At 36.1% G+C, this 144,179-nt stretch overlaps 4 protein-coding genes and 1 long non-coding RNA gene across 9 annotated transcripts in view; 3 read left to right on the forward strand and 2 right to left on the reverse strand.

Annotated features, from left to right (window-relative positions):
• Positions 1–3,224: 3,224 nt before the first annotated feature.
• On the reverse strand, positions 3,225–43,236 carry LOC127880940 (acylamino-acid-releasing enzyme-like). Its single transcript, XM_052428458.1, has 22 exons — positions 43,139–43,236; positions 42,126–42,376; positions 41,621–41,711; positions 41,312–41,390; positions 40,752–40,885; positions 26,281–26,418; positions 24,970–25,061; positions 24,387–24,427; positions 22,268–22,389; positions 18,603–18,660; positions 17,858–18,010; positions 17,550–17,635; positions 15,537–15,669; positions 13,830–13,910; positions 11,223–11,303; positions 10,176–10,264; positions 8,666–8,776; positions 7,720–7,768; positions 7,126–7,156; positions 6,668–6,770; positions 5,672–5,778; positions 3,225–4,427 (listed from the first exon to the last, which is right to left on the reverse strand). The coding sequence occupies exons 1-22, from the start codon at positions 43,151–43,153 to the stop codon at positions 4,322–4,324; spliced, it is 2,151 nt and encodes a 716-aa protein (XP_052284418.1). The 5' UTR covers positions 43,154–43,236; the 3' UTR covers positions 3,225–4,321.
• A 4-nt stretch (positions 43,237–43,240) lies between these two features.
• On the forward strand, positions 43,241–54,933 carry LOC127880918 (uncharacterized). The gene is made up of 5 exons (XM_052428423.1): positions 43,241–43,411; positions 45,172–45,222; positions 46,809–46,934; positions 50,300–50,522; positions 54,009–54,933. The coding sequence occupies exons 1-5, from the start codon at positions 43,320–43,322 to the stop codon at positions 54,591–54,593; spliced, it is 1,077 nt and encodes a 358-aa protein (XP_052284383.1). The 5' UTR covers positions 43,241–43,319; the 3' UTR covers positions 54,594–54,933.
• Positions 54,934–63,182: 8,249 nt separating this feature from the next.
• Positions 63,183–65,685, reverse strand: LOC127880935 (uncharacterized). Its single transcript, XM_052428454.1, has 4 exons — positions 65,623–65,685; positions 64,511–64,747; positions 63,875–64,099; positions 63,183–63,446 (listed from the first exon to the last, which is right to left on the reverse strand). Exons 3-4 carry the CDS (start codon positions 64,062–64,064, stop codon positions 63,202–63,204), a joined length of 435 nt encoding a protein of 144 aa, XP_052284414.1. The 5' UTR covers positions 64,065–64,099; positions 64,511–64,747; positions 65,623–65,685; the 3' UTR covers positions 63,183–63,201.
• Positions 65,686–76,448: 10,763 nt separating this feature from the next.
• Positions 76,449–80,596, forward strand: LOC127880942 (uncharacterized). Of its 3 annotated transcripts, none has more exons than XR_008049817.1 (5): positions 76,449–76,641; positions 77,048–77,155; positions 77,427–77,657; positions 78,571–79,783; positions 80,356–80,596. It is a non-coding gene; the product is annotated as an uncharacterized LOC127880942 (long non-coding RNA). The 3 variants fall into 3 exon arrangements; XR_008049818.1 differs by lacking the exon at positions 80,356–80,596 and having other exon boundaries at positions 76,471–76,641; positions 78,571–78,703; positions 79,279–79,883; XR_008049816.1 differs by lacking the exon at positions 80,356–80,596 and having other exon boundaries at positions 76,485–76,641; positions 78,571–79,883.
• A 46,555-nt stretch (positions 80,597–127,151) lies between these two features.
• LOC127880905 (sperm-tail PG-rich repeat-containing protein 2-like) overlaps positions 127,152–144,179 on the forward strand; it is a 39,335-nt gene continuing 22,307 nt past the window's right edge. Inside the window, exons 1-5 of one of the 3 annotated variants that reach the window (XM_052428400.1) lie at positions 127,152–127,267; positions 140,190–140,490; positions 141,821–141,886; positions 142,879–142,980; positions 143,373–143,480. In XM_052428400.1, coding sequence (XP_052284360.1) covers positions 140,238–140,490; positions 141,821–141,886; positions 142,879–142,980; positions 143,373–143,480 — 529 coding nt within the window. In that variant the 5' untranslated portion in view covers positions 127,152–127,267; positions 140,190–140,237. Of the gene's footprint in view, positions 127,268–139,100; positions 139,217–140,189; positions 140,491–141,817; positions 141,887–142,878; positions 142,981–143,372; positions 143,481–144,179 lie in introns of those variants that run through there. The other 2 variants (XM_052428399.1, XM_052428401.1) reach the window with 2 other exon arrangements.

The raw sequence follows: 144,179 nt of genomic DNA on the forward strand, positions 1-144,179 counted from the left end.
ATTGGCAATAATCAGTGGTGGCATGCTGATGGATATGAATATGATATAACATATATGAATTCTCCACAACCTTTTTCGATCAGTCACGGAAAAACACTATTTTTTTTGTATTTTATACGGCACTAGTATGCGCGCGCATACTTTGTTTACATATGCAACAACACATTTATAGAATGTAAAATCAACAATAAGAACAGAATAAAATATCATTATTTATTGGAATCTTTGAATCTTGATATAATTGGTGTTTTTACCATTCCAAAATTCTACCATTCTTAAATCAAGCAAATTAAAAGGAAATATTTGACTGTTTTTTTCAATTGTTTGTCTGCTACTAAGGATAGTACCAGAGGCCTAGCATTGCTCTAAACGTGCTAATAGTGCATTGTACAACAAACACTGATTAACAAAACTTGGTCTTCAATATCAAACAGAAATCAAAATGGTATAACTGGTTACTTTTATTGTTTTTAAACTATTTTTAACCAATGAGTTATCTATTTCTGAACGAATTTCAGAAACATATAACAAATAAGGCTTCATGAAGACCCTATAACCACAAACTGTTGGCCCTATGGCTCAAAGTCCTTAACAAAAAGATGGACTTATTTGCCCATTATGCTCAAGATCCGTCACAGTTAATGAACATTAAACGTTAAAGGGGCCTTTTCACGTTTGGTAAATTGACAATATTAAAAAAAAATTGTTTCAGATTCGTAAATTTTCGATTTAGTTATGATATTTGTGAGGAAACAGTAATACTGAACATTTACCATGCTCTAATATAGCCATTATATGCATCTTTTGACCATTTAAAAACCTGAAAATTATAAAGCGTCGCAACGCGAAACGATTGAAAAATTAGGAGAGTTCTGTTGTTGTCGCTATATTTTTTGAAACTACGATGATTGCTTATATATAGTATAAAATACGTGTAATATTATATGCGGAAGAATGGTCGAGGGGTCTAATTCGGAGACTTTTTACGCTAGGACTCCAGGGGTCAGTGGTTCGACCCCTGTTGAGGGTTATTTTTTTTATTTTTTTTATTTCATTCTTGATTTTTTAATGGAGCCTTTTAGAGCAAATGTTTACATTTATCAATAGAAAGCATATAATGGCAAACTTCAAAACATGCCAAAATCTGTGAATAGGCCCCTTTAACGTCCACCTGATCATATGATAAAACGTTTTAAATTAATGTTAACAACTGTTTGAGTGTCAAGTTTGACATAATTAATACATTGTGAAAAGTTCTGTATGTGGAGCTATCTTAGAAATGACTTCATCGAGAAATTATTTTTATAATGACCTGTCGGTAGCTTATTGAAGTCAACATTATCGTCACGCTTATATACGAAGACTCACTGCATTCTGGGGAAAAGAGAAATAACCGTTTTTGCGTCGAATAAAGTTAGCTGCAACTTAAGTACAATATTTTTATTCGTCAAAATATATTGAACGCACCCAACGCCCCCCCCCCCCTGGCGTTATTTTATTGGTGCCGAGCCGGATACATTACAATAAGATCAGGCAGTAACCTGTTGTTCTGTTAATCATACCTCAACGTCCCCGATTTTAAAGAAAGAATAAACAAGAAATATCTTTAAAAAAGATATACGGCGTTGATTGTGGTTGGAGTTTATGGAAGGTAAAGATTTAAATGAATGAGATCAAGGATAGCTAATAGCTTTTTCTGTGCAGTTTTTAGCTGCATCAAACGCAGTACGGGATGTTACGCGGAGTTTTTGCGGCTTATTTTACATTATTACATATTGCTGGTCATAAATCTATAGATACAAAACAGAAAACCAAAGTCAACCGGCCACAAGCGAAGTCTCCGTACATATTTTAAATATGTATACGCGCGTTCTTCGAACAAACCTGTTTGAGTGGTTTATCGGGCATTGCTACGTGTATTTGATTCGATTATTAACAGTATCGAGAATCATCGCGCTCATACTTAATACATTAGTCAATATGCTGCAATAATACATTAGTAAATATGATGTAATAATTCTTGTTAATTAATTAAAAATAATATTTATCATGGTATTGTTAAAAACACATTAAGAATCTATTATTGACATGCCATAAAATAATATCGCTGGATATCTTCATTTCACATCTTTCTGGTGGTAAAGAAAATTCCAGTTCACCTAGTTCACGCTATAGCGTCTTTATTATATAACTATTATGTTACTGACCGCGAACTCCGAACAGCACATAAGGTCTGACCTGTATATAAACTCTGACATTCAAACACACTTATCGCGAACTGACCCCTTATACCTCGCGGGTTGAAATGCAATACATTAAAGTGAGGCATCGCTTCCACTGCTCTGTATGCTTTTACATATAACATGTTGACAGGAATATGGAAGTCAGTTCTAAATATGAGAACATGGCCTTTAAGTACACAACGTTCTCGCGCTGAAAATCCTCTGAAAATAAAAGGTGCACGCACAAACTGTATTGATGTCGAGATTGAGTGTAAAACTGTTCTATCTATTAAGCCTTTTTATTAGAGATAAAACTGTTTCATGCTGAACACGCAGTAAAACAGTGTTACAAAGACGCGGACATGTTTCCAATGTTCTAGTGGTATTATCAAATCAGCCAATGCAGTCAATGAAGTGTATTCATCTGTACTTGGCCGCGGGAAGTTTTATTTGAATTCTATTTGACGCTAACAAAGGTCAGGCTAAGGTGAAAAGCTTGCGTATACAGCTAACGCCGAAAAAATCGATAAAAAGCTGCAGTTTTAGCGGGAAAGAGTATGACTTGTGTCGTTTGACGTGTTTATAATGACCTCATGAGCACGCGCGCTTAATATTTGTAAAAATGTGCTTTGGCTGTTCGTGTTGCATTTTGTGTTTAAAATATAAAACATCTTGGTATCAAATCGTTTGTTTTGTTGAATCTGATTAGATTTTACTAAAAATGATTACCAGGTACTTTATAGTTGATTCCGAGTAATATGACCATCCTCCACACATGACTGATATCAGAACTTCCTGTTGATCATGATATAAATACTATATCACGCAACGTCATCATGCAGATATTACTGCGGTGGTATGATAAAATACAACGTCATCATGCAGATATTACTGCGGTGGTATGATAAAATACAACGTCATCAGGCAGATATTACTGCGGTGGTATGATAAAATACAATCACACGTTTGATATTTAGATTTGAAAATAATGGAAACATAGAATGAATTGATAAATGAATTATTGTTTATTAACAGCAAAAATAAACATGACACTATCAATATGTACCATATTACATTAGCATGTACAGTTTTACATGAATTACCCCGAATATAAAGTGTATAGTAAGCAGGGACCTATAGATAGATACAAAAATGTTTGTATAGGTCCCTGAAGTTATATGTTATAATAAGAAACTTCAAATTTTAACGTTCATAGGAAGAAACTTAAAAAAAATACATAGAGTAATACAAATCCTCGAGCATAGGTTTTTGTATTTTCATACACAATTACCAGATGCATAACATTTCATACGAGTTATAATGATGGTGAAAGAATTTTCCACAGATGACTGACCAAAAAATATCACCACACTATTGCTAATGTTTCCAAAAGACAAAATTAAAATTGTCTATTGCATAAATTTATTCATTTTTCCGATATGTTAACACAATCCTTAATCGTCTGGCTATGGTTTCACATATCATACACCTGAGTACTACAATATCAACAAAGTTAACATTATTTCATATTTCCACATATCACATTCCATGTAATAACATCTATATACCTAAAATAGTAAATACATGTACGGTATTTACATGTCTAACTGACCAGTGCAAAAATATAAATCATGTTGTATGTTTATTATAACGTTTGGAAGGAATTGAGTATGAAATACAGAATCATGCAACACACAATATGTCATTTGACATAAGCATTTATCGATAATGTAATATTATATTTGCATACAGGGAATCTTGTCATATAAATCGGCACATATAGAATTTTCAATAAAGGTGATGGGTTGACTGAAATAGGCACACAGACAATTTATTCTGGGCCAGTATTAACAAAACCTGATGAAGTTTCTTAACTCATTATTTTTGTAAGTCTCAAGCTATTTTGTGTTCATTAATTTTTTTAATTTGCATTTTTACTCCAGTAAATATTTATTTAAACAATTATTTTATGCTTTTGTTATTCCCACACATTAGGTGTTTTTCATATATATAATTGATCTGAAATTTTCCCTTCAGTACAACTTAATTTACAATTCCCTAAAGGGCATCATGATTAGCACCCCGGATAGGCTGGATCCTCATACAGCAAGGTGCTCTGAGAACCATTTGTAGATATTGATGAAGGCGTCAGCTTCCGAGTCCACCTTAACAATGGGGTGGCCGTTGTCAGGGTAGGCAATGTACCTGAAATAATATCAATGTCACATTGTGATCACAGTTTTGCATAATCAGACCATGACATTTGATTGTGGAGTAAAATTTAATGCATTTGCTGGTATGTTTGATGGCTATGTCCAATGTAGATAAATGTTGCTGACTGAAAGATGTAGAGGTAGTTCAATACTGCCAATCAGTTGAAATGCAATTGAAAGTGTTACTTTAACCATAAACAACCATTCACAAACAGTGACGGCTTAATGCCATAACAATATTGTGGCTATACAAGTACTAAGGATCATATTGACATTTGTTCTTCATTAGTTTTAGTTATTTTTAAGTTGCATTTAAATTTTAACAAGAGATGTGTTCGTCAGAAACACAATGCCCCCTATTGTGCCGCTTTGAAATAAAAATTTGTTTTTGTGTGTTTTTTTTACCTTTGACCTTGAAGGATGACCTTGACCTTGAACTACCACCACTCAAAATGTGCAGCTTCATGAGAACTCAGGTTTGAAATATATTTTTTACCTTTGACCTTGAAGGATGACCTTGACCTTGACCTTCCACCACTCAAAATGTGCAGCTTTATGAAAACGCCGCTTTGAAAATGTTTTTTTTACCTTTGACCTTGAAGGATGACCTTGACCATGAATGTCCACCACTCAAAATGTGCAGCTTCATGAGATACACATGCATTCCAAACATCAAGTTTCTATCTTCAATAATGCAAAAGTTATAGCCAACGCTGATAGAAGTTATGAGCATTTTACCATGCTAAATCCTTGAAATGCACTAGGTGACCCCGTGACCTAGCTTTTGACCCATATTCGAACTCGACCTAGATATTGTCTAGATACAACTTCTGACCAAGTTTGGTAAAGATCGGATCAAAAGTATTTGAAATAGAGAGCGGACACGAAAGTGTGACAGACAGACTGCAGACAGACAGACAGCCAGACAGACAGACAGACAGACTGACAGACGGAAAGTGCGAAAACTATATACCCCCTTTTCTTCGAAAGGGGGCATAAAAATGCAACTCATCAACATTTCGTTATATCATAATTTAAGCATAAGGCTATAATTTTGTAAATGTTCGAGCTATTTCCGAGATGGTCAACATAAGATAACATACTTTCTTGTTTCTAAAGCAATGTTCTGCTCACAACTGGTTTGCCAGCACATAAAAAGGAATAATTACAGGATATACCATAAAATAATGATTCTTAACAGTTATACAAGTTTAACGTGGAGGCTGGCATAAGTACCTGACTTTCTTGTTTCTAGCCTTGAGTGCCTTATACATCTCATAACTCTGTTTTGGTGGAACTCTCAGATCATCTGTTCCAATCATGATCATCAATGGGGTCTTCACCTGGGGACAATCGTACCAGGGTAAATGACGCGACAAGCGAACAATGATTTGTTAATTTTCAAATTTACAGCTGGAAATAGCATTAGTGCCCATATTTAACAATGAAATCCCAGACTTAAGTCTAAGAATTTAGATTTTCTTGACAAAGTATTTTTCCGACCCTGTCAATTTGAACTTTGCCTGGTATTTGCCAACTCTAATTACAGAATCTCAATTTCGATTTGTTTCCTACGATAATTGAAACAAAATTACCAACCATAATTGCAAACAAACAGTTATATTTTCTTCCATCTAGATATTCTTCATTCTTATGTCTAAGAACCGGTAACAGACAGACCAAGGGCCTATATTAACTAATACCTTTTAACTAATATTTCTGACTTTCTTTTCTCACAAATTGAACACTAACAGCAATAAATGTGTCTATCCGGATTTTAATTCAGGTGTTTGACACCGCATAATGTGTCATGACATAATTGTCTTCCTATAAGTCTAACTTAAAAGGTGCACATTTGTGTCAGAATTGCTTATTGCTATGTGCAAAACTGTTTTCCACATTTAGCTAGAACATAAACAATTGCTTTGCTAGTTAATGCCAGTAACTATCTATTCAAAATCAAATAAATTCATTTCCACTGTAAGTTGTAATTTGCACCTAAATAAACACGCAAATTCATCACTTTGAAAATAAATTAAAATTGTCTTTTTTGTTACATGTCAAAATTTGTCCCCACACATTTCAATCATCAAATCAGTGCACTTTAAAGTCTTATCATGTCAAAATTTGCATCCGAAATTAATAGAAATAGAAAGTATGCTGCAAGTAAAGATCTGTGTTCACAGCTTTGTGGCCACGACCCTGAGCAGTGTCAGTCCTAATTCTGTATACCTGGTCGACGTACTGCAGTGGTGAACATTTCCACATGGCTGCCAGGCTCTCAGGACTGGGAATGGTCGTGAAGTCAAACGGCTGTCCACTCTCTACATTAGACCTGTAAATTAAAAATCAGTTAATGGTACCTTCAGATTATTTGTTAATGGCTTTATCTAAATTTTAATTCCTGTCATGCAATGTGAGATAAAGTTTTTCAGAAAACTGTAATTTCCAATGATCAAAATGATTTTTTTTTCAAGAAATAAAGTTAAATAATTTGTAACACATGTGACGATTTTCATAAATGAAAAATGCTGATTTTCAAGTTAAAAAATACTAGTTAAGTATTACTATTCAAAATAACATTTTTCAAATCAATAACAGACGTAACTCTTCGTAAATAATTTCCTTTAACGTTCATGACACAGTTACACCAAGATGAAATGAACCTAATGTTTTAAACAGATACAGACCAATCTGGAATATCCGAAGACCCAATCATGGCTGAAAGACAAAAATATAATGAAAGGAGGTTGTCAATTAATGCCTCATTTTAACAAAAGTAAGTTGTTGATTAAAGCACTGTTCTAACATTAACAATGCAACAAAGAGATAAATTAATTCATTTTTGTTTCATTGTAACACCTTTGCATGAAGAACATAAATTCTGGTTAAATATTAAAATAATTCCTTTAATTAATCTAGTAACAAGTTAATTATTTTTCATATTTTAATTCTCATTACCAGTTAAGAAGCACATCACAATTCTTATCTTTTGTAATCACTTGCATGAAAAGTTCCAGTCAAAATGCTGTCAACTTAATACTGTGTAGCAAAAATATCATCTCTAATTTTTACTTTTATTTTGAATACACATAAATTCCATATTTCACAAGCTGTGCATGTGCGTGTGCAATTCAATTTCATGCTCGTAAAATATTCTGCTTGATTTATTTGTAGAATGTACACATGCAGTGTACAGTTTTTGCATGCATAAAATTTCATAGAGCATGAGGCAAAACAAAATCTTGAAAATAATAACACTTAAATCGAAAATCACAACTCACTTGCAATATCAATTACTGGATTTCTACACACTGCTGCCTTGTAAAATTCCTGCAATATAGTGAATTATTTATAGTAAATCAATGATGCAGTTAAATGTTGTGTAAGTGATGACATTTCTACCAGACCAACTTATAGCTGAAGGTCCATAACCCAATCATCCCTGTGACTTGAAATGCTATGGGAAAAATGTTTATTTAAAAGTGAGTTTTACAAGACTAATTCTATGCTAAAGGTCTTGCATGGCTTTAAATGCTTTGCTATGACATTATCTAGACAAAATATTAAAACAAAAATAAACATCATGTGTTGTTTTGTATCTAATGTTCTGTTTTATATATGTGATTTTTCATTTATAAAAGACTAGCAAATGTTGATGAGAATTACTCTATCAGTGTTTTATATGTCATTCATTATTCTTAAATTGGCCTAAATATTACCCCCACAAACATTTTAAAGTTTGGTAAGATCCGATGAATACTGTTTGATTCTAATATAATGCTGCTTTGCATTAACTTTTAAAAACTGTAAGTACAAACTCCTATAATATCTCTGATTTTGGATAGTTTCCAGTCGTAATACTGTGAGACACATTCCCTTAAATTCGTCTGAATTGAAATAAAATACATATTTCAAGGCTTGCGTATGGCCAGTCCTATACTGCCAATTACGTACATGCAAATTAATTTAGAGATACATGTGTATATTGAGAAATATCACTTAGTTTTTCTTCCAAATGACTCAATATTTTTCGTTTCGGAACCTATATAACCGTTATTTAAGAAGTCCTGGAACTTACATGGCTGCAATTTTAGACATACATAAACTAACAGGATATTGTCCAATCAGAGTAGACATACATATACTTACCGGATATTGTCCAATCAGAGTAGACATACATATACTTACAGGATATTGTCCAATCAGAGAAGACATACATATACTTACAGGATATTGTCCAATCAGATGTGCGGCGAGGAACCCTCCATGCGAGCCTCCCCATACAACCACACGCCCACCATCATACCCCGATTCTCTGATGACCTCTTCTGCTGCACGCTGGAAATTGTTAAATGGAGAAATAAGCCCATAAGTACTTGAATGCAACAGCTCTATCAGAGTAATATTCTCAGAAACTGCTACTCAGAATGTGTCACAGCCTCTCTATATTTTTTTCTACAGACAGTGAACACCAGTTAAATATTGATTGCAATTCCATCTATTCTGGTGATACCGTGTTTCTGTCATATCAACAAACAGCGTAGCTCCTTACCAGTCTGTGTGATTGCGTAGGCTGGTCTAGACTGCATATGACATAAGACCCATATAAACATGGGCCGCTTATATTTTCACTGAGTCTATGCGTGTCATGATTGTTCAGTTTCAAGGATTTATCATTTGACTTAAGTACATGATCTGGATATGCTTAGCATTTACAACAGTTCCATAATCACAGTCTTCCAGAAAAATGAACGTTGTTTTGACGTGTCTGAAGTTCTTCCGTCCACTTTGCTTGTTTGTTTTGCATTAGTCAGTTCTTGCAGCTTATGTTTGCATTTTTTTTAAGAAATTGCTCGCATATATCTTACACCGTACTGTGGGCAAAATTGGCCAATGCTATTTTATAAGTGTTGATAAATATTTTGTCAAAATGAAATGAAAAAGATCACACTGAATGAGTGTGTACTTAGTAAAGCAATTAAAGCCACACAACTTATTTGGCATAGTAAATTTAAGTATAAAAAAGCAATATACCCCCTCTTCTTCGAAGGGGGGCATAATAAGAAACATATTTTATCTATGCCAATTAGAATATATCTGGTGGTGACAAGGTTAAAATCCATCTTTCTTGCGCTTTAAAACTTAAAAATAATCGCTTTTGTCAAAATGGACTTATACATCTAGAAATCCTACTTTCGGTTTTAAAAGCAGAACCGTTTGGAAAAAAAAATACTTGCTAACAAGGCTATAGATTTAATCTTATATATGCCAATTTGAATATATCTGGTGGTTACAAGGTAGAAATCTGTCTTTTTTGCGCTTTAAAACTTAAAAAATAATCGCGTTTGTCGAAATGGACGTATACATATAGAAATCCTACTTTCGGTTTTAAAAGCGGTACCATTGAAAAATTAATACATTACTTGCTAACTAGGCTATAGATTTAATGAAAATTTTGCACACTTTCAAATTGCATCTATATGTATTGATTTACATGTATTTCATTTCAAGGTCAGAGGCAAGGTGTGTGGCTTTAAAGAAAATAAGTAAACTCTATCTTTTCAATTTATTCTACTTTATTTTTCCTTGTAATGTTTTAAAAGGCAACTTTGATTTCGAAAACCAAAAGTTTCTGTTAACTTGCCAGGCCCAACGACTAAAATTTTGATCAACATTCCAGAAGACTTCAAGTAACCCTTGACATGCAGTAATCTAAACAGAATATTTGTAGCAGAACCTGAACATCTTTAACATCCTGGTCTCCACATTTTCCAGGCAAGGAATAAATGCTGTCGTTTCCGTACCCACTGGAGCCTCTGTAGTTGACTGGAATAAAATATTGTTGATATGTGTTTATTCAATCATTTGCATATCTTTTAGGAATATTTGGTAATGTATGTATTACTTAAATATATAACAAAGCTTACTCAGGCCAATCTAATAAATACAATATCAATAGTATTCAAATGTTTTTTCAAAACATACAAGTCAAACATAGCAATTCTTACTTTTAGATTGAATTACAAATAGCAAATACAAGTAAATATACTGTAAATGAAAACTAGTCAATAAATCAATACTTAAATAAAATGATTATTGATGAATCAATTTTTGTAATTTTCTTAAAATTGGTAACACTCAATGAATTACTATTCCTTACTAATAATACAATTTATTGTATTCACTCATCTTGTATATTTTTTAATGTAATTTATTGCTTAAATGTTTCAAAGCTATCAATTTTAGCTCAACTGCATAACAAATCTTAGTTTCATAGAAGTTTTGGCATCCTAGAGTCCTTGGTAAATCAGTTTTCTTTGGGAAAATCTTTATTTGATTTAAACCTGTTATTGATATTTTAACCCTTTCCCACTCAGAATCAAAGTGAAAATGGCTATGTGCAAACAGCAGTAGCTCTTTGACTGGTCAGGTTTTATGCTTTTTGCTTCTCATCAATATCTAAGGGTTGGACATGAAGCCTGCAAAACTTGAATTTAGTAAGAAATGGCTTAAATTAAATTTATCTTTATAAGGGACTATGAATGCGTCAAAATACGTATCTACGTGGTAAAGAGTTCACACAATTGCATCAAAAGTTTCGGGCGTATGGAAACACTGTCAAGTCTTTTTCTTGGGAAGAACAAGTACTTTGTGTCTTCAAAAAGGTATTGAGAATGCTCTCCAGGTCGGAATCCAACACCGAACTTTTTGGCCATAAAGTTGATATCCATTTCATAACAAAGATAGATTTGATACAAATATAGGTAATTAAACTCTGTTTTACCCATGAGGCTGGAAAATCCAAGTTCGCACAGAGCGGAGACATACAGCTGGAAGGCAGTAGTGAATACAGAATGGGGACCACCTGCAGAATGGAAACATGGTTGAATGTTTTACCAGCTGAAGAATGAAAACATGAGTGAATGTTTTACCAGATGAAGGATGGAAAAGTTGGTGAATGTTTTACCAGCTGCAGAATGGAAACATGGTAGAATGTTTTACCAGCTGCAGAATGGAAACATGAGTGAATGATTTACCATCTGCAGAATGGAAACATGGATAAATGTTTTACCAGCTGCAAAATGGAAACATGAGTGAATGTTTTACCAACTGCAGAATGGAAACATGGGTGAATGTTTTACCAGCTGCCAGCTAAAGAATGGAAACACAAGTGAATGTTTTACCAGCTGCAGAATGGAAGCATGGGTGAATATTTTACCAGCTGCAGAATGAAAACATGCGTGAATGTTTTACCAGCTGCAGAATGGATACATGAGTGAATGTTTTTCCAGTTGCAGAATGGGAACATGAGTGAATGTTTTACCAGCTGCAGAATGGAAACATGGGTGAATATTTTACCAGATGAAGGATGGAAACATGGGTGAATGTTTTACCAGCTGCAGAATGGAAACATGAGTGAATGTTTTACCAGCTGTAATATGGAAACATGGGTGAATGTTTTACCAGCTGCACAATCGAAACATGGGTGAATGTTGTACCATCTGCAGAATGGAAACATGGGTGAATGTTTTACCAGCTGCACAATCGAAACATGGATGAATGTTGTACCATCTGCAGAATGGAAACATGAGTGAATGTTTTACCAGCTGCAGAATGGAAACATGGGTGAATGTTGTACCATCTGCAGAATGGAAACATGGGTGAATGTTGTACCATCTGCAGAATGGAAACATGAGTGAATGTTTTACCAGCTGCACAATCGAAACATGGATGAATGTTGTACCATCTGCAGAATGGAAACATGAGTGAATGTTTTACCAGCTGCAGAATGGAAACATGGGTGAATGTTTTACCAGAGGAAGGATGGAAAAATTGGTAAATGTTTTACTAGATGAAGAATGGAAACATTGGTGAATGTTTTACTAGCTGCAGAATGAAAACATTGATAAATATTTTACCAGCTGCAGAATGGCAACCTGAGTTAATGTTTTACACGCTGCAGAATGGAAACATGGGTGAATGTTTTATCAGCTGCACAATGAAAACATGGGTGAATGTTTTACCAGCTGCAGAATGGAAACATGTGTGAATTTTTTACCAGCTGCAGCCTGGAAACATTTGTGAATGTTTAACCAACAGCAGAATGGAAACATGGTTGAATGTTTTACCAACTTCAAAATGGAAACATGGGTGAAAGTTTTCTACCAACTGAAGAATGGAAACATTGGTGAATGTTTTACCAGCTACAAAATGGAAACATTGGAGAATCTTTTACGAGCAGCAAATCGGAAACATTCATGAATGTTTTACCAACTGTTACGAATGAAAACATTAGATAATGTTTTACCAACTGTTATGAATGGAAACATTGGAGAATGTTTTACCAACTGCAGAATGGAAATATTGGTGAAAGTTTTACTACCTGCAGAATGGATACAAAATGTTCATGTTTAACAAAACACTTACACTACATAAGTAATATTTGTGTACATGTGCAAGACATGCATTGACAATATGTATCATTAATACAGAATACTACCCTACAGTTTTAGGAGTATATGGTATTTGTCAACATTAGTTGATTCGCTTGCAATATGCTGTATTAACAAGAAGTGAGGCCTCAACTATAAAACAACATAGTGTTAGTGTCTCGACTAATACGTCTCTCTCATTCTCTTATAAATATTGACTAAAATAACATTCCTTTAAATATATACCACTAAAACTGTAAATATGTGTTCAATCTTTTCTATTCTAAAAGGTATGCCATGTTTTGATTTAATACCATTCGTTAGAGAAATATTTTTGAAATTGTGATTGATAATAGAAAGTAACAGAATATGGCATTTCTATTTCTAAATATTTTATCACAGATGAACCAATGAATGAACCATTACTAATTAATGGATTGTGATGTAGACAAGGATGAAAAACCAGGAAAAAATACTATCATAGAGTAAGGGAATGTTTTGTGAAAACATTTAAGGTAGATGTTGGTTGGAATCCAAAAAAAAGATCTTTATAACAATTCGGTCATTGAGCAATTCAGGTTTAAAGGCAAACACAATATTAAATTATCACATCATATAACACAAGAGCACTGCATAGCATGTGCCAACGCTCGGCTGAGGGTGCTGTTTTGAATAAATGAAAGCTTGTCAGTTTTTTTTACAGAGGTCACAGTGACCTTGAACTTTGACCTAGTGACCCAAAAATGTGTGTGGCGTGTAGAACTCATCAAGGTGCAGCTACATATGAAGTTTCAAAATTGTAGGTGGAAGCACTTTGATTTTAGAGCCAATGTAAAGGTTTTAGCACAACGCCGGACGGCAGACGACGAGCTGGCTATGACAATACCTCGGGTTTTTTCTGAAAACAGTCGAGCTAATAACTAAACAAATACAAACAAATCAAACAATATCAAACAAACCATGAGGAAAAATGACTAGGTTCTTGCTATCTGCTGAATCCGTGTCCTTTGGGAAGACTAGTATACTCTCATATGTCAGACCTGGAAAACATACATGGGGATAACTACATGTATGTGTTACAAGAAACCGCAGTCAAGCATGTTTGGCCCCCACTTGTGGTCAAGTCATCAACATGCATAATTGTTAAGATTTTTTTTAAATTCATGTTCACAAACTGATCTTTAATCGACAAAGGTGTTCCTTTTCTTAAAACTATTACATGTACTTTAAATGATCCCAGCTTAAATTATTCTCTAGATAATGAGTGGAAACAAGTTTCAAGTTACAAACTGTTTGCAGTATTCAGTTTCATCCAGGTTGGTCAAGGCAATCTTGAAATATTAATTAGCAAACAAAAACCTTAACCTAAATTTCATAAGAACGAAGGTCACACTGTTCTGCTAAATTGAAGGTCAGACCTGTGGCTCTTGGTCAGTGACAATATATAATGACCACTAAGAAATACATCAATATTTAATTTAATACCAGTAGTAGATAAAGAAATACAGAGTTGTTTTAACACAAACGTACAAAAGAAGTATAATCCTGCTAAAGTGAAGGTCAGAGTTTTGGGCCTTGAAAAAAGATTTGTTCATGATGATCCTGAAGACATGTTTGAAGTTTCCACTAAATATCTGTAGAAGTTAAGAGAAATGTGCACTTGTTGCACACAAACCTTATCCAGAATTTCCTCTTACGTGCAATTCTTAACCTGATTGTAGAAGTACCAAACAATTCTTAACCTGATATCTGAAGTACCAAACAATTCTTAACATTATTATAGAAGTACCAAACAATTCTTAACCTGATTGCTGAAGTACCAAACAATTCTTAACCTTATTATAGAAGTACCAAACAATTCTTAACCTGATCTTAGATTTCATGTTCATTAAAATTTTGAGGAAGTTTGGTGACAATCAGACGAAAACTTTTTGTGTAAAAGAAAGAAAATCATCTCAAAATCCTGTTTATAGATATTCAAGGGATATTACTCCAAAGTGCCTGGTGGGATTTGGCCATTGTACTTGGCCTCCCTTTTATGCTTATGAACTTGTTCAGAAAGTATGGTGCTGAACAGACAAAAACTGGTTGAGTCAGAGAATGAAAACCAACAAGCAAATTAGTTGAATTGATATCCCCCATTGATATGCTTCTGGACACAAAAGTGTTATATTTGACACTCAAAAAAGCATTTTGTTAAGATACAAAGGGCCATAACTCCGTTATTTATAGATGGTGTACAATGCAATTTGGCGTGCATCATCCTCTTATCCATATATATATATATACTCATACAAAGTTTCAATGAAATCTGCCAAAGCACTTCCAACATATGGCTCCGGACACACAAAAAAGCATTTTTTCAAGATACAAAGGGCCATAACTCCGTTATTAACAGATGGTGTACAATGCCATTTGGCGTGCATCATCCTCTTATCCATATATATACTCATACCAAGTTTCAATGAAATCCACCAAAGCACTACCAAGATATGGCTCCAGACAGATGCAAAGACGGACAACAGCAAAACAATATCCCTCCACCTGTGGCGGGGGATAAAAAGGTACAGACTTACTGACGAACAGTATGGAACCTACATGCCTGCCTTTGGCTTGGGAGTATATACAATTAATAAATCAGCTAGGGTCCCTGCCATGGATCTTACCATCAGAGCTCTCTGAAGAGGGCGGATGTGTGAACACTTTCCATGCAATGTTGTCAAGTTTCAATGGGCTTTTGGTCAGTTCTGTCCACTTTATGTCCCTCTCTTGACCACAGGCTGGAAGCTGACCAATCACCTTAGCAACAAAAGAATTAATATTTTTTACCAATATTACAATTCCAACATCTTTCAATTATTGAACTTTAAAAGAAAGACTATTTTAATTTTTCATATTATTTATAGTCCTTCCAAAGACAAAATTACCTGATTTCTTACACAACCAGCCAAAAATGATGAATGTGAATTTTTTCAAAATTTAAAGTGATTTCAGATAAAAAAAATAATAATAAAGCCGCATTAGCTTAATTGACTTGTTGTAAGCAAATCTCTTTACCAAAGTCATATGAATTAGAATCTTTTGGCTTTGGTAGAGGAGAACGCCAAAATATTATACTCATTTATATTCCAAAAATAAGAGTGACCTAGTCAAAAAGATACGCCAACAAATTAAATCTTTTGCATGGTGAAGATTACAGAAAGTTTCATGATCTTTTATATTTTATTTTGAGTAGTTTGCACGTTTAAATTTTGACCTTAACTTTTGTTTACAGGACCTGGTTTGTAACTATATCTCAATATGCTTTAAATTTCTGCAAAGTAACTTACACATCTTAGTAATAAACACGACAATGTTATTTTTAACCTTAAATTGTGTTCAGAACCTTAGGGCCCAGGGTTGCACTTGACGCATGATAATTTTTTTTGGAAAATCCATCCATGAATGAAAAATATATGCTCTAAAAAGTCTTATCCTCATCCTACTTGGGAGTTCACAGAATTTGTAGTATTCTTCCCAAGTTCATATATAACAGCTTATAAAAAGAGGCCCATGAGGGCCTGAATCGCTCTACTGGTATAAACACTGTGCAAGTTTGGAAAGAATAAGATGGAAACTGTGTACTTAATCGCGCTACTATTTCGAGTCACTGTGACCTTGACCTTTGACCTAGTGACCTGAAATAAAACGAAAACTGTACTTAAACGCTCTACTATTTCGAGTCACTGTGACCTTGACCTTTGACCTAGTGACCTGAAAATCAATAGGGGTCATCTGCCAGTCATGATCAATGTACCTATGAAGTTTCATGATCCTAGGCCTAAGCATTCTTGAGTTATCATCCGGAAACCATTTTACTATTTTGAGTCACTGTGACCTTGACCTTTGACCCAGTGACCTGAAAATCAATAGGGTTTGAGTCCTCATTAATATAGAGACACTGAGCAAGTTTGAAAAGAATCGGATGAAAACTGTGGACTTTATCGGATAAACAATTTTTTACTATTTCGAGTCACTGTGACCTTGACCTTTGACCCAGTGACCTGAAAATCAATAGGGTTCGAGTCCTCATTAATATAAAGACACTGAGCATGTTTGAGAAGAATCGGATGAAAACTTTGTACTTTATCGGATAAACAAGTTTTTACTATTTCGAGTCACTGTGACCTTGACCTTTGACCCAGTGACCTGAAAATCTATAGGGTTCGAGTCCTCATTTATATAAAGACACTGAGCAAGTTTGAAAAGAATCGGATGAAAACTGTAGACTTTATTGGATAAACAAGTTTTTACTATTTCGAGTCACTGTGACCTTGACCTTTGACCTGAAAATCAATAGGGTTCGAGTCCTCATTAATATAAAGACACTGAGCAAGTTTGAAAAGAATCGGATGAAAACTGTGGACTTTATCGGATAAACAAGTTTTTACTATTTCGAGTCACTGTGACCTTGACCTTTGACCCAGTGACCTGAAAATCAATAGGGTTTGAGTCCTTATTAATATAAAGACACTGAGCAAGTTTGAAAAGAATCGGATGAAAACTGTGGACTTTATCGGTTAAACAAGAGAAAGTCTAACGCACGCACACACAGAAACCAAGCCATCCCATAAGCTCTTCTGGCCTATGGCCAGTAGAGCTAATAAAAATGGTAGAAAAAGATGCTCATAAAAGTTTACTAGAAAGTTAGGTCTGCAGGGAGATGAGCATTCAGCCACTACGACATCATCAACTATGGTCTGCACCGTCATACAGCAGTCGTTAACTGCAACAATTAAAGACACATTTGTAAACTGTAAATCCATTATGTACATGTATGAACAAGGTAGACAATTGACAGAAGCAATGACAATTCTTATAAATACTGATTTCAAAAAAATTGAATTTAAGGTTCATGTTACTATTCCCTATGTTGGGTAGGGTTGTCAGAAGCACAGAACTGTTCTTCAATCCAGCTCACTGATTTACAATCACAGTTGTCTTTTACCTGTTGGGAGCCTGGTTATACTTCCAGTTGCCATGGTAACCACGCATGCTGCATCCTGAGACCTCCACTGGGTGTTCACCACAACCCTTGACCCATCCAGACTCCAGCCGTTGTCTGGCAGCCCCACTGAGTAAATCCCTGGGAACTCGTTGTCTGAGTGAGAACAACAACAAACGAACTACTGGATGAACAATGTCCCATTGAAGACATTCGTAATTTTACTAGGGCTCTGATAGTCGATATTCAGCTTTTCAATATATGGCCAATATTATTCAAACTTTTGTTTGACTCTCATACTTTGCTTCAAAATAAAAAGAAAAGAAAATGTATCTAGAAAAGGACCATAATTCTTGTAATGTTGAAAATCTCAGAACCACAATATGTAGGTGCATGCTAATTAATATATTTATAAAGTGTTATCCTCTACACTCTACACTTTGTGAGTAACTCACAATACAAAAATGTGAGGCAAATGGTAAAAAGGACGGAAGTTTAATGGCGAATCTGTTTGTCCCTCCTCATAAAGTAGGGGCACAGAGGGGAATAAATCTGCAAAATTACTGGTGACCTAGTCAGAGTAACTGACTACACAAAATGACAATGATCTTAATTGTGACGTTCCATATGAATATATGTAGTCAAACAGAGATACGAGGGCGTCGCCAAAAATGTTAAAAGTTGCATGACATAGACAAATGGTGATTATTATAACTCTGTTCGATAACTGGCTGATGATCTAGCTTACTTGATGACCTCTTCACTATGTCCACAACTGTGCTGTTCTGTTTTGATTCCCAGTCAAACTGAAAGCAAAACAATAATGCATGTACACAAAGTGTAAACATTGATCAGACTTTGTTATATGAAAATAGGTGTCTTTCACATCGACACTTTATGGTGATAACATATGTCAAGTTTTAATTGCAAACTCTGGAAGAAATTTACTCCATAAAATTAGAACATTTTATGCCTCTGCCATAAGAATTGCTAAGTAGAAGGGCTTCAAGATAAAAAATGCCTGACATATTTCAAGTTTCTATTTAATCTCTTGAAAAGTGTTTAAGTCATTTGCTCTGCAAACTTAACGCAAACAGACAGACAAACCAACCAACCGATCGACCACATAACTCAAAGATACGCTTGTTAAACAATAGAGTTGTACATTCAAAAGCTCTGCTGCCAAACAGTAGAGGTCTCTTCCTGACATAAATTATAGATTTTGGTAAAGATTGAATGGATATTGTTAGTCAGAAAAAGGCAACAGCTAAAAATAGGAATTTCATAAAATTGTGATAAAGTAATTTTTAGAGCCACATTGACTGATTGTAAATTATTGGCCTATATGTTTTGCATGCAAATCTAGTTGGGAGATGATAATATAACAAGAGCTGTCAGAGGACAGCGCACTCGACTATTCAAGTGCTTGACAGTATAGCGTAAGCCATCATGGAGAAATTGTTCATATTTAATAAGGTCAAGGTAATATAGTCATATTCTAAGTGGAAGAGGACCATAATTGAAACATATTGATCGCTTATGTTTTTAAGAAGTTGTACTTGATAGAGATTCTGAGTTCAGGTATATTTTCCACAATCTCTTGAACATTTGTAAAGACAAGGGACAAAATTGTCACAAAACCAGGTTTTCATTGTGAAAAAAAAAATGTGATAAAGGGAGAAAACTCAAACTGAACTTTTGAAATGAACAAACAAAATTAACCCCCTTTGTAAGTTTGTTTAAAAAAAAACAACTATTTTTAGTCGTGGCGACCTTGACATTGGAGATATTGATGTGATTCTTTCGTGCGACACACCGTCCCATGATGGTGAACAAATGTGCCAAATGATTTTAAAATCTCACAATGAATGACATAGTTATGGCCAGGACAAGCTCATTTATGGCCATTTTTGACCTTTGAACTCAAAGTGTGACCTTGACCTTGGAGATATCGACGTAATTATTTCGCGCGATACACCGTCCAATGATGGTGAACAAATGTGCCAAATGATTTTAAAATCTGACAATGAACGACATAGTTATGGCTCGGACAAGCTTGTTCCGCCCGCCCGCCAGCCCAACAGCCAGCCAGCCAGCCAGCCCGCTCGCATTCGCCAATCTAATAACCAGTTTTTTCCTTCGGAAAACCTGGTTAACAAAAGAAAGTAAAGAAGTAATGAGCATTTTTTGAAACCTAAATGCAGATTTCGAACCTAATCGCGGACCCTAAGTTCAACGTCTAGGTCACAGGGGTCAAAATTTTTGTGCGTATGGAAAGGCCTTGTCCATATACACATGCATACCAAATATAATGGTTACATCTCAAGGGACATAGAAGTTATGAGCATTTTTCTAAACCTAAACGCAAAGTGTGACGGAAAGACGGACAGACGGACGGACGGACAGTCCGATCACTATATGCCCTCCTACCGGGGGCATAAAAATAAACTGTAATAAGATTTTATTTCAAGTTTGATAGCAATAGCTTTGGTGGGATGGTTGGACAATCCTTCACTTCAAAAATAAAGTAAAACAATATTTGTGGATTTTTTACCATGTTTCAAAGATAAACAAGGGACAAAATTGTCACAAAACCAGGTTTTCATTGTTAAAAAAAAATCTGATAAAGGGAGAAAACTCAAACTGAACTTTTGAAATGACCAAAAAAAATTAACCCCCTTTGTAAGTTTTTTTTTTTTTTTTAATCTATTTTTAGTCGTGGCGACCTTGACATTGGAGATATTGACGTGATTCTTTCGTGGGACACACCGTCCCATGATGGTGAACAAATGTGCCAAATGATTTTAAAATCTCACAATGAATGACATAGTTATGGCCAGGACAAGCTCATTTATGGCCATTTTTGACCTTTGAACTCAAAGTGTGACCTTGACCTTGGAGATATCGACGTAATTATTTCGCGCGAAACACCATCCAATGATGGTGAACAAATGTGCCAAATGATTTTAAAATCTGACGATGAACGACATAGTTATGGCTCGGACAAGCTCATTTATGGCCATTTTTGACCTTTGAACTCAAAGTGTGACCTTGACCTTGGAGATATCGACGTAATTATTTTGCGCGACACACCGTCCAATGATGGTGAACAAATGTGCCAAGTGATTTTAACATCTGACAATGAACGACATAGTTATGGCCCGGACAAGCTTATTCCGCCAGCCCGCCAGCCCGCCAGCCAGCCAGCCAGCCCGCCCGCCCGCATTCGCCAATCTAATAACCAGTTTTTTCCTTCGGAAAACCTGGTTAAAAAACATCTTCTGGGTGAGGGGGGTGGAAAGGGGGTATAATGTGGGGGGGGTGGTCATTTATTAGATGATCTTTCAAAAGTAAAAAAATAGAAAAACAATTATTATTATTTTATTTTTTTGGGGGGAGGGGGCTTCTGGGGGGGGCGTGGGGGATGGTTTGGGTGGAGTCCATTGTGGTATGTCAGATAAAAGTTGTTATGTCAAAGTATGAATCAAATCTGATCATAAATAAAGAAGTTATGGCAATTTAACTAAAATTTATTCTCTTGACCTTGAGAGTCAAGGTCATGCAAAGGGCAAGGTCAAATTCAACTTGCCAGGTACAGTACCCTCATGATAGTAAGAAAGTTTTTGAAGTTTGAAAGCAATAGCCTTGATACTTAAGAAGTAAAGTGGATCGAAACACAAAATTTAACAAAATATTCAAAGTTACTACGACAAAAAAGGGCCATAATTCCGTAACAATGCCAACCAGAGTTATGCAACTTGCCCTGTACAGTTCCCTTACAATATTTAGTAAGTGTTGCAAGTATGAAAGCAATAGCTTTGATACTTTAGGAACAAAGTGAACCTCAACACAAAACTTAACCAAATTATCAATTTTCGAAGTATAAAAAGGAAACATAATTATTAACAAATGCTTGATACAGTTGCTTGCTCTTGTTTATAGATTGTGGTCATGTTGGTAAAGAAGTATGCAAAATATAAAAGCAATATGACAAGGTACATAGAAAATATTTGAGGTGGTACGCAAACTTTCACAGATTTATCAATAATATGCATATTCTAAGTGAAAAAAGGGCCATAATTCCTACAAAATGCTTGATACAGTTGTCTGCTCTTGTTTAAAGGTTGGGGTCATGTTGGTAAGGAAGCATGCAAAATAAAAAATCAATATGTCAAGGGACATAGGAAATATTTGGGATGGAATGCAAACTTTAACATTCCAACGCTCACGGGAACGCCGACGCCGGGGTGAGTAGGATAGCTCCGCTATATATATTTCATATATAATAGTCGAGCTAGAAACTGTTGGAATGAAGAAAATTGAAACAAAAGTTACCAATATTTGCAAACCAACTAAGAACCCAATCTGGATGGGTGCACAATAAACAGCTATGAACTGAACAAAAATGTCTACCTTCATTAAGGCTGCACATTGCATATGGGGACCAAAGACTTCGTTCTGCAGGTACACAAAGCAGTCTCCAGTGGGGGACAAGACGGCATCCCGGGAAGATTTTCCAGGGTCAGTGAGAACAGCTGCAATAAAAAAAATTACACACGTCAATTTTCTGGGTTGAACAAATGGTTGGTGTATTTCTAAGGTCTTAAGAACACTCTCAAATTTGGGCTCAAACCTGGGACCTCACGGTCGCATATGTGGACACCACATCCACTGATACATTAATGTATTGCTGATCCTCACATTTGTATTGAATCTGAGCAAACATTCGGATGAAAAAAATGAGGTGCTGCAACAGATTGAGAGGAAAAAATGGTGATGCTGAAAATGATACAGAGAAAGAAAGTCTGATGATGCAAATGATTTAGAGGAAAAATATGGAACGATGCAAATGATTTTGAGAAAGAAAATCAGGCAAGCAAATGATTCAGGAGGAAAATATGGGGCCATACAAATGATTCAGAGAAAGAAAATATAGAGTGATGTGAATGTTTAATGGGAAACAATGTGTGGTTCTCCAACAGACTCAGAGGACAAATGTGTGGAGCCGCATGCAAGAAACTAGTGACCTGAAAATCAATAGGGGTCATCTGCAAGTCATGATCAATGTACCTATGAAGTTTCATGATCCTAGGCGTAAGCTTTCTTGAGTTATCATCCGGAAACCATTTTACACAACTGTGTCAAGTCACATACTGTGTCAAGTCACCGTGACCTTGACCTTAGACCTAGTGACCTGAAAGTCAATAGGGGTCATCAGCGAGTCTGGATCAATGTACATATGAAGTTTCATGATCCTAGGCGTAAGCGTTCTTGAGTGATCATCCGGAAACCATTTTTCTAAGTTGAGTCACCGTGACCTTGACCTTTGACCTAGTGACCTGAAAATCAATAGGGGTTATCTGCGAGTCATGATCAATGTACCTATGAAGTTTCATGATCCTAGGCATAAGCGTTCTTAAGTTATCATCCAGAAACCATTTTACAATTTTGGGTCACCGTGACCTTGACCTTTGACCTAGTGACCTGAAAATCAATAAGGGTCATCTGCGAGTCATGATCAATGTACCTATGAAGTTTCATGATCCTAGGCATAAGCGTTCTTGAGTTATCATCCGGAAACCATTTTACTATTTCGGATCACCGTGACCTTGACCTTTGACCTAGTGACCTGAAAATCAATAGGGGTCATCTGTAAGTCATGATCAATGTACCTATGAAGTTTCAGGATCCTAGGCATAAGCGTTCTTGAGATATCATCCAAAAACCATTTTACTATTTAGGGTCACCATGACCTTGACCTTTGGCCTAGTGACCTGAAAATCAATAGGGGTCATCTGCGAGTCATGATCAATGTACTTATGAAGTTTCATGATCCTAGACCTAAGCGTGCTTGAGTTATCATCCGGAAACCATCTTGTGGGCGGACGGACATACAGACATAAGGACGGACCGACATGTGCAAAACAATATACCCCCCCTTCTTTTAAGGGGGGCATAAAAATATGTGGTGATGCAAATAATTAAAAGGGACAAATATGGGTTAATGCAAATGATTCAGAGGATATATATTGGGAGATGCAAATGATTAAGATGAAACTTTCATGGTGCAGCAAATGATTAAGAAGGAAAATGAAGGGAGATGCAAATGATTAAGATGAAACTTTCATGGTGCTGCAAATGATTAAGAAGGAAAATGAAGGGAGATGCAAATGATTAAGATGAAACTTTCATGGTGCTGCAAATGATTAAGAAGGAAAATGAAGGGAGATGCAAATGATTAAGATGAAACTTTCATGGTGCTGCAAATGATTAAGAAGGAAAATGAAGGGAGATGCAAAGGATTAAGATGAAACTTTCATGGTGCTGCAAATGATTACGAAGAAAGATGAAGGGAGATGAAAATGATTCTAAGGAATAATATGGGTAGCTGAAAATGATTCGGAGTGATTGTGTGGGGTTATAAAATGATTCAGATGAAAAATATCATATGGGGTGATGCAAATCATTCAGAGAAAAAATATAGGGGGATGCTTATGATTCTTAGGAAACAACAAGCACAAACAAAACTCACCACATTCGCCAGTCTTGAAATTCAAGTAATAAATAGCCGACCTGAAAAACAGAAATGCAAGCAATTATAGCCGCACTGCGCAAAAATGGATCTTATTCCATATACAGCCTGCATACCGGTACAAGCACAGCACAGAAAGTGGTCTCTTATCCAGCGTACATTTAAAACTTCCCTTCCATAAGTGGAGCAATTTGTTAATACCTCTTAGTGACTGACTGTGAAGTGCAAATCATTAGCACTATGCTATCGCAGTTGAAACTAACTAACTAAGTTTTACCTGGTCCCTGTGTTTCTAGATTTTAACCTTAAGTTAAATTTATTAAAACTGGTAAAAGATTGGAGACAAATTTTTCTTTCGTGGCATTTAAAGGCTTAATTCCAAAGAAATAGCAAATACTTTCTGCTGATTTTGGACATTGAAATATTCACCGAGGATGGTCAAAGTTATGTGTGTTAGAAAACACACAATGGTTTTCATTTAAACTTTCTAAACTAATGGATCCAGGTATATAAGACTTGAAAAAGACTTAGAGAGCTGTCTAAACAACACATTCATTCACAAAACAATGCATAATTTACTTACTTCCTGTTTCCACAGTAAATGAGCCCCAGTCTATAAGGCTCATGATCGTACCCTGTGAAAATCACGCCGTCATTGTCTGGCGCCCAGCTTGCCTTGAAATGCAGAGATTCATTGAGCCTTATGGTGCTAGAATGGGTCTATGCCATATGCGGCAAGACCGTGTTTGCCTATGAGACCACAAAATATTCATTACTTTACAGATGAGAGGGTATCTACTGACCAAACAGTGCGAATGCGCAGGCTGATCTGAAGCTACTCTTGTCTCATATGGCACAGGACCCATTTTCCCATGAAAAAGTTATTACTTGCCATTGAAAAAGAATTTTTAAGAGGCTGTAATTGTGGGCAAAAAAAACACTGTGACTTATTTCCCAACAATAGAATCTGCTGATTATTTGTCTACTATCAACAAATATAAAAACTATTTAAAAAATTTAAAAAATAGGGTCACCAGACTTGTTTTGATTTGATTTTACATTTGCATTTAGACTGCTAAATTTCTACAAATTTCAAAACTAACTAAAATCACTGATAAAAGTTCTAAATGGCAAAATTGAGGTAATTTGTGAGCTTTTAGTTTATAAGAACTACAGTTCATATTGAATGAAATCCAACACAACAAATACAATGTAAATGGTTTGAGAAGTGTTAAAAAATCTTGTTTTCATACATACTAATAGACATATAAAACAGATAAAAATCATACTATTTCCGCCAAATATTTGAGTTTTCAAAATGTTCTCAATATTATATGGTCTTGTTCATGTAATGGGAATAAACAAAAAGTGCACTACCTAATATTTTACAAAATACAACCAACTCAAATCCACACAGAAGAATTATTTGGAACATTTCAACAATAGTTGATATCCAAGATCCAAAACAAACACAAGTTCTATTAACCTTACTCTTTGTTAGTTTAAAGCATTTTATTTAATCTATATTGCATAAAAAAAACTTGGGCTTATAAAGAAGCTATTGAGTCTGTTTCCTTTAAAGAACCAGTACATGTACTTTCAATCTTTTGAGAGACTTCACTATAACCGCTACATCATTGTGACCTTTGTTTTAAGGTTTTTTTTCTTTCACAAAGCTACTCTTGCAATTCTTAAACACAATTATTTCATTGGGGATTCTGCAAACTGCTTAAAGCCATTCACAGCGTCTACAAATTTGGTAAAAATATACCCAGCAACTACCTGTATAAATCATGTGAAAACAAAATACAATTTAATTAATATCTTATCAATTGCAAATGTGTGCAAAGGCAAAAGTCTAAACAGTATATAACTAGATCAGTTAAACACTTACCAGTCCTGGAGAGACATGTTCAGGTACACCATCCAGTATGCTGACCTCTTCCTTCTGAAGGTCAAGCACACACAGCAGCGGGATGTGCTTCCCTACCAGGCCTTCCCCCCACTGCTCCCGGTACAGGTAACTCTCACCCTGGGAACGCATGGAAACAGTTTATCATCCAATACAGGTAACTAACACACTGGGAATGCACGCAAACAGGTTATCATCGATACACGTAACTCTTACCCTAAGAATACATGGAAACAGGTTATCATCCAATACAGGTAACTCTCACCCTGGGAATGCACGCAAACAGGTTATCATCAGATACAGGTAACTCTCACCCTGGGAACGCATGCAAACAGGTTATCATCAGATACAGGTAACTTACACCCTGGGAATGCACGCAAACAGTTTATCATCCAATACAGGTAACTCTCACCCTGGGAATGCACACAAACAGGTTATCATCAGATACAGGTAACTAGCACCCTGGGAATGCACACAAACAAGTTATCATCCAATACAGGTAACTCTCACCCTGGGAATGCATGCAAACAGGTTATCATCCAATACAGGTAATTCTCACCCTGGCAATGCAAAGAAACAGTTTATCATCCAATACAGGTAACTCTCACCCTGGGAATGCACGCAAACAAGTTATCATCAGATACAGGTAACTTACACCCTGGGAATGCACACAAACAAGTTATCATCCAATACAGGTAACTCTCACCCTGGGAGTGCACGCAAACAGGTTCTCATCAAATACAGGTTAGTAACCTGTATCTGATGATATGTTACCTGTATCTGATGATAACCTGTTTGCATGCATGGAAAAAGGTTATCATTCGATACAGGTAATTCTCACCCTGGGAATGCATGGAAACAGGTTATCATCAGATACAGGTAACTTACACCCTGGGAATGCACGCAAATAGGTTATCATCAGTTACAGGTAACTAGCACCCTGGGAATGCATGGAAACAGGTTATCATCAGATACATGTAACTCTCACCCTGGGAATGCATGGAAATAAGTTATCATCAGATACAGGTAACTTACACCCTGGGAATGCAAGCAAACAATTTATCATCAGATACAGGTAGCTCTCACCCTGGGAATGCATGGAAACAGGTTATCATCAGATACAGGTAACTCTCACCCTGGGAGTGCACGCAAAAAGGTTATCATCAGATACAGGTAACTCTCACACTGGGAGTGCACACAAACAGGTTATCATCAGATAGAGGTAACTCTCACACTGGGAATGCACGCAAACAGGTTATCATCCAATACAGGTAACTTACACCCTGGGAATGCATGCAAACAGGTTATCATCAGATAGAGGTAACTTACACCCTGGGAATGCATGCAAACAGGTTATCATCAGATACAGGTAACTTACACCATGGGAATGCATGCAAACAGGTTACCATCAGATACAGGTAACTTACACCCTTGGAATGCAAGCAAACAAGTTACATCAGATACAGGTAACTTTCACCCTGGAAATGCACACAAACAGGTTATCATCCAACACAGGTCACTCTCACCCTGGAAATGCAGAGAAACAGGTTATCATCAGATACAGGTAACTTACATCCTAGGAATGCACGCAAATAGGTTCTCATCAGATACAGTTAACTCTCACACTGGGAGTGCACGCAAACAGGTTATCATCGATACACGTAACTCTTACCCTAGGAATGCATGGAAACAGGTTATCATCCAATACAGGTAACTCTCACCCTGGGAATGCACGCAAACAGGTTATCATCAGATACAGGTAACTCTCACCCTGGGAATGCATGCAAACAGGTTATCATCAGATACAGGTAAATTACACCCTGGGAATGCACCCAAACAGTTTATCATCTAATACAGGTAACTCTCACCCTGGGAATGCACACAAACAGGTTATCATCAGATACAGGTAACTAACACCCTGGGAATGCACACAAACAAGTTATCATCCAATTCAGGTAACTCTCACCCTGGGAATGCATGCAAACAGGTTATCATCCAATACAAATTCTCACCCTGGCAATGCAAAGAAACAGTTTATCATCCAATACAGGTAACTCTCACCCTGGGAATGCACGCAAACAAGTTATCATCAGATACAGGTAACTTACACCCTGGGAATGCACACAAACAAGTTATCATCCAACACAGGTAACTCTCACCCTGGGAGTGCACGCAAACAGGTTCTCATCAAATACAGGTAAGTTACCTGTATCTGATGATAAGTTACCTGTATCTGATGATAACCTGTATGCATGCATGGAAAAAGGTTATCATTCGATACAGGTAACTCTCACCCTGGGAATGCATGGAAACAGGTTATCATCAGATACAGGTAACTCTCACCGTGGGAATGCATGGAAACAAGTTATCATCAGATACAGGTAACTTACACCCTGGGAATGCAAGCAAACAGGTTATCATCCAATACAGGTAACTCTCACCCTGGGAATGCACGCAAACAGGTTATCATCAGATACAGGTAACTCTCACCCTGGGAATGCATGCAAACAGGTTATCATCAGATACAGGTAAATTACACCCTGGGAATGCACGCAAACAGTTTATCATCCAATACAGGTAACTCTCACCCTGGGAATGCACACAAACAGGTTATCATCAGATACAGGTAACTAACACCCTGGGAATGCACACAAACAAGTTATCATCCAATACAGGTAACTCTCACCCTGGGAATGCATGCAAACAGGTTATCATCCAATACAGGTAATTCTCACCCTGGCAATGCAAAGAAACAGTTTATCATCCAATACAAGTAACTCTCACCCTGGGAATGCACGCAAACAAGTTATCATCAGATACAGGTAACTTACACCCTGGGAATGCACACAAACAAGTTATCATCCAATACAGGTAACTCTCACCCTGGGAGTGCACGCAAACAGGTTCTCATCAAATACAGGGAAGTTACCTGTATCTGATGATAAGTTACCTGTATCTGATGATAACCTGTTTGCATGCATGGAAAAAGGTTATCATTCGATACAGGTAACTCTCACCCCGGGAATGCATGGAAACAGGTTATCATCAGATACAGGTAACTTACACCCTGGGAATGCACGCAAATAGGTTATCATCAGTTACAGGTAACTAACACCCTGGGAATGCATGGAAACAGGTTATCATCAGATACAGGTAACTCTCACCCTGGGAATGCATGGAAACAAGTTATCATCAGATACAGGTAACTTACACCCTGGGAATGCAAGCAAACAAGTTATCATCAGATACAGATAGCTCTCACCCTGGGAATGCATGGAAACAGGTTATCATCAGATACTGGTAACTCTCACCCTGGGAGTGCATGCAAACAGGTTATCATCAGATACAGGTAACTCTCACACTGAGAGTGCACGCAAACAGGTTATCATCAGATAGAGGTAACTCTAACACTGGGAATGCACGCAAACAGGTTATCATCCAATACAGGTAACTTACACCCTGGGAATGCATGCAAACAGATTATCATCAGATACAGGTAACTAACACCCTGGGAATGCATGCAAACAGGTTATCATCAGATACAGGTAACTTACACCATGGGAATGCATGCAAACAGGTTACCATCAGATACAGGTAACTTACACCCTGGGAATGCAAGCAAACAAGTTATCATCAGATACAGGTAACTAACACCCTGGGAATGCATGCAAACAAGTTATCATCAGATACAGGTAACTTTCACCCTGGAAATGCACACAAACATGTTATCATCCAACACAGGTCACTCTCACCCTGGAAATGCATGGAAACAGGTTATCATCAGATACAGATAACTTACATCCTAGGAATGCACGCAAATAGGTTCTCATCAGATACAGTTAACTCTCACACTGGGAGTGCACGCAAACAGGTTATCATCGATACACGTAACTCTTACCCTAGGAATGCATGGAAACAGGTTATCATCCAATACAGGTAACTCTCACCCTGGGAATGCACGCAAACAGGTTATCATCAGATACAGGTAACTCTCACCCTGGGAATGCATGCAAACAGGTTATCATCAGATACAGGTAACTTACACCCTGGGAATGCACGCAAACAGTTTATCATCCAATACAGGTAACTCTCACCCTGGGAATGCACACAAACAGGTTATCATCAGACACAGGTAACTAACACCCTGGGAATGCACACAAACAAGTTATCATCCAATACAGGTAACTCTCACCCTGGGAATGCATGCAAACAGGTTATCATCCAATACAGGTAATTCTCACCCTGGCAATGCAAATAAACAGTAGATCATCCAGTACAGGTAACTCTCACCCTGGGAATGCACGCAAACAAGTTATCGTCAGATACAGGTAACTTACACCCTGGGAATGCACACAAACAAGTTATCATCCAACACAGGTAACTCTCACCCTGGGAGTGCACGCAAACAGGTTCTCATCAAATACAGGTAAGTTACCTGTATCTGATGATAAGTTACCTGTATCTGATGATAACCTGTTTGCATGCATGGAAAAAGGTTATCATTCGATACAGGTAACTCTCACCCTGGGAATGCATGGAAACAGGTTATCATCAGATACAGGTAACTCTCACCCTGGGAATGCATGGAAACAAGTTATCATCAGATACAGGTAACTTACACCCTGGGAATGCAAGCAAACAGGTTATCATCCAATACAGGTAACTCTCACCCTGGGAATGCACACAAACAGGTTATCATCAGATACAGGTAACTAACACCCTGGGAATGCACGCAAACAGGTTATCATCAGATACAGGTAACTCTCACCCTGGGAATGCATGCAAACAGATTATCATCAGATACAGGTAACTTACACCCTGGGAATGCACGCAAACAGTTTATCATCCAATACAGGTAACTCTCACCCTGGGAATGCACACAAACAGGTTATCATCAGATACAGGTAACTAACACCCTGGGAATGCACACAAACAAGTTATCATCCAATACAGGTAACTCTCACCCTGGGAATGCATGCAAACAGGTTATCATCCAATACAGGTAATTCTCACCCTGGCAATGCAAAGAAACAGTTTATCATCCAATACAGGTAACTCTCACCCTGGGAATGCACGCAAACAAGTTATCATCAGATACAGGTAACTTACACCCTGGGAATGCACACAAACAAGTTATCATCCAATACAGGTAACTCTCACCCTGGGAGTGCACGCAAACAGGTTCTCATCAAATACAGGTAAGTTACCTGTATCTGATGATAAGTTACCTGTATCTGATGATAACCTGTTTGCATGCATGGAAAAAGGTTATCATTCGATACAGGTAACTCTCACCCTGGGAATGCATGGAAACAGGTTATCATCAGATACAGGTAACTTACACCCTGGGAATGCACGCAAATAGGTTATCATCAGTTACAGGTAACTAACACCCTGGGAATGCATGGAAACAGGTTATCATCAGATAGAGGTAACTCTCACCCTGGGAATGCATGGAAACAAGTTATCATCAGATACAGGTAACTTACACCCTGGGAATGCAAGCAAACAAGTTATCATCAGATACAGATAGCTCTCACCCTGGGAATGCATGGAAACAGGTTATCATCAGGTAAAGGTAACTCTCACCCTGGGAGTGCACGCAAACAGGTTATCATCAGATACAGGTAACTCTCACACTGGGAGTGCACGCAAACAGGTTATCATCAGATAGAGGTAACTCTCAAACTGGGAATGCACGCAAACAGGTTATCATCCAATACAGGTAACTTACACCCTGGGAATGCATGCATACAGATTATCATCAGATACAGGTAACTAACACCCTGGGAATGCATGCAAACAGGTTATCATCAGATACAGGTAACTTACACCATGGGAATGCATGTAAACAGGTTACCATCAGATACAGGTAACTTACACCCTGGGAATGCAAGCAAACAAGTTATCATCAGATACAGGTAACTTTCACCCTGGAAATGCACACAAACAGGTTATCATCCAACACAGGTCACTCTCACCCTGGAAATGCATGGAAACAGGTTATCATCAGATACAGATAACTTACATCCTAGGAATGCACGCAAATAGGTTCTCATCAGATACAGGTAACTCTCACACTGGGAGTGCACGCAAACAGGTTATCCTCAGATACAGGTAACTCTCACCCTGGGAGTGCACGCAAACAGGTTATCATCAGATACAGGTAACTCTCACCCTGGGAATGCATGCAAACAGGTTTTCATCAGATACAGGTAACTTACACCCTAGAAATGCACGCAAACAGGTTATCATCAGATACAGGAATCTTACACCCTGGGAATGCACGCAAACAGGTTATCATCAGATACAGGTAACTTACACCCTGGGAGTGCACACAAACAGGTTATCATCAGATACAGGTAACTCTCACCCTGGGAGTGCACACAAACAGGTGATCATCAGATACAGGTAACTAACACCCTGGGAGTGTACGCAAACAAGTTATCATCAGATACAGGTAACTTACACCCTGGGAGTGCGCACAAACAGGTTATCATCAGATACAGGTAACTCTCACCCTGGGAGTGCACACAAACAGGTTATCATCAGATACAGGTAACTCTCACCCTGGGAGTGTACGCAAACAGGTTATCATCAGATACAGGTTACTCTCACCCTGGGAGTGCGCACAAACAGGTTATCATCAGATACAGGTAACTTACACCCTGGGAGTGCACACAAACAGGTTCTCATCAGATACAGGTAACTTACACCCTGGGAATGCACACAAACAGGTTATCATCAGATACAGATAACTAACACACTTGGAATGCATGCAAACAGGTTATCATCCAATACAGGTAATTCTCACCCTGGCAATGCATAGAAACAGTTTATCATCCAATACAGGTAACTCTCACCCTGGGAATGCATGCAAACAAGTTATCATCAGATACAGGTAACTTACATCCTGGGAATGCACACAAACAAGTTATCATCCAATACAGGTAACTCTCACCCTGGGAATGCACGCAAACAGGTTATCATCAGATACAGGTAACTCTAACCCTGGGAGTGCACGCAAACAGGTTATCATCAGATACAGGTAACTTACACCCTATGAATGCATGGAAAAAGGTTATAATTCGATACAGGCAACTCTCACCCTGGAAATGCATGGAAACAGGTTATCATCAGATACAGGTAACTCTCACCCTGGGAATGCATGGAAACAGGTTATCATCAGATACAGGTAACTCTCACCCTGGGAGTGCATGGAAACAAGTTATCATCAGATACAGGTAACTCTCACCCTGGGAATGCATGGAAACAGGTTATCATCAGATACAGGTAACTCTCACCCTGGGAGTGCACGCAAACAGGGTATCATCAGATACAGGTAACTCTCACCCTGGGAATGCATGCGAACAGGTTACCATCAGATACAGGTAACTTACAACCTGGGAATGCAAGCAAACAAGTTATCATCAGATACAGGTAACTAACACCCTGGAAATGCACACAAACAGGTTATCATCCAATACAGGTAACTCTCACCCTGGAAATGCACGCAAACAGGTTATCATCAGATACAGGTAACTCTCACCCTGGGAGTGCACGCAAACAGGTTATCATCAGATACAGGTAACTCTTACACTGGGAATGCACGCAAACAGGTTATCATTAGATACGGGTAACTCTCTCCCTGGAAATGCATGGAAACAAGTTATCATCAGATACAGGTAACTCTCACCCTGGGAGTGCACCCAAACAGGTTATCATCAGATACAGGTAACTCACCCTGGGAATGCATGGAAACAGGTTATCATCAAATACAGGTAACTCACCCTAAGAATGCATGGAAACAGGTTATCATCAAATACAGGTAACTCTCACCGTGGGAATGCACGCAAATAGGTTCTCATCAGATACACGTAACTAACACCCTGGGAATGCATGGAAACAGATTATCATCAGATACAGGTAACTCTCACCCTGGGAATGCATGGAAACAGGTTATCATCAGATACAAGTAACTTACACCCTAGGAATAGATTGAAAAAGGTTATCATCAGATACAGGTAACTCTCACCCTGGGAATGCACACAAACAGGTTATCATCCAATACAGGTAACTTACACCCTGGGAATGCACGCAAACAAGTTATCATCCAATACAGGTAACTCTCACCATGGGAATACTTGCAAACAGGTTATAATCAGATACAGGTAACTCTCTCCCTAGGAATGCACGCAAACAGGTTATCATCAGATACAGGTAACTCTCACCGTGGGAGTGCATGCAAACAGGTTATCATCAGATACAGGTAACTTAAGCCCTGGGAATGCATGCAAACAGGTAACCATCAGATACAGGTAACTTACACCCTGGGAATGCATGCAAACAGGTTACCATCAGATACAGGTAACTCTCACCCTGGGAATGCACGCAAACAGGTTATCATCAGATACAGGTAACTCTCACCGTGGGAGTGCATGCAAACAGGTTATCATCAGATACAGGTAACTTAAGCCCTGGGAATGCATGCAAACAGGTTACCATCAGATACAGGTAACTTACACCCTGGGAATGCATGCAAACAGGTTATCATCAGATACAGGTAACTTACACCCTGGGAATGCATGCAAACAGGTTACCATCAGATACAGGTAACTTACACCCTGGGAATGCAAGCAAACAAGTTATCATCAGATACAGGTAACTCTCACCCTGGGAGTGCACACAAACAGGTTATCATCAGATACAGGTAACTTACACCCTGGGAATGCATGGAAACAGGTTATCATCAGATACAGGTAACTCTCACCCTGGGAATGTATGGAAACAAGTTATCATCAGATACAGGTAACTTACACCCTGGGAATGCATGCAAACAGGTTATCATCCAATACAGGTAACTTACACCCTGGGAATGCATGCAAACAGGTTACCATCAGATACAGGTAACTTACACCCTGGGAATGCAAGCAAACAAGTTATCATCAGATACAGGTAACTCTCCCCCTGGGAGTGCACGCAAACAGGTTATCATCAGATACAGGTAACTTACACCCTGGGAATGCATGGTAACAGGTTATCATCAGATACAGGTAACTCTCACCCTGGGAATGCATGGAAACAAGTTATCATCAGATACAGGTAACTTACACCCTGGGAATGCATGCAAACAGTTTATCATCCAATACAGGTAACTAACACCCTGGGAGTGCACGCAAACAGGTTATCATCAGATACAGGTAACTTACACCCTGGGAATGCATGCAAACAGGTTACCATCAGATACAGGTAACTTACACCCTGGGAATGCAAGCAAACAGGTTATCATCAGATACAGGTAACTCTCCCCCTGGGAGTGCACGCAAACAGGTTATCATCAGATACAGGTAACTTACACCCTGGGAATGCATGGAAACAGGTTATCATCAGATACAGGTAACTCTCACCCTGGGAGTGCACGCAAACAGGTTATCATCAGATACAGGTAACTTACACCCTGTGAATGCATGGAAACAGGTTATCATCCAATACAAGTAACTCTCACCCTGGGAATGCACACAAACAAGTTATCATCAGATACAGGTAACTTACACCCTGGGAATGTATGCAAACAAGTTATCATCCAATACAGGTAACTTACACCCTGGGAATGCACGCAAACAAGTTATCATCAGATACAGGTAACTCTCACCCTGGGAGTGCACGCAAACAGGTTATCATCAGATACAGGTAACTTACACCCTGGGAATGCATGGAAACAGGTTATCATCCAATACAAGTAACTCTCACCCTGGGAATGCACACAAACAAGTTATCATCAGATACAGGTAACTTACACCCTGGGAATGTATGCAAACAAGTTATCATCCAATACAGGTAACTTACACCCTGGGAATGCACGCAAACAAGTTATCATCAGATACAGGTAACTCTCACCCTGGGAATGCATGCAAACAGGTTCTCATCAGATACAGGTAACTTACACCCTAGGAATGGATTGAAACAGGTTATCATCAGATACAGGTAATTTACACCCTGGGAATGCACACAAACAAGTTATCATCCAATACAGGTAACTCTCACCCTGGGAATGCACGCAAACAAGTTATCATCCAATACAGGTAACTCTCACACTGGGAGTGCACGCAAACAGGTTATCATCAGATAGAGGTAACTCTCAAACTGGGAATGCACGCAAACAGGTTATCATCCAATACAGGTAACTTACACCCTGGGAATGCATGCATACAGATTATCATCAGATACAGGTAACTAACACCCTGGGAATGCATGCAAACAGGTTATCATCAGATACAGGTAACTTACACCATGGGAATGCATGTAAACAGGTTACCATCAGATACAGGTAACTTACACCCTGGGAATGCAAGCAAACAAGTTATCATCAGATACAGGTAACTTTCACCCTGGAAATGCACACAAACAGGTTATCATCCAACACAGGTCACTCTCACCCTGGAAATGCATGGAAACAGGTTATCATCAGATACAGATAACTTACATCCTAGGAATGCACGCAAATAGGTTCTCATCAGATACAGGTAACTCTCACACTGGGAGTGCACGCAAACAGGTTATCCTCAGATACAGGTAACTCTCACCCTGGGAGTGCACGCAAACAGGTTATCATCAGATACAGGTAACTCTCACCCTGGGAATGCATGCAAACAGGTTCTCATCAGATACAGGTAACTTACACCCTAGAAATGCACGCAAACAGGTTATCATCAGATACAGGAAACTTACACCCTGGGAATGCACGCAAACAGGTTATCATCAGATACAGGTAACTTACACCCTGGGAGTGCACACAAACAGGTTATCATCAGATACAGGTAACTCTCACCCTGGGAGTGCACACAAACAGGTGATCATCAGATACAGGTAACTAACACCCTGGGAGTGTACGCAAACAAGTTATCATCAGATACAGGTAACTTACACCCTGGGAGTGCGCACAAACAGGTTTTCATCAGATACAGGTAACTCTCACCCTGGGAGTGCACACAAACAGGTTATCATCAGATACAGGTAACTCTCACCCTGGGAGTGTACGCAAACAGGTTATCATCAGATACAGGTTACTCTCACCCTGGGAGTGCGCACAAACAGGTTATCATCAGATACAGGTAACTTACACCCTGGGAGTGCACACAAACAGGTTCTCATCAGATACAGGTAACTTACACCCTGGGAATGCACACAAACAGGTTATCATCAGATACAGATAACTAACACACTTGGAATGCATGCAAACAGGTTATCATCCAATACAGGTAATTCTCACCCTGGCAATGCATAGAAACAGTTTATCATCCAATACAGGTAACTCTCACCCTGGGAATGCATGCAAACAAGTTATCATCAGATACAGGTAACTTACATCCTGGGAATGCACACAAACAAGTTATCATCCAATACAGGTAACTCTCACCCTGGGAATGCACGCAAACAGGTTATCATCAGATACAGGTAACTCTAACCCTGGGAGTGCACGCAAACAGGTTATCATCAGATACAGGTAACTTACACCCTATGAATGCATGGAAAAAGGTTATAATTCGATACAGGCAACTCTCACCCTGGAAATGCATGGAAACAGGTTATCATCAGATACAGGTAACTCTCACCCTGGGAATGCATGGAAACAGGTTATCATCAGATACAGGTAACTCTCACCCTGGGAGTGCATGGAAACAAGTTATCATCAGATACAGGTAACTTACACCCTGGGAATGCATGCAAACAGGTTACCATCAGATACAGGTAACTCTCACCCTGGGAATGCACGCAAACAGGTTATCATCAGATACAGGTAACTTACACCCTGGGAATGCATGCAAACAGGTTACCATCAGATACAGGTAACTTACACCCTGGGAATGCAAGCAAACAAGTTATCATCAGATACAGGTAACTCTCACCCTGGGAGTGCACACAAACAGGTTATCATCAGATACAGGTAACTTACACCCTGGGAATGCATGGAAACAGGTTATCATCAGATACAGGTAACTCTCACCCTGGGAATGTATGGAAACAAGTTATCATCAGATACAGATAACTTACACCCTGGGAATGCATGCAAACAGGTTATCATCCAATACAGGTAACTTACACCCTGGGAATGCATGCAAACAGGTTACCATCAGATACAGGTAACTTACACCCTGGGAATGCAAGCAAACAAGTTATCATCAGATACAGGTAACTCTCCCCCTGGGAGTGCACGCAAACAGGTTATCATCAGATACAGGTAACTTACACCCTGGGAATGCATGGTAACAGGTTATCATCAGATACAGGTAACTCTCACCCTGGGAATGCATGGAAACAAGTTATCATCAGATACAGGTAACTTACACCCTGGGAATGCATGCAAACAGTTTATCATCCAATACAGGTAACTAACACCCTGGGAGTGCACGCAAACAGGTTATCATCAGATACAGGTAACTTACACCCTGGGAATGCATGCAAACAGGTTACCATCAGATACAGGTAACTTACACCCTGGGAATGCAAGCAAACAGGTTATCATCAGATACAGGTAACTCTCCCCCTGGGAGTGCACAGGTAACTCTCACCCTGGGAGTGCACGCAAACAGGTTATCATCAGATACAGGTAACTTACACCCTGGGAATGCATGGAAACAGGTTATCATCCAATACAAGTAACTCTCACCCTGGGAATGCACACAAACAAGTTATCATCAGATACAGGTAACTTACACCCTGGGAATGTATGCAAACAAGTTATCATCCAATACAGGTAACTTACACCCTGGGAATGCACGCAAACAAGTTATCATCAGATACAGGTAACTCTCACCCTGGGAATGCATGCAAACAGGTTCTCATCAGATACAGGTAACTTACACCCTAGGAATGGATTGAAACAGGTTATCATCAGATACAGGTAATTTACACCCTGGGAATGCACACAAACAAGTTATCATCCAATACAGGTAACTCTCACCCTGGGAATGCACGCAAACAAGTTATCATCCAATACAGGTAACTCTCACCCTGGGAATGCATGCAAACAGGTTCTCATCAGATACAGGTAACTTTCACCCTAGGAATGGATTGAAACAGGTTATCATCAGATACAGGTAACTCTCAACCTGGGAATGCACGCAAACAGGTTATCATGAGTGTTAACAAGGTTTTACTATAGCCATATAAAGAAAATAGCCCCGCCCCCGTGGTGGCCATGTTTTTCAACCAACCGGTATCATTTTTGAACTCGTCCAAGATATTATTGGGCTGAATCTTCTGTCCGAGTTTCATGAAGATCGGACTATAAATGTGGCCTCTAGAGTCTTAACAAGACTTTCCTTATATAGCCATATAAGGAAAAATGCCCCGCCCCTTGGCGGCCATGTTTTTCAAGCAAACGTAACCATTTTCGAACTCATCCAAGATATCATTAAGACAAATTTTCTGACCATATTTCATCAAGATTGGACAATAAATGTGGCCTCTAGAGTGTTAACAAGGTTTTACTATAGCCATATAAGGAAAAATGCCCCGCCCCCTGGCGGCCATGTTTTTTAACCAACCGACATCATTTTCGAACTCGTACAAGATATTATTGGGGTGAATTTTCTGACCAAGTTTTATGAGGATCGGACAATAAATGTGGCCAACAAGATTTTGCTATAGCCATATATAGCCATATTAGGACAAATGCCCCGCCCCTTGGCAGCCATGTTTTTCAAGCAAACGTTACCATTTTCGAACTCATCCAAGATATCATTGAAATGTATCTTCTGACCAAATTTCATGAAGATTGGACAATAAATGTGGCCTCTAGAGAGTGAGCAAGGCAAATGTTGATGTCGCACAACGGACGACGGACAACGGACGACGGACAAAAGGCGATCACAAAAGCTCACCATGAGCACGTTGTGCTCAGGTAAGCTAAAAAAAAATGACGATCAGGGGTTTGTTTACATACAAAAGTTAGACATTTTTACTTGATGCAAGAGACCACATGAGAACTTATGATGTTAAACATTTTAACAGGGTTTTGTATTAATAGATTAACAAGAAAATAACTCATGTATCAAATAATAATGTAAACATTTTTAAAATGCTTGAAATATTGGCATGATATTAAAAATTACTGTAAGATCACATGCAACATGTGGCAAAACAATTTTAGCACTTTCAGAAATTCTTTTATATGCTAAAGAGATATATGACCTGTGTCAAGCCCAATTGGGTATAAGGCCATATACACATATCCACATAGTTTGGTAAGGAGCTACCCTGTCTGCTAACAAGACCACGAAACCGTGCATGACTTTATTACAGACAGAGTACCTCAAGAAAAGACTACCCTAATGCGCAGGCTGGTCTGGAGCTATGCTGGCCACATAAGGCATAATAACCATTTTTGCCATAAGACCCATTTTAGCATTATGCAAGTCATACAGGCATTTACACATTGAGTCTATACTTGCCCTGACAGCTTCTTCAGGCTTTTCTGTATCTTTTTGCTTCTTTTCGAAAAAAGAAAGAGACTTCTTATACTTTTTCTCAGCCACATACAGGATCTTGTCCTCACCAGCCGACCACTCCAGGCAACCAAAAGAGCCTGAATTGGCGAACAAAAGATCGATTTTGAGTCTAGACAAGTTAAAACTCCTCCTGGTTTTCCATTTTCCGGCAAATATCAATAACAATACAATCCGCTAATTCTTTGCAACAAACATTACTTACAAAATCCCTCATTAGTATGCAATACTTGAGAGCCACTTCTTCAATATTCTTCCTTGATTTATAAGATTTCATATATAATGTTATTTCTACTATAAACTTAAGGTCCAAGTTCTACAACACATTTAAGTTAGTTTTGCAAGGGCTTTTCCTAATGCACTTATGGAAGATATTAATGACTTTGAAAGGTGTCGAATACATTTGTTTTAAATCTATTTTTTATTTTAATTGTAGGTTTGGCAAATTGTGGACAATTCCCTTTAATGTCAATGATCAAAACCAGATTTATAGTGAATATGCATACCATCCTTGTCATACACCCTGCCATGCTTCTCGTAACTAAGCAAGTCCACATTCTGCAGTTTTACACTGTCATTCCATATCTACAATACAAAACCTATCTTAATGAAAAATAACCTTTAAAATTCAAATTAAGTCTCTATTTTACCACATAAATGTTAATAAAATTGTACATTTGTAGAAGAAAATGAAGCATAAAGTTTTCATATAAGTCTGCTATTTTACAAAAGATATATATAACTTTACATCCCATTTATCTCTAGATAGAACTTATCATCCCATTTACCTCAAGATAGAAGTTAATTTCCTTTACCTCTAGGTAGAACTTATCATCCTTTTTGTTATCTACAACTTTCCTCATCACAGCTCGCAGTTTTCCAGAAGGGGATGGCTTATTCCAAATCCTATAAAAACCAGTAAGCATCATGCATAGTGTATGTACTTTCCAAAATATCAAAGATATTGTGAATAGTTTTTTATTAAGTTTTTGCAAGCATTAGTTTGTGCCACAAATATATATTTTACTGATTAAAAAAACAAACTGTATATGTTTATCAAAAATTTTCATATAGTGAAAAACATAGTCAAAAACCAGATTTATAAACATTATTTCAGCAAAAAAGCTGTTTAAAAAAGTTAACAAAAAGCAAATTTATGAGAGATGAAATAATGGCAATTCACAGTTTTTGCTTTCTGAATTTTGCACAAGAGCTCTGAGAAAACTTTAAAGTCTCACTACCAGTAATAATATAATTTTGAAAACAAAAACTAACCTTAATATATATAAAGATATAAACAGGTAAATATATACTATATACTCATTATTGGTTTCCTCTGGTGGTGTTTCTAGATCAACTGAACACTGTCCACCCCGCAGGCTGCACAGGCTGACAAAGAACGACTTGGCAAACTTCACCTTCTCAGCCCTCTCAAGGTCCCTCTGTGTCAATGAGGCTCTCACAACCAACCTCGACTTGCTCTGGACTGACACTGTCACACTACTCACCTGGCTGAACTTGATCAAAGCCTTGTACACACTAACAGCTGCTTCCATTCTGAGTTCAGGATTCTGTAATAAAAACTTTATGCACAAAATATGAGTCAATTAGGCGATATTTGCATTTATTTACCCTCATTAGTGTCTTAACTCCGGTGTCTATATGATCATATGGCATAACAAGAACAATTTTTGGTACTAAAAGATGCCCTGTGGGAAATTTATCAATGCCAGGGTTTGTATGGAAATATGCTGGCCCCATAAAGCTGCCCTGGCATATTGGATATAGTGTCCTTCTTGCAATTGGGAGGTTACAGGTTCGATCCCCACTGTGGAAGCATTCTTAAGATCTCCCAAAAAGACATCTCGAACAGGCTTTACTCAAGAAACAGGACTCCTTGAATGGTCAAAATGCATCGATGCTCAATAGGAGCCCTGCAATTAATGAGATGAAGACCCATTTTAACATACACGCTGGGCTAGTGTTCTGATGATTGGTTTGAATGGGTTGGACGCTTTAAAGTTTATGTAGCCAATCATACTTTAAGGGTAATGAACTGAACGTATATAAAAAAAGTCACAGATAGCCTTAAATGTCTAATTTATCAACTAAACAAACTCAGACAATTTAAAGAATTGGACTAGGGGGAGTTTAGTTGCAAAAATTCAACTCTAGCCTAGTAGTCTAGCTTTATAATCCAAAGACCTATCTATAGGTATTTGTATAATCCAAAGGGTTGCTGAGAAGGGGAGGGTTCAGAAAACAGCACGGCGTCTATTCCTACAATCACTTTTTGTTGCAATACGCTTCAATAATCTTGACATTTAGCTTACAAAATCCAAGAGCATAACTTAAGTTATGGCCTACCCGAAATTAATGAGTATAACTATCCTAAAAGTGCTAGGGTTTTCCGTCGGGTTATAATTGAAATCGACACAGTCCGATAATCCGAAAACACGTTTCTTACATGAAACAACAACAACAACAACAACGATCATAAACAAAATTTGTTGTATGTCATTAAGCAAAATGGACGGAAAGGAATTCAAGCCTGTGGTCACATCTTGGAAGAATACAAAGCTGTCAAATCCATACTTATTAAAATGGTATGCAAGGCTGCCTTTGTTTGTGTATATACGTGTGTGGTCTATTTGTATAGTAATTCGGATGGATATATTTTGAACGACAACTTATTGGGTAATAACAAAATCTAATCAGGGTCACTAATGAGGAACATGCGTTTTGCATACAGTATCAGTTTTAATGCACACATTTATTTGACAGTAGCAAGAAAATTAACTGTTTGCTACATAATATTAACAATGGAGCTCTTTTAGCTACATTTAATTGAAGAGTGTCAAATTTTATGACAATACTTTCTGGCTTGGATGGTGAGCATAGCATACATGCCATACGTCCCGGATTGTCCGGGACAGTCCCGGAAACGAAGAACTTGTCCCGCTGTCCCGTAAATCTGTCTAATGTCCCGGAATTGACAAAATCCATAAATACATGTACCTTATCTTAGGCTTAACTGCACCTCGAATCTGTGTATATCTGCAGCGTCTCCATGACAATGATTACCCGTATAGGCACACTAGGTTACGTGTCAAAATCGATCAATTAACAGGGGTCCTGTTATCATATCGATTGTCTCACGTTCGCAGTCAAACCGAAAAGGCGGCATTGTTTAATGTGGTTGTTAATTAACTTTAATCTACTACGTCATTATTTCCCGCTGCGTAAGGGCAAAGGATAGTTGTTCACACATCTGACTGTCCGGATTTTAAGTTGACGATCTTTTAATGTTTTGTTGTATTAGTTTTATTGTGATTGGTTGTATGTATTGTGAATTGATTTGAGTTGACGATCAAACGGTAATGTATTGTTGTATTTTTTATTATATAAATGTTATAAATGAATAAAGGCGTATCAACAACTATGCGTTACACACCGGTCTTAATAACAATAACGCAGTGACGTCACCATCTATGTTTAGAACGCTTGAATTAAATTTGACGTTTCGTCAGGCTTTCGAACTTTTGCAATTAACGATGCGAAACCAAAAAAAAACGTACCAAAAATGCATATGTTTATAAATATCGTTACATTTTATACATGTCCCGGAAAATCGGCAAAAGTCCCGGACAATTTAACTCAATGTCCCGGAATTGGTCTGAAAAATTATGGCATGTATGGAGCATAGACATCTCTGTTCTGTAGATGGGTGCTCCTTGGATTGATTTGTTGGGTTGCTATGTTACAAACCATTGCAGTGTTTTATTCTGCCAAAAGGCTTGAAGTTTTTCATCCCAATTCAATGGCGCGTAGTTGTTTCAATACTAGTCTGAATTTATAGGACAAAGCTGCATCCCATAAAACTCTCATTAACTTAAACTAGACAAACAAATTCCCCATTTCCTGTATGTAAGTTGACATCCAATTATACATATTCTGCACATGTATGTAATTGTATCATTATATGGGGTCATATTCCTACTGAATGTGATTTATAGCATTATTGGCTGTCTGTATACTGTTCCTCATTTTGATTACCGGTAGAATCCAGGTACAGTTCTTGTAAGGGTTAATCCTTAGCATGCATTGACACTGACCTTATAAACACCACCCATATAAAGAAAATAATTTACAAACAAATAACAGATCAAGCACTGGAAATTTGTAACTGGTCATGACACAAAAGAATAAGTTAAAAGAACAACATTAGACTTCAGTGCCATTTCATTATTAAACAAATACCTTGAAAATGGTTGATTTGATGCATGTTTTGTTCTTATTGATATTAAACAGTTACTCTTGTGGTATTGGTCAACACCTTTATGAAATATTTATTATTTCTTTACAGGCCAGCTGTTGACAACTTAAATGAGACAAAAATTACAGATGAGTTGAAAAGGTAAAACTTTGATGTTTTACTACCTTTCTATCTATTTTCTATAACTTAATTAATAATGATTAGCAGATCTAGTAGGTGGTACATAGGCAGCCTTTTTGGTGCTATTTTGGCTCACCTGTACATTACATTGGGTGAGTTTTTGTGACCGCCTGTTGTCAGTCGTGCCTATTACATCTTAACCTAAAGCATTGGTCAGATTTACATGAAACTTCACAGGAATAATCTTTGGTTAACCGTTTTTTCAAAGTTGTTCAAATCGGTTTGGTTCAAAGCACAGTGCTATTTATATATTTTAAAAATTTCTCTGCAAATGCTTCTTAAATACATGTAGGTCACGACTCACATAATGCCTGAGTTCGAAACTGGCCACACCCAGGATCACAATGACATGATATGTGTCTTGTTCTGAGAAAACTGGGTTTAATGCTTGTGCCTAAAGTGCCGTCCCAGATTAGCCTGTGCCCACACAGGCTAATCAGGGACGACACTTTCCGCTTTTATGGTATTTTTAGTTTGAAGGAAGTCCCTTCTTACCGAAAATCAAGTTTAAGCGGAAAGTGTCGTCCCTGATTAGCCTGTGCGGACTTCACAGGCTAATCTGGGACGGCACTTTACGCACATGTGTTATGCCCAGTTTTGTCAGAACAAGACGCATATATAAAGATTTACAAAGTTAGTAATATTAAGAATCTTCTAAAACAGCAAAAGTGTGAAAAGTTGCCACAGCCATTTGCTCACATGATTTATATATTTACTTTTGGTACGATTGAACTTTACCGGTACGTAAAAAAAATTATATTGGGGGCTACCGCCCCCAAACCCCCCCTTTGTCAATCGACTCGATAAAACAAAGGCCAGTGTGTATGGAGGTGTTCCAACAGGGCCTGTAACAAAAAGACATCAATCAGAGAGGGTAGTTGGTTCAGTGGCACACACCTAACCCACTAGTGGTAAACAACTGCGTACCGGTAAAGTCCAATCTAGCATTACTTTTTATTGTTAATAATTTGATAAAATATTCTTTGAAAAGACAACAGTTAGCAATGTAATATTTGATGTGTAACACCGTTTATGAGTTCTTTAGAACTTAGTTTGTTAAAATAATGCCCCTGGGTACAAATGGTTTCTCTATGGGTCACATGATAAAATAGAGCCATATAGTGAACTACTTTTAAAATCTGTGAAAACGCAAAGTTCATTGTATGAACTATTATTTATATTTGGTGTAACACAGTGTATCACTTCACTAATAAATTTGTTTGAATACTGTCCAAGTGGTAAAAACTGACCATGGCCCACTACACAGGTGAGCAACCTACCGTCACTTTGGCCTGTTTGTTTTAAAATGAACAATTTAGGGAACAATTTTCACTCACTTTTTTGCAACTGTATCTTGTGTAAGTTTATAAAAACAGTTTTGAAATCAATGTCTTAATATTTTCTTATAATAATTAAACAGACACTTATTTTGGCTTTATGACAATTTCAAAAAAGTTTTGCTTTCCAGACTTGTTTAGGAGTATGTTCAGTAGCTGTCATTCCCTTTTTTATGAAACTCAATACAATTATTCTTCTTGTGTTAACAGCGTGTTCAGCAAACATGCCGCTTGTTTGCGTACAATTAAGAAAAAACTTCCTTGGAAAAAAAATAAAGATGGGGAATTGGATGACAAGCTCTCTGAAGAGGAAGAGAATGAAAAGAAAATGTTCAGGTAATTAATATGATGTGCATGTTGTTGTGAAAAAAATAGCTTTTTATGCCCCCGGTAGGTTGGCATATAGCAGTTGAACTGTCCGTCAGTCAGTATGTCAGTATGTGTGTATGTCAGTCTGTCCGTCCGTCCGAAAAATCTTTAACATTGGCCATTACTTTTTCACTATTGAAGATAGCAACTTGATATTTGGCATGCATGTGTATCTCATGGAGCTGAACATTTTGAGTGGTTGAAGTTCAAGTTCAAGGTCATCCTTCAAGGTCAAATGTCAAATATATGGCGTCTGTCCGTTCGAAAACTTTAACATTGGCCATAACTTTTCAATATTGAAGATAGCAACTTGATATCTGGCATTCATGTGTATCTCATGAAGCTGCACATTTTGCGTGGTGGAAGGTCAAGGTCATCCTTCAAGGTCAAAGTTCAACAAAAATATTATCAAAGCGGCGTTCTCATGAAGCTGCACATTTTAAGTGGTGGAAGTTCAAGGTCAAGGTCATCCTTCAAGGTCAAAGGTAAAAAAAAAATCCAGAGCGACGTTATCATGAAGCTGCACATTTTGAGTGGTGGAAGTTGAATGTCAAGGTCATCCTTCAAGGTCAAGGTCATCCTTCAAGGTCATCCTTCAAGGTCAAAGGTAAAAAAAAGAATTTTTTCAAAGCGGTGTTCTCATGAAGCTGCATATTTTGAGTGGTGGAAGTTCAAGGTCAAGGTCATCCTTCAAGGTCAAAGGTCAAACAATTATTTTTTTTAAAGCGGCGCAAAAGGGGGCATTGTGTTTCTGACGAACACATCTCTTGTTTCCCTATGGATTGGTATAAGTTTATTAAAGGGGTCATATACAGTGTCTGGCAACTATGCTTTAGCATGCGCTTTGAATGAAGAAAAATCCACAGACCAATTTTTAGATCGGCATTTTTCGGAGAGCTATTGTCATAGCCAGCTGGTCGTGTCCGTCGTCGTGTCGTCTGCTCTGATACTTCATATGTTGCTGCACCTTGATGAGTTCTACGTGCCACACCTTTTTTAAGTCACTAGGTCAAAGGTCACTGTGACCTCTAAAAAAAAATCTGTCGAGCTTTAATTTATTCAAAACTGCACCCGCAGCCGAGTGTGGCACCCGTTATGGGGTGCTCTTATTACTTTGACTTTTGCTTTATAAAAGTGAATCAAAATTTAAAAATTACTTAAAATGTATGCTTGTTCAAAAATATATATTTTAATGTAAATATGCCCTGAAATACTATTTTTTATTACCCCCATTACCATTGTATAAATCGTGGCTATATAGGAGTCACTTAGGTTAGGTCTGTCTTTCCAGAAAATTTCACCTGATCTTCACCAAACTTGGTCAGAAGTTGTTTCTAGATGATGTCTAGGTCAAGTTTGAATATGGGTCATGCCCCGTCAAAAACTATGTCACGGGGTCATTTAGTGTGTTTTAAATTGAAAGTTTGTCCGGACCATAATTATGTCATTTATCGTTAGATTTTAAAATGACTTGGTGCATTTGTTCACCATCATGGGACGGTGTGTCATGCAATAGAGGTACGCGATATCTCCAAGGTCAAGGTCACACTTGGAGTTGCCCATAAATTAGCTTGTCCAGGCCATAACTTTGTTATTTATTGTGAGATTTTAAAATCATTTGGCACATTTGTTCACCATCATTGGACGCTGTGTGATGAGAAAGTATTACGTCGATATCTGCAACGTCAAGGTCACACTTTGAGCTCAAAGGTAAAACATGCCCATCAATGATCTTGTCCGGGCTATTACTATGTCATTCATTGTGAGATTTTAAAATTGCTCTGTACATTTGTTCACACTCATTGGACGGTGTGTCATGCAAAAGAATTACGTCCATATCTCTAAGGTCAAGGTCACATTTTTAGTTCAAAGGTCAAAAATGGCCATAAATGATCTTGTCCGGGCTATGACTATGTCATTCATTGTGAGGTTTTATAATTACTTGGTACATTTGTTCACAATCATTAGACGGTGTGTCATGCGATAGAATTACGTCAATATCTCCGAGGTCAAGCTCACACTTGGAGTTAAAAAATAAAAAACAGCCATAAATTAGCTTGTCCCGGCCATAACTATGTCATTCATTGTGAGATTTTAAAATGACTCTGAACATTAATTTTGTTCACAGTCATTGGACAGCGTGTCATGCGAAAGAATTCAAGAAATTCAAAGGTCAAAAGGCCATAAATGATAATGGCATAATAATTCTTAAAAATCGCCATAAATTAGCTTCTCTAGTTTTGTGAAGACATCATGCACTATACATGTATTCTGTGTCAATGCAGCATGTGAGGGTATACGTCATGTCTGTGTCAAATGTCTAGTTTATTTTAATGCTCCCCGAACATTTTTGGGGAGCATATAGTTGTCAGTTTGTCCTCCCTTCCTTCCTTCCGTCACACTTTTGTTAACGTTTCTCATAGCACCTTCAATACTTCACCGATCTCTTTCATATTTGGCATGTAGGTACCTTGCATGAACCTTTACCTTTTGATAAGGTTTGAGGTCACTGTGGTCAAGTTCAAGGTCAACGAGGCCAATAATATATTGTTCTGTCACACTTTTGTTACAGTTTCTCATACCACCTTCAATACTTTACCGATCTCTTTCATATTTGGCATGTAGGTACCTTGTATGGACCTCTACCTTATGATGAGGTTTGAGGTCACTGGGGTCAAGGTTACCGAGGCTTATAATAGATTTTTCGGTCACACTTTTGTTACAGTTTCTCATAGCACCTTCAATACTTTACCGATCTCTTTCATATTTTGCATGTAGGTATCTTGCATGGACCTCTACCTTTTGATTAGGTTTGAGGTCACTGGGGTCAAGGTTAAGGTCACCGAGGCTAATTATAGATTTTCCGTCATGCTTTTGTTACTTTACGGATCTCTTTCATATTTGGCATGTAGGTACCTTCCATAGACCTCTACCTTTTGATGAGGTTTGAGGCTACTGGGATCAAGGTCACCAAGGCTTTTTATAGATTTTTCGTCACGCTTTTGTAACAGTTTCTCATGGCACCTTCAATTCTTGACCGATCTCTTTCATATTTGGCATGGGCCTCTACCTTTTGATGAGGTTTGAGGTAACTGGGGTCAAGGTCACGGAGGTTAATAAAATATTTTTTTAGGTGGTTATTAACACATAGATTGACAAAGCGCATCATCGGGGAGCATCCGTCACTTTCACTGATATTCTTGTTTAATAATAATGCATATTTGCCCCAAATTTATGCCTCTTCAAAATTGAATACATGCCCTAAGTTGTATGTCAAAACAGGTCACCATGATTTAAAAAAATCCTAACCATGCTTCACCTACCAACCTTAGGTCCAAGTTTGTGATAGGTCTGCAACAAGTGATAAGGGGCCTGGAAAAAAGCCAGCTGGGGTTAGTCCTCATCAGCAAAGATGTTCAGCCTGCTGTACTCAAGGCAAGCCTGTTGCAGATGGTTGCGGGCAAGGACTGTGTCGCAGCCTGCGTTGGAGGGATGTATGCAGCTGTTAAGGACGCTTGGAAGAGCCTGTCTTCAATGGCAGCTTTTGGAGTATTGGTGATTGTGACATTGTCATTGACTTAGTATACAGTACAGTCATTATGGGAAACATCTAGGATCACCAAAGGCTTAGGGTCAGAAATTTATTTCTCCCAATTTCTACCACTTGGGAAAATTTAAGGCAAATAACTCTGAAATTGGGAAAATTCATGTTATGAAAACTGCATATTGGGAATTATGGGTCTTTTACATTGCTTGGTATTAATTGCCCCAACCAATAGAAATACTAGTACATGTATTCATTTGCATGCATTTTGGCTTTAACTTTTTATGCCCCCGGTAGGGTGCATATAGCATATGAACTGTGCTGTCCGTCCGAAAACTTTAACATTGGCCATTACTTTTGCAATATTAAAGATAACAACTTGATATTCTATATTTGGCATGCATGACTTGTGTATCTCATGAAGCTGCACATTTTGAGTGGGGAAAGGTCAAGGTCATCCTTCAAGGTCAAAGGTCAAAAAACAAAGTCCAAGGGAAGTAACAACCTATAAAGGGAGATAATTTCTATTTGATATAATTTGGCAGGTACAGACCAATTTCACAAGGGAAGTAATATCTTTTTAAAGGATATAATAAAAAACAAGGTCAAGGTCATCCTTCCAGGTCAAAAGTAAAAAAAATACAATTCAAGGGAAGTCATAAGCTAGAAAAGGGAGATAATTTATAAACCTGCCAAATGATATATTTAAATTTTATTTCAAAGCAGCGCAATAGGGGGCATTGTGTTTCTGAGGAACACATCTCTTGTTCAGTTTCATAGCGCATTTTATTTGTTCACTTGCAGATAATAATGCACTTTTGGAAAACAATGGACAATATTTTACTTTCTTTTGTGAATTTTTCTGATGGCAATTTGGAATTTTGAAGTTTTTCTCAATTGGGAAAGTACCTTTTACGGGTACTTTTATAATGAGGAAAAAATCCCTGAGGGTACTAATATAATGGGGCAGGGTGGAAAGCTGCGCCTTTCTGCTGATACTTCTAATTTGCTAAATCCAAGATGTGTCTCAGTCTTTAATTTGTATGTAAGGCATGTTCATAAGCCATTGAATATTTGGGGAAAAAATAACAAAATTCACATTTTCTGTTGACTGGTCCTGAAGGGAAGCAAACAGGAGCAGCTATTTGCTTTTGATCTTTCCATTGTAATACAGTCATGTACTATAAGATGTTGAAGCTTAAATAGCAACAAAACAATAGGATTCTTTGCATATCTGAGACAATATTCAATGCTTGTATCAAACATCCACTAATGATTTTTGGGAGTAGAAAAAATGTGGTTTTTCTGTGGCATATACATGTATCTTTTAGGTTCATTATAATATTGGTTAATGAGCTCGGCTGTTTTCGGAGAAACCCGAGGTATTGTCATAGCCAGCTCGCCGTCCGCCCTGCTAAAACCTTTACATTGGCTCTAAAATCAAAGTGCTTCCACCTACAACTTTTGAAACTTCATATGTAGATGCACCTTAATGAGTTCTACACGCCACACACATTTTTGGGTCACTAAGTAAAAGGTCAAGGTCACTGTTACCCCTAAAAAAAAATATTAAAAAAAAAAATTAGCGTTCATTTATTCAAAACCACATCCGCAGCCTAGAATTGGCACTCGTTATGCGGTGCTCTTGTTTCAGTTTATTAATACAGCTTGCTTGAAAACAACATGCTCACTGTGAGCTTTTGTGATCGCCTTTTGTAATTCGTTTGTCATCTATAGTGATCATTTACCTTGTGTACTCTCTATTGGCCTCATTGATTGTCTAATCTTCATAAAACTTGGTCAGAATATTTGCGCTTGCTTAGAAATTGTTTTTAATGATATTTCAGCTGAGCTTAAAAATGTACTGGTCTGTTGAAAATCATGGCTGCTAGAATGTATGGCAATTTCGCTTATATGGCTTCAGTAGAAACATGTGAACACTCTATAGGAGTCACATTGTCTGCCAAATCTTCATAAAACAAGCCCAGAGCATTTGTTTAAATGATATCTCAACTTGGTTTTAAAAATATTCCTGTTCAACATTTTAACTTGCTGGCATTGCATCTCATAATATGAGAAATTGTGGATGTGTGAATTTTATAATATGTTAAAGATAACAAAAGTTATATGCCCCTTTTTCAACTGAGGCATTCTAAAGCATCAGGCTCATCTGCACTATCAGCATAACATTTGTGTAACCACAAGGTCCTCATGTTAGGTTTTGAAAAGTTATATTTTGAATACAACATCATACATTAGCCCTAGTTAAATCAAATTTTGCCCTAGGATAAAAACTGGACTCTTCTATGAGAGCCACAAGATTAATACATGTTTGTAGAGCACAATAACTCAAAAACCATTTTTTGGAAAAATTTTATGCTCCCCCAAAATTTATGGGGTGAGCATATAGTCGCCGCTTCGATGTCCGTGTGTCCGTCCGTCCATGCACAATTTTGTCTGGGCTATTTCTCAGCAATTAATGACCGGAATTACATGAAACTTTATGGGAAGCTTCACTACCAACAGGAGATGTGCATATTATCAGCCGGTTATGGTCGGATGATTTATCACAGAGTTATGGCCCTTTGAAATTTTATATAAACTGTACATATAGTGCAATTCTTGTCCCCCCAACTACTGACTGGATTTCAATGAAGCTTTTTGGGAAGCTTAACTACCTTGAGGAGATGCGCATGTTATTTGTGGGTTCTGGTTAGATGATTTATTTAGAGAGTTATGGCCCTTTGAAATTTTTAAGTTGCTAAGCCATCCATGGTATTATTTTGTCCAAAGTTATGCCCCTCAAGACGTTTTCTTTTATCTGAATATATAGTGCAGTATTGTGACAAAAAAAAACTTTGGGGAGCATCACCCGTCTCCGACGGTTTCTTGTTCCTCAGAGGTTGAATATTTAAAATGTAACATGGCATTGTAGTTCTGCACATTTTTATGATCGAAAGATCGGGGGCATATTGTTTTTTGCCTGTCTGTCTGTCACTCATTCGTTCATTCATTCATTGTGTGTGTCCCAAACTTTAACCTTGGTTAAATTTTTGCAAGAACTTTTGCATTATTGAAGATAGCAACTTGATATTTGGCATGTATGTGTATCTAATGGAGCTGCACATTTTGAGTGGTGAAAGGTCAAGGTCATTCTTCAAGGTCAAAGGTCAAATATATGGCTTCAAAGCGTCGCAATAGGGGGCATTGTGTTTCTGACAAACACATCTCTTGTTATTCAAATATTGCCGTTGAGAAAAAGATTGCTTCGCACAGAAGTCCAATAATTTACATACACTTATATATCCAAATAATTTTTAAAATATTGGTCTCTGACTGTTCATAACTGGCAGCCACAGAGGGAGAGCAAATCTTTAAAGTAAGAATGTGAATCATACTCTGACAAAAGACGTCATGGGCTATTCTTTCTCTATTGTGACAAGCTCTTGTTTCAAACAGTGTTAATGAAGAATAGAATACTTTTTTGTTGTTTTCAGAAGACAAACAATGCTGACGAGACATTTCAGGCCCTTACAAAATGTGTCTTAGAAAATGCCCCAACAATAAATTCACTGTCTGAATACGGATTGGAAGAAGATACAGACATGCCCGAAATCACAGCTCATATGAATGCTGATTGTGTTAAAGAAAATGTTAACTCACTTAAAACATGTGAAAATATGACTGAAGAAAATGTTGGTCCTGGGGAGGCTTTTAATCCTTCAAAACACTACATCATGAAGGTGGATTCCAAGAAGGATTTTTCTGGCCAAAGTTTCATAGGGTTTTCAAAAGAGGATGAACATGTGGTAACCACAGTAACGGAATTCGAAAACGGAAAAAGGAAGCTTTGTAATCAAAGTTGGACTGGAAAACGTCAGATGGGGATAGGGTTTCCTGCAAACATAATTGCAAGGTTTGACACTGGGGATGGAATGAAAGGTCCTGGGTTGCAGAATTATGTGGAAGGGTCCAACAAGAAGTTCAAAAGTGGTTACAGAAATGTTGATCTGATGCAGAGGGTCTCAAAACAGGACAAAAAGGTCAAGAAAAAGTTAAAAGGAAAGAAAAGCAAAAAGTAGTTCATAAGTGTTTGTATTTTATTTACTATCAGCTCATATGAAAACAAATTGCTTAATCGTTAGCTAGTGTTGTCAGTCACCGTCAGGTGTTAATTGTTTGAAGTCATGTGTCAACATTTTTCTTCAAAAGCGTGTAAGGATTGACTGCTATTGGAAATATGTTTAAAACATCAAGATTTGTTATGATATTACTCCAAGTTTTTCATAAACCCTTCTTGTTTTTTCCTTGTTTCCTCCTAGGCTCCTAGTTTTTTGTTCAGAGCACACCTAGTTTTCTCCTAGTTTTTTGTTAAGGCCTGCAAATGATTCTATATGTGAATATGACCAGACTTGGCTGATATGTACCTTGGTTGTTATGTTTTGTTCAATTTAATTCCAGCATTTCAAGGGAATATCTTTAACCTGATTTAGAGGCTAGCATATCTTGTTAGAAACTTTTTTATAATGCATGGTTGCCAGAGGACGTGATTATTTTCTAGTACTACTGTATAAAATTCTTTAAAAAAATCTTTTCAAAAAGTGATGATCTTACATGTCAAACATGTGACATAATATTCGTATGACAAAGCTGTATTTGAATTTGCATCAACAGCGCAAAACCAGTTGCATTTTTTATTGATTTACTTAGGTCATGAAAACCACTGTTATTTTATAAGAATTTTGTTTAATTTTTGTCCCCTACCGGTTTCACCGAAGGGGACATATCGTTTTTGTCCCCTGCGGTTTCACTTAAAACGCAAAACTTATGGTTTGCGCTCTGTCTGTCAGTCTGTCCATCACACTTTTCTGGATCCTGCCATAACTTTAAAAGTTCTTCATATTTTTTCATGAAACTTAAAATATGGATAGATGGCAATATGGACATTATGCACGTCATTTCATTGTGTTCCTACGTCAAGAATTATGGTTGCTATGGCAACAAATAGACTAGAAATACTGCTGAAAATGGCGGTTTTCTGGATCCTGCGATAACTTAAAAAGTTCTTCATATTTTTTCATGAAACTTGAAACATGGATAGATGGCAATATGGGCATTATGCACGTCATTTCATTTTGTTCCTACGTCAAAAATTCCATAGCAACAAATATATATTTAAAAAAAATTGACAATGGTGAAATTTCTGACAATGGTGTAGGCGGTAGGGGACATATATTGCTTGGCAATAGTCTTGTTTTAATATAATCCTTATAAATTTAATAGTCCTCTAACACCATAAAGCAATATGTTAAATGTTTAAAGCACAGTTATTTTGTTTTAAAACCGGTAGTTTTTATGACCCCGGTAGGGTGGCATATAGCAGTTGAACCGTCTGTCTGTCTGTCTGTCCGGTCTGTCTGTCTGTCCGTCCGTCCGAAAACTTTAACATTGGCCATAACTTTTGCAATATTGAAGATTATAGCAACTTGATATTTGGCATGCATGTGTATCTCATAAAGCTGCACATTTTGAGTGGTGAAAGGTCAAGGTCATCCTTCAAGTCAAAAGTAAAAAAATACAATCCAAGTGAAGTAATAAGCTTTAAAAGGGAGATAATTTCTAAACCTGCCAAATGATATATTCAAATTTTATTTCAAAGCGGCGCAATAGGGAGCATTGTGTTTCTGACAAACACATCTCTTGTTATAATATGCAATTATGGCTGTGCCATATACTTTGACTGGGTGAAAGAAGTTAATATAATGTCTTCTGGTGAGATTGTTTGTAGAAAAAGTGACAATTAAACTTACGGTAAATGGGTTCAAAGAAACAGACGCCTGAATGATTATTTCTATGTTAGTCGCTGCTTAGGGGTGGCTTGTAATGAGTGGACGTAGTAGAATATTAGAAATATTGGCAATATCAATATTATAGATTAATGAAGTCAATAATATCATTACCGCCTACCGGTATTCCATGTTTAGGCAAATGGTTTACTTGTGATTGATTTCATTAACGCCTCTATCAGTATTTGCTTCAAAGTATTTATTGTAATGAACTAAATCATTAATTGAAAACAACATTGAAGCACTTTCTAATCAGTTAGTGATTTGAAATTCAGATTCTACACTTGATCGGGGTTTTGCTTGTCATTTCCGCAAAATCGTCTTTCCCTTGCAAGATATTACCATTTGACATCAAAATAATGAGTCGACAACGAAGATTGCCACCGCGTCCATGATCAGTCAAACAGCCATCTGTATGCCCTCACAAAGTGGGGGCATTTATTATTGAATTTGTCCAATTGACTGTCCGTAAACGAACGTTAACATTGGTGTATAATACCATAGTTAACATCTGCTATCTGCTTCCATAATGTTGATTGCAAAATTGCTCCGCAATGCACTAATTCATAAGTAATGAAATTGAAATCACGTCATTACTTTTACCAGAGACGTAGATAACTACTGTTATCTACGTCTCTGCTTTTACTTCACCGTTTTTTTAATGAGCAAAATCGAACGTGTCATGTGCCTCAAATGGCCATCGTGTGGTGGCGACGTGTCATGCGCATCATCCTTGTCAGAAGCTAAAAGTACAAGGTCAAACTTAAAAGGCAGATGTCAAATATGGATAAAGTATTAACACCTTTTTTCGGACGCTAACTTGTCGCGAATTGTCCCCATAATGATACGGGATGCCATTTTCCCTAGCTCAGTTGTTGAGTTCACACTCACGGTCAAGTGTACATTTGGGCACAATTCAGCTTCCTATGGCCATGCATTGATCGCGGATGCACACGTGTCTAAAATATCTTTAAATGCATATAAGAACATGCTTTTTTCACCAATATTGCAACGTTACAGAGTACAAATTCCACATTGATAATGTATCGCGTTAGATTTAGAGTTCGTTTCGTTTGCTGCTGATGCTAACAATGCATATTCAGTTTTGAATGTCACATCTTTTAAATGATTCCGAACTTTCATAAATAAAGGTCCTCTTGGAATTAGAAGATTTCTATTGTACCGATGCACCTTCGTCCTTGTGCATCTTAAGTTTCACGTTGAATACACAATGCATACAATAAAATGGGTTAATGATTTACTAATATATGGACCTTATTTAACCGAAATATCTTAAGGTTTTATGTACTTGCTTGTAGGCAACAATCACGAAACATGCAGCAGCACTGTTTTCTTCTGCTCGAAGAGTTCTCCTTTTCATAGTTCAACTAAACAACTAATAAATATGGTGACTCACTTATGCCATATCGCTCTGCTTTGAAGGGCGACAGCATGCCAAAGCCACAAACATTCCCGCCGAAACAACATATAAGGGGCCATATCGGCGTGTGTTCGCCGTTTCAACCGGCAACAAAGACACATCAAAAGCGATGTCACGACAAGTTTGTACCCTTCAGACAGATTTTTTGTTATGGTGGGTATTTGTGGGTTTTAAAGGCGACAAACCCCTACACTAAAGAACAACAGATGTCATAATAGTAGTTAAGGCGCGTAAATGTGTCGCTTTTTCTTGCCAGCGTGCATGCGGGTCTGAAAGGCGAAACAACTATAATAACACTGCAGTTCTTTCATATTGGTGTATGTTCTCGATTTAAACCCGATCACACGAAATAAATACACATATATCTGGCGAAATGACAATTGTGGCATGCTTTCTTTCGTCGTGTCGTGTTTCTTTTCAAGCGCAGACAGACGCCAACGCCAAAAAAGACAAATGTTATAAAATTGTCGGTTTATAAAAGTGTAAGTTGTCGTCCCCAATTTGCCCATGCTGAAGTGCTTTCATGAATGAAAGGCAAAATATCTCCGCGGACTATTGTTTTAGGCGCTTGCCTTTGAGACGGGAAGTCGAAGTTTTTTAAAACCATGTCTGACATGACTACCCAGCTCCTCGTAAGATTGTCTTCAGAAAAGGAGAGAAAAGACGCTCGAAGCGAAGTGTTACTCGCGACAACGAGACTGTGACAATGAGGTAGATCTTTAGGCTCGTATATATTACGCCCATATCTGGAGTTGTTGCCACAATTTGAGCCGCGTTCTGAGAAAACTGGGCTTAATGCATGTGCGTAAAGTGTAGTTTCAGATAAGCCTGTGCATTCCTCAAAGGCTAATCAGGGACGACACTTTCCGCTTTTATGGTATTTTTAGTTTTAAGGATGTCCATCCTTACCGAAAATCAAGTTAAGGCGGAAAGTGTCGTTCCTGATTAGCCTGTGCGGACTGCACAGGCTGATCTGGGACGACCCTTAACGCACATGCATTTTGCCCAGTTTTCTCAGAACATGACCCATTTGCTTACGTCTTACGTTTATTCTTCGTGACTGGTTATCAACGTAAGATTTTGCCATTACGAGGTATATTAAAGTAACTAAGCCTGTCCTGTTCTTCATTGTGTGATTACTTCATATTTCACCACCCTAGCGGTTTTTTTTAACACGCATTGCTCACTATATGTTTCTTGACATTTAGTATGCATTCACCGTGTTCTTTATTGTCGATTTATATGTAATTTATGTACTTTTATCTGCTTTTGAGCACTTAAGTGAATCGTTTAGACGCATACGTTTCCGTAATGTGTACAAGCCGGTTATATTGAAACTTGAAAGGTTGCGACAGGTCAACCATCACTAGCATTCTGTAGACATGTTCACTTAATTGGCATTGTCTTACAGGACTATTTAAAACAGTAAATACATTTCAGAACACATATTATTGAGAAATTTTCGATCGTGTTTCAATACTATGGGAAATTTGACAAAAGCGTTGATAGTTTGGATGTCCAAAGTAAATACACAATTTTGATTCGATACATAATTGATAATAACAAAACGATGTACGTCGATTTCATGGCTTTTTTTCACAAGAGTTACATTACACTTTTGTTAACTTAATATACTTAACTGCATTTTGATGAACATGCTCATTATACAGGATGATAAAATAAAATGTAAGACACACAATACAAAATGCGTTGAACTGGATATTGATGTGATAGTTTTTCACTGTGATAAGGATGGACAAATAATTATTTATGTAACTCTCAGATTCCCAGTGTTACGACGTCACTAGAAAAGGACCCTAAATTCGTGGAATATAGTAAGAAAACTTATATGGCCCAATCTAAATTTGACATTGATATCTGCGCCGGGAAAACAATCGTACAGAAGCTTCTAACCCGTGTTCTCACCACCGGGAACCCTAATGTAATTACTTATCAAACGCAAAGGATTAAATAAAAAAAATCAGGCAAAGAAAGCAAGCGTGTACATATTTACTTTGAATAATACACAGTAGTATTGCATGTAGTACACAAGCTAAACGCAGTTGAAAATGCAGTAATATGTATAAGATTTTGTTGTATAAATTTTTTTTTTTAAATACTTATTTTTATTAAGTTTATTTTATTTTCAGGAAAGATGTGGCACGTACATTGATTAGATAGCATCTACTGTGAGGTTCGAACATTATAATAAATAATTCGCAATAAAGCGCAACCGCAAGTCAAATGTTTATTGACATGCTCAGTAAATTTATAATATTAAATGTGAGCTCACCGTTTACCGAAACTCGAGTCTATCGAAAGGAAGCCGAGACGCGAACATGCATTTGTGACTGGATTTACGATAGTCCAGTGAATTCGAGCTAATACATTCTTATTTATGGATTGCTTATCTAGGCAAACACTCATTGTTTAATTATGGTGTGCGTGTTTGTGTTGGGGTGGTGTGCGTGCGTGTGTGTGTGTGTGGGGGGGGGGGGGGGGGTGGTGGAGTACGTGCGCGTGGGGTGGGGGTGGATGAGTGGGAGTGCGTGCGCGTGTGGGGGGGTGGTTCGTGCGCGCGTGTGTGTGGGGGGGGGGTGCGTGCGCGTGTGTGTGGGGGTGTGCGTGAGTGTGTGGGGGTGGGGGTGTGTGCGTGCGCGTGTGTGGGGGGTGGGGGTGTGCGTGTGTGGGGGAGGGGGTGTGCGTGCGCGTGTGTTACACCGTACAGTGGTCTTCTGCAAAGAAGGTTAAAAGTAACTTCTACGTCTCAGCAACCCAAAGTTCCAGAGCGTTCACTGTTGGTTCATGCTCCCTCGAAAAAACGTGGCTACGTCGCTTCAGCATTGTCATGGTTGTGAAATTCTTCTAAAGCAAAATAGTTTTAAAAAGATCGATACGATCCGAATTTTCATTTCTATGTAATTTATTGGACGTTTTGATTTTGTTTATTATATATCCATACCCGAATCGCGTTTAATAAAATATCTTAATACATGTACATATGACAACATACTAAAATTAGAATAATTATACAAGTCTGGTCGGTTAACTTGGGAATCATTGTATTAATCATTATGGAGAGGGGTTATTTCATGTATTGGAATTATAGCAAAGTACGAAGCGTGTGTGACTTCGATCACGAAGAACTTTTTGTTCTCCTGGCAACATACGCTTATACTTTTAATTTAATCGTCAGATACATTTTTTAAATTGTATTTCTCGGTTTGTTTCACTGAATGTGTAATTAATATCCCAGTATATTGTGAATGTATACTCGCTTATTTGCATTTAAAATATGATATTTGTTCAGTCCAGTTACAATTGTTAATCAACCTCACTCAATATCTACCAATTTACTTAATATCTACATCGTTCCCATCGTGGACATCGCACCGTTGTGGCTGGATTACTCCGTAGACGTTTCGTTTACTAGTGATTTATTCATTTACCCATTTATATCTATGGACTCTCCCATCCTTCTAAATTGGGTCAATTTATTTCCAAAATTGGGGATGTCTAGTATATTTATTTATATATTTAGAATATTTCTTACAGAAATTCCTATAAGCAAACAGCGCAGACCCTGATGAGACGCCGCATCATGCGGCGCCTCATCTGGGTCTGCGCTGTTTGCCAAGGCTTTTTTCTCTAGACGCTAGGTATATATGGGTTAATGTGCTTCAGTGTATCATTTCGATTAAAATAATTGGTCGTAAGCATCTACTAGACTACCGCTTAAACAGATGTGCTGGTCTGTGTTGCTAATGTGTATATTTCGGCAATGTTCGCATGTCGTTTTAATCCTTACAACAGATTCGAACAAACGTCAGATATGTTAACCCTTTGCATGCTGGGTAATTTGTCGTCTGCTGAATGTCTAAAATTAGCATTTTCTTCAAACAAAATTCCAAAGAATACTATCAGAATAGCAAACAGTTTGGATCCTGATGAGACGCCACGTTCTGTGCCGTCTCATCTGGATCCAAACTGTTTGTAAAGGCCTTCAAAATTCGGTTCCAGCACTGAATGAGTTAATTATTTTGACTAACCACCTTAAAATACTTAAAATCTTCAATTAAAAATTCTGTAATGTGCAGGTAAGCAGAATTAACCTGTCGGAACCTTTCATTTTAACAAAGGCCTTTGGTGTCATGCATTAATAATTCTTACTGCTCATAGCCATCCCCATTTGCATGGTTGCCACCGGCTGTCAGGAGATGCAGACCACTCGCGCATGACAGGACGAAATGCCAAGTACGTACTGTCAGGCAGAACGCCGTCGAATCTAACAATACCACTTTAATGTCGTCATAACTTGCACTCAATGCGTTTATGATAACTCGTGTATTGTTTTAAACTTGCGTATGTTGTGTTATTAAATATCTTTTAAAAACTCACTGTGAGTATTACTGTGATATAAATAAGTTTAATGAAAAACGTTAACGCATACGACCGCAGAGGCGCAATTTGAGCACACAATATTCCAGAAAGCTTATCATTATATTCAAATTATACGTAGGCATGTAGAAATGCACATACTTTCATTATTCATCATGCAATTTTTTTATGAACTTTGACAGTGTTCATCATGTGTCCAAAGCAGGTCGTGTGTACGACTCGTGTCCCGAGCTATAAGGAAAATGTCACACTTAGAGATTAAAGAGCAAACATGACGTCACACTTAAAGATCAAAGGGCAAACATGACGTCACACTTAGAGATCAAAGGGCAACCATGACATCACACTTAGAGATCAAAGGGCAAACATGACAATTATACAGATTGGCCGGATTTCAAGGTCATAAAAATTCTTTTACATAACTGACCTCAAATGTTCGCCATGAGGAGGCGTTGTGGCATATTAGTCCCGTGTCCCTAGTTATATTGAAGGTCACTGTAGCAGCTCAAAAAATCAGCATTAAAAATTTGACTTTCAAGTAATGCGAACTTCAACTTCATAATTTATCAATACGTTCATAAACATTTACCGTGCGGAAAAGGCGTGTCTCGTGTTAGCCCCGTGTCCCTATCTAAAGGTGAGGGTGAGAATGGGGGTTAAATGTAAAACAATCAAAAAAGATTGAAAAAAAAAAATATACTAACCTCTTGCATATTAATGTATGTAGGTCATTCTCAGTAATCTTATACAAAAGACTAGCAAGTTATGTCTCAAGGACTCACAAAATACCGATACATCCGATATTGGACAAATGAATAAAGAACGCTCGTTATAAGCATGCCCAGAAATAGTTATGCACACAGGCCTTTATTGTATTTTGTCCGTAATTCTCGAGACAATTAAGTCTATAAAACATACTTTAATTAATGTATTTTAGTTAAGAAAAATAAGCGGTTTGCAATGGATTTGGTCGTCAATAAGACAATCCAAAGCGCTGTTTGTTGTTTAAGCAACTGCGCCTGTGTAGTAGGAAATGACGATTATGACGTCATCAGCTCCGCCTCCGATCTGGAAGTTCAGCGTATCAAACAGACTGCAGGTCAAGGTCGCTTTGTTGTAATGGGCACTGACGCAGTTCTGTGTTTTAGAACACTGTGATGCGCAGATGATATCCGTCCAGATGTTCCTGGTCATTGCGAGTGCTGTGCCCGTGTGGAAGTGGTTCACAAATACCGCGTACTTGTGAGATCCTGAAATTTAAAAACCCAAAGATTGTGTAATCTTCAAAATGCTGATCTTGTATTCACCTTAAGTTATTCTGATATGAGCGTCAATGAAAAAAAGAGCTTTTAAGTAATAATAATAAAACCTGTTGTACACATACTAAGGTCAGATGTGTTTTTTTATATAGAATGCACGTATTTGGTATTGTTATTTAATAACACGAATTTAAACAAAGCATGATACCATATTTAAACCAGAAACATATATGTTTATCGTTTCTTACTTATTTGACTATCGCGGAGCAGTAATGACTGTTGTTCTGCACACCTATTTTATCAAAAGGAAGTATGCAACAGCACCTTGACCAATGACGAAAATTACTGTTCTTTAACATCATTTTCTTTTGATATCGCCATAATTATATAAATGACGATACATATGCAGCAAACATTACCCATGGCTTTAATCGGACTCCAAACGCTCCCCTCCACTTGAACCTCACACAGATGAAGAACGTTACCCGGCGAATGATTGGCTACCTTCACCCACCGACCGTACATGGGCGTTCCAAGTACAAAGGTGTAGGTGGCGCCAACCGCCCCTGGGTGGAACCCTGCCTGTGCATGAAACCCGTCCCTCGACATTCCGATGAGTAACTCTACATTTTGTAGAAAATGCGCTGAAAAAACGCACATAACATAAATACAAATGTGTAAAAATACCAAACAAAAAATCTCAAAACATCCGAGAGAGTAATAACATACATATACACATTTTTGTATATCTGGTCAGTTACGTGAATGTGTTAATAATTTGCGATACTTATTTGTTTATATTGCGCGGAACACAAGAACAACTTGAAAAATAGGAGGTTGTACATCGGCCAAACATGCACTTAATTTGATAAAATTAACATATGGTCTACATCGGGTATCATAGATATTTATTTTACTATAATTGTACAACTCCTCTTAGAACAAAGTGCTATTTAAACAATCAATGCCACCACCACCACCAACAACACCACCACCACCAACAACAACAAAAGCGCATTAATACAACGTAAACCCGTATACAACAAAACACTTACTGCCATAATCCAATCTATTGTAGATCTTGACGCTCTCGATGACGAAAATACCCTGCAGATCCACTTCCCAGGATACGTTGCCCGTGGAAATGGTATGTGCACACGAACGACCTTGGTGGTAGTGTTGGTTCACATTTCCGTCGACGGCAAGGTCAGCCGTAGCCAGGTAGTCATAGAACAAGGTGTCAGGTTGGTATGCTTGTTTACCTTGAGCAATATTCAACGCAGCAACGATTCCTACACAAAGAAGTACAATCAGCAACAATGTAAATCACAATAATGTTAATAATGGCATTCATCTCTTTTTATTAGAAGTATTGCTACATCAAGAAATAGACCATACAAAAGAAAATCAATAACACAAAACAGTCAAATGCAATGATCTATACCTTATTGACTTAATAGGTTTTTTACACATAATTAACACGAATTCATTTGTTAAATATGTACAATTAGAAAGTTATACTTATTTGATTTTTTTCTCCATTAAATATGACTTACAACTCATATGTTTTATGCTTAATGTGCGAATTCATTGTTATTCATCAGTGCAAACAGCTTTTGTGAATAAACTGTACTTACCTACCGTTTAATTTACTTGTTATGCAAAATTACCATTAGTTTAGTTGCATTGATGCCAGTTTGGAATGAATATCACATTCAACCAAAATAAAAAAATAAATTGTATTTGCTTATTATAATCAAAGCGCTGTAGGCGCTGAAGGCCTGTGGCTAGATTTAGTGTGCTTGAGAAAAGTATTGTCTGAATTTCTCCCATTGTCCGAATTTATACGGTTGAGTGCAGAAGCTCAGAGGCTGTAAGAAAAGACAATATATGTGTATATACTACAGTGTACAAAGAAGGTGGAGGACTAAACGATACTGGCGATGAGAACGATCACCTTTTGTTCAACTCTAAAGATCAAGTAGAGGTGTTTCTACATAGGCGGTGAAGATATACAACAACATTAACATGGCCGCAAAAAAACTGTTATTGTTGGTGTCAAATAAATAACTTTCGCTAGCCTTAAATAGCGTTTTATTACATAATTAACAGATCAGGAAAACACTCATACTTCCTTTGTAATGTGTAAAAAAGAAAATCCACTTACTCTGATAAAGAACGGTGTACAGATTGTGTAATTTGTCTCACGTAGAACTTTTCGCGCTCGATTTGCGCACTCGATCTGCGCAGTGAAATACCATATCCGGTTACTTCGTCTATTTCCGAGAAGGATCGTGAATATTTTTTTCACTCTGGATCAGCAGACGATTTATTTCATAAATCAATCTACCTATCTTACGGAGGAATCCGAGATAGCCGATGTATCACGATTGTTTTTTTTTTTTCATTTTCTTTTTTTCTGGAATGTCTTGTTTACGCAAAATAAAATTACAATGTTTTAAAATATGTTTATAAATACCAAATATAATGTCTTCAAAAATGTATCAGAAAAAAATTATTCTTACTGTCTCCGTAAACACTCGTATCTTTTCGGCCTTGACCGTCGAATGAGAAACTTATTCTCGCATGAATATGCAAACAATAAAAACTATGTAGAAGCCAATAATTAGCAACACTGTTATGTTATATAGCGATGTTCTGTATTTGCCAGGCGGGTTATTGAGATCTGCGAAGAACTAATTTTATTGCGCATGAATTAAGTGGTAAATCTGACTTTCGGGAATTAGGATTTTGGCAGCTAGCCAATTCGGATAGGCTCAGAAAATTGTATCATTACTTTGGCATTGGGGCTACGCCCCAGGCCAAAAAGCCTAAGGAAACGTTTTAAACTTATTTCAATGACTCGCCGCATAGCGCTACACAACAAATATGAGGAATGCGGGTTGATGTCCGGTCAGGCCACTAAACTTGTTGAAGGATTCTACGGCATTCCCTCCCCGTTCATATGTTTATTTTAAAACGTATTTATTTTAGCTCGATTGCATAGAAAGCCAAGGGCTTATTTGAAACGCTCTAGAGTCCGTTTTCTGGGCCTAGAACCAGTACTGGGTGTCTATGGGGGAAATCTAAAGAACGCTCCCACATTGGGGGGAGAAGATTCCCACATTCATCTGTTTCAAGTACGCAGTTGTAATTTACTAGCATACGTATATGCAGTTCGTACTGTTAAAGCAGCTCACCCAGGAATAGAAGAAACTAAACATAAGGCCCAGTCTCACTATGACGCCGGTGAAGCCCGGTGCGTGATCCGGGATCTACCGGGGGCTCTACCAGAATGAACCGGGGCTCCACCGGGGACGACCGGGATGAACCCGAGAAAGTATTAAAATGTTTAATACCTCCGGGATGACCCGGGAGTCACCGGGAAGGACCGACAACGACCGGCGCGGCACCGGGAACAACCGGAACGGCACCGGGAACAACCGGGACGGCACCGTAGCTCCACCGGGGCCCATTCAGACCCCGGCAGAGCCACGGCAACGCCCCTGTGGAGCTCCGGTGAATGCCAGATGAGTCCCGATATACCGGGGCTCTGCTGGGACGCTGTCGGCTTTCACCGGGGCTCAACCGGGGCATTATCGGCGACAACCGGGGCTCCGCCGGGGCATTACCGGCGACGACCGGGGTTAAACCGGGGCGTTGCCGTAGCTCTGCCGGGGTCTGATGCCGGTATAGTCCCGATGAGTGCCGGCGGAGTTACGGTATACCGGGGCTCTGCCGGGACGCTGTCGGCTTTCACCGAGACTCAACCGGGGCATTACCGGCAACAACCGGGGCTCTGCCGGGGCTTCACCGGGATAAACCGTAGCCAGTCCAGGGTTGACCGGGACTCTGCCGGGCTGTTGACCGGCTTCAACCGGGGCGGCACCGGGAAATAATGTGACCGCGTTTAAAAATTTATACGAATCATCCCGGTTCTCGCCGGTCGATCGGCGTTAGCAATCCGGGATGGACCGGGGCTCTACCGGCAATAGTGAGACTTGGGCTTAAATACGGCCGCATTATGAGAACTAAATATAATGTTATTATTTCTGATTAATCTTTAAGAATAAACTATAATTCGTTTTCTTCGGAATACTATTTGCATGTCTGATTTATTTCCTTCACCGTTGACATCAAATTTCATATATTGACTGTGTTGTAAACGGTTAAATGTGTAAAGGTGCATTTTGGTTTATTGTTTTTACCTCGATATTTTACCTTGTTTTGTTTTCTTATCTTATTAAGTGTGTTATAATATGCGATCATTTACATGTACTTATCATTTATTTATTATGAATAGTAGTTAAAGCATTTGCTGAACAAACATTAAACATATAGACCGTTAAGACTATTCAAATTACCATAGCATACAAGTAGTACCAAAATATTCGAGAATTATGTGTGTGTGTGTAAAATTGTAAAAATGTAATAAGCATTGAAATGTTCTTTTGTTTGACTAGCTTTACACTGTAATAAGACTTTTTTGTTCAATGTGTATGCTTTATAGTGCATTGTATTGTTTTGTGTTATATTTGATTATAAAAACACGAACAACAAAAATGTTAAACATAGCTTTGAATGAATGCTTACGGACGGCCTTAACCCATTTATGCCTAGTGGACTCTTCCATCCTTCTAAATTGGATCAATTTATTTGCAAAATTAAGGATGTCTAGTAGACTTATTTCTAAATTTAGAATATTTCTTACTGAAATTCCTTTCAGCAAACAGCGCAGACCCTGATGAGACGCCGCATCATGCGGCGTCTCATCTGGGTCTGCGCTGTTTGCGAAGGCCTTTTTTTCTAGACGCTAGGCATAAATGGGTTAATCTTCTTCAGATTATTGATAATTAGCAGTAAGGTACATTTTCATGTGGATCTGAACAACGGCATATATTTCATGTTTTTGTATGGACATTTGAATACTGAAGGCCTTTGCATCCCAACCTCGGTGTTTAAGACGTGTTAATAAACATAAACTGTTTATATTTTAAGGCCAATATTTATTCACATATTTTCACATTTCTTGCCTGGAAGAACACAGTAAATTTGTAATAATAAAAGGATAAAAAAAGGCAAAAGCGGTGAGAGGTTTAAGTAAAACAAAAAAAGTAGGTTAAAACTTTCTTAAGCATGTGATGAGATACTGTTGATACAACAATTTATTTTACTTACCAACAACCGAGCAAAGACGCACCGATAGACTAAGAAGAAGTGTGTACCACATCTGAAATGTATTCAATTGGTATATATTAACTGATTAAAGATCATTTTTATTTTGATAAAAATCATTTGACTTGCTTTGGTAGAATCGCATTATTCATGATCCTAGAAATCCTTTAAATTTAATTGTAGACCAATTGATATATTTTAAATTAGTTTGCTAGGGTTTTGTCAAACAATGCTTAGGCCTTGCAGTTTATTATGTGTATATTCATGACATGCTATTATCGAAATAAAATTTGGATTTCCTGAGGCACACGTTAATATCGTTAGACATGACTTATGGATTTATTTGTCCGCAATATAAATGTGTGTTCATTCATTGCAATGAGCTAATTAAAGGTGCTACCATGCTTTGGTCGAAACGGTATTAATTTGCAATGGTCATTTGAATTGAAAAATAAAATGTTATTATTTAAGGAACCTTTATGTTCTCTTCCCTATTCAACAGTTGAATGAACAATACCGACAAGTTTTTCTCTGACAGATCCGTTATCAATAGCACTTTTACCATTTGCATCATTTCAATTAAAAAGGTCATTGCTATTATGCCGAACTTATCTACAGTTATCAATAAGTAGATAAATAAAAGGCAAACTTTAAAGACGTTTTCCTTTGTAATAATTTACTTTTTTAATCGAGTTAGGATTATTGTACATATATGTTTAAATTTCGTGATATTGACTAAGCAGTGGTATTAACACAAGTAAAGTCAGTATAGTAATTATTACATTTTAGTCACCTATGAGGAAATAGTAGTAATTGTTTTAATTCAAAGACATCTCGCTCAACGCATTTTCTAGGGATTTAATACCCGATAAACGCTCATTAAGGAGTGATGTTGAATTTTCTAGCGGTAAATAAAAAAGCATGAATGAAAAACACGCTTTCGTGACAAAAATAATTTAACGAACGTACAAAACCTGTGTGGTATTAATAAAGGATGCATATTGCAACATATCTTGTGTCCATTAACGCATAAACCTGCACACAATTTATCAAAAATAAAATATCTTCTAGAATCCTCAGACAAGCTTTTAAATAATTTGATTTACTTGTGTCACAAGATTCAAGTTAAAAAGCTATCGTGAAATTTTAAAATGACAAGTGAAGATATTTAACTCGAATTTTGATGATAAATCTGAATATAATTAATGAAAATGAGCGACCAAAGCTATTTAGATTAACATTCATCATCAAGTACAGTCCTAACGTTTTTATTGAATATAGTTTAATAATATCTAAAATAACATAATTACCGTTTGTTAGTCCTGTACAACAGCCTAGCAATGCTCAAATAAGACTTAAAGACTGCGTACGCATTATATTTAAATATGTCTAGTTTATTGCCATTAAAAATAATTCATACAAAATTAATAGTATCTATAAATCTGACGAAATCAATCGTTTCCAGTCAGTATTTCATCATAATAGAATCGATGAAGGCCGGTCCCCAATGGGGTTTAACGCAGCGTTCTAACACTTAATTTATTATCATGATTATTCAGTGCGTGACATTTTGTAGCATGTCGACCATCGCAAATATTGCGACAAAGAACACAGCATAAGACGTACATGTAGCACGAAAACAAAATTATCATATGAACATCATATTGTAATGGTGGAAATGAAAAGTAATAAATAAATGAAATTAATTATTGTTAAAAGAAAATAAGATGAATTGTATACAATACATGAGTTGTATATCCATTTAACCACATATAATGCCATGCGGATTGCATTAGAATTACATTTACATTATATCACATCTTATGTAAGTTTATTTGAAAAAAGGATATTTTGAAAACTAATACAAATAATTGTTTATGCACCCGCAGTAGTTAATTGCCATTGACATTTGAGTTCAAAATACAACATATATTGCGGGGGGGGGGGGGGGGAATAAATCGTTCTTTATCTCTAAGCTCGGCGTTATGCGGCTAGTTTGTTCGATGCATATCTTTAAAATGAGAGATGTCTACTGCAAACTTCATAAGTATATATCTCTCATTTAGATATTTAAACCAACGAAGAAAAAAACAACATATGGTGAGTATTGCAAAAAGTAACACATGATGAGTATTGCAAAAAGTAACGTATGGTGAGTATTGCAAAAAGTAACATATGGTAAGTATTGCAAAAAGTAACATATGGTGAGTATTGCAAAAAGTAACGTATGGTGAGTATTGCAAAAAGTAACATATGGTGAGTATTGCAAAAAGTAACATATTGTGAGTATTGCAAAAAGTAATATATGGTGAGCATTGCATAGGTAACATATGGTGAGTATTGCAAGTAGTAACACATTGTGAGTAATAGAAAAAGTAACATATGGTGAGTATTGCAAAAAGTAACATATGGTGAGTATCGCAAAAAGTAACATATGGTGAGTATTAGAAAAAGTAACATATGGTGAGTATTACAAAAAGTAACATATGGTAAGTATTGCAAAAAGTAACATATGGTGAGTATTGCAAAAAGTAACATATTGTGAGTATTGCAAAAAGTAATATATGGTGAGCATTGCAAAAGTAACATATGGTGAGTATTGCAAGAAGTAACACATTGTGAGTATTGCAAAAAGTAACATATGGTGAGTATCGCAAAAAGTAACATATGGTGAGTATTAGAAAAAGTAACATATGGTGAGTATTGCAAAAAGTAACATATGGCGAGTATTGCAAAAAGTAACATATGGTGAGTATTGCAAAAAGTAACATATGGTGAGTTTTGCAAAAAGTAACATATGGTGAGAATTGCAAAAAGTAACACATGGTGAGTATTGCAAAAAGTAACATATGGTGAGTATTGCAAAAAGTAACATATGGTGAGTATTGCAAAAAGTAACATATGGTGAGTATTGCAAAAAGTAACATATGGTGAGTATTGCAAAGAGTAACATATGGTGAGTATTGCAAAAAGTAACATATGGTGAGTATTGCAAAAAGTAACATATGGTGAGTATTGCAAAAAGTAACAAATGGTGAGTATTGCAAAAAGTAACAAATGGTGAGTATTGCAAAAAGTAACATATGGTGAGTATTGCAAAAAGTAACATATGGTGAGTATTGCAAAAAGTAACATATGGTGAGTATTGCAAAAAGTAACATACGGTGAGTATTGCAAAAAGTAACATATGGTGATTATTGCAAAAAGTAACATATGGTGAGTATTGCAGGCTCTGAAGTGAGAAGTAAGAATATAATTATCAACAGTAATTCTTTTGTAATTTTCTTCATGAGTTGAAATGTTGTATATTGATAAAGTATGTTATCCCATTTGTTTGTGAGCCTTTATTTTATTGTACAATAACGTGTGTTTGTTTACCATTGTTTGTAGAAATCTTCTGGTTTATTACATTTTATGATTACAAATGATTTTATAATGAATACTAATTGTCCTATTTGTTATAACGAAACTATAAATACATAAGAATCACAATCGAAATTTAAAAAAAAATCAAAATGTATAATATACACTAACAACACATCGTATTGCAAATACATGAGCAATGAAGCTGCCTTCACAAAGATCAGTTCTAAAGATAAACGTGTTGCTAATTTCTATGCAGAGAAGCGTAAAGCAGCGCGGTTTTATCGGCAATTTAATCTTTCGCTATCGCTGCATTGTAAAAGGGTTTTAATATTAAATCATTGATTTGAAAAGTGTTTTCAATTTCAGCGGAATCCCCTGGGTTTTGAGATATATTTTGCTAAAATGAACAATGTTTTATTCAAAGAATAATAAATTGGTAGGTGCACAGCCACTTATTGGCTGCCGATATAAAAAAAACAGTAGCAATATTCAACGTCGTTTCAATTTACAGAAATAAACATAAAACCTTTATTTTTAAGTTGGTACTATTTAAATGGATACATTTAACGCAATATTCTGAAAGTTAACAGTTAAAATAAGGAAGATAATCGCAGTCTGATATCACTGTGTTACCCAACAAGAGCGGATGTGGACATCAAACTGTTCATCAATGATTGTAAGTGTTATTTCCGGACCATACCTTTTAATATTTGGTCAATGCTATTAAGCATTTATTTCTTCAGCTGCAACATTATTCCAATAAATCAAGATCAAAAGGGATCTTAGTCAGAAACGCAGAAAAAAAAGTCAGAACTATTGAAACCCCAGGCAGGGATCGAACCCACGACATATGAGTTGCACATAGAAATTTAGTCGTGGAAACTAGTACATGTAATTTAATGGAACGAGTAACTCAGTCATGGAAACGAGTTACAAACTCGTGGGAGCGAGTTATTAAGTCGTGGTCAAGACGTCAATAAAAAAACACGTCATATTTCTATTCTCCCAACAGTTTCGAAGATATTTGAGAGACACATTACAAATCAACTTACTAGTAAATCATATCTTGAAAAGCATGAACTACTCCACAGTTACCAATCTGGTTTCCGCCAAAATCATACCTGTCAAACATCCTTGATTCGCCTTGTAGATTCTTGGTTACAGTATATTGATTCTGGTCGCATGGTTGGATCAATTTGCCTGGATCTCCGGAAAGCATTCGATTTAGTAGATCATGACATTTTACTTGAAAAACTCAGCATGTACCATTTTTCTGACAATGCTCTTGCTTTGATGAAATCTTGTCTTTCTAATGGAAGACATTGTATAATCAAAGCGCTGTAGGCGCTGAAGGCCTGAGGCTAGGTTTAGTGTGACGTAAAATGCATTTAGGATGTTTTGTCCGAATTTCTCCCTTTGTCTGAATTTATACGGATGGACCCTAGCGGTTGAGTGCAGAAGCTCAGAGACTGCAAGAAAAGACAATAGTTGTGTATATACTACAGTGTTCATAGACGGTGGAGGACAACACGACATGGTCATGAGAACAATAACCTTTTGTTCAACTCTACAGATCTGGTAGAGGTTCGTCTAGGCGGTGAAGATATACAACAACAACATGGCCGCAAAAAAACTGTTATTGTTGGCGTCAAACAAATACCTTTCAATAGTCTAAAATAGCTTTCTATAACATAATTAATAGATCAGGAAAACACTCATTCTTCCTTTGTAATGTGTATACAAAAGAAAATCCACTTAAGCCCAATTCTCACTTTTGCCGGTAGAGCCCCGGTTCATCCCGGTTTGCTAACGCCGGTCGACCGGCGAGGACCTGGAGGATTCGTAGACATTTTTGAACGCAGTCACACTATTTCCCGATGCCGACTCGGTTGAAGCCGGTCAAAAGCCCGGCAGAGTCCCGGTCAACCCGGACTGGCTACGGCTTATCACGGTCAAGCCCCGGTTTTTGCCGCCAGCGTCCCAGCAGAGCCCCGGTTTACCGTCACACCGCCGGCACTCACCGTGTCTATACCGGTATCAGACCCCGGCAGAGCTACGGCAACGCCCCGGTTTCACCCCGGTCGTCGCCGGTAATGCCCCGGCGGAGCCCCGGTGAATGCCGGTGGCATTCCGGCAGAGCGACGGTTTTCTTATGTACCGTAGCTATACCGGGACTCTAACGGCATTCATTAAAATGAAAGAAAAGACAAGTGTATGAAAAAAATTAACGCTTTCTGCGCAGATTGAGGGTGTTGACATGTTGATTTTCTCTTCTTCCTTCGCATATTTCTAAGTATTGTGGTATTCTGATCATTAAAGTTTAAATACAATTCACTGTACAATATTTTTTTTTTACATTTTCAGTTTTGAACTCCCAAATTGTTTTCTCCATTTTTTGTTAACCATTTATTTTCAAAATTCACTCTCATTCATCCAAATGTTGAACAAACAACACCTTTTTCAGTATGTATTAATAGATAAATGCATAATATATACACATATGATAGTTTATAACATGTGACAAAAGGAATAAAGAAAAAAAACAAGTGATGTCATCATCCTTCGAAAACGAGAAAAATTGCAATCTCTAGTCACGAGTCTTTTTTTAAATAAATTGTCAAAAACATGGCAAAAGGAAATAACAATCTTCGAACATAGAAACCATCTACAATGTATGTTTGAATGAAAAATAAAGAAAACAAGAGCTGTCAGAGAACAGCGCGCTCGACTATTCGAGTGCTTGACAGTATAACATAGGCCATCATGGGGAAATTATTCAAATTGTTCAATAAGGTCAAGGTATATTTTTAACAATCTATTGAACATTTGTTAAGACATAAAACAAACTAATAAGATTTTTTTTCAAGTTTGATAGCAATAGCTTGAGTGGGATGTTTGGACTGTCCTTCGAAAATAAAGTAAATATATATATTTGTTGTTTTTTAACCATGTTTCATAGAAAAAAATTGGGTTGGGTAGGGCGGGGGAGGGGTTGAGCGGGGGTATAATGTGGGGTGTGGTCATATATCAGACAATCTTTCAAAAATAAAAAAAGGCAAAAAAATATTATTTTTTTTGGGGGGGCGGGGGGGGGGGGCAAGGTCAAATTTAACTTGCCAGGTACAGTACCCTCATGGTAGTAAGAAAATATTTGAAGTTTGAAAGCAATGGCTTTGATACTTTAGAAGTCAAGTGGATCTAAACTCACAATTTAAGAAAATATTCAGTTTCTTAGACAAAAAGGGCCATAATTCTTACAAAATGCTTGATACAGTTGTCTGCTCTTGTTAATAGAATGGGGTCATGTTAGTAAAGAAGTTTGCAAAATATGAAAGCAATACGTCAAGGGACATTGAAAATATTTGAGGTGGTACGCAAACTTTAACATAGATTTATCAATAATATGAATATTCTAAGTGAAAACATAATTCTTACAAAATGCTTGATACAGTTGTCTGCTCTTGTTTAAAGGTTGGGATCATGTTGGTAAAGAAGTATGCAAAATATTAAAGCAATATGTCAAGGGACATAGGAAATATTTTGGGTGGTACGCAAACTTAAACATTAATAATATGCATATTCTGTGAAAAAAAGGCCATCATTCATACAAAATGCTTAGTACAGTTGTCTGCTCTTGTTTAAAGGTTGGGGTCATGTTGGTTAAGAAAAATGCAAGTTCCTAGCTTTTTTCTGGGTTAAATTTGAGTCCATAATGTATCTGGTTTCATTTTTCCTCCTGCACAGGTAATCAGCATACAATGTATCACTGAAAAGATAACAACATTGTTCCTTTGAAGTTGATATTTGACAAGTACATGTAGTTATATTAAGGCAGGTTCATAAGAACTTCAATTAGTTTCAGTCGAAGAAAATTATGCATAATTGCAAATTGTGTATGAATAATTTTAACCATTTTTTATTTATTAAAATAAAAAATAGTTGGTCTTTTCTTATTTATTTGGCTTCAATAAGCCTTTCTTAAAGTTTTTTCTATAAATTGACAACATTTTCTTCATGTTATTTAACAAAACAGTCATATACAGATGTCAAATACATAAGCACTTGTATAGGAGTAAGAACTGACATTAGTGTTTCATGAGAAGCGTGATATCATCCACTATGATATGCGTCATCGTTTTTATTTATTCAGACATTCACGACATAGCATGTCATTACTAGTATGTTATATGATACACCCTTTTAAACTGGATTAATAAGTAAGTGTAAACACGTAATTTTCTATAACGTTTCATTCTAACAACGGCTAATAAATTCGCCACAAAATGCAGTTTATCAGGAAGTGTCGTCCCGGATCATCCTCTGCGAGAGTATGTACTTCAGTGAACATGAATACAATCATTATGTCAAAGAACGAACATTTAAAATGAAAACATCTTTTCTTATCTTTCCTTTGAAAATTTCGAGACAGATACGTTGATAAGTTCATATGGATACTTTTTTCGTGTTCTTGACCTTGATTCCATGACATTTATGCCCGCGTGGCGAGGCTTTGATATCGAGAATTGGGAGATCATGGGTTCTCACATCTGCCCTGACAAAACTCACGTCGTGTACACCGGTTCTCATGTAACTAGCGAAATCGTCTACGCGGATTTTAATGGCAACCGTCTTCGTTCTATTCAACGTATGTAAATAAAGACATATATGGTTTGAAATACGTATATCGATTGATTAATTAATACTGATTTATAAGAGCACATCCTACATATGAATACAAGTATTTACTAAGATAAAGAATGTATTAGAGACTCGCTATGGGAAAACGGGTCTTCTTGCTAGTACGTAAAGTGTGGTCCCAGATAAGACTGTGCAGTCCGCACAAACTGATTAAGGACGACGCATTCCGCTTTTACGGTTTTTTTCGTTTAAAGGAAGTTTCTTTCTATCGAAAATTCAGTGTAGGCGGTTAGTTGCGCCCCTGATTAGCAGGTGCAAACTGCACAGGCTAATATTGAACGACACTTCACGCACAGACCGTATGTCCTGTTTTCCGAGAGCGAGGCTCATTTGTGTAACTTTCATTCTTTTAGCCGACGAGCATCTCAACATCCACAGTATAAACTTCAGTGCCAACGGCAGATATATCTACTATATGAGCGACGAATCCATCGCCTTTGTCAGCTCTTTCCACACTTCAGGTAATTATTCCTTTGAAACATGTTCGGGGTTTTACACAAATCTTTATCCATGTAAAATCTTTACATGCAGTAACAATTCAGAAGGCTTACCAAATACAAGTTACGTAAAATATTTCAGTTCTTCGTTGAAAAATAAACAAATAACATTTATTAAATAAATAAATACAAAATTACATACATACATGAATAAATATATAAATTAATAATAGGACTTTGGTTAGGAACAAAAATGTTATTTATTCAACTACTCATGGTTTGGTCTGTATCAAAGATTAAGATTACAAGATGTGACATATTTTCACGGCATCGTGCACCGCTCTTCGCGGCAGGAGAAAGATCGTCTGGAACACACACATTATCTGACCCGCGCGCGCACCGTTGACATGGTAACGGTGGTAACGATTGCAGATGACAACAACCTCAGGGTGTGGGCTCGATCCCGGGACAAAAAGAGGACCACAGATCGGCGGGCCAGGACGCTCGCGCCAATAGAAAGGATAGAGTAAGTAGCGATAATTATAAAATATATTAGCCTCGTTCTGGTAAAACGGGGATTAATGCATTTGCGTTACGTGTCACCCCAGATTAGGTCGTGCAGTCAGCGTTACGTGTCACCCCAGATTAGGTCATGCAGTCAGCACAGGCACGGGGATTAATGCATTTAGACTGGATTTTACTTTAGAAGAGACTTACTTTAAACGAACATTTCTATTAAAGCGAAAAGTGTCGTCCGTAATTAGCCTGTGCAGATTCACAAGCTAATCTGGGACAACACTTTTCGCACATGCATTAAACTCCATTTTCGCAGAGTGCGGCTCATATATAATTATATTTTACCTATTGTTAGGGCTGTTTCGTTTCCGGTTTCGTTTTCGGTTTCGTTTTAATTTTAACGTCATTTATTATATTTTATTAAGTTCAAGTTGTTATTTTTAGCGCATGTTTTTAAACTTTTTAGTCCTCTTGATTCGCGACTTTAATAACATACAGCTTATTTATATTTATTTTTATTGTAAAGAAATATTTCAGAGAAACGTATTTGCTTATAATATAACTTAAAAATTATATTAGTTAAAGGTTACACATATTATTCAATAAAACAACAACGGGGACTGTGTGCGCAGAGAAAAAAAAAACATTTCAATGGCCTCGCTATAAAGTAAAAATACACCGCAATAGCATTAAGAAAACTAATAATTATTCTTTAATTAGTCTCAATAAAGTCTGTTTACACAGAAAGTGTTTTCCGGCGGACCACCATAACAATTATATTAGTTAAATGTTTAATGTTACACATTATTGTTTTTAGGAAATATTAATTGTTTCGCTATCAAGTAAAATACACCGCAATATCATTCGGTACACTAACAATTATTCTTTAATACCGGTAGCCTCAATAAAGTCTGTCTCCACAGGACGTGTTCCACTGGGCCACCAGGATGCGTTGTTCGTGACCGGCAGTGCGGGAGAGGACTCGCCGAACATAGTCGGCGTGTATGATGTCGGCAGACTGGAATACCGCGCCATCCGAGAACTTGTTATACGACGGTTTTTATTTCGCTCTTTGCTAATTGTATGTGTATTGCTCCCATTTGCTTCAATGCATTTCGACAACATATAATGATGACGTCTATATGAGCCCCGTTCTGTGAAAAGCAGGGTTCATTCACGTGCGTAAATTGTCGTCCCAGATTAGCCTGTGCAGTCCACACAAGCTAATCAGGAACGACACTTTCCACGTTTGTTGAATTTTTTCGTTAGAATAAAGTCTCTTTTAAACGAAATTTCAGTGTGGAAACGGTCGTCCCTGATTAGCCTCTGCGGACTGCACACTCTACGCAATGCGTTAAGCCCAGTCTTTCCCAGAACGCGGCTCATATAAATAATCCATTAATTACAGTTTTGTTTTCAAATAGTTTGTATTGAGTTTCTTTTATGTTATAATTCTTTCTACACTTAAAACGTCCATATTTTTGTAAAATGTTGCATTCCCCCTGAAAATTATTCGATACTTAAGATACGTTCATGATTAATTTGATTACAAAACAGTCCAATTAAGTAAACTTTTCAAAAAATAACAAAATATCGTGCGTCATACTTGCAAGCGTTATATTCATCAGTAGGTGGCCTGCAATGCAAACATGAGGTTTTACGAAGCAGACAACAGATCAGTGGTCATGGAAATTTACGATAAGTTTTACTTGTTTGACCTTGAAAAGATGGACGTCAGCATCGTGTTTCCGGGTCGAGTAGTCGATACACGAGTGTGTATCTTGACCAAACGGAAGCGTACGTACAATTCTAATTTACATTTTACAATTCATGTGTGGAGGTGGCAGTATTCACAACATAGTTATTAAATATTCCGGTCATGGTGTGTCATTACTATTCCGCGTCACTAAGAAATCAAATTCATGATTTAAAGATTTTGCTAACTGAACGATTTGGGTCAGAACGTGTTAGAAACCGTTCCGCCCACTGTATCTCTGTCAATGACGTCATTCTTCCATTGTAAAACTCCTCGTGGCGTCACGTTTTGGCAAGAACGTGAAACGGTACAACATCACAAACGGCTGCATTGACGCCATAATAAAAACTGGACACAAGAAGGAGATCTACCAAGTTGTGGTAAGTTTTTATACCTTTCTAAACATTATGTCATTTGCCACCTGTACTGTACAAGTGTAGTAGCAAGCAGTGAACATCTCAAAACTGTATTGCAGTTTGTTTGTTAATGTTGTGATGAACATTTACATTCGCAAGTGATGTGTTCATATGTATACGACCATTCTCCCCACACCTCTGATTCAAGTAGGCCAGTTAACAGATCTGATAAAAGCATGTGTACTAAGTAATTGGACATCAGCTAGCCAATTAAAAGTGTATGTTAACTGGCCGCCACGATATGACTTGTATTCTGTTGAAAACGGTGATCAATGGAAATAAACCCCGTTCTGCGAAAACTGGGCTTAATGCATGTGCGTAAAGAGTTATTTCAGATTAGCCTGTGCAGTCCGCACAGACTTATCAGGGACGACACTTTTCGCTTTTACGTTAAAAAAGGTCTATTCTTAGAGAAAATCAAGTCAAGGCGGAAAGTGTCGTCTCTGCGAACTGCACAGGCTAATCTGGGACGACACTTTACGTACATGCCTTAAGCCCTGCTTTCCCAGAGCGAGGCTCATATTGTTGTTTTACAGGTTAACGATCCGGGAACGCTCGCTGCAGTGACGGTAGTTTTTGGACCTGTATTGTTGATGGACCTTGTCACTCACTCTCGCGTGTATGAGATCTCAAACAGTACGTTCAGGAGATGCGAACGTATCTTTACCTCTCAAAATTAAACATACGTTGGAATTTCGCGGCATATATCGTACAATATATTTCAATGTTAACGGCGTTTCTTTTTCTGTGTACGCATTGCATACTAGCATAACATATACTATCAATAAAGCGCACTTTGCGAATGTTGTTTTCAAGATCAGTTTATGGTGTTCGCTCCACATGTTATAAGACTACGAAAGTGTTATCGACCAATCGACTATTAAGTTTGAACGGATGTTGTATACCAATGGGTCTCTTTCGTCATGTTAATCTGTTGAAGAAATTCAGTTCAATTCAAACAAATATTTATTTTATGTGAACACATGTAAGCACCGTTGTCGCTTAGTTGATTGCCTTTATAACGTAATATATAAGCCGCGTTTTGTGAATACGGGGCATAATGCATGTGCTTAAAATGTCGTCCCGGATTAGCCTGTGCAGCCCACACACATTTTTCAGGGACGACACTTTCCTCATAAAATAGATTTTCGTTGATAGGAGACTTCCTTTAAACGAAACATTCCATAAAAGCGGTAACTGCACATGGTTATCTGGGAGTATACTTTAAAAGCATGTATTAAGGATTGTTTTCCTATTGTTAGCTGTGTTAGTTTCCCGATTGAAAGAACTTAAATTACCGGTCGATGTTTTTAATTTCGATTTCTTTGGTATTGACAGATCAATGTTTTACAAGGTCTTATTAACACAAATGTGAGTACATGTATAAATATATGGTATAAATATATGTATATATTGTTTATACCCATATCCTTTTCTAACTCCCGATGCACATGGTTGAATGTCGTTCAGAATATTGCATCATGAACATGTCATTTAAATTCATTACTGGTTATTTAAATTTATATTAATTACATAAAAAGATGTTCTCGACATTTCTGTATTTCAAACGGTATAAATGTAAATATTTCAAAGCGGTTGTCAGCAACATTCACTTTTTGAGCACAAATACGAATTGCATATAGATCAAAAAGCGAATGTCAAGAAGTAATCAAGCAGTCGCTACTCTCAAGATTGTTATCTGCAACAACGAAATTGGCACGCATTTTTTTTTTCAAATGTTTATTGAGCAAAAGCAATTAACAAGAAGCAGTTAAGCATTCTTTTTTCACCTTGAGATGGTCTCATTTGAATAAATACTAAATACAGGTGTAAAACAGTTACGATTAAATGTAACATAAAGGTTTGAAAACAACAACAACAACATGGCTTTCATTCAACATTGAATTCGAAATAGGATTCGGTTGAAATCAAAGCAAAATCTGAACCATATGACTTAACTAGGTCTGAAAGCGGACAGTGTCGCCCCTGATTAGTCGGTGTGGACTGCACAGGCTAATCTGAGACGACACTTAACGCATATGCATTAAGCCCGATTTTTCCAGAGCGAGGCTAAAATGATTTTACAGATTTAGGTTACCAAAGAATTGTGAATGGAACATCACGAAATATACCGGTAAGCAACAAAAAAATCGTGATGCAAATCACATGTACATCCAGGCTCCTTCGAGTAGCGCTATTGGTTTGAATGATGCAATATTGTCATAATAGCGCTGGTCTATGAGCCGCGTCATGCGACAATGGGTCGTATGTCATAACCACTCACCTAATTCAACCACGTGACAAGAGTTTGTTCGGTTCATTTAAAACTAGTAGATTATTGAAACAGATACGTTCATAAAAGTTTCGTTTATCTCGTAGAAGAATACATGCTGAGTCCGGTGTATCTGAAAAACACATGATAAGACCAAAAGTAAGGACATGATATTCCGCATCGGTCTTCATTTGGGTTTTAACAGACTGATTTGGGTTTATTAAACCAACTTCTAAAACCATACATGACCTATAAAGTTAGATAAGTCCTATTCACATTACATTGAATGTCCTTACCAACTTTATCATTTCAATGTCTTTAAAAGTTCGAAATTAAGAAACATGCTATACCGGTAGTAGAAGCAAAGCAGATATATAACATAAAACGATATTTGACAGAAACGACTGCAAAAGTCAATGTCTTTTTGTGTTTCGACACGATCATCATTAGTTTACGAGGAAATACTTTATCATAAGTTTAACAACAATCAAAGTACAAGGCATCCCTAAGCTGTCGCATGACTTTAACCCATTTATGCCTCACGTCTAGAAAAAAGGCTTTTGCAAACAGCGTAGAACCATATGAGACGCCGCATCATGTGGCGTCTCATCTGGGTCTGCGCTGTTTGCTTAATGGAATTTCCGTAAGAAGTATTCTAAATATAGAAATAAATATACTAGACATGCCTAATTTTGGAAATAAATTGATTCAATTTAGATGGATGCGAGAGTCCACTAGGCATAAATGGGTTATGATACATGTATACTGATTCTCAAAAGCGATGCGTCCGTATGTTGTTTTGATTTGAAAAACAATGTCCAGTAGGAGCGATTTCTACAATATTTTTTTTAATACTAACGTAATTAAGGAATGCATTTTAAAGGGACCTTTTCACGTTTTGGTTAAGTGACAAAATTCAAAAGAAATGTTTCAGATTCGTAAATTTTCGTTTTAGTTATGATCTTTGTGATGAAACAGTAATACTGAACATTTACCATGCTCTGAAATATACATTTTCTGCATCTTTTGACGATTTAAAAACCTGAAAATTTTAAATTGTTGCAACGCGAAACGACTGAATAGTCTGGGGAGTTCTGTTGTTGTCGTTATATTTATTGTGTGACACTACGAGGATTGCTTATATAAAGTATAAAATACATCATTCATCGTATGAGAACGGATGGCCGAGTGGTCTAAGCATTAGACTTTAACGTCAGGGGTCAGTGGTTCGAGCCCAGTTGAGGGTTACTTTTTTGTTTCTTTCTTGATTTTAAACTGAAGCTTTTTAGATCAAATGTTTACATTTATTTATATAAAGCATTTAATGATACAATACAATACATGCCAAAATCTGTAAAAACGGTCCTTTTGAGTCCACACACAAGTCATTTAACTTTAGGCTTGCTATGCTGTTTAAGCATGTACTTAGACAAGATTTCAGTATGGTGTCACATACATAGGTTTTACGTATGCGATTCATACGAAACCTGATACCGTAGAGATGGTAATTAAGCAAATATTTACAAAACAAATATGCTCGATTTGAATCATTATTCCAAACAATCGCGGTTCAATATGGGAACATGAATGCTTTCGTCATAAAATGAGTCGCGTTCTGAGAAAAAAAGGGCTTAATACATGTGCGTGAAGTGTCGTCCTAGATTAGCCTGTGCGGACTGCACAGGCTAATCATGGACGATACTTTCCGCCTAAATAGGATTTTTGCTAAGAAGAAACTTCATTTAAACGAAGAATGTCGTAAAAGAGAAAGTGTCGTCCCTGATTAGCCTGTGCGGAGTGCACAAGCTAATCTGGGACGACACTTTACGCACATGCATTATGCCCAGTTTTCTCAAAACGCGACTCAAATAAATGACAAAATGCTTCCATGAACGAACTGTCACATTGATAGAGCTACGACGCTTGACAGAGCCACGACGCTTGACAGAGCTACGACGCTTGACAGAGCCACGACGCTTGACAGAGCCACGACGCTTGACAAAGCCAGGACGCTTGACAGAGCCAAGGCTTGACATAAAAACGATGTTTGACATAGCCATGACGCTTGACAGAGCCACGACGCTTGCCAGAGCCACGACACTTGACAGAACTATGACGCTTGACAGAGCCACGGCGCTTGACAGAGCCAAGACGTTTAACATAGCCACGACGCTTGACAGAGCCACGACGTTTGACAGAGCCACGACGCTTGACAGAGCCACGACGATTGACAGAGACATAACGCTTAACAGAGCAATGACGCTTGACAGAGCCACGACGCGTCTTAGGATTGGAAACACACTGTAACTCGGTGGCGCAGGAGAGTATGTCATCGTTCTGGAACCGTTGTCGGGAGCCCTTCACGGCTGCCAACATTCTGCTACACTGCAACCTCTTTTCATTGCAGAGGCGCCGGCTTCGAGCCGCATTTCACTCCCATGGACTAGTGTTAAACCTTTTTATCGAGGAGCGATGCAAAGGCCCGGTCTTCTCTGTGCTGTCCAAATATCAACTGGACATTCTGATAACTGACAAGATCTTGGTCTTTGGGAAAGAGGAAGTAAATCCCACCAACGTATCATACACCTTGCGCGGAAACATACCAGGGTTGATTCTAGTAATATGGTACCGCATTCTTATAATTATTGCAGTGATAGGTGCAATGCTAATTATAATTAAATATTAATACAAACTTTGTATACTAGTATAGTCAAATTTCATATTATAAATACGTATTAAATGATATTAACAGTCAATACAATACTATATTAACACTTACGTACGCTCTGCGTGTCATACCCTGGGAATGTATAGTCCAGTATATTCCTTATGCCCTTAGGAATACACTATTTTAGACCACTATTGTGGACTCAAGAATGGTTATACGATTTTGCTATGATTTGACATAGTGACCTAGTTTCAAACACGTGACTAAATTTCTATCTTTATATAATGGTCAAACAGTCCGATATTTTCTGATTAAGTTCCATAAAGATTAGATGGGAAACGTGGCCTCTAGATTTGTAACGATCTGAAATATTACGATACACACATACCGCACACCAAATGATGCTGGATGCTTGACATAGGATGATTACAGAAGCTCACTTTGAGAACGGAGAGACGTTCTTTAAACGAAAAATATCATAAAAGCGGAAAGTGTCGTCCCTGATTAGCCTATGCGGACGGCACAGGCTAATCTGGGACGACACCTTACGCACATGCATTAAACCCCTTTTTCACAGAGCACGGTCCAAATATATTAAAAGATCACTAGTAAGAACAATAAAATAAGAAAGCATAGATAAACAAATAAGTTTAACAATTTAAACCAAACAACCCAACAAGAAAGTGTTAATTGTCATTCTATACAGTCATGCGCCTTGTATGCTCACTAGAAACTATTTTTATAAATATGTAATGTTGATCTTATCAATATCAATCTTATGTTATATTATGTGAAGTTTTATTTACCTTAAACTTATATGTCTATTTTATTATTTTATCCACATTTCATGAAGTCAATGTCGAAACAATGACACCTGGTTTACTGCACTGATTACCATGGTACCATGTGGAATACTTAATTGTAACATGTACTGTTACAATTTTGTTACACGTATACACTATATGGGCCTTTTTCTGAGAAAACTGGGCTTAATGCATGTGCGTAAAGTGTCGTCCGAGATAAGCTTGTGCAGTCTGGACATGCTAATCAGGGACGACACTTTACGATGTTTTGGTATTTTTAGTTTCAAGGAAGTTCCTTCGTATCGAAAATCAAGTTTTGGCTCAAAGTGTCGTCCCTGATTAGCCTGTGCGGACTGCACAGGCTAATCTGGGATAACACTTTACGCTCATGCATTAAGTCCAGTTATCCCAAAACAAGGCTCAAATAGTTTCATCATGTGATCTTTATAAAAGTGGTATACTCTTCTTTTCTCTCTCTTCTCGCTATAGTTCCAAGCTGCAGAGAAAGAAAAAATACTGAAATAATATCACGTTATCATATTTATTATAATAAAACGACGCCAAAGTGTGTCTGGTGCCATGTGGAGTACGTATTTGTCACGTGCACTCTTACAATTTTTGTTACACGTATACACTGCATGTTCATAAAGTGGTTCTATGATCAAACAATTTAACGATTTCATAAATAATAAAGCACGGTTTGGCGGAAAAAATCTCGATGGCATATCTCACTGAACCTGATTTCCTCGTTGTGATCATCCCCCAACTTGGGAATATAAAACTCGTCTATTGCTTGTTTTATGTTGTAATGCCCACTTCATACAGAGAATATGTTACTATTCTATCATTGCATAATTTATCGAATCGGCGAGGCTTAAAATACCGTGGCCTGAAATGCGTATATGAGTGTTTTGACCTTTTACCACTTAGATACGTATTTTCAAGCATGTGTAGTCCCTTAGAAAGTCATTTTAGATTAAAGGCCTTTCTTCAAGTTTGTAAGGCTTCCTTTCCAACACTTAGATACTGGTGAGTAGCAAACAGCATAAAACCTGAACAAATTGCGAGTTACTCCAAGGCTGTTCTGGTTTTATGCTGTTTGCACATAGTCATTTTCACTTTGCTTCTGAATGGGAGAGGGTTTAATATTATACTGCGTGGTTGATATATACGGAATTCTTCAGCAAATGCAAAAGGTTTTTACAAGTAAAAAAACTAACGTAATAAAATGTATTTAAAAACATCTTATCCTTATGCTCACGCACGCGCATTGGCAATAATCAAATTGTAGTTCGGCCGAGTTAGATACATTGCTTTTTTCAAATCAGATAGTGTTGCAATCTACTATTGTTCTTATCACTTTCTCGCTTATATGTCTGGAATGGGAGCGGCATTAAATCAAAGCGCCGAAGGCGCTGAAGGCCTGGGGCTAAATTTAGGGTGCTTGGAAAGAAGTGTAGTGACTAAACTGAAGTAAATGCAAACGGATCCACGCTATTTTGCTGCCAGATACAGTGTACATGTATACTGATGTTATGAAGTTGAAGATTTAATATGTTACTCGTGCTTAATATGTCTATCTGGTTTTAAACACTTCGACCTTTAAGCTAAGGTCATTCAATGGTCAAGGTCATCATAAAGTAGGTCAGTGGGAAGGTCTTGTCCAAAAGGGAGTTATGGACAAAAATAAAGTAAATCCAATCATGAACCACAAAGTTATGGTGAATGTTAAGTTATTGGGTGCTTTGATTTTTGAGTTCAAGGGCCAAGGTCATCAAGAAATATGTCCGTGGGAAGGTGTTGATCAAAGAAGAGTTGTGTACAAATATCAAGTGAAAACAATTATTCTGTAGTATGGAAGTTATGGCAAAAGTATAATTTTTCGGACAGACAGTTCAGAAACCATATGCCTGCCTTCGGGGCTTTAAAACAATGTATGTATGAAAAAGTTTAAATTAAATATTAGATTTATGGTTGTATTTTACAGACAAACATTTTCAAGAGATGAAGAGGAAGATTCATAAGTAAGGCTAGGTTTCTTTAAGTGTTGAACGGATGTCAAGCTTCTCATTTGAAAGCTTCGATAGTGTTTGAGAAATTGTAAGTCGGTAAACTAATAACTAGTAAAATATGAAGGATAAAGGTATGTGCTTTTAACAGAAGTTGCATGTCATCATATTATATAAGTATGTAGACTGTCAAGTTGAAAGGTTGGACAATGTTTGAGAAAATTAAGTTTTTTGTTGAGAATTTGACAATATTTCTATGTACTAAGTCAAAACAAGGGCAGATAATTCCATAAATATAGGTCACATGGTAACCAGCCTTGTCAGTATGGACTTAACAGGCGAAATTGAGCAAGTATTGTAAGTTTGAAGAGGATATCTTTGATAGTCTTTGCGGAAATTGACATTTACAGACAACTAAACAAACGCGAACATCGACTACCTGGCTATGACAATAGCTCTTGTTTTGTTCTAAAAGTCGAGCTAAAAAGGGAGATATTAATTAAGTTATGTGTGACTGGTAGACTATTTTCAGTCAATATAATGACAATGATGGCATTTTGAAAGGAAAGTGCTAATGATAATGAAATGTTTGAAAATGGTTTTGAGATCAATCTGAAGGCAGGGCAAAGTTACTAATACCATCACAATAAATGAACAAGTACTTCGTGCTGAGATCAATTTAATGAACACAATGTATCAACATTAAAGGTAATTGTTATTATCATCAAAGCTTAATATAACTTGACATAATGAACTATTAACTAATAATCTAGCTCTACACAATGATTTTAAAATGTTTGGAACAAGAATGGTATCATGCAATTCCGTCCTTTTGTGTGAGTATAAACATATGTACTGTAAATGTACAAGGGCTAAATAACAAAGACAAATGCACTAAAAGTTTCAAATGGTTACACAAAAAAAGTAATATATGTCTTTTTTATACAGGAAAGTCACCTCAAACATACCTTAGCAAAAACATTGACAAACAAAGTGGTTGGGACGGAGATATTTATCTTAACATACAAATAAACAAGGCATCGCTTGTCTGAGTAAAAGTCATACAGGAATAACAGTGGATTACTTGAACGAAATAATTATTGGCAGACACGCAAGTATAGATATAAAAATACACGAAAAACAATTAACATTAATAAACGTTTAAGGTCCGAACATAGATGAATCCAAATGTTATAATGAATAACCAAGATAAGAACATTATAGTCGGAGAGGATTTTAATAATGTTCTTAACCCATTATTAGAGATAAAAGAAATGGAAATCTTTATACTCACTCCAAAAAAAGGAACATTTTGAATAACATTATTGAAAACTACAATTTGATAGACATAAGGCATACAGTTTATCATAATGAAAGAAAATTCACCTGGCACTCAAACACAAAAACAGCAATATTTTGGAGATAAGATTTTTTTAAATATGCGAGTCTATTTGCAACCTTATCAACACATGCAACTTAAAAACCAGGATTTATGACTGATCACTCGATAGTTTAACTTTAACTGCATGAAATACAACCTGAAAGAGGCCCAAGGTACTTTAAAAGTTAATAATAGCTTCTGAAAAGATACACAATATCAAACACAAATATAACAGGTAATAATCAATACAGTTTAAGATAACAAAGATGCAAATCCAAACACCTTATGGGAAATAATTAAAGGCAAGATACTTAACACAACAATAAGATGCACGTCATTTAAAACAACAGGGCCGTTAGGACCTAAGGCGCTCACCTGAGAGCAAAAGGAACTAGACTATTCTGGACAAATGCAAACTGATTCATGAAGATTAGACCAAAAAAGTGACTTTCAACATGTTTATTCTTATATTTGACCTAGCGACCTAGTTTTTAAGCTCATATGACCCAGTTTCAATCTTCCCTAAGATTTCATTGGGACAAAATAATGTTTTGACCAAGTTTCATGTAGATTGGCCAATAAATAAGGCTAATATAGCGTCAACAAGTTTTCACTAAAGCCATATAAGGACAACTGCCCCCCTCCCCAATCATTAGAACAAATGTTCTGACTAAGTTTCATGAAGATTGAACAATGAATTTGACTTCTACAGAGTGAACAAGTTTTACTATAGCCATAATAGGAAAACTGCCCCGCCCCCTGGCGGCCATGTTTTTCTTCCAAACGGAACCATTTTTGAACTTGTCAAAGATTTTATTGGGACACATGTTCCGACCAAGTTTCATGATGATTAAACAAAAAATGTAACTTCTAGAGTCTTAACAAGGTTTTACAATAGCCATATTAGGAAAACTGCCACGCCCCCTGACACCCAGGTTTTTCAACAACAAGAAGCATTTTCGAACTCGTCCAAGATATTAATGGGACACATGTTCTGACCAAGTTTCATGAAGATTGGACAATAAATGTGACCTCTAAAGTGTTAACAAGGTAAATGTTGACGCTGCACGACAGACAAGGCACAAAAGGCGATCTAAAAAGCTCACCATGAGCACGTTGTGCTCAGGTAAGCTAAAAAAAAAGAAACACACAAACTTGAAAATGAAGCCATAAAAGTCATTGAAGCACTTGAAAAACAGATGCATAAAAGAAACACAAATTATGCCACCTCCATTGAAGAAGGAAATTCTTACAAAACAAGGGCTGTTTGTAAAACATGCATGCCCCCCTATATGGGCTATAAGTTGTAGTAGCAGCCATTGTGTGAATACGTTTTTTGTCACTGTGAACGATGGTGGTGGTGTAGTGGTGGTGGTGGTGTAGTGGTGGTGTAGTAGAAGTAGTAGTAGTAGTAGTAGTAGTAGTAGTAGTAGTAGTAGTAGTAGTAGTAGTAGTAGTAGTAGTAGTAGTAGAATAAGTAGAAGTAGTAGTAGTAGTAGTATAAGTGGTAGTAGTAGTAGTAGTAGTAGTAGTAGTAGTAGTAGTAGTAGTAGTAGTAGTAGTAGAAGTAGTAGTAGCAGCAGTAGCAGTAGCAGCAGCATTACAATACCAATACTTAAGAATGATCAAATGGGAAAAGGTAACCTAGCACTGGCAGTAAATATGGGGCTCATTTACAGGTCAGATTTGGAATCTCTGCTGTAAAATGAGATTTTAAATGAATTAAAGGGAGGCAAATGCTGTAATAAAAAGAACATGCATAAACGGTAGTTGTTTCCCTTGTTTGAACCATGCTAAATCCTTAAAATGCCTATTTCCAGTAACTGTGACCTTCACCTGTGACCTTTGACCTAGTGACCTCAAAATCAATAGGGGTCATCTGCGAGTCATGATCAATGTACCTATGAAGTTTCATGATCCTAGCCCCAAGCATTCTTGAGTTATCATCCGGAAACCACCTGGTGGATGGACCGACCGACCGACCGACATGAGCAAAGCAATATACCCCCTCTTCTTCGAAGGGGGGCATAAAAAAAATATAATAGAAGGAATTTATCACACACACCTCAATGGCATAATACTTCGAGCCAGGCACATCATGTTGAACACAATGAAAACAATACAAAATACTGTGCAAACATTTTCAAACGTAGAAGCAAACACAAAACTATACACAGACTAGTAGTTAATGGCAAAGACATATCAAATAAAAGTCAAATAATAGAAGAAGCCTATTTTTTGAAACACTATAAACGAAAGAATGTCGAAAATAACAACCTCTGTAAAATAATAACACATCATGCTTTAAAGGAAGAGGAATAACAAGTATGTGAAGGATTACAAACTGAATATGAATATTGTGCAAATAATAGTACAAGCCTATTTTTTGAAACCCTATAAACGAAAGAATGTTGAAAATAACACCCTCTGTAAAAAAAACACATCATGCTTTAAATGAAGAGGAAAAAGAAGTATGTGACGGATTACTAACTGAATATGAATGTGGACTAGCTCTTAAAGAAATGCAAAATAACAAAAGTTCGGGATCTGATAGCATCACTAACAAGTGTTATAAAATATTTTGGAACGATATTCAAACACATTTAACTAATTCACTAAATTATTCATTCATTTAAAAATGGTGGTCTTACCACGCGGAAAGCAAAGTGTTAACAAGGGACAAAATTGTCACAAAACCATGTTTTCATTGTGAAAAAAAATTCTGATAAAGGGAGAAAACTCAAACTGAACTTTTGAAATGAACAAACAAAATTAACCCCCTTTGTAAGTTTGTTTAAAAAAAAAAATCTATTTTTAGTCGTGGCGACCTTGACATTGGAGATATTGACGTGATTCTTTCGTTCGACACACCGTCCCATAATGGTGAACAAATGTGCCAAATGATTTTAAAATCTCACAATGAATGACATAGTTATGGCCAGGACAAGCTCATTTATGGCCATTTTTGACCTTTGAACTCAAAAAGTGACCTTGACCTCGGAGATATCGACGTAATTATTTCGTGCGACACACCGTCCAATGATGGTGAACAAATGTGCCAAATGATTTTAAAAACTGACAATGACCAACATAGTTATGGCCCGGACAAGCATGTTCCGCCCGCCCGCCAGCCAGCCAGCCAGCCCGCCCGCATTCGCCAATCTAATAACCAGTTTTTTCCTTTGGAAAACCTGGTTAATGATAATGAAATGTTCAAAAAATGGTATCGAGATCAATTTAAATGAAGGCAGGGCATAGTTACCAATACCATTGTAATAAATGAACAAGTACGTAGATCAATTTAATGAACAGAATGTATCAACGACATGGAAGGTTATTGTTTTTAACGTCAAAGCGTAATATAATTTTGCATAATTTATTATCAATAAATAATCTAGCTCTACAAAATGATTTTAAAATGTTAGAAACAAGAAAAGTGGCATGTATTTCTCCTCCTTTTGTATGAATATTAACATATGTACTCTAAATGTAAAAGGGCTAAATAACAAAGACAAACACACTTTAATTTTCAAATGGTTAGACGAAAAAAAGTCTTTTACAGGAAAATCACATCACACGTACCTGCGCACAAACATTGAAAAGTGCATGGGACGGAGATATTTATCTTAGCGGACAACATACAAATAAACAAGGCATCACTTTACTGATCAAAAGTAATACAGGAATAACAGTGGATAACTTGAAAGAAATAATAATTGGCAGACAAGCAAGTATAGATATAACAAGCAAATTTGTTGAATTGATATCCCCCGCCAATATGCTGCTGGACACAAGTGTTATATTTGACACTCAAAAAAGCATTTTTTCAAGATAAAAAGGGCCATAACTCCATTATTAACAGATAATGTACAATGCCATTTGGCGTGAATTATTATCTTATCAATATATATACTCATTCAAAGTTTAAATGAAATCCGCCAAAGCACTCCCAAGATATAGCTGCTGACACGCAAACAAATGCATTTTTTCAAGATACAAAGGGCCATAACTCCATTATTAACAGATGGTGTACAATGCCATTTGGTGTGCATCATCCTCTGATCCATATATATACTCATACCAAGTTTCAATGAAATCCGCCGAAGCACTTCCAAGATATGGCTCCGGACACAAAAGTGCCAAAAGTAAAAAGCATTTTTTCAAGATACAAAGGGCCATAACTCTGTTTTTAACAGATGGTGTACGATTCCATTTGGCGTGCATCATCCTGTTATGCATATGTATATACACACAGTCGTCGAAATTCGCACTAGTCCGACAGCAAAAAACTAGTTGCTTGTACAATTCATTTAACAAAACAAGTTCGAATTTCATTTTCAATATTTGTAAACGAAGTTTTGAGCCGCTTAAATCAACAGCTGCTTATGTTTTAACACACTGCGCGCACGTGCTGGGCAATCAGCCGATAATTGGATTACTGCGCATAAAGCGCATGGTTTTGTGGTTCCCGGATTATTATTATGTAAAATAAATCTTTTGCGTTTCGTTCGGGACACAGAGAGTAATGGCCGAACAGTTGTCATTGAAGTACGTCGTTGAGGAATGCAAATCTGAGGTAAGTGTGATTGACGCATTTGTCAACTGGCTTTTTGTAGAATAACCTAGCACTAAATTGCTTATATATTTTCTGGTGGTTCAGGTTTGCTCTCTCTATCACATGGATATATGGGATACATTTCTGCTAATTTTTTACCTAAACTTAACGTATATATTTATAATTGTGATTAAATTGAAATCCGTGTGTGAAATTAATTTCTTCTTATTTCAGGATCCAAAAGAGGCTGGCTCAGATGAAGAGGAAGCTGACTTGGATGAGGATGAAATTAATAAGAGTGTTGTATTGTGTTCTAAAGATTGAATAAATAAATGCTTCTTTGGATGTTTTATATTATGTTTATCTGCATTTTTAACAAAAATGTTTGGGCTAGTAAAATCTGACTCAGGCTACTTCGAATTCGCATATTACTAGACCAACTTGCTTGTAGATTTACATCTAAATTTCAATGACTGTACACATACCAAGTTTCAATGAAATCCGCCAAAGCACTTCAAGATATGGCTCCGGACACAAAAGTGCCTATAGTAAAAAGCATTTTTTCAAGATACAAAGGGCCATAACTCTATTTTTATCAGATGGTGTACAATGCCATTTGGTGTGCATCATCCTCTTATGCATATATATACTCATACCAAGTTTCAATGAAATCCGCCAAAGCACTTCCAAGATATGGCTCCGGACACAAAAGTGCCGGACAGACAGCTGGACGGACGGACAATGCCAAAACAATATCCCTCCGCCTCTGGCGGGGGATAATTATACACAAAACACAATTAACATTAATAAACGTTTACGGCCTGAATATAGATGAATCCAAATTTTATGAAACATTACATTCCGATAAAATAAATAACAAAGATAAAAACATTTTAGTTGGAGGTGATTTCAATTTTGTGTTTAACGCATAATTAGAGATAAAAATAATGGAAATCTTATACTCACTCCAAAAATAGGAACATTTTGAATAACATAGTTGAAAACTACAATTTGATGGCATAATACTTCGTGCACGGGCACAGCATGTTGAACACAATGAAAACAATACAAAATACTTTGCAAACAATGAAAAACTTACAAACGAAAACAAAACTATACAGAAACTTGTAGTTGATGGCAAAGACATTGTTTTATAATAATAAGCTAAAAATGGGGGTCACCAGTGAAAACGAAAAGTTCCGGCTTTACAATCAAGGCTACCCCCCTTTTCCAGAAACGCCATACTGAATTTGAGATTTTTATATGTGAGCATTAAGATGAGCTAAATGTTCAAAAATTATTATAAAAAGATAAAACAAGGGCTGTTTGTAAAACATGCATGCCCCCCATATGGGCTGTCCGTTGTAGTGGCAGCCATTGTGTGAATACGATTTTTGTCACTGTGACCTTGACCTTTGACCTAGTGATCTGAAAATCAATAGGGGTCATCTGCGGGTCACGATCAATGTACCTATGAAGTGTCATGATCCTAGGCAAAAGCGTTCTTGAGTAATCATCCGAAAATCATTTTACTATTTCGGGTCACCATGACCTTGACCTTTGACCTTGTGACCTCAAAAGGGGTTATCTGCAAGTCATGATCAATCTACCTATGAAGTTTCATGATCCTAGGCGTATGCGTTCTTGAGTCATCATCCGAAAACCATTTTACTATTTCGGGTCACCGTGACCTTGACCTTTGACCTAGTGACCTCAAAATCAATAGGGGTCATCTGCGAGTCATGATCAATCTACCCATGAAGTTTCATGATCCTAGGCGTATGCGTTCTTGAGTTATCATCCGGAAACCATTTTACTATTTCGGGTCACCGTGACCTTGACCTAGTGACCTCAAAATCAATAGGGGTCATCTGCAAGTCATGATCAATCTACCCATGAAGTTTCATGATCCTAGGTGTATGCGTTCTTGAGTTATCATTCAAAAACCATTTAACTATTTCTGGTCACCGTGACCTTTGACCTAGTGACCTCAAAATCAATAGGGGTCATCTGCGAGTCATGATCAATGTACCTATGAAGTTTCATGATCCTAGACCCAAGCGTTCTTGAGTTATCGTCTGACAACCACCTGGTGGACGGACCGACCGACAGACTGACCGACAGACCGACATGAGCAAAGCAATATACCCCCTCTTCTTCGAAGGGGGGCATAAAAAAGAGGAAAAGCCTATAATAAACCCATAAACATATAAACATACATACATCTCATATATCATGTGTGAGACGAAACCTACTCAGTGCAGTAAGATTTGCTAACCTTGTTTGAAATTGCATGTGAAATGCGTTCTTCTATGAATAAGACTTGAAAATGTTACAGGGAAATAAGAACATTAATAATTAAGTAACAAGGCACATATAATCATTCAATCAAACACGTTTAAAGGAAAATAGATTTATCAATGTATCAATGACTAGTGATACTAGTGATATTAAACATTAAACTTATTATGACAAACAAAACAAATACACGATTGTCATGGTAGTTCTTTGAAGAACTTTGACAGGTTGGAATAAGTGTCTCCAAAAGACGCTTGGCATTGGTGACCCTGGGCTGACCGTCAAAGTTATTTATTATAAAAATGTTCTTGAGACAATCGCGTTCAAAGATCATTTTAAGATGCATATGGTCGAGTCCAGAGCCAGCTATAATATTTATGTTGTGGCAGCATTAAACACATGACTGTAAACAAGAACACTCAGTGACTGCAAGTTCCTAGCTTTTTTACGGGTTGAATTTGAGTCCATAATCTGTCTGGTTTCATTTTCCTCCTGCACAGGTAATCAGCATACAATGTATCACTGAAATGTTGAAGTTGATATTTGACTAGTACATGTAGTTATATTCAGACAGGTTCATAAGATCATCAATTACCGTAATTACTCTATGTTTTCGGACACTTAAAAATAATTATTTGTATTCGTGTCCGAAAACTTAGATACGAAAATTATTCTCAAAATACAGGTATCCGAAAACTTAGAGTCAAAAATTGAAGTGTCCGAAAATAGCGTCCATTGTATCAACGACTACTGGTGATAGCACGCGCTTGTAAAATATCATTTAGAATAAATTACAGTTATGTTTGCATTATCTTTTAAATAATTTTAAATGCTTAAATTATTTGACAGAAAGTTACTACTAGGTTGTACTTTGGCCAACGAGTTCACAGAAGAGCATGTGATGTACCGATACTCGCTATTATGAACCTGTAATTAACGCAATAAAAAAGCAAACTATGAATTCTTTGTTTGTTCGTTTCCGAAAGTTGTTGTCTTACACCTTCCATTAATCGTAAAACTTGCAATAGGGTGCATCACACTTTGAAGCTTTTATTATTTGTTACAGCTATTTTACTGAGAATCGGTAATACCATTGCGCTAGATAATTGAACTTGTTAATTGGCACTACCCCTGATAATTGTCATAACGCTTATGCTATCGGGCGAAACCAATGTTTAATACCGGTTTACAGGGTTATTTACCCAATAATGCAAATGTAATGGTCCGTTGCCCTCAGGCATGTACCTGCCACGTTTTATGATGTTAATCCGGTTGTAAAACCCCATAATCGAAGTGTCATTATATATCAAAAACAGGACCAACATTTGGTAAAACAGCGCTGTAATATATACTGTCCGAAAACTTAGAGATATTAATTATTGACAAAAACTCGAGTGTCCGAAAATTAAGAGTCACGAAAAATAATTATTTTTGCTAAAAAAAGGGGTGTCCGAAAACTTAGAGCAGAGCTCCAGATAAGGGTCGTATTTTCGTAATTACGAATTATTTTCAAGTCCGTTACGTATTTATTTTAAAATCTTGTCATACCATTAAGAATTTCAAAATCCAGTTACGAATATTATTTTTACATCGGATCGTATCGATTTTTATTGAGTTCTTTTTGCGTATTAAAGATCTTTGCGGTGCTTATATAGAATGGATATCAGGTTTGTATAACAAAGCGCATTTTTTCCAATAAAAGCGGCGTATACAGTCTATCTGGCAAAAACAATGGCGGCGCCCAGAGAACGTCCTAAAAAAATGCAAAGCGTCCAAAAACACGCTTTTAACATATTGTACGCAAAGTAAGCCGAAGTTAAATGTTAAGAAAGACATTATAGAAAAGATCTTATACGATGTTGTTTGTTCAGTTGCCGACACAGTCAGAAAAGCTAAACAAAAACGCAACACGACGGGTCCAAACTTAAACACAAAAAAAACATTGAACGAGTGGAAGGGACAAGTCCCGTGGCTAATCGTTGAAAAGATTGAAGGGGAGATCCGTTCTAATTGTGAAATATGTAAAAATTCATCTAAGGCATACAATCTAAGCACAGTTTGGGCATATGAAGGTATTTGAAAAATAACATTGTATAATACTGAAAAGACACTGTTGAACTCGCATAAATAAAGTTGCTAGTATGTTTATTTTGATCTTTTTTTCATGAAAATAACCATTATTATTTATTTTTAGGTCTTTTAGAAAAAATAAGAATTATTTTCCAAAACTTAGTAGTAACGTTAAGAATAAAATTTCAGAGTTAAGAATTCTTTTTGAAAATCTGGTAGTAATTTAAAAATTTCACAAAACCTTATCTGGAGCTCTGCTTACAGTGTCCGAAAACATAAAGCAATTACGGTAGTTTCAGTCAACAAAATTATGCACAATTGCAAATTGTGTATGAATAATTTTAACTATTTGTATTTATTAAAATAGAAATATTTGGTCTTTTCTTATTAATTTGGCTTCAATAAGCCTTCTCAAAGTTGTTTCTATAAATTGACAACATTTTCTTCAAGTTCTTTAACAAAATAATTATATACAGATGTCAAATACACAAGCACTTGTATAGGAGTAAGAACTGATATTAGTGTTTCATGAGAAGTGTGAAATGATCCATTATGATATGTGTCATCGTTTTTATTTATTCAGACATTCACGACATAGCATGTCATTACTCAGTATTTTATATGATAAACCCCTTTTAACTGGATTAATAAGTAAGTGTAAACACCACATATCCAGTAGGGATAATACATGTATTTGGTATTAACAATTGGATGAAGAATGTATATATATAGATGATCACACAAAAAGTATATCATTTTCAGAATAGTAATTTTTGTATTTTGGACATAATATACTTTTTTGTTGTTTGTTTGAGGAAAACATCAATACTCGGTCATAAAATTCAAATATGCTGTGACTTTGCTGTCCTTGATTTCCATGCATTTACAACACAACTTTTTCGGCTAGATTGAACTTTACCGGTACGCAGTTGTTTACCACTATCAACAAAGCGGGGGTTTGGGGGCGGTAGCCCCCGATACTTAGGAAATATATAGGATAAATAGGATTATAAGGTGTTGCGTTAGTTGTTATATGTTAGGTGTTAAGGGTTAGGGTACGCTGTTTGATGTTAAGTGTTGCGTACCGGTAAAGTTCAATCATCCCACTTTTTCCTTACATGGCACGTTTTCTTTTTCAAAATGAAAGCAAATATGAGCCCGATTATGTGGTAAAAATCACTGACAGGGTGCACTTTTCCTACAAAATTTACTTTACTCCAATTATGAATAATGAAACTGTTATAGCTCTCTACTTGAAAAAAAATCTATGTACCTTCCAGAGCTCCAGATAATTTTTTCAGCCGAGGGGTATTTCACTCATGAAATTTTTAATTGATGAGTGAAAATCAAAATCCGATAATTTTAAGGAGTATTTATGTTCAAAGGATCAGAATTAATAATAAATTACACATGTAATGTTAACTCGCTATAACAAGCAGTCTTGTACACAATAAAGCAATCACTTTTTTTGTATTTAATAGTGTTTTTTAGTATTTTGCCCTCGGCTTATAAGCAGCCATTAATCTCTTTTTCCGTCTTGATTTGGCAAGCCATTGTTTAGCACACACTGTACAGCCACGATCAAAATCGTCTTAGCTTGGCCCACAAGACTTGTTTATTATATGTGTATTTTGGCGCCATTTAAAGTGCTTGAATGTAAAGGTTTTTCCATAGTGCCACACAAGAGATGAACTGAAAGCATAAATTATATGCTTGAAGTTGGGCCATTCGGGTTTTATCGAATGTGATGTCAAATGTTTTCACCATAATCGTTTATCGATTCTCAACAATGCAGCGGGGAGCCCGTTGTGTCAACATCGGCCTTATCGTGGGCAAACATTAAATGATACCGTTCTGACTGAGGAGTAAATTATGTCGGGAACCACATTTTATACATAGATGGTGATGTCACTACGTTTTTACCGGTGTGTCATCTTTACATGAATTTATAGCATGTATAAACGGCTAATACGCATTGAAATTGCACACGATGCGTAATCCGAATTTAGTCAGGAGTTTTTTTACTCAACAGAATTTTAAGTCATGCGTATTTTCTTTTTTGTCATGCGTATTTTACGCAAATACGCATCCTATCTGGACCTCTGGTACCTTCCTGTTCCGAGCTTTGTGTTGATAGCAAAACAAGGCTTTCTTGAAAAGTTGAAGACTCTTCTTTACGTGATGGGTTTTGCCGTACGATAACCCGTTCACATGGCTACAGTCATCACACAAGCATAAATCCACTTTATCCCCTTTTACTTCTCACCAACAATATAAAATGTTGTAAGTGACACGGGTTCTAAACGTTATTCTTCACAGTGGTCAAAATTTTCAACCGTTTCACATCGTATTTCCAGGAATCGTTTTTTTTTCCATAAATATCAACACTGCCATGCATTAGTTGACGTTTATCATTAACTCCAGTCACATTAATATGAACAATAATAACACTTTTTTTAATCGTTCTCTTTCAATATAGCAAATTGCTTTTTCTTTAAACGACCAATCTGGTTCAATGTCGGCCATATATGTTGTCTTTGGTCGTGTCTATATTGGATCCTAAATAAATTGCTACAATGGATACCAAATCTATATATTTGCAGCATCGTTTACGACAATGTTTTTTTTTTGTTAAATAAATTATTTAAAAAGAAAATCGCTGTTGATAAAGACCAGATTTGGATTAAAGGGTGTCAAAGTATCAATAAAACTGTTGATATGCACAATGGCTACAAGTAAAATCTGTCTTTTCAACCGAAGTACCGCTCATCAAAACAAAATTGTATCCATTATAGACGATTTCAAGAATATAGCCAGCTGTATTGATACCAAATTTGGATCCATTCTAGACAAAAAATTCAAGAGTCTAGCCAGCTCTTTTGATAGAGTCTAGCCATCTCTATTGATACCGAAATTGGATCCGTTCTAGACGATTTCAAGAGTCTAGTCAGCTCTCTTGATGCTTACCAAAATTGGATCAATTCTAGATGATTTCAATAGTAAACCAGCTATATTGATACTTACCGAAAGTGTATCCATTCTAGACGATTTCAAGAGTTAGCCAGCTCTATTGATACTTGCCAAAAAGGAATCCATTCGGCAATTTCAAGAGTCTAGTTCTATTGATTCATACCGAAATTGGATCCATTCTAGACGATTTTAAGAGTCTAGCCAGCTCTATTGATACTTACTAAAATTGGGATCCATTCTAGACGTTTTCAAGAGTTAGCCAGCTCCATTGATACTTACAAAAATGGGATCCATTCTAGACGATTTCAAGAGTATGGCCAGCTCTATTGATACTTACCGAATTTGGGATCCATTCTAGATGATTTCAAGAGTCGAGCCAGCTCTATTTATACTTACCGAAATTGGATCCATTCTAGACGATTTCAAGAGTCTAGCCAGCTCTATTGATACTTACTAAAATTGGGATCCATTCTAGACGCTTTCAAGAGTTAGCCAGCTCCATTGATACTTAACAAAGTGGGATCCATTCTAGACGATTTCAAGAGTATAGCCAGCTCTATTGATACTTACCGAATTTGGGATCCATTCTAGATGATTTCAAGAGTCGAGCCAGCTCTATTTATACTTACCAAAATTGGATCCATTCTAGACGATTTCAAGAGTATAGCCAGCTTTATTGATACTTACCCAAATGGGATCCATTCTAGACAATTTCAAAAGTCTAGCCAGCTCTATTGATACTTACCAAAATTGGATCCATTCTAGACAATTTCAAGAGTATAGCCAGCTCTATTGATACTTACCAAAATGGGATCCATTCTAGACAATTTCAAGAGTATAGCCAGCTCTATTGATACTTACCGAATTTGGGATCCATTCTAGATGATTTCAAGAGTCGAGCCAGCTCTATTTATACTTACCAAAATTGGATCCATTCTAGACGATTTCAAGAGTATAGCCAGCTTTATTGATACTTACCCAAATGGGATCCATTCTAGACAATTTCAAAAGTCTAGCCAGCTCTATTGATACTTACCAAAATTGAATCCATTGTAGACAATTTCAAGAGTATAGCCAGCTCTATTGATACTTACCAAAATTTGATCCATTCTAGACGATTTCAAGAGTCTAGCCAGCTCTATTGATACTTACTAAAATTGAATCCATTCTAGACGTTTTCAGAGTTAGCCAGCTCCATTGATACTTACCAAAATGGGATCCATTATAGACGATTTCAAGAGAATAGCCAGCTCTATTACCGAATTTGGATCCATTCTAGACGATTGCAAGAGTCTAGCTAGCTCACTTGATGCTTACCAAAATTTGATCCCGTCTAAACGATTTCAATATGTAACCATCTCTATTGATACTTACCGAATTTGGATCCATTCTATACGATTTCAAGAGTCTAGCCAGCTCTGTCGATGCTTACCAAAATTTGATTCAGTCTAGACGTTTTCAATAGTTAACCTGCTCTATTGATAATAACCGAAATTGTACATTCAAGACGATTTCAAGAGTTAGCCAGCTCTATTTATACTTACCAAAATTAGATCCATTCTAGACGATTTCAAAAGTCTAGCCAGCTCTATTTATACTTACCAAAATTGGATCCATTCTAGACGATTTCAAGAGTATAGCCAGCTATATTGATACCAAAATGGGATCCATTCTAGACAATTTCAAGAGTCTAGCCAGCTCTATTGATACTTACAAAAATTGGATCCATTCTAGACAATTTCAAGAGTCTAGCCAGCTGTTTTGATACTTACCGAATTTGATTCCATTCTATACGATTTCAAGAGTCTAGCCAGCTCCATTGATACTTACCAAAATGGGATCCATTCTAGACGATTTCATTAGTATAGCCAGCTCTATTGATACTTACCGAATTTGGGATCCATTCTAGACGATGTCAAGAGTTGAGCCAGCTCTATTTATACTTACCGAAAATGGATCCATTCTAGACGATTACAAGAGTCTAGCAAGCTCTATTTATACTTACCAAAATTGGATCCATTCTAGACGTTTTCAAGAGTATAGCCAGCTGTATTGATACTTACCAAAATGGAATCCATTCAAGACAATTTCAAGAGTCTAGCCAGCTCTATTGATACTTACCAAAATTGGATCCATTCTAGACAATTTCAAGAGTCTAGCCAGCTCTATTGCTTCTTACGAAAATTTGATCCATTCTAGACGATTACAAGAGTCTAGCTAGCTCTATTGATACTTACTAAAATTGAATCCATTCTAGACGTTTTCAAGAGTTAGCCAGCTCCATTGATACTTACCAAAATGGGATCCATTCTAGACGATTTCAAACGTATAGCCAGCTCTATTGATACTTACCGAATTTGGATCCATTCTAGACGATTTCAGCAATACACTGCGCTGATAAGCCCATCACAGGGCTTATCATATATATATGTGTGTATTTACTCTGCAGCTTTATAGTATTTATAGGATGTAACATCTTTCAACAAAAACATGTGTTTTTGAATAGCTATTTTCCTTTTTTGTTTAATTTGGCTGAAATGTGATGATAATGTTTAAAGTAAATAAACTACTTAATTGCTTAACATAATCATAATTAATTTGAATACAATTAAGCATGAACTGGGTTTAGCTTTTGAGCCGTTTTGGCGGAAACGCCCTACTGATTGCTAGGATGACATTCAAATCCTGATTTTACGAAATGATGTTCGATCCATTATTTCCATTTTTGATTAATACGGTCAACAGTAATAGCGTTTCAACCACTATTTGTTCCATGGTCGTGACTGCGATTAATTAAACTAATACTGTTGATAATGGGCGATTTCCGAGCCACTTTATCCAAACTGAAACTTCTTACCAGCCGGTATGAAATTTCAAAATAAATATTATCCAATATCAATGGGCAAGCAATCATACTGGAGCAACATGAGTCTCTATGTATTGTCGACTGTGTTATCTGTAGCATGTGTCTATTGTTAGATTTTGTTGGGTATCCGTTTTATATTATTTAAATGTATTCAAATGCCATTTCTTTTACTGGTTGTGGGCATTTATTCAAGTTGCGTTTGATGAATCCCAGAGTTTGTGAAGCTTTCTTGGTTGCGTTATCGATACGAGTGTTTAATTTTAGATTATCACAAAGATCGACTCCTAAGTAAGGGTGATGTTAAAGATTTTCGAGGGTTTCGTTATTCATAGTATAGTTGTAGTCTTTTCTTAGTGGAGTTGGAGATATTCATGATGGCGCATTTTTTAACATTAAACTCCATCTGCCAAGATTTGCTCCAATATAGCTTTATATTTTCCATATTGACAATGAGTTTCATGTAAACCTGATGAATATTATTTTGTGTATGTTCCTCTTGTGTATAATTTTTTACCCTGTTAATCACTAGTATTAAATATTAATACTATCTGATACAGAGAGGTTTGTAAATAACTTTCAAATAATCAGAACCGTATATAGTGATATTTATCTTAATTATTAAATAAAGGCTGTTTTTTTTCGTTATTTTATTATTTAAATATATAAATTTGTATTGCAATTATGGTGTGTAGTTAATTTTAAACTTCTAAGTTGAATAACTGTGCTAAATTTTCCTGTACATGATTCTAAGATCTGTTTACATCTTAGTAATAGGTCAACCCTCAGCAGATTGAACAGCTGTTTTCAGGCATATATACAGCTGTAGGTCATGATCTTACTAATTTTTCCACTCACTTTAACACTCCAGTCCTTGTAAACATTATCTACTATGGTGGAAAGTGTACGCAGTAATTTTAAATTGCTGGTATAGGTAAAAGTGAAGTATTCTAGTAAGAATATATTAATTTATTTAAATTGTTGTGTTTAGGGTATACAAAAGAAATTAAATCTCAGGAGCAGTTTTTCTCTACAGAGGGAGTATGTAACAGGGTATTCACAAAGACTCATCCTTAATCAAATCACATCAAAACGAATTTATTGTCAGTATGAAATAACATGTATATAACAAACACTATGTATAGCTGTTTACCAAACTAACAAGCAGTAGCAAATTGCAACACATCAATAATACATGGCATACATAAGAAATATTTATTCTAATAAAGCACAATAAAAACACAATTAAAGCAGTATTCCTATATGACATTATTCAAATGTAAGCAGAAATATAATATCAGTACTATACATTCAAAATTAAGAGCTGTTTAAAAGATTGTTGATGTTGACACAAGGAAGGGGCCTAAGGTACCATAAAAAGAAATGGTGTAAAAATGCTTACAGAGAAAATAGAACACAATAGTGCCACAAAATAAAAAGGGCTTAAAGGAAATTATCACCTCAAACCAGATTTGAAGGAAAATGATCAGCAAATTTCATACAATATAAGCAACACAATACAACACTGATGAATAAAAAATAATTATAAAAGCAAAATAATACAATACTAATGCTGAAATGATTATCCTGCATGTGTAACTAGCACTATTTCAGAGCTTCAAAGGCAAATGATGAGCAAAGAAGCATTGATTAATGCTACATACATACAGTACTACAAGTTCTTCAACAAGATATCAAATGAAATGAACGAAATAAGACAACAACAGCAAACTGTTGTAGTGTCACTAGTATTATATATACATACTGTTAAGCTCAAAGAAAGCAAAAGCAAAAAAAGCATCAGAATGCAAACCCAATTAAGCAAATGAAACAAGAGCACCGCCTTTCGGGTGCAGACCGCTCATCTATTTTCTTTTTAAAGTTGAAGGGACTCTCATTTTCAATCACAAAGGAGGGAGGGGTGGAGTGAAGAGGGGTGCATTTTGTGGGGGTGTGGACATTTATTACATTATCTTCCAAAAATGCGAAAAAAAGGAAAAACAAAAATTTGGGGGGTGGGGGTGGGGGGGGGTGGGGTGGGGATTCTTGGGCAGGCCTCGACACTAACGGTGGTCCGGGGACCCGAGGCCCCCAGATTTTGGCGAGGACCACCAGTTCCTTCAAGCTGGGTGGTCCTCCGGAAACCCTAAATTTATAAAACCACTTTGTTTTGATTGACCATTTGAATTTTTAAAAGTGCCTCCAATTTTTTAAGAGCGGCGTATAAAAAAAACATCGGTAAAATCTTATCCGAAAATGTACTGCGAATCGAAAGCACGCGACTGAGCATTAGCGTCTTAAATATTGATTTTCGACGATGTAAGCGACCTACAGTGCAGAGAGTATATTGAAATCACTGAAGCGTGTAAGTGTTACAAACGGTGTTTTTACTGCTATTGTCAAGTTTTATGGGGGTTATTATCGGATTATTAATGGCTCCTTTATGATATTGAGCCCCCCAAAAAGTAACATTTGGACAAACTGTCACGACGATCAGTAATTATAATAATTATTAGGGCCTCTATTTCTTTAATCAAAACCATAGGCGATCGGGCTGGCAAAAGCATTTAATTTCTCCACAAAAACACATGCCGGTATACACTTTTTTCTACAGGTATTTGTGAGCATTTCTGTTTAATAGTTCCATTATTATAATGACCTTGGAAGGATATAATTTGATTAAGATACCAACAATTTCTGAAATAAAAAGTATATCGTTCACTTGGTGTACTATATTTCGGATATGTTAAAATTCGGACATTTAAAGATAGTGACATGTATGTGTTTGTTTGTTGTTGATAGTTTGTTAAAAAAAATATGCTTTATGTTATTTCAGGCAACAAGAATAGATGGTGGTAATTATCTGGGCCTTACTGTCAGGAAATAGGCATGAACAACTATAATTTAATTGATCCTGGAAATCATCCACCACTAACAGAAAACGTTTTAATAACAGAAGCTGATGTATGACATGTCCAAATGACCATATATAACTGTTTAACAAATTAAGTGAGATGATTTATTTTCTGATGTTTTATATTTCTTTTTCCCTTTCAAATGATGTAAATTGGTGTGATTCTATGTTTAAATAATTAATTTTGAAACATTTAGGCAGCATACTGTTTAATACATTGAAGTTAACATTGTTATATTATTTTGGTTATCTGTGTTGTTAATCAAGTTGAAAAAATGGTATTTATATACAAATAAAGCTTATTAAGACTTATGAAGGTATGACTTATGGAGGTACTTATTGTTTTTTATGTAATAATATACTTTTTAAAGTGATAATATAGGCAATCACATTAATGTAGTAAGGTTCCTTTAAATGATTGTTCTTATTAATAAGGTTGGAATAATCGACAGTTTTCACGGCGCGAAAAAGTTGCAACAAGTTTTGTTGAGCCAGTGAAACCCCTGAATGCGCGTAATTACCTTTTATTTCTTAAAAGTTTATAATAAGAACTTCCGAAACGCTAAGTTCTGGCGGCGAAGGGCAATGCTGAAGATGATAATGCTGAAGATGATTATGACACGGATGACGATGCTGATGATATTGATGAAATACATGAAATCAAAAGTTTACAAGACAAAGTTATGAGCTTTTAATGGGTCTGCTTTAAATGGCATCAGAATTGAATATAGGAAATAAAAATGTGTACTAGTATGCTTCTTGTACTTATTTGCCCTTACGCCGAGAGAAGCTGTGTGTTGAAACAAGAGGACTCCCTAGGTTTTGGTGAGGGCCACCAAAAGTTGAAAGTAGGGTTCCCTCCGGGTACCCTGTCAAAAAAGTTAGTGTCAAGGCCTGTTGGGTGCGATGGTTGGACGGTATTTCAAACATAAAATAATAAAAATAAATATTTGTGTTTTTTAACCGTTTAAAAAAAAATGGGGGGGGGGTGGGGGGGGGGGGGTGAGGTGGGGGGGGGGGGTAAAGTGTGAGGGTGTGGTGGTAATTTGTGAGATGATCTTAAAAAAAAAAATTAGGGGGGGTGGGGGATTCGGGTGGGGCGAGGGGGGCTGTGGGGGATTCTTGGGTGCGATGGTTGGACGGTATTTCAAACATAAAATAATAAAAATAAATATTTGTGTTTTTTAATCGTTTAAAAAAAATGGGGGGGGGGTGAGGTGGGGGGGGTATAGTGTGAGGGTGTGGTGGTAATTTGTGAGATGATCTTAAAAAAAAAAAAAAAAAAAAAAAAAAAAAATTAGGGGGGGGGGGATTCTGAGGGGGGGTGGGGGAGGGGGGCTGGGGGGGATTCTTGGGTGCGATGGTTGGACGGTATTTCAAACATAAAATAATCAAAATAAATAGTTTTGTTTTTTAACCGTTTCAAAAAAAAATTGGGGAGGGGGGGGGGGCACGGGCGATGGTTTGGGTGGAGTCTATTGTGGTATGTCAGGTAAGAGTAGTTCTGTCAAAGTATCAATCAAATCTAATCATAAATAAAGAAGTTATGGCAATTTTAGCAAAATTTAATAATTTGACATTGAGAGTCAAGGTTATTCAAAGGTCAAGGTAAAATTCAACTTGCCAGGTACAGTAACCTCATGATAGCATGAAAGTATTTGAAGTTTGAAAGCAATAGCCTTGATACTTAAGAAGTAAAGTGGATTGAAACACAAAATTTAACCATATATTCAAAGTTACTAAGTCAAAAAAGGGCCATAATTCCGTAAAAATGACATCCAGAGTTATGCAACTTGTCCTTTTACTGTACCCTTATGATAGTTTGCGAGTGTTCCAAGTATGAAAGCAATAGCTTTGATACTGTAGGAATAAAGTGGACCTAAACACAAAACATAACCAAATTTTCAATTTTCTAAGTATAAAAAGGGCACATAATTATGTCAAAATGCCAGTCAGAGTTTCATTACTTTGCCTGCACAGTCCCCTTATGATAGTTAGTAAGTGTTTCAAGTATGAAAGTAATAGCTTTGATACTTAAGGAATAAAATGGACCTAAACACAAAACTTAACCAAAATTTTCAATTTTCTAAGTATAAAAAGGGCACATAATTCAGTCAAAATGCACGCCAGAGTTATCTAACTTTGCCTGCCCAGTCCCCTCATGATAGTAAGTAAGTGTACCAAGTTTGAATGCAATAGCATTGATACTTTCTGAGAAAAGTGGACCTAAACGCAAAACTTAACCTGACGCCGACGCCAAGGTGATGACAATAGCTCATAATTTTTCTTTCAAAAAATAGATGAGCTAAAAAATCAAGATGCAAATTTCTCAGAGAAAGCAAAAAGCAAAAAGGAAACACAATGAAAACAAAACAAAACACCAGTTATATAAATAATTATAACTACTTATCCAATCAAGAGAGATTCAGTGTGATGAATGAGTGAGCTTCCGTATATTATTAATGGAGAATGCTTTTTTAGGTGAGCTGATTTCAGATACAATTTATGGTTTTATATATCTGAAACATTTGATTCATTTCGTTACTAAACATTGCAAGAGGTAAAAGCATTTTTCATTTGCTTAAACCTACTATCTTTAGTTTCTTTCTTCATATGGTTACTGGTGAGTCATTTTATTATTTTAAGTGTATTTACTTGTATACTTGTTAAAATTGTAATCATTATATTATTTGAATGATATTGTATTTATCAATTATCTGATTTATAATTTATGATAATACTTATAATACTTTATGTTATTATATTTCATACCATTATCAATTATATAATTAAAACTAGGCGAAAGCATTCTTGAGTTATCATCCGGAAACCATTTTACTGTTTCGAGTCACTGTGACCTTGACCTTTGACAGAGTGACCTGAAAATCGAAAGGGTCATTTGCCAGTCATGATCAATGTACATATGAAGTTTCATGATCCTAGGCGTAAGCATTCTTGAGTTATCATTCGAAAACCATTTTACTATTTCGAGTCACTGTGCCAATGACCTTTGACTTAGTGACCTGAAAATCAATATGGGTCATCTGCCAGTCATGATCAATGTTCCTATGAAGTTTCATGATCCTAGGCCTAAGTGTTCTCATCCGGAAACCATCTGGTGGACGAACCGACGGACCGACATGTGCAAAACAATATACCCCCTCTTCTTCAAAGGGGGGCTTAATAAAAGTTGGCAACTATAACCCCTTGTGTCAATACACAAACCCCGCTACATAACCAAACTGAAATACCTGTGTATTTAACTTAACAGTTATAAAACACCATTTTTCAAAAGTGTATATTTTACATGAAAAATAAATAAAAATGCTAAGAATATAAAAACACATACTTTCTAAAATTTAAAACAGTAACATTACATCATTGTTTCATCATTTAGTAGTAAGTCTGCACATTGGCCTTTAACCAAAAAACACCAACACATTTCCATGGTAATTATGGCAATACTTATTATTTTCACTAGTCTGTATGTTTCAAGTCAAACCGGAGTATGTACTGAGAAAAATTATAAAAGTTGTTAAAGATGAAAAATGGATCAAGAATGTTTTTTTAAATAGGTCCCAGAGGGCCTGTGTCGTTCCAACAAATACCATACAATATTCAGATGCAACCTCAATTGCAGGCTCCTTATCTTTGTTGTTTAGGTCTAGGATAATAATAATTTTTATAACATGCATATAAGGAAAACGCCATGGTCCCCAGTGTATAACTAGACACAAATTGAAAATCAAATCTTGGTTGAACCCTCAACAGGGATAGAACCTCTGACAACTGGAGTACTGGAGTAAAAGTCTACTGCTTTGACCACTCGGTCATTTGTGGTCATACAATGTGGACGGTATTTTATACTTTATATAAGCAATTCTCGTAGTTTCACAAAATATAACAACGACAACAGAACTTTCCATATTATTCAATCGTTTTGCATTGCAACGATTTATAATTTTATAAATTTATAAACCACTATAGTGGTGGGGGACATAAAAATCTGAAACAATTTTGACAATTTACCAAAACTTGAAAAGGCCCCTTTAATAAAAAGCAAAAAGGTGTGGCTTATTTTCATCCCAGGGACATTATATGATCAATCAAAAATATTTTGACAATTTACAGAATGAATCCGAATTCGGTCAGTATCAACAAGGCTGACTAAACGCTTGAAAATGTCCAGATTGGATCCAATTTTGTTAAGTATCAATAGTGCACGCTAGACTCTTGAAATTGTATATAATGGATCCAATTTTGGCAAGTAACAATAGTGCTGGGTACACTCTTGAAAATGTCCAGAATGGATCCAAATTCGGTCAATTTCAACAGGACTGGATACACTCTTGCAAATTTCCAGAATTGATCCAGTTTCGGTCAGTATCAATAGAGCTGGCTAGACTCTTGAAATTGTACAGAATGGATCCAATTTTGGAAAGTATCAATAGAGCTGGCTAGACTCTTGAAATTGTCCAGAATGGGTCCAATTTTTGTAAGTATCAATAGATCTGGCTATACTCTTGAAATTGTCCAGAATGGATCCAATTTTGGTCAGTATCAATAGAGCTGGCTATACTCTTGAAATTGTCCAAAATGGATCCAATTTTGGTAAGTATCAATAGAGCTGGCTAGACTCTTGAAATTGTTAAGAATGGATCCAATTTTGGAAATTATCAATAGAGCTGGCTAGACTCTTGAAATTGTCCAGAATGGATCCAATTTGGTAAGTATCAAGAGAGCTGGCTTGACTCTTGAAATTGTCTAGATTGGATCCATTTTCGGTAAGTATCAATAGAGCTTGCTAGACTCTTGAAATTGTCCAGAATGGATCCAATTTTGGTAAGTATCAATAGAGCTGGCTAGACTCTTAAATTTGCATAGAATAGATCAAATTTTGGTAAGTATCAAGAGAGCTAGTTAGAGTCTTGAGTTGTCAAGAATGGATCCAATTTTGGTGAGTACCAATACAGCTGGCTTGACTCTTAAAATTGTCCCGAATGGATCAAATTTTGGTAAGTATCAATAGAGCTAGCTAGAGTCTTGAAAGTGTCCACAATTGATCCAATTTTAGTAAGTAACAATAGAGCTGGCTTCACTCTTGAAAATGTCCAGAATGGATCAAAACTCGGTCAATTTCAACAGGACTGGATACACTCTTGCAAATGTCCAGAATGGATCGAGTTTTGGTCAATATCAATAGAGCTGGCTACACACTTGAAATTCTCCAGAATGGATCCAATTTTGGTTAGTATCAATAGAGCTGGCTAGACTCTTACAATTTCCAGAATGGATCCAATTTTTAAGTATCAATAGAGCTGGCTAGACTCTTGAAGTTGTTCAGAATGGATCCAATTTTGATAAGTATTTATATAGAATTTTATGGTCATTAGTAATTGTTTCTTTCCTTCACTTGCTAATGCTCATGTGCTATTAGCTACAAGCATGTGAATTAATATTGCATGTTTGACTTCTTGTTCCTGATGTTGTTGAGGCATGTTCAAGGTCCTACTTCTTGTATGTTTAAATTTCTATTTGAAGTTTATTTGCTGTTTATTTTCAACTTTCAATCACAATAGTAGATTTTTCTCTTTATCCGTCCATGGTCTGTTGGCGATATTTTATACGCATGTCCACTCTTTGATTTCTACATTCAAGCCTCTGTGTCCACACAAACTTAAAGAAATTGTTCTAATTACTGTCCCCCTGGGCAATATTGGATGTCAACCTTCTGGCATGAACGCCTTGCTCAACAATCTGCAAATTAAAACCAGAAAATCCATTACTAAGTTGCATCACTTTAAAAAACAAACAAACAAAGGGGCTCTTCAACATACATGGTGTCACATGAATAAAATACAATGGAAAGGTCAAATCTGTTCAAACCTGTTCAACATACATGAAAGTGTGGAGCAATTTTTAAGGATATTTTAATTAAACATGATACTGCTTATTAATCTACATCTCTTGGCCTTGTGGTTTCATTGAAAATGTTTTCAATTGTCACTGTTTGTTTATTTTTGTTAAAATCAAAACAATTGGCTGCTAATTAAGATTTCTGAGCACCAACGTTGTTTCAGGTCAGATAATACATGTATATGATTAAAATAACATTTACAGACACCACAGTGGATAACAAGATGATGTTTTAAGCTAAATATATAAGCTATAAGTCACATTGTTTCAGAAACGATTTTTTGCTGTTATCACTCACTCTGGTTGACTTGCTAACATAACTAATGAATGATATGCAATGCTTTCGCTTTGAAAAAAGAACAGTTCAACACCTGAGCACGGAACATTCCATGAAAGTTTTATCATGGATCTCTTAGTGTTTCAGAAGAAAATGATATCAGTTATTTCAGTTAAAGATGTTAACACACCACCACAGAAAATTACCATTCACAATATCTCATAATGGATCATTAACAGTATTTCTTAAACTACTCCAGATGATGATTAATCTATTTATCAAGAATAATGTACAAGTCATTAATTGCAATTAACTTATCTTTGCAGTCTCTTGTCTTTTTTTACTTATTTTCAAATTCATAAATTAATGTTAGATTACCAAAAGTTATAATAAATGATATGCACATGCTGCCTATCACAACAATTCATATATTTGATTATTTTATTAAATTTCAGTACATCTGAGTTCCACTCTGAGTTCCACAGGTTGTTTTAATTTAGTATTTGTTTTTATCAGAGTTCATGAATCTGCAGTAACAGTATTATTAACTGAATAGATCAATTCAATACAGGGAAAATACTTGTAGATTTAAGGCTAGTAGACCTACTGCCAATGTATACATTTTGGGCCGAATTAACTATGATACCTTATCTGATAACAGTTCATATTAATCTATTTTTTTAACTCTAAATTTCCAAATTTTTGATGTTAACAACACATCTTCCACAACGTCACTGGAATATTGACTGAAAGCGGTCACCAAGATACTGTTTTTTTCTTATCACCCTACTGAAGTATGATTTCATTTAAAGCCACACACCTTGAAATTAAGCACATGTTGATCAATATACATATAGATGCAATTTAAAAGTGTGCAAAATTGTCCTTCAATCTATAGCCTAGTGAGCAAGTAAATTTTTATTCTGTTAAATTTTGAAACCAAAGTAGAATTTCTTTACGTGTACGTCCGTTTCGTCAAACACGATTATTTTTAAGTTTTAAAGCGCAAAAAAGACGGATTTCTACTTTGTAACCAATAGATATATTCTTATTGAGATAGATAAAATTAAATCTATAGCCTAGTTAACAAGTAATTTATTATTTTTCAACCGGTACCGCTTTTAAAACCGAAAGTAGGATTTCTAGACGTATACGTCCATTTTCGACAAACGCGATTATTGTTAAGTTTCAAAGCGCAAAAGAGACGGATTTCTACCTTGTTACCACCAGATATATTCTAATTGGCATAGATAAAATATGTTTCTTATTTATACTTAAATTTACTATGCCATGTATTTCATTTCAAGATGTGTGGCTTTAAAGCACACCTTGAAATTAAATACATGTTAATCAATACATATAGATGCAATTTTTAAGTGTGCAAAATTGTCATTAAATCTATAGCCTAGTTAGCAAGTAATTTATTAATTTTCAAACGATACTGCTTTTAAAACAGAAAATAGGATTTCTATAGACCAGTTCACGTGTGACGTCACCAGCACCTGCGTGTTTACATCCGGACTACATTGGTAGGCAAAAGAAAGACACAATCAATGGGAAGAAATAGAGCGTGATCGTTCATATTTACACGATTTTATTTTTGAACATGCCAACAAGTTGTTCTACTGAAACACAGATTAAAAACAAGCAATAAATAGATCAGTTCCAAATAAACAACATATAAAAATTAACTAAAATGGTATTTGTCTGGGAAAACTAACACGTTGACACATTAAATAAACATTTAATTAAATTAAATGCAATATTTTTCATTTAATTGTTTGCATCAATCTTAAAATCATGTAAGCCTTTGTATTACTGTGTTTAAGTTCTGCATAAACCGATTATCGCGTTTTTATCAAATATTGTCCAGACTTCACTAACAACATGGTGTAAACCACACTGGGTGGCAGATGACAGTCTGGGCATTCAACACAATTGAGGATACCACCATGTCTTCTCTATCTGGTAGTATTAAGCAGTCATTTGGTTAAATTATTTACCGCTGAAATACTTAACAGTTGCTTAAATTAGATATGTTACATATTGTACAAATTAAAAGTCATGTCCAATATGGATTTTCAGAATTGTAAACAGTAGAGATATTAGCCCGTTTCATTTATAAAAAATAAAGTATTCAATAAGTATATAATTTACGTAGAAAACATTTAACGTATTTAGCGGGTATCAGTTAATTAAAACCACGTCATTCTGAATGATTCTGTATGATGATTTAATGTTACAGCAATGCACGAACGACATCATAAAAACAAGAAATTACGCTTAAAGGGATCTTTTCACGCTTTGGTAAATTGACAAAATTGAAAAAAGTTGTTTCAGATTCGCAAATTTTCGTTTTAGTTATGATATTTGTGAGGAAACAGTAATACTGAACATCTACCATGGTCTAATATAGCAATTATATGCATCTTTTGACGATTTTAAAACCTAAAAATTATAAAGCGTTGCAACGCGAAACGATTGAATAATTTGGAGAGTTCTGTTTTTGTCGTTAAATTTTGTGAAACTACGAAGATAGCTTATATAAGGTATAAAATACGTCAAGTACGTGTACTCGGCGGAATAGCTCAGTAGGCTAAGGCGTTTTTACTTCAGGACTCTGGCAGGACTCCAGGGGTCACTGGTTCGAAACCTGGACCGGGCAATGTTCTTTTCCTTTTTTAAATTTTATTCTTGATTTTTTACTGGAGCTGTTACGATCCAATGATTACATTTATCGATATAAAGCATTTAATGAATAAGTTAAAAAATGCCAAAATCTGTGAAAAGGCCCCTTTAACACCAACGGGGGTAAATAATGTTTTCAAAAAATAATTAACAGAACTATTTAACAGAAATGCTCACAAATGCCTGTTGAAACAAGTTTTCATGCGGCTTTTGTTGTGGAGAAATTAAATGTTAAATGGAACAAATAAAATGGCGGACGCACTCTGTTGCTTTTTTTAACAAAGACCGTTGATTTTGAACTCGCATGTGATAGTCAATTCTAATCCAACTTTAAACATCAAAACATCAAAATGAAGGTAAGAAAAAAAAGGATTTTGACAGAAGTTGAACAAAAAGTATTTACCTTCTATTAATCCAATAGAATATTATACACTTTGAGTGATCTTTTTGAAACCATTTTTCATCTGATTGTGTCGGTCAGTCGGACCGATTATCTTAAATCACTTGTCGGTCCTTAGAAAAAATGTAAATACCGTCATGCACTTCGCTTATAATAGGGCTTTGAAGTACATAATTTTCAAAGCACCCCTTACACTTTCTATCACTCATTTTTATCACACTAGCGTACTCATGCCATTGATAATTATTATTTTATAATTAGATGTATTATTATTGTAATTTATTGAAGCTTTTATGCAAAAAATAATACCGCTAATACATAATAGAGCTCTTTGTTGTGTCAAATTGCCGGTCTTTCAGTCTTCAGACAATCTTTACTTTGATACTTATGACGCATTGTTTTAAGATGCAAATAAATGTATTAATAAATTCTTTTTGCACTAAATATTATATTTTTGAAATATTATTTAGATGTTGTTTTTTCGGACCTTCTTTTCGATTCATTTACTAAACAAGTGTCGTTATCCATATGTTTTGCGCTACTATAACCCATGATTTTGCCTACCAATGCATTGCGCATGTGCAAAAATCAAAACAATAACAATGATCTGCTCTATACGTAAATTGTATACGTCCATTTTGACAAATGCGATTATTTTGAAGTTTTTAACCACAAACAAAATGGATTTCTACCTTGTAACAACCATATATATTCTAATTTGCATAGATAAAATATGTTTCTTATTTATAATTAAATTTTACTATGTCAAATAAGTTGTGTGGCTATAAGTAATTAACTGCAGACTCAGTCACTCTGTTTTAATATATTCACAAATGCCAAAATGGGGGTACGCGTGTGACCGTGCAAAACATAGCTTTACCTTTTAACATACAGGCCTTCAGCAAAGAACTTTGACCACAAGGCATCCCTGTGCCTTAATCTTTAATTTATTACATTTTATAACCAATTTGTGTTGCTTTGATTCATCAATATTATGTATTTAAAATGACATGAAAACATTTATAATAGAAAGGATTACCGGAATAAACCCCCTTCGGAAGAAACCCTCTTCCCTAAAAACGGAAGAAACCCCCTGTCTAGTTTTGCATAGGCGGAAAAAAACCCCTTCGAGTTTTCAGACAGGCGGAATAAACCCCCTTCGTGTTTTCAGAGAGGCGGAATAAACCCCCTTCCTAAGTGTTAAGTCTTTCCCGCAGAGGTAGTAAAAAACGCGTTAACACCAACTTACGGAAGTGTGTTTCGGATTTACAGTAAAGAAATGTACCGGCCCTTTGTTCACATGTTGTTAATGAAGTTGTTAATGATACACACTAAATATTCAATCTGTGAAACACAAACATCGTTATCGTGAAAATTGAATGGAGGTGCGAAAATCTGATTAAAGGAGTGTACCGGCCGTTTGTTCACAAGAAATATGTTAACATTTATGTACAAAGATCAAGCAAGCATATAATAGAAAACATTAAACAAATTGTTGTTGCAAAAAAGGACGCGCATTTAATGATAAAACAGGCATATATTTACATTTTTTTACAAAGATCTCAAACAAGCATACCCGGTATATTAAAAAGCAATAAACAATTTGTTGTTGAAAAAAGACACACATTTATTAACGATAAACAGGCATATGCAGTGCCCCAGATAATTATTTCGGTAATAGGGTTTTCACCCACTGATTTTGAAAAATAGGGTGATTTCATTCTTGGAATAGGGTGAAATGAGTTATAAGATGCATACAGTAAAACCATTGCTGCTTTACTTCTGTTGAAGCTGCACACAATTGTATTGATTCAATAAAACTGTAAACTAATATAATTAACTTTAATAAACTGATGTTTCATAACATCTTTAATCCTTAAAACTGTCAATAATATAAACTTTAAACTTAAAAAAAATCGATAACACAAATGATTCGGCACTTATTGACTCTTGCTTTCTTGGTTCGATAAAGTTAGCGATCGACACATATTTTGGCGCAACAATTGCGGACGTCTTTCTCTTAGACATTTTTATTACGCATCGTATTAGAAACTGAAAGTACAGACACTTTACAAATATTTGCACAATGAACGACGGATTAAGTCAGATTGAAAACGCATGTATGTCGTCGTAAATAATTTTGTCAGCCGCTTTATTTAACTATGAAATCTAGTCCGCAGAGCGTTTGAATAGCTTTGACTGTTTTATTGCCCCGTCATCCAGGCGCTTGCTGAATAAAAGCGTCGCCGCGTAACGAAAATAATCACAAAAAATACCGAAAATGAGCAAAGTTTTTTCGATCAAAGCTATTGTATCGTACGCATCAAATAAGACGAATGTGCGTAAAAGGCAAATCGGGTGCGTTTTCAATACGCATGATATTGTATTTCTTTGCGTTTTTAAACATTTTAATAGGGTGAAAGACGCAGATACGCAGCTTATCTGGGGCACTGGGCATATGTTTACAATTATTTACAAATATCAAATCATTCCCTAAAATCACACAATTATAGCCGAATGCTAATGTAATTAAACAAAACTGTTCATAACTTCACACGAGCCGCAAAAGCGCCGATCATGACACAACTTCTCATCATTATCTACAATAGCCGGTATATTAAAGGACCTTTTATAAACTTAAATGAAAGTGAGAAAATCTATTTCCAAACTGTTATGTGCTGAGTAAAGAGGTGTACCGGCCGTATGTTCACAAGTTGTTAATGATGAGATGCTCGTGTGAATTTGTCTTGCACTCGTTTCAGTGAGATTATACCATTTTATATGCGTTAACTTGTACTAGATTGATAAAAAATATCAAAAACACAAAATAAGCGCCCAGAGCCGATAGTGACGAAGATATTTCGTACATATTTTTCTTCAATAACCGAGTCATTCGTCTTTAAAAAAATGAATCATGCAATTATGCTTCCCGGGAACTTTCTGAAAATGAAAGTGAATTTCTGTAAACAATTACCGTGCGTTTGAACGTAACTAAATCGTCTGGAAGGGGGTTTGTTCCGCTATGGAAGGGGGTTTCTTCCGCCTATGCAAAACTAGCGAGGGGGTTTCTTCCGCCTATGCAAAACTTGCGAGGGGGTTTCTTCCGCGTATGCAAACAATGAAAGAGGGTTTCTTCCGCCCCGCCGTTTTTAGCGAAGGGGGTTTCTTCCGGAGGGGGTTTCTTCCGTACACCAATAGACCAATTCACGCGTGACGTCACGCGCACCTGCGTGTTTTTATCCGCGCCACTCTGGTAGGCAAAAGAAAGACACGATCAAAGGGGAGATATCGAGCATGATATTTATTGTCACGCTCTATATCTATATTAAATACATTATTTTATATATTTTGATATGTATACGATCATTTTTAGAGTTTAGATTTAAACATCCCAAAAGTTGTTGTACTGTACTAAAACAAATAAGAATGAAAACAAACAACAAATAGATCGATTCCATGCACACAACATATATTAACTTACCACTATGATAATCCATAATCCATCTGTTATTAAGTATGAACAATTGCTGCAACTAAAGAACAGGGTCTGAACTAATAACACTTTGTTTATGTGTTCAGGAATCTTTGAATATCAGATCAAATTTGTTTAATCGTATAACGTAATTTACCAGTTGTTCATCTTATGTACCCCAATATACATTTGATTTATTCATACTCGTGTTTGTTAAAATGTGTTTTCTGGCGCGTATCAATATCAACCACATGACTGTGATGTTGACGAGGTACATTGTGCAAGTCAACTAAAAAAAGTCTTCCAAAACATTGAACTAAATTTTGCAATTATATCATACTGTAATCTGACTATAGCTGATTACATCAATGCGCACATTATAAACTCGGTAGTATTATTGGCAAAATATTTTATTTTTAAATGCAAACAGGAAAAAAACAACACCATAAATTGATTTTCTTGTGTCCTTTTAATAATATAATTTAACAAGAGAATAAATCGCGACTACACAAAATAAATTACATATATTGTATATTCGTTGTGCGCTTTTTATGCTCAATGGGTACACCTACCATAAAAAAAAGTAAATATACTTTGTGACATAGTTTCACCTAGCTTAAAGCAACATGTATACACTTTTTCCCTTGTATATATATAAAATATAATATAATAAAATATATACTGAAATTGAAGCTGTTTATAACATATTTTTCACACCATCCATAGTCTTTATAGATGCTATGTACCATAACTTATATCGGGAAAAAAGACAACATATATACTACTTTTGTGTATTTTTAAACATAATATTTTATATACAAAATATATTATGTTGACGATAGAAATAAAAAAGGAAATTACTAAAAAAAGTCTTGTCTGTCTGTCTAGGAAAACTAACACTTTGACACATTAAATAAATTAATTTAATTTAATTGGTTTGATTTGATTGTTTGCATCAATCTTAAAATCGTGTTAGCCTTTGTATTCCGGTGTTTAATTGCCCCCTTTGTTCGGCACAAGCCGATTATCTCGTTTTGATCAGATATTGTCCCTACTTAACTAACAGCAAAGTGTCATAAACTACAGCAGGGACCTATACAAACAATAGGTCCCTGACCACAGGTGGTATATGAAAGTTTGGTCATTAATCACAATTGAAGATACCACCATGTCTTCTCTTTCTAGTAGTATTGAGCAGTTATTTGGGGTTGAGTAATATACCGCTAAAGTTCAACTGTTCAATTAGATATGCTACATATCGTAAAAAAATATAAAGTCATTTGTCCAGTATATATAATTAGAAAATGTACGCTGTGAAGATACTTGCCTGTTTACCGGTAATTTATAACAAAACGTATTTAATAATTGGTAAATGTACATATAATCATTAAACGTATTTAGCGGGTACCGGTTCATTAAAACTATGTCATTCCGTTTGAAGATTGAATGTTACGGCCATGCACAAACGACATCATGAAAACAAGAAATTACGTATGACTACCGGGGTAAATAATATTTACGAAAAATAAAAAGCAATATAGATATATATTATAAAATGTAAGATATTTGTCACTCATATACACTAGTTAAGAAATTTCAATATACATGAATTCACAGGTTAATTTGCATCATGTGAAGTTGTGTTTTTCAGTTGTATGTTACGATTCATCTATAGTGTTATTCACCCGAAAAACAAATCATCCAATTTAAAAGAAAATGAACATTTAAATACTGTCATGCACTTCGCTTTTAATAGGGTTTTGTTGTACAGTGTCAGATTTTAATGCACCCCTGTTCTTTCACTCATATTTTTTATCACACTTTCATACTCATATAATTGATAATTATAATAATATAATGGGGTGCATTATTATTTTTTGTAATTTTTGAAATCCTTCTGCAAGAAATAAAACGGCTAATGCATAGCTTTGTTTTGTGATATTGTCGGTGTTTAGTCTTCAGACCACCTTTACCTTGATGCTAGTGACTTACGAGTATATATTTTTTTATAGATAAGAATACATGTATTAATTAAACAATATTGACATTAAAAATGCAATATCTTTAATAGTATTTAGGTGTTATGATGTTGTTGTTAATGTTTTCGATATATTGACTAAACACGTGCCATTATCTATACGACATAATGTTTATCGTAACTGTACCCAGTGCTTTTGCCTACCAGCGCATCGCGCATGCGCGAAAATTCGGAATCAAAACAATAACAATGAATTGGTCTATAGAAAGATTCATCAGCTTTTAAACGATTTTTTATTTTTAGCCTACCTGAATTTTCGCAACAGTTTTTAGTTCCAATTCAATTGACGACAATTTGCTTCACTCTTATAATTTTATTTAATCTTTAGCCCATTCTGGACCGTCGAGAAAAATTCGTTCCCTTCATCATTCTTTGACAGACATCTTGGAAATACGACTACTTTGCGGTGAGGCCGCCTTTTTACGGCCAACTTTAGTGGTATCCTATATAGCAAAATAAAAGGATCCATTCTAGACTCCACGGTTGTCTTTGTATTTAGCGGATCCTACATTTAGTATTTCTAGAATATTCGTAGTTTTCTGCACATTCCCGGATAACGTTCGGATTGACGGATATGTACGAAGGAAGGAGCACGAAGTTCATTAGAGATCTAATACCTTTAAAAAATGTATCAGAACAAATTCTTCTTACTGTCTCCGTAGACACTCGTATATTTTCGGCCTAGACCGTCAAGTGAGGAACTTATTCTCGCATGAATATGCACACAATAATAAAAACTATGCCGTACCCAATGCTCAGGAATTTTACTTCAATAATATTTTTTACGCGTTTTATGACACTGTCATGTTATATAGTGATGTTCTGTATTCACAATGCGGGTTATTGAGAACTTCTTTGCAGGGACCTATTTGTTTGTATAGGTCCCTCTTCTTTGATAGCGCACGAATGACCGCCAAGTGGTAAATCGGACTTTTCCAAATTCATTCATTCGTGGTTGTTTTGGCAGCCAGCCAAGTCAGCTCATCTAAAATCAAAGCGCTGAAGGCACTGAAGATGTTCGCTATTGCATAATTTAACACGCAATTCATTTTTCAAAATCAATCGCAAGCTTGAAATGAACACACGCCATTCAACTTTAAAAAGTGTGTGTCATAGCGCACGGGTCGAGTTTTGTGTGCACTTTTTATCATCCTTATTATTTCATAGAAATAACTAAGACAAAATAAAAACAGCATGCTTTTTTGGAAGTTCTGAAAGCAAAGAAAGTATGATGAAAATGGTAATGAGAACTTAATATAAAGAAAATTTGCAGTCACCATCATATTAAAGGAATATTTTTTCTAATATCAAATGACTATCTCACCAAGAATATAAATTCATAATGAAAGTTCCGTGTACAAAACTTTTGATTTTTGACACCATATACAAATTCAAAATATACAATAATCTTCGTATCTTGTATATGGAGGAATAAAAGTATATAAACATTGCTGTTTATGCTTTACTTGTTACCCGAGCAGTTCACACGGTGTCAACAACGCTAACATAAACATAGGTATAGAGCACTAATGCGCTTTTAGGCGAAGCTGTTTCAGTTTTCATCTTAGTGACTTTAACATAACGCCAACAGACACGCATGAATATTTTCGAATATTTAATAAGCTGATTCGAGATACAACCTCTGAATTTTTGCTACATCACTGCGTATGTGCTCAATTCAAAGGATGTAGCACTGTTCAGTGTAAGGAATTCCGGACTACTCTCTGTATGCTCAAACGACACAAATTGTGGCCCTGTTACAATTACGCGTTACAATCCATCTCGCAGAATTTCAATTTCGCCTCCAAGATGAGAAAACAATCATTAGCGAAATAGTATAGTGTCACGATAAGAGAAAATCGTTTAATTATCATATCACAATGTTTGCCGTACTTGGTCAGCACGTCTGGAAATCATTCCTTAATGCGTCGATAGGCTGCCATTATTAACAAGTTTGCTATTTTGAATTCAATTTTTTGAATCAAAAAGCATTGTTTTTAAATGTGGGATTTTCAATTCGCAATGAGATTTGTAATGACCCTCGTCATGCAAAAATGGGTCTTATTCCATATGCGCCCATCATATAAATAGCCCACTCAGCTATCCCTCCTTCTGGTAAGGAGAAACATAACATAATGAGTGATTTTAAAGCGAACAGCGTCGCCTATGGCCTGACTGCGCAAGAGCACATGTTGGGTTTAACAAACGCTTGCCGAAACGCATAAGACCCATTTTCGCATGACGGCGCTATTGACGTGTGATTTAAATGTGACGAAAGAAAACTGCGTTTAAATCAAATATAAACATACGATATATTTCGATAATGAAGAAAGATACTCATAACAAGGCATATGAGGACACATATGAAGTGCTCTCCCGTAGTATATTTTTTATTTACTCACACTAATGTGTGGTTTGACAATGCTAACACACATTTCATGCGGTGAATATGCAGCTTACAAGTGAAAAACACAACACAATAGTTTAACTTTTGTTAAATTGTATTCAATTATTTAGAAAAGTAAATTGCTAACTTTATTTCAAAGTCGGCGTATACGCCGACTACATTTTTAAAAGACATGTATTGTTATAAATATATTTAATATAATATATTTAGTTGTTTTCGGTTTTAGCGATTATAAAGCATTTTCGAGGTTGCCTATAGTATGCCTGAGTAATTGATGAACTCATATCCAACTGTCAATGTATTGAGAACTGTGAATATAAACAAGCTAACCCTTCTACTAAGCTTCTACTATTGCGTTGCTAGCACCCGTAAATACAAAAGATCGCCGCTATGTGTTGAGAACCAAGAACGCTTTCCAGAAATACCCGATGTAGTAGCTTCAACGAGGTTATGAAACAGGTCATTCGTATTATTATTATAAATTATTTGTTATATTCGGGTTAAGCGATTATGATTTTTTTTAGTCTATCGTATCGCTGAAGTTATTGTTGAACTTATGTTCAACGTTTTATAAATTGAGAATATAAATAAGCGTCAACTTTTTCCCAAATCTCTCAATTTACGACCTGTACTACGTCATTGAGTTGTATGTGAGAGCGTAACCTATTGCGTTGTTATCGCCCGTAAACTTTCCTTTATCGACAGGCGCATCTATTAATAGCCTCATATCATGAATGCCAAAACACCCGCGAAAAAGAACCGCGTGACCAAATAGGACGCTAAACGCAAATACCATGCGACTACGACTTTAATTATGTAAGAACGCTCCGCAATTCCTCTGAAGCCGGGGCCTTGTGATTGCTTTTACGTAAAGAATTGACCTCTAACTGAAGTAAGCAAAGGAAACGCAGCACCTAATTGACCCATTCCTTCTATGTGCGAAGGCAGATTGAATTTTACTAATGTATGGTTTGCCTATTATAACACACATTATAATGCGGTAAATATGCGACTAAAAGTAAAAAACACTATAATTAAACTTTTGTTTTTAATTAAGTTATTTAGAAACCAAAATTCCAAACCTTATTTCAAAACAGCAAGACTACATTTTTTAGAGAATATTCTTGTTATATTTAAATGTTTTTTAACAGTTTCAGCGATAATGAATCATTTTTATGTTGTCTATCGTATCCCGGTAATAATTGTTGAACTCGTGGTCAACGTGTTATTAATTGAGACCTGTGAATATAAACAAGCGTAACCTTATACTAATGCGTAATTCTCACCCGGACTCCCCTTTGTTTATCGCCAGCCTCAGATTTATGAATGAGATAAGCGAAAATACTACGTCACGCAGACGCAGCAGAAAGTGGACTATTTTAATCATTCATAAACAATCTCCTCCGCGACACGTGCAATACGATCATTGTTATTTTTATTCTTTTCTATAAAACACCATTCGAAACTATTGCATTTAACACGATATTAATATAATGTTTCCATTTGTGAATAAACATAATTGGAGAACTCAAACCTCTTGCATAAATTATACAACTCTTTCTTCGCGCGTAGTGTAAGCGGGAATTGGGCTAATCATACCCAGGCCGTATCGACCTGAATTTTACATCAAGCACATTATACGGTCGCTAAAGCGACCATCTAAAAACCGTGTTGAATTCTATGGCCTAGGGGCTTCGCCCCAGGCCAAAAATAGGTTCCAGAAAATCGTCGTTTCAATATATCAAAACCGGTGTACCACACGGCTCTATACTTGGGCCTATTTTGTTTCTTATTTACATTAATGACACCCCATCCTTTGTCAAAAACTCAACAATTGATCTTTACGCAGACGATTCAACATAACACGTATCGGATTATAACATTCAAAATACTAGCATACACTTAAATTTGCAAAACGATTTGGGCAGTATAGCAACATGGCGTTCCTTTAATAACATGTCAATTCATCCAAACAAAACTAAATGTATGATTTTACCAAAAGCTCGTAGTTCTACTGACAATCTTAGACTTAATATTAATGGCATTATCCTTGAACACATCAAATTATTTTATTTAATAGGAGTTACGATTGATGAGCATCTTACATGGAAATCGCACATAAACAATGTATGTCGTTAACTTAACTTTAAACTGGCCTTATTAAAACGAATTAACTCTTCTATTAACTATGAAACAAAGAAACTATTTTACAACTCATATATATTAACCCTTTCAGTGCGGGAACCGAATTTTAAAGGCCTTTGCAAACAGTTTGGATCCAGATGAGACGCCACAGAACGTGGCGTCTCATCTGGATCCAAACTGTTTGCTATTCTGATAATATTTTTTCGATTTTTTTTTAGAAATGCTAATTTTAGAAATTCAGCAGACGACATTTTAGCAGAAGACAAATTTCCCAGCATGCAAAGTATTAAAGACTATAGATTATTGTCGCGCATTATGGTGTTCAGCTACACAGTCACACTTACGTAAAATACATTCGATACAAAAACGAGCTGCTAATATCATACTGAATAAACCATATTCATCTCCTTCAGCTCCCTTATTCGAAGAACTTGGTTGATTGACATTTAATAACAGATGTACTTTCCTAATTGGATCTATTGCTCATTAGTTTGTAATAGGCGCAATGCCCCCTTATTTGACTAATGTTATTCATATCTAAAATAACAATGTGTATGCACTTAGACCCACCACCCACACTGATATATCATCTATTCCGTTTAGAACAAATTATGGAAATCGAGCGTTTTCGTTTGAAGCACAAACCATTTGGCATTTCATTCCAACAAGCATCCAACAAGTGTCTTAGAATACTATATTTAAAATAAAATTTAAGGAATACCTACAAACAAAACATTGATATACATGCTCATTTTTTCTATGTAAGTACTTTGTTGTGATGTGTCTGGTGTGATTTATTTTTGAAGGATTGTTTTGTGTTTTTTTTTGTTTCATATTTTGCATATTTTGTATTATCATAATCATCATCATCATCGTCATCATCATCATCGTCGTCGTCGTTGTCTTCGTTGTCGTCCAAGTCGTCGGAATTGATAAGGAAGTTATAATGACATTTAACTGTATAGTTCTTTTTTCCCTTCTATGTTTGTATGCATGTTTAAAAATATATACTTGTGTTATGTTACTGAAGACCATATTGTAAAAATGAAATTATTTCTTCATGTGAATTCTTAATAAAATAAAGTTATTATTATTATCATTATTAATATTATGTCATATTTCACTATCCGCGATAAAATTTAAATCGTGAAAAGTTGAAAACGCTCCGGACGTCATTTGACGTAATCAAATACGACGCTGTCACCTAGGCAGAATAAAGACGTCGCCAATACATACAAAACTTTTTTCATAGGGCTTAGCCGGGCATTGAAAACAAGTACAGATATTATTTCGTTAGAGAATGTGAGTTCTTATGACACATTATAAGTATTATTAAAGAATAAGTCGAAATGATTTCAAACGCATTTTACCATATGTAATGTAGGGATAAAAACTACGCCAGTAAAGTGGTCTTATTCAAAATGATGCGAGATAATTCTAAATAATTATTAAAATGCTTTTTATGAAAATATCTTCGGAAAATTGAAATACGAATATTTTCTCTGTGTGTTACATATGTATAGACAGTAAGTCCTACAAAACAGCCGACAAGAAATTTCTACACTATTATAATGAATCAATGGTTTATCCAATTAGACATTGATTAACGAAAATCTATAGAAGATCTGGATCCTAAATTGTTTCTTCGAAGAGATGCTACAAAGCATCTTCGTGTTCTGAATTCATGTTGTATCAACGTGATTGTGTACTGGTTGTAGGTATTGGTTAAACGTTTTGGGCATTTAATATAATTTATTGGAACGTTAACTATCACCTGGAGCTTATTGATAACGGTATTTGTATACATCTCCATGTACCGATATGTTCATGTAAGAATATCCATATAATTTATTCGTGCGGATTCTTAGATGTTATATGTCATATTATTTTGCACAAACTTATTACTCAGTCATTACTTACGTATCATTCAAAGTTCTAAGATATTTTCTTTAAGTTGTTTTTAAGTTCATCAAAAATACTTATCATATCGTTTAATACGTAGTGAAATTATGTCAAGATTTTTTTTAATATATACATTCCACATGAAGCCAATGTTCATCAACCTCACGGTTACCTTACACTTTCTATCACTCATTTTTATCACACTAGCGTACTCATGCCATTGATAATTATTATTTTATAATTAGATGTATTATTATTGTAATTTATTGAAGCTTTTATGCAAAAAATAATACCGCTAATACATAATAGAGCTCTTTGTTGTGTCAAATTGCCGGTCTTTCAGTCTTCAGACAATCTTTACTTTGATACTTATGACGCATTGTTTTAAGATGCAAATAAATGTATTAATAAATTCTTTTTGCACTAAATATTATATTTTTGAAATATTATTTAGATGTTGTTTTTTCGGACCTTCTTTTCGATTCATTTACTAAACAAGTGTCGTTATCCATATGTTTTGCGCTACTATAACCCATGATTTTGCCTACCAATGCATTGCGCATGTGCAAAAATCAAAACAATAACAATGATCTGCTCTATACGTAAATTGTATACGTCCATTTTGACAAATGCGATTATTTTGAAGTTTTTAACCACAAACAAAATGGATTTCTACCTTGTAACAACCATATATATTCTAATTTGCATAGATAAAATATGTTTCTTATTTATAATTAAATTTTACTATGTCAAATAAGTTGTGTGGCTATAAGTAATTAACTGCAGACTCAGTCACTCTGTTTTAATATATTCACAAATGCCAAAATGGGGGTACGCGTGTGACCGTGCAAAACATAGCTTTACCTTTTAACATACAGGCCTTCAGCAAAGAACTTTGACCACAAGGCATCCCTGTGCCTTAATCTTTAATTTATTACATTTTATAACCAATTTGTGTTGCTTTGATTCATCAATATTATGTATTTAAAATGACATGAAAACATTTATAATAGAAAGGATTACCGGAATAAACCCCCTTCGGAAGAAACCCTCTTCCCTAAAAACGGAAGAAACCCCCTGTCTAGTTTTGCATAGGCGGAAAAAAACCCCTTCGAGTTTTCAGACAGGCGGAATAAACCCCCTTCGTGTTTTCAGAGAGGCGGAATAAACCCCCTTCCTAAGTGTTAAGTCTTTCCCGCAGAGGTAGTAAAAAACGCGTTAACACCAACTTACGGAAGTGTGTTTCGGATTTACAGTAAAGAAATGTACCGGCCCTTTGTTCACATGTTGTTAATGAAGTTGTTAATGATACACACTAAATATTCAATCTGTGAAACACAAACATCGTTATCGTGAAAATTGAATGGAGGTGCGAAAATCTGATTAAAGGAGTGTACCGGCCGTTTGTTCACAAGAAATATGTTAACATTTATGTACAAAGATCAAGCAAGCATATAATAGAAAACATTAAACAAATTGTTGTTGCAAAAAAGGACGCGCATTTAATGATAAAACAGGCATATATTTACATTTTTTTACAAAGATCTCAAACAAGCATACCCGGTATATTAAAAAGCAATAAACAATTTGTTGTTGAAAAAAGACACACATTTATTAACGATAAACAGGCATATGCAGTGCCCCAGATAATTATTTCGGTAATAGGGTTTTCACCCACTGATTTTGAAAAATAGGGTGATTTCATTCTTGGAATAGGGTGAAATGAGTTATAAGATGCATACAGTAAAACCATTGCTGCTTTACTTCTGTTGAAGCTGCACACAATTGTATTGATTCAATAAAACTGTAAACTAATATAATTAACTTTAATAAACTGATGTTTCATAACATCTTTAATCCTTAAAACTGTCAATAATATAAACTTTAAACTTAAAAAAAATCGATAACACAAATGATTCGGCACTTATTGACTCTTGCTTTCTTGGTTCGATAAAGTTAGCGATCGACACATATTTTGGCGCAACAATTGCGGACGTCTTTCTCTTAGACATTTTTATTACGCATCGTATTAGAAACTGAAAGTACAGACACTTTACAAATATTTGCACAATGAACGACGGATTAAGTCAGATTGAAAACGCATGTATGTCGTCGTAAATAATTTTGTCAGCCGCTTTATTTAACTATGAAATCTAGTCCGCAGAGCGTTTGAATAGCTTTGACTGTTTTATTGCCCCGTCATCCAGGCGCTTGCTGAATAAAAGCGTCGCCGCGTAACGAAAATAATCACAAAAAATACCGAAAATGAGCAAAGTTTTTTCGATCAAAGCTATTGTATCGTACGCATCAAATAAGACGAATGTGCGTAAAAGGCAAATCGGGTGCGTTTTCAATACGCATGATATTGTATTTCTTTGCGTTTTTAAACATTTTAATAGGGTGAAAGACGCAGATACGCAGCTTATCTGGGGCACTGGGCATATGTTTACAATTATTTACAAATATCAAATCATTCCCTAAAATCACACAATTATAGCCGAATGCTAATGTAATTAAACAAAACTGTTCATAACTTCACACGAGCCGCAAAAGCGCCGATCATGACACAACTTCTCATCATTATCTACAATAGCCGGTATATTAAAGGACCTTTTATAAACTTAAATGAAAGTGAGAAAATCTATTTCCAAACTGTTATGTGCTGAGTAAAGAGGTGTACCGGCCGTATGTTCACAAGTTGTTAATGATGAGATGCTCGTGTGAATTTGTCTTGCACTCGTTTCAGTGAGATTATACCATTTTATATGCGTTAACTTGTACTAGATTGATAAAAAATATCAAAAACACAAAATAAGCGCCCAGAGCCGATAGTGACGAAGATATTTCGTACATATTTTTCTTCAATAACCGAGTCATTCGTCTTTAAAAAAATGAATCATGCAATTATGCTTCCCGGGAACTTTCTGAAAATGAAAGTGAATTTCTGTAAACAATTACCGTGCGTTTGAACGTAACTAAATCGTCTGGAAGGGGGTTTGTTCCGCTATGGAAGGGGGTTTCTTCCGCCTATGCAAAACTAGCGAGGGGGTTTCTTCCGCCTATGCAAAACTTGCGAGGGGGTTTCTTCCGCGTATGCAAACAATGAAAGAGGGTTTCTTCCGCCCCGCCGTTTTTAGCGAAGGGGGTTTCTTCCGGAGGGGGTTTCTTCCGTACACCAATAGACCAATTCACGCGTGACGTCACGCGCACCTGCGTGTTTTTATCCGCGCCACTCTGGTAGGCAAAAGAAAGACACGATCAAAGGGGAGATATCGAGCATGATATTTATTGTCACGCTCTATATCTATATTAAATACATTATTTTATATATTTTGATATGTATACGATCATTTTTAGAGTTTAGATTTAAACATCCCAAAAGTTGTTGTACTGTACTAAAACAAATAAGAATGAAAACAAACAACAAATAGATCGATTCCATGCACACAACATATATTAACTTACCACTATGATAATCCATAATCCATCTGTTATTAAGTATGAACAATTGCTGCAACTAAAGAACAGGGTCTGAACTAATAACACTTTGTTTATGTGTTCAGGAATCTTTGAATATCAGATCAAATTTGTTTAATCGTATAACGTAATTTACCAGTTGTTCATCTTATGTACCCCAATATACATTTGATTTATTCATACTCGTGTTTGTTAAAATGTGTTTTCTGGCGCGTATCAATATCAACCACATGACTGTGATGTTGACGAGGTACATTGTGCAAGTCAACTAAAAAAAGTCTTCCAAAACATTGAACTAAATTTTGCAATTATATCATACTGTAATCTGACTATAGCTGATTACATCAATGCGCACATTATAAACTCGGTAGTATTATTGGCAAAATATTTTATTTTTAAATGCAAACAGGAAAAAAACAACACCATAAATTGATTTTCTTGTGTCCTTTTAATAATATAATTTAACAAGAGAATAAATCGCGACTACACAAAATAAATTACATATATTGTATATTCGTTGTGCGCTTTTTATGCTCAATGGGTACACCTACCATAAAAAAAAGTAAATATACTTTGTGACATAGTTTCACCTAGCTTAAAGCAACATGTATACACTTTTTCCCTTGTATATATATAAAATATAATATAATAAAATATATACTGAAATTGAAGCTGTTTATAACATATTTTTCACACCATCCATAGTCTTTATAGATGCTATGTACCATAACTTATATCGGGAAAAAAGACAACATATATACTACTTTTGTGTATTTTTAAACATAATATTTTATATACAAAATATATTATGTTGACGATAGAAATAAAAAAGGAAATTACTAAAAAAAGTCTTGTCTGTCTGTCTAGGAAAACTAACACTTTGACACATTAAATAAATTAATTTAATTTAATTGGTTTGATTTGATTGTTTGCATCAATCTTAAAATCGTGTTAGCCTTTGTATTCCGGTGTTTAATTGCCCCCTTTGTTCGGCACAAGCCGATTATCTCGTTTTGATCAGATATTGTCCCTACTTAACTAACAGCAAAGTGTCATAAACTACAGCAGGGACCTATACAAACAATAGGTCCCTGACCACAGGTGGTATATGAAAGTTTGGTCATTAATCACAATTGAAGATACCACCATGTCTTCTCTTTCTAGTAGTATTGAGCAGTTATTTGGGGTTGAGTAATATACCGCTAAAGTTCAACTGTTCAATTAGATATGCTACATATCGTAAAAAAATATAAAGTCATTTGTCCAGTATATATAATTAGAAAATGTACGCTGTGAAGATACTTGCCTGTTTACCGGTAATTTATAACAAAACGTATTTAATAATTGGTAAATGTACATATAATCATTAAACGTATTTAGCGGGTACCGGTTCATTAAAACTATGTCATTCCGTTTGAAGATTGAATGTTACGGCCATGCACAAACGACATCATGAAAACAAGAAATTACGTATGACTACCGGGGTAAATAATATTTACGAAAAATAAAAAGCAATATAGATATATATTATAAAATGTAAGATATTTGTCACTCATATACACTAGTTAAGAAATTTCAATATACATGAATTCACAGGTTAATTTGCATCATGTGAAGTTGTGTTTTTCAGTTGTATGTTACGATTCATCTATAGTGTTATTCACCCGAAAAACAAATCATCCAATTTAAAAGAAAATGAACATTTAAATACTGTCATGCACTTCGCTTTTAATAGGGTTTTGTTGTACAGTGTCAGATTTTAATGCACCCCTGTTCTTTCACTCATATTTTTTATCACACTTTCATACTCATATAATTGATAATTATAATAATATAATGGGGTGCATTATTATTTTTTGTAATTTTTGAAATCCTTCTGCAAGAAATAAAACGGCTAATGCATAGCTTTGTTTTGTGATATTGTCGGTGTTTAGTCTTCAGACCACCTTTACCTTGATGCTAGTGACTTACGAGTATATATTTTTTTTATAGATAAGAATACATGTATTAATTAAACAATATTGACATTAAAAATGCAATATCTTTAATAGTATTTAGGTGTTATGATGTTGTTGTTAATGTTTTCGATATATTGACTAAACACGTGCCATTATCTATACGACATAATGTTTATCGTAACTGTACCCAGTGCTTTTGCCTACCAGCGCATCGCGCATGCGCGAAAATTCGGAATCAAAACAATAACAATGAATTGGTCTATAGAAAGATTCATCAGCTTTTAAACGATTTTTTATTTTTAGCCTACCTGAATTTTCGCAACAGTTTTTAGTTCCAATTCAATTGACGACAATTTGCTTCACTCTTATAATTTTATTTAATCTTTAGCCCATTCTGGACCGTCGAGAAAAATTCGTTCCCTTCATCATTCTTTGACAGACATCTTGGAAATACGACTACTTTGCGGTGAGGCCGCCTTTTTACGGCCAACTTTAGTGGTATCCTATATAGCAAAATAAAAGGATCCATTCTAGACTCCACGGTTGTCTTTGTATTTAGCGGATCCTACATTTAGTATTTCTAGAATATTCGTAGTTTTCTGCACATTCCCGGATAACGTTCGGATTGACGGATATGTACGAAGGAAGGAGCACGAAGTTCATTAGAGATCTAATACCTTTAAAAAATGTATCAGAACAAATTCTTCTTACTGTCTCCGTAGACACTCGTATATTTTCGGCCTAGACCGTCAAGTGAGGAACTTATTCTCGCATGAATATGCACACAATAATAAAAACTATGCCGTACCCAATGCTCAGGAATTTTACTTCAATAATATTTTTTACGCGTTTTATGACACTGTCATGTTATATAGTGATGTTCTGTATTCACAATGCGGGTTATTGAGAACTTCTTTGCAGGGACCTATTTGTTTGTATAGGTCCCTCTTCTTTGATAGCGCACGAATGACCGCCAAGTGGTAAATCGGACTTTTCCAAATTCATTCATTCGTGGTTGTTTTGGCAGCCAGCCAAGTCAGCTCATCTAAAATCAAAGCGCTGAAGGCACTGAAGATGTTCGCTATTGCATAATTTAACACGCAATTCATTTTTCAAAATCAATCGCAAGCTTGAAATGAACACACGCCATTCAACTTTAAAAAGTGTGTGTCATAGCGCACGGGTCGAGTTTTGTGTGCACTTTTTATCATCCTTATTATTTCATAGAAATAACTAAGACAAAATAAAAACAGCATGCTTTTTTGGAAGTTCTGAAAGCAAAGAAAGTATGATGAAAATGGTAATGAGAACTTAATATAAAGAAAATTTGCAGTCACCATCATATTAAAGGAATATTTTTTCTAATATCAAATGACTATCTCACCAAGAATATAAATTCATAATGAAAGTTCCGTGTACAAAACTTTTGATTTTTGACACCATATACAAATTCAAAATATACAATAATCTTCGTATCTTGTATATGGAGGAATAAAAGTATATAAACATTGCTGTTTATGCTTTACTTGTTACCCGAGCAGTTCACACGGTGTCAACAACGCTAACATAAACATAGGTATAGAGCACTAATGCGCTTTTAGGCGAAGCTGTTTCAGTTTTCATCTTAGTGACTTTAACATAACGCCAACAGACACGCATGAATATTTTCGAATATTTAATAAGCTGATTCGAGATACAACCTCTGAATTTTTGCTACATCACTGCGTATGTGCTCAATTCAAAGGATGTAGCACTGTTCAGTGTAAGGAATTCCGGACTACTCTCTGTATGCTCAAACGACACAAATTGTGGCCCTGTTACAATTACGCGTTACAATCCATCTCGCAGAATTTCAATTTCGCCTCCAAGATGAGAAAACAATCATTAGCGAAATAGTATAGTGTCACGATAAGAGAAAATCGTTTAATTATCATATCACAATGTTTGCCGTACTTGGTCAGCACGTCTGGAAATCATTCCTTAATGCGTCGATAGGCTGCCATTATTAACAAGTTTGCTATTTTGAATTCAATTTTTTGAATCAAAAAGCATTGTTTTTAAATGTGGGATTTTCAATTCGCAATGAGATTTGTAATGACCCTCGTCATGCAAAAATGGGTCTTATTCCATATGCGCCCATCATATAAATAGCCCACTCAGCTATCCCTCCTTCTGGTAAGGAGAAACATAACATAATGAGTGATTTTAAAGCGAACAGCGTCGCCTATGGCCTGACTGCGCAAGAGCACATGTTGGGTTTAACAAACGCTTGCCGAAACGCATAAGACCCATTTTCGCATGACGGCGCTATTGACGTGTGATTTAAATGTGACGAAAGAAAACTGCGTTTAAATCAAATATAAACATACGATATATTTCGATAATGAAGAAAGATACTCATAACAAGGCATATGAGGACACATATGAAGTGCTCTCCCGTAGTATATTTTTTATTTACTCACACTAATGTGTGGTTTGACAATGCTAACACACATTTCATGCGGTGAATATGCAGCTTACAAGTGAAAAACACAACACAATAGTTTAACTTTTGTTAAATTGTATTCAATTATTTAGAAAAGTAAATTGCTAACTTTATTTCAAAGTCGGCGTATACGCCGACTACATTTTTAAAAGACATGTATTGTTATAAATATATTTAATATAATATATTTAGTTGTTTTCGGTTTTAGCGATTATAAAGCATTTTCGAGGTTGCCAATAGTATGCCTGAGTAATTGATGAACTCATATCCAACTGTCAATGTATTGAGAACTGTGAATATAAACAAGCTAACCCTTCTACTAAGCTTCTACTATTGCGTTGCTAGCACCCGTAAATACAAAAGATCGCCGCTATGTGTTGAGAACCAAGAACGCTTTCCAGAAATACCCGATGTAGTAGCTTCAACGAGGTTATGAAACAGGTCATTCGTATTATTATTATAAATTATTTGTTATATTCGGGTTAAGCGATTATGATTTTTTTTAGTCTATCGTATCGCTGAAGTTATTGTTGAACTTATGTTCAACGTTTTATAAATTGAGAATATAAATAAGCGTCAACTTTTTCCCAAATCTCTCAATTTACGACCTGTACTACGTCATTGAGTTGTATGTGAGAGCGTAACCTATTGCGTTGTTATCGCCCGTAAACTTTCCTTTATCGACAGGCGCATCTATTAATAGCCTCATATCATGAATGCCAAAACACCCGCGAAAAAGAACCGCGTGACCAAATAGGACGCTAAACGCAAATACCATGCGACTACGACTTTAATTATGTAAGAACGCTCCGCAATTCCTCTGAAGCCGGGGCCTTGTGATTGCTTTTACGTAAAGAATTGACCTCTAACTGAAGTAAGCAAAGGAAACGCAGCACCTAATTGACCCATTCCTTCTATGTGCGAAGGCAGATTGAATTTTACTAATGTATGGTTTGCCTATTATAACACACATTATAATGCGGTAAATATGCGACTAAAAGTAAAAAACACTATAATTAAACTTTTGTTTTTAATTAAGTTATTTAGAAACCAAAATTCCAAACCTTATTTCAAAACAGCAAGACTACATTTTTTAGAGAATATTCTTGTTATATTTAAATGTTTTTTAACAGTTTCAGCGATAATGAATCATTTTTATGTTGTCTATCGTATCCCGGTAATAATTGTTGAACTCGTGGTCAACGTGTTATTAATTGAGACCTGTGAATATAAACAAGCGTAACCTTATACTAATGCGTAATTCTCACCCGGACTCCCCTTTGTTTATCGCCAGCCTCAGATTTATGAATGAGATAAGCGAAAATACTACGTCACGCAGACGCAGCAGAAAGTGGACTATTTTAATCATTCATAAACAATCTCCTCCGCGACACGTGCAATACGATCATTGTTATTTTTATTCTTTTCTATAAAACACCATTCGAAACTATTGCATTTAACACGATATTAATATAATGTTTCCATTTGTGAATAAACATAATTGGAGAACTCAAACCTCTTGCATAAATTATACAACTCTTTCTTCGCGCGTAGTGTAAGCGGGAATTGGGCTAATCATACCCAGGCCGTATCGACCTGAATTTTACATCAAGCACATTATACGGTCGCTAAAGCGACCATCTAAAAACCGTGTTGAATTCTATGGCCTAGGGGCTTCGCCCCAGGCCAAAAATAGGTTCCAGAAAATCGTCGTTTCAATATATCAAAACCGGTGTACCACACGGCTCTATACTTGGGCCTATTTTGTTTCTTATTTACATTAATGACACCCCATCCTTTGTCAAAAACTCAACAATTGATCTTTACGCAGACGATTCAACATAACACGTATCGGATTATAACATTCAAAATACTAGCATACACTTAAATTTGCAAAACGATTTGGGCAGTATAGCAACATGGCGTTCCTTTAATAACATGTCAATTCATCCAAACAAAACTAAATGTATGATTTTACCAAAAGCTCGTAGTTCTACTGACAATCTTAGACTTAATATTAATGGCATTATCCTTGAACACATCAAATTATTTTATTTAATAGGAGTTACGATTGATGAGCATCTTACATGGAAATCGCACATAAACAATGTATGTCGTTAACTTAACTTTAAACTGGCCTTATTAAAACGAATTAACTCTTCTATTAACTATGAAACAAAGAAACTATTTTACAACTCATATATATTAACCCTTTCAGTGCGGGAACCGAATTTTAAAGGCCTTTGCAAACAGTTTGGATCCAGATGAGACGCCACAGAACGTGGCGTCTCATCTGGATCCAAACTGTTTGCTATTCTGATAATATTTTTTCGATTTTTTTTTAGAAATGCTAATTTTAGAAATTCAGCAGACGACATTTTAGCAGAAGACAAATTTCCCAGCATGCAAAGTATTAAAGACTATAGATTATTGTCGCGCATTATGGTGTTCAGCTACACAGTCACACTTACGTAAAATACATTCGATACAAAAACGAGCTGCTAATATCATACTGAATAAACCATATTCATCTCCTTCAGCTCCCTTATTCGAAGAACTTGGTTGATTGACATTTAATAACAGATGTACTTTCCTAATTGGATCTATTGCTCATTAGTTTGTAATAGGCGCAATGCCCCCTTATTTGACTAATGTTATTCATATCTAAAATAACAATGTGTATGCACTTAGACCCACCACCCACACTGATATATCATCTATTCCGTTTAGAACAAATTATGGAAATCGAGCGTTTTCGTTTGAAGCACAAACCATTTGGCATTTCATTCCAACAAGCATCCAACAAGTGTCTTAGAATACTATATTTAAAATAAAATTTAAGGAATACCTACAAACAAAACATTGATATACATGCTCATTTTTTCTATGTAAGTACTTTGTTGTGATGTGTCTGGTGTGATTTATTTTTGAAGGATTGTTTTGTGTTTTTTTTTGTTTCATATTTTGCATATTTTGTATTATCATAATCATCATCATCATCGTCATCATCATCATCGTCGTCGTCGTTGTCTTCGTTGTCGTCCAAGTCGTCGGAATTGATAAGGAAGTTATAATGACATTTAACTGTATAGTTCTTTTTTCCCTTCTATGTTTGTATGCATGTTTAAAAATATATACTTGTGTTATGTTACTGAAGACCATATTGTAAAAATGAAATTATTTCTTCATGTGAATTCTTAATAAAATAAAGTTATTATTATTATCATTATTAATATTATGTCATATTTCACTATCCGCGATAAAATTTAAATCGTGAAAAGTTGAAAACGCTCCGGACGTCATTTGACGTAATCAAATACGACGCTGTCACCTAGGCAGAATAAAGACGTCGCCAATACATACAAAACTTTTTTCATAGGGCTTAGCCGGGCATTGAAAACAAGTACAGATATTATTTCGTTAGAGAATGTGAGTTCTTATGACACATTATAAGTATTATTAAAGAATAAGTCGAAATGATTTCAAACGCATTTTACCATATGTAATGTAGGGATAAAAACTACGCCAGTAAAGTGGTCTTATTCAAAATGATGCGAGATAATTCTAAATAATTATTAAAATGCTTTTTATGAAAATATCTTCGGAAAATTGAAATACGAATATTTTCTCTGTGTGTTACATATGTATAGACAGTAAGTCCTACAAAACAGCCGACAAGAAATTTCTACACTATTATAATGAATCAATGGTTTATCCAATTAGACATTGATTAACGAAAATCTATAGAAGATCTGGATCCTAAATTGTTTCTTCGAAGAGATGCTACAAAGCATCTTCGTGTTCTGAATTCATGTTGTATCAACGTGATTGTGTACTGGTTGTAGGTATTGGTTAAACGTTTTGGGCATTTAATATAATTTATTGGAACGTTAACTATCACCTGGAGCTTATTGATAACGGTATTTGTATACATCTCCATGTACCGATATGTTCATGTAAGAATATCCATATAATTTATTCGTGCGGATTCTTAGATGTTATATGTCATATTATTTTGCACAAACTTATTACTCAGTCATTACTTACGTATCATTCAAAGTTCTAAGATATTTTCTTTAAGTTGTTTTTAAGTTCATCAAAAATACTTATCATATCGTTTAATACGTAGTGAAATTATGTCAAGATTTTTTTTAATATATACATTCCACATGAAGCCAATGTTCATCAACCTCACGGTTCTGAAAATTATGATTATACGGAGACGAGGGTGAGGATGAAGACTACAGCGTCGACGTTAATAAAAATGACCATGATGATGAAGACTACGATGACTATGACGATGATGATGTCGGTGTTTTATGCTGTAGCTTATGTTGATAATAATGGCGAAGATGACTGTAATTTGTTTGCCCATGTTTATTTACCCATATTCTCTTTTCAGACTAGATTTCGGCAAAGAAATACATGATAGCGTTATAGCAGTCGCATAATGCAGGCACGTTTGACGAAGAAAGCATCGGTCCAGAATGAGAAGGATCCTAGTCCTGGCCCCGGGGGTGGGGAACACAAAACTGAAGACACGCCCAACGACCCGCCAGACAAACCCCTCGCAATGTGGGGCAAGTTGAAGAAGATAGTGGTGGTCGAGGAGGAGAAACAGCCCGTACCTGAACCAGGGGGACCGGCCTACAAGAAGGAAGCCACCTCCATCAGTCCGCCAGCCAATGTCCGTGCCAAAAAAGGTAAGTGTTCTCGGTATGTTGATCCATATTTGTTGTCAAAATATCAGACTTTTGTTAATCATTTCATACTAGGACAACGTTGTTTAAACTTTTCTGTAAAAATCGGTTCTTGTATGTTACATTTTAAAAATAAGAAAAATAATTATTGATCTAAAATGCACGAGGATTACTAATTAACGAAGCGTTTAAGTATATATACAAACAACTTAATTTAATTACAAATTTCAAAGGCAACGTGACGCATGAGACTTCAACTGAAGAATTACAGTATTCTGGTGTGAAATATTCGCATGCACATTTATACGGTAAAATAAATAATTCAAAGAATCGATACCTCATGTTTGTCTTGGCAGTAATGACCAACAACGAAATTACTTTTAAGATACGTAAGTACCCATTTGATAAATCGCAGATTCTTTTGTGGGTTTGTTCAAACACAATTAGCGTCTGAATCGATTATCCGTTGAATTTAAGGATCATGAAAATTAAACTTAAAAGTATACTCTTGTACAGTTTAAAGATGGTGTGGCTTTAGTAAGCACTTGTCACAATGTTGATTGGACCGTTGATCTGTAGACATCTCTTGTCATCCGATTTATTTTTGTAATATTGTTTGATTTACACGAACCTGATGTAATTTTATATCTCTATAAAGAATTTAGGGTTTATCAAAATCACGACGGCCGACTGGAAGTCATTTTGAAATGTTGTTTGTTTAGTGTTTTTTTTTTGTTGTTTTTTTTTGTGGCAGATTTTCACGACATTTTATTTAGTTCATAAACGCAAATCATAATACCTTTACAAATTAAAATCGGTGAAAAAGTATATATTATCATTCATCTTCATTAAATTGAACCCCGTTGAATACGAGCAAAACTTGGTCACTTCAACGTATTCATTCAGATTCAGATTCAGAACCCACTGAATTAAACTTCGTCTAAGTTGAAATAAGGTTGTTGCTATGATGTACCAGAGGATATAAAGGGAATAAACTTTCCATTTCGTAGTTCAGATTCGGAAGAGTTAACACTAAAATTCCTTGATGTACCTCGCACCGGTATCGCACTGCACGCCATTATTCTGATATACCAATGCATAAGTTAGAAAATTACAACTGGAAGAGAAAGCTTATTTTCATTACAAATAAAGACACTGCAGCAATTTATATATTCCGGGTATTAGATTTCCAGGTAATATAACACTATCATTTGCATGAAATTGTTGGGTTAAATAATCCTCTTGCCGGGCGTGATTTGCTATCGTTTGGGACTCAACAATGGATGAACATGTATATCAGAATACTTATTTGAGTTGTTCCTGTTTATTGAAGAGTCAAAACGTGGCCCGATGGGAGAATACATCGTGCCTCCAGGAGAGAAGCCACTGACGTCTCTAGGTAGGAACTTCCGGTTGATGTTTCCATGACGGTTTTTGTAATAAAATCGAATACATTAATAAGTTAAGTCTCTATCATACGACGAATTGAACTAAAGTCTATCCTTTTATTTTGCTAAAAGCCGTATTCACGAATATTTTCCAAATTGAACAATTGGCAATTGTTTAAAGTAAACAACGTCTATACAATAATGATTGTAGAAAAAAAAGAATTTGAAATCGATCCAAACTTTTCTTCATTAGGTTGATACTATGTTGTAAGTTTCTACTTAAAGAACAAGGGACGGGTGGGTCGGCTAAACTTTTTTTCGTTGTTTTTTGTGTGGAAGTTATTTACACAAGTTATTTCCCCCTTTAATAAGGTTGTCTAATCATGGAAGTCGTGCCAATCGCTTTGCAATGTATCTTTAATCGTATGTAATTTGGCGAATATCATCGAATGAAACAAAAATGGTAGAAAACCTAACATACATGCAATACATAAAAAGTATAGGGTTGACACAAAGATTAGGAATTGTCTTGTTAGTGGAAACAAATAAATTCTTAGAACGTACTGCATCGATGGAACTTTACGTAAAATTACCATTATCTCCTGACACTTGCTACTTGTTTGCGTTTAGAAAACGTAATACATATTTGGAGAATTACGGATTTGCAATATCATCTTTCATACAATAGGCCCCTTTGCGTATTTTCGAATCCAATAATCAAATTGAATGCTGTTTTAAATACACGTTCATATGTCGATGTAACTCTTTTATGCAAACGTGTTTTGTTTGTTTGTTTCTACCATATTTTCTTTTAATGATAATTTTCAAACGAAGTATGTTTAATGCACAAATTGATTGTTTCATCATCAAAAGAAAAATTACACGAACTTTCCGAAAAAACCCTCGTAACGCCTGCTCTTTGTTTTATAAACTTAGATACACTTTTAAATTACTCAAATCCGATATACTATCTACCTGTACATGTACATCCACTGTGCTGCAGGTGACTGTATGCCCGGACCTGCGGACTATGACCCAAAGATTGACCCCACCAAGCAGGGGTCTCCGCACTACTCCCTGGTCGGGAGACCCAAACTGACTGACGGTAAGTCAAACTGGCTCAATGACTACCGGTACTTTCTTTCTTAGTTTGAATGTTAACCATTCATCTCACTCAATTGAGCCTCATGCCGGAGAGTGTCATCCCAGATTAGCCTGTGCAGTCCACACGGGCTAATCAGGGACAACGCTTTCCGCTTTTATAGATTTTTCAGTGCCAAGAAGTCTCTTCTAAACGAAAATCCAGTCAAGGCGCATGCTCTTAGCCCTGTTTCGCCAGAATGTAGCTCAATTAATACACATCTTCGTAACCATCATCATTATCGTCATCAAGTGCTTTTGGTGAAGTGTTTATCTAGAAGAAGTGGGCGGGGTATTTTTATTTCACTTAAGTTTTTACGCTTTAGATCTTCATGCACGGTGTATGCACGTTTTCAGACAAGAAGTTCATTCCGGGTCCGTTCGAGTACAACACGTCAGGGGACGCCCTGTGGAAGAAGAAGATCACGCTAAAAGGACGGGGAAAGTGTTACTTCGATATCGATGGTACTAGTTGATGATGCAAACATCTTTGCCCGTTGGGCAAAAACAATTGCCACGTATTATACGCAATTAAGATCACATAAGTTTCTTTTTTATATCACTGTAACTTGGAAAGTTCAAAAAAACGCAATTTCATGTTAAAACAGATATCAAACCGAATTTAACAGAATTAACAGAATCATTTACTTTATGACTTAATGTTTGTGTGTGTGTAACATGTCATTTAATTATTTAAGCATTGTGGTTAACAAGTGAAAACAATTACATCATTAACAACAAATTTCGCAAAATGCAGGATATAGGTGATATTATCAGCGTGCCTTCTCGACGAGCAGATCCTGGTATATTGTATCATGAAGAAAAATGTACTCTAGTGTAAACCATCGACTTTCTGTTTTAAATCATTCCATATTCCATTCTATGAGCATTAAACGACTTTATATTCCTGTCACATTTTTTATTTATTCAGCATTTACATACACAAACACCGGTTCGCTTTTAGCGTTTCTCTTTTCGTTTCATTATCGTAGCCAGATTGCACTGTATGTCGAAACCAAAACGTTGCATCGAATATTCCTGACAAGCATCCTTACGCTTGTGTTTGTTAGATGTGCAGTACACCGTACTTTTTAAAAGAAATATTGCTCTTCAAGTTGTAGATTGTTTATGTCTATGTTTATGATTGCAAATACTGCCTGCATC

Source organism: Dreissena polymorpha, chromosome 5 (genome assembly GCF_020536995.1).
Source record: "Dreissena polymorpha isolate Duluth1 chromosome 5, UMN_Dpol_1.0, whole genome shotgun sequence".
Lineage (NCBI taxonomy): Eukaryota > Metazoa > Mollusca > Bivalvia > Myida > Dreissenidae > Dreissena > Dreissena polymorpha.

Bases quoted from the DNA above. Each gene is read 5' to 3' on its own strand.
- LOC127880940 (XM_052428458.1), bottom strand. The intron at 10,265-11,222 runs GTAAAACAGAGT...ATTTTATTCCAG, and splicing joins TGGATTTTCCAGCCTCATGG to TCAACTACAGAGGCTCCAGT. The intron at 4,428-5,671 runs GTACTTATGCCA...ATATTATTTCAG, and splicing joins GCTAGAAACAAGAAAGTCAG to GTACATTGCCTACCCTGACA.
- LOC127880918 (XM_052428423.1), top strand. From the start codon at position 43,320: ATGTCATTAAGCAAAATGGACGGAAAGGAATTCAAGCCTGTGGTCACA. The intron at 43,412-45,171 runs GTATGCAAGGCT...ATTTCTTTACAG, and splicing joins AATCCATACTTATTAAAATG to GCCAGCTGTTGACAACTTAA. The intron at 50,523-54,008 runs GTGATTGTGACA...TGTTGTTTTCAG, and splicing joins TGGCAGCTTTTGGAGTATTG to AAGACAAACAATGCTGACGA.
- LOC127880935 (XM_052428454.1), bottom strand. From the start codon at position 64,064: ATGTCGAGGGACGGGTTTCATGCACAGGCAGGGTTCCACCCAGGGGCG. The intron at 63,447-63,874 runs GTAATGTTTGCT...TTTAAATTTCAG, and splicing joins GAGTCCGATTAAAGCCATGG to GATCTCACAAGTACGCGGTA.